The sequence below is a fragment of the Typopeltis vanoorti genome, chromosome 3 (assembly GCF_054136105.1).
Source record: "Typopeltis vanoorti isolate ZY-2024b chromosome 3, IOZ_Tvanoo_1.0, whole genome shotgun sequence".
In the NCBI taxonomy this organism is placed as follows: domain Eukaryota; kingdom Metazoa; phylum Arthropoda; class Arachnida; order Uropygi; family Thelyphonidae; genus Typopeltis; species Typopeltis vanoorti.
The window spans coordinates 68,348,507-68,483,106 of NC_143551.1; the positions used below are offsets into that span (position 1 = coordinate 68,348,507).

Sequence of the window (134,600 nt, forward strand, 5' to 3'; positions counted from 1 at the left end):
GCAGGAGAGCTTCCGTAGCTCATCAGTATAGACGAAGCAAGTATCATCCGACCAAGGATCGGAAAGACCTGGGTTCGATTCCCGTCTTTCGTTAAAGGTGAGTTAGCCGGTCTCATGCGGAGAATTTTCACCCGGAAATTCTGGTTTTTCGTACCCCAGAACTGGCAAATCAGCCCCGTGAACACACATGGATTACAGTCATGAATACGTCGCAGCCATATGCCGGTCCTGAGCCCGGAAAAAATTGTGGGGGAGGGGGGGGATTGTGGAAAGCAATGGTGAACTACCTGTAAAAATCTCACCAGGAATACTTTGTGGGAAATACCCACAGAGTCACCTACGGTCGGAAACGACTGAAAGGGAAAAATCCTATCAGATCAGAACACAGCAGCGGGACTGTAGGGCATATCAACCAGCATACTATGTGAATGTGCAAGAGAATTGGTATTGCCTCTGATGAAATTGTTCAATCTAAGTCTCATCTCTGACAAGGTTCCAAGGAAGTGGAAAGACAGCACCATTGCAAGGTGGCTCCAAGACAGAAGTAGCAAACTACAGACCAATTAATATATCAGGAGTGGTTGTTAAAGAATTGAAAAAGTTGGTGAAAGGTAACATACAACAGATGCGATAGTCTATAGCAGTGTTTCCCAACCTTTTTGAAGTCGCGTACCCCCCCCTGTAGCGAATGCTAATTTGTCGCGCACCCCCTGTTGCGAATGTTAATTCACCGTGGCCCCCATAAAATCCAAAACGGAAATTTTTTATATTTTACATATCATAAAGATGAAGTAATAAATTACAATTATACAACACTAAATGTGTCATTTATGACAATTTATTTATTTATTTATTCGTATGGAGTTTACTCCCTTTTCTCCCCCGTCCCTATTGGGGCGAGTTGAGCCCCGTCATGGGGGGTTAAGTATTTATGGTTGTAGATCCGTGTGTGTTCAGTGGGGCAGGTTTGTTTGTTTGCGGGATGAAAAGCCCCAAATAAACTGGGGAAAAACCCTGCTGCCACGCTCAAGACTGGCTAACTTGGCTATGGCTGAGGAAGATCCTTAAGCTCCTCACGGGAATCGAACCCAGGACACTCCTTCCCCAGGCATATGGTTGCGAAGCGCATAGCCACTAGGCTAACCGCGCGGACATTTATGGCAATGCAATACTAATACTGTTATAAATGGAGATATTCGGAAGAATATGAACATATCAATTAGGTCAGGTGTGAACAACAGGTGTTATGAGCAACATGATAAGATAAAGTTTAATGAAAACAAACGATCCCGCGGACCCACTTTGAATTACTCGCGGACTACCGGGGGTCCGCGGACCACAGGTTGGGAAACATTGGTCTATAGTGTGCAGCATGGTTTGTAAAGGGCAGGTCCTGTCTTACTAACTTATTTACATTTTATAATAAAGTGACAGCAGTATTGGATAAAGGTAATGCGTGATACTGCTTACTTTTCCAAGGCATTTGACAGAATACCATGGAAAACTATTACAATAACTGGAGAGAATGGGAATGGATATGGTGGTAGTATGGACGAGGGGGGGGGTGAATCGCTGACGGACATACACCAGAGAGTAATATATGGTGGAGTGGAGTCTATGAGAATAATGATGACTAGCGAAGTACCTCAGGGTTCGGTACTAGGGCCACTACTCTTTAATTTGTATATCAATGACATAGGAAAAGATTTAAAAGGGGATTTTCAGTTGTTTGCTAATGATGCAAAATTGGGGAGAGCAATAGTTGATAAAGGTGATATAGATATCCTGCAGAATGATTTAAATAAGTCGACATTGTGGGCAGAGGATAATGATTGCCAATTTAATGTTGCAAAATGTAAGATTATGCACTTCGGGTTGAAAATATAGCATACTTGTATAGTGTATCATATTGACGGTACTGTTTTGAGGAAATTGATGAGGCTAAGGACCTGGGGATAATGGTGGACAAAGAGTTGAAGTTCAGAGGGCATATTGCAAAAGTTGATAAAATAGCTCAAAGAATTACTTGGATGTTGAAAAACACGCTAACTAGTAAAGATAAGGAAGTTATTATCCTCCCTCTTTATAAGGCTACGATTCGACCACATCTTGACTACTGCACACAGATTTGGTCACCTGGATTTCTTGGGTACTAGGAGGTGGTCGAAAGGATTTAGAGACGAGTGACCAAGATGGTGACAGGTCTGTGGAATACTAAGGATAGCTTGAAGGTTTGTGGGTTACAAAGTTTAGTTGAAAGACAGAAAAGAGGAACATGATAGAAACTTTTGCGATATTAAAGGGATATTATAAAATTGATACAAGTGAAAATTTTCAATATTTGACAAATAGAGAACTAGGGCCATTTGTGGAAGTTGATAAGAGTGCGGTTAGTAGGAGTGTGCAGACCAGATTTTTTGCGTGGAGAGTTGTGAGTGAGTGGAATGTATTGCCAGAATTGGTTGGGAGTTCTCTGACGGTGAAGGGATTCGAGGAGAGGTATGGTAGGATTTGTGTGTATGATGGTCGATTTGGGTCTCCCGCGATGAGTCTCCGGACTCCATGGAGATACAGTAAATAATAATAATAATAATAATAATAATAATAATAATAATAATAATAATAATAATAATAATAATAATAATAATAATAATAATAATAATAATATGTGTGGTTTGTTTATTTTTTTTTTAATCTGTTTTTAAGAGAGAAAATTTCCAAATAGGGAAATAATGTGAATTTATGTGCACTATTTTGTCTGTTTTAGGGAAAAAACTGAACAACAATTTCTAGAATTTAGGATGTAGGTATATGCTATACGAGTATGTAATCCTATGTAATCGCATGCAATCCTAGGTAAGAAAAGGTATTGCTATGCTAGGAAAGTACAAAGGAAACCCTTTTGATTTTTTTTAGTTCTTCTACTTTGGAGAATTAAAAGACGTTAGAAGATTTACTTAAAAAAAATCATAAAGTATGCACTATTAAATTCTTGATTGAAATGGTGTATAATTTTTATTTCTATATATTTGACGCTATATATAGCTGCCTTAAGTGGAAATATTAGCAAACTCAGTCGGAAAAATCAACAAAAAATGAGTCTTCTGACCGAGAAAAAGAATGCTGGAATCGTGTTGTACTGTGAGAAACATTTATAGGAGGCTTTTACAGTTGAATGAAGTCAGCCTGTTCTTGAGCTGACAAATTTTTCTTTACAGGAACTCTGTCATTTCTCAAAAAATAGGTAAATTACTCTGAGAGCACAGAGATATATGCGTAGTTATATGAAAAATGCATTTAATGGTTAAAAAACGACGATGTGGTCTTCTACGATGTCTCTTAGGTCTTCGTGGCAGTTGCTTGTAATAATAGTAAGTATAAGTATAGAAGTGATTGTAGATAATCATAAAATGGTGTGTTTCGTAATCGCGGATGCAATAACATGATTCCTATTCATTACCACAAGAACTGAATCGTTCTGCCAATAAAAAAACCCAATCGAAACCCAAATTGAGTTGACTGGACAAAATATAATACATATCCGAAATACCGAATTTTATTAAATTCTATTTAGGTAGAATATTGTATCGAAAAGTATCAATATATTTTTGTGGGAACCCCCAATACTAAATTTCGGTGAAATCCGTTTAGTCTGAGTCTAGGAATAACAACACTCATTAGCCAAAATATTATGACCACCTACCAAGTTGCGTGTTGGTTCTGCATTGACCGAAATAAACGCTTGTACCTGTCTTGACATTGACTCCGCTGGACCAGAGACTGTATTTTAGACCAAGTAGACAGAATAACGTGCGGAGGCGATCGAGCGACGCATTGGCGTATACCGACGGACTGCATTTCCCATGATTCCACGAATGTTCGATGGGATTCAAATCAGGAGAGTTAGACAGCCAGAGGAGCACACGGAATGCTTGGATGTGAACACGGGATGTTGTCTTGTTGGAGGAGTCCAGATCCATAAGACGCCATGTTGTTTTCAGCCAATCACACAGTTTGGTTGGCTGGAAACAAGCTGGGTAGTCATAATATTTTGGCACATAAGTGTATACATGGACTAACAAAGCGAACTAATTTATTCATTTTGCACAACTCACCTAATAAGTGGAATCGTTAATGTTCAGCGTAAATGACAATTACAGTACCGTTAACACTCGGGAAAATTATTCCTGACTTTTACGAATCGGTGGCAGTTATTCTCTACTTTTATTATACAATGAAACTTGTGGAGAATTCATGACTAAACAAACACACCTAATAACCACACTAATAAGATTTAATAAGTACATATTTCTGTATACCTTGTTGATATGGCGAAATAGAAACTATGCAGCAAAAGATGCAACCGTAATCTATATGAAATAAACAAATGATATAATCACGTAATCACAAGAAAGATATTTATTTAACCAAATATTTCGGTCTGGAAATAGCAGACCATCGTCAGTGATATTACAAGAACAGTTTAAAAAATACAAGCTAGAATACTAACAAGAGATCGTTAAAAATAGAACACGCCGCGTGATGTTATATCACTAAGTATGAAACGGAATATTTTAAAGTAGAAACATGATTGAATTTGCTATTAAAAAAAATTAATTAATGAGTAATCTTGATTAGACTTTCCCAGATTTTTGATATAGATGTACAGTCATTACGATTCAGGTTGGGGCGATGGAGCAAGGCCTCCACGCTTTCCTTGAACAAACGTTCGAACCTATAACGGGATCTATGTAAGAGGCGAGTCCTGGATCAAAAGATGCTGTGGTCAGTTTCAATCCCGTGTTGAGCCAATCCATACTTTTCAGGTTTGTTGTGAAGAATGGATGATTGATGTTCTTGGATTCTTTTTTCAAGAGAACGTCCAGTTTGTCCAAAATAAGAGAGATCACAGTTGCACGGAATTTGATAAACTCCAGGAAGAGATAAAGTTGAGCGTTTGTCTTTAGGAGAAGGAAAATGAGAAGACAATTTGTTAATAGGTGAATACGTAGTTGTTAAATCATATTTCTTTAAAATTCTTGCGATAGGTTCTGAAATACCGGAGATATAAGGAATAGGCACTCGACGTATTGAAACTTTGTTGTTTTGTGGAAGATTATAAGAATTGAGAAGACGTTGAGTACTTTTTTCAGAAAAGCCATTGAGTTTCATGTGTTGTTGGATAGTAGAAAGTTCTTTCCGTAGATAATCAAAAGTAGAACAATTAGTTTTGGCTCTTCTGATGAGGCATTTTATAATTCTTGTTTTTTGACAAGGATGATGGGCTGATTCTTTAAGAATATAACGACCTGTGAACGTTGGTTTCCTGTATACCGTAGTTGTAAGAATATTTGAAGGTGATCGGATGAGGAGAACGTCTAAAAAAGATAACTGGTTGTTTTCTTCTAATTCCATAGTAAACTTTATGCGATGATGCAAGGAATTAATATTGTTTAAAAAGGAAGGTAAAGCGCTTTTGCTGTGAGGACAAATAGTAAATATGTCATCTATATACAGGGTGTTCGGGATAAATTTGACAAATTTATAATTAATTATATTTTTCCGTAAGTTACATGTATTAACACACACTTCTCTTCATTTAAAAGTTTGGACCCTTCTTCCTTCATATACAAGATGTCAGAAAGGATGGATAGCTGGAACCCACCTGAATCATGGAAGAGAATAACTTGTATGATGATGATTCGTGCCCGCCATCAAAATAAGGATATTACGACTGCTGCCCAATGCTCCCTGAATACAGTAAAAACAATCAGGCATGACCTAGAGACTTGCAATGGTGACTACGAGGATGTAGCAAGAAGAAAGATCCCTAGCAGACGATCTGATTGCGTTCGTACAGCAGAATTCCTCGCAAATCTGCAGGAACAGGTGTTGAAGAACCCTGGCATTGGAATTCGGGCTTTGTTCGTGGAGTTGCTAACTGTAGTCAAGCCCTGGATAACAAGGGTAGCCAATGGTAGGCCGTATGTATGGCAGCAGGATTCGGCCCCTTGCCACACCTCTGGGAAAAGTCAAAAATGGTTGTCTGAAAATTTCTACGACTTCACCAGTCCAAATGTTTGGCCTCCAAACTCCCCAGACCTTAACCCCATGGATTATTTTGTATGGGACGCAGTTGAAAAAGACACCAATCGCACTTCCAGTAATACAAAAGCCCAGTTAATGGATAAAATTAAAACAGTTTTTGCGGCCCTTCCCAGGGAGACTGTAGCATCAGCTTGTTCGAGGTTCCGAAGCAGAATTGAAGCTGTGATCGATGCTAATGGTGGTTATTTTGAGTAAATCTTGTTGATAGTATTGTAATTAACTCTGCCTGTAATGTTTTTTTGTCAATTCATTAAATTTAATAGATACAAAGAAGATTTTCTTTTTCCTTACGAAACTGTCAAATTTATCCCGAACACCCTGTATCTTACCCAAAAAAGATGGTTGAGGGAAAATAGATGCGAAGAGGACTTTTTCTAAATGTTCTAAATAAAAGTTGGCTAAAGCCGGAGAAAGAGGACTTCCCATGGCCGTTCCTTCTACTTGGCTATAAAATTTGTTTTGACATACGAAATATCCAGAATGTATTACGAAATCGAATAGTTTTATAATATCTTCAGGAAAGATGTCAGCAAGTAATTTTAAAGTTTCCTTGAGAGGTACATTGGTATATAAAGATTCTATATCAAAACTAACCATAAGATCTGTAGGTTGTAATGAGACATTTTTTAATTTTTGTAAGAAATCTGAGGAGTTTTTTAAAAAAGAATTAGAGTTGCCAATGTAAGATTTCAATAATTTAGCTAGATATTTGGCTATACGGTAAGTAGGAGAATCAGTACAATCTACTATTGGACGAAGACGGTAGTCAATCTTATGAATTTTTGGAAGGCCATAAAATCTAGGAAGTCTTGCAAAATGAGTTTTAAGTCTTTCAGTTGTGTCTTTATCCAAACTGATGACTTCATCAAGGAGAGAATTTAATTTCTTTAGTTGTCTGTTGGTTGGATTATAATCATTTGGTTAAATAAATATCTTTCTTGTGATTACGTGATTATATCATTCAGTCTTATGTCGCAAGTATCCTTGAAACAACAAATGAAATAAACAGCTTCCTTATGCATAAGTGTAGCATTTTCATAAATTTATGAAATATGTAAAATGTCATAAAGTGCATTTATAACTGAATTCATTAAGAAAAAGAAGTTCATTAAGAAAGGCCACAAGACAATACTTCATACTCTTTTTCATTAATGACATCATGTACTGGGAGCAGTGCTGTAACTTAGGCCAAGCCTTTTACTCCGACAAAGGTACAGCATTTTCTTTGGGCACAACAATTTATGTAAACGGCCAGGAAAAAAAAAAAAAAAAGATTATGCTCTTCATGAACATAATCAAAGACTTTATCCTGGAACTCGTCAATTAAGAAGGTACGCTTCCTTTACTTCAAATGTCCTCCTTCTCAAGGTAAACTGTTGCGGGGGTGCTTTGAAATCATTAACTTTATCTATTCTTAAAAATTACTCAGAGCAACTTTAACAGGTAATCTACGAAAAATGTCTATACAACAACGAAGTAAAAAGTTGAAAAAAAAAATTGACATTTTATTATCTTAATATTTGTTGGTATATAGTTTTTGAACAAACAATCACTATGTAAAAAATTAAAAAAACTGAAAGCCTTTTTTTTTTTTTTTGAAATGATAAGAAAACAAACTGTTCTAAGGTTTGAACTTGAATTTTGGTTTGAAATATTTCTCTGCCTCTGATCTGAATAAAATAAAACCACTTGCATTATTTTATTTATTTATGTTTTAATTTATAATTAATTCATATTTTTTATTCATTTTACTTATTTATTTATATTTTATTCTACTGAAGCAGGCAAAATAGCTGTAATTATAATAATATTTTATTCTATTTTATTGTATTTATTTATTTATTTATTATTTCTTTATTAATTTACATTTTATTTTAATTATTATTAATTTTCATTTTTTTTTATTGGATGAACCAATTGACAGGGAAGAAAATAAATACAGTATTTACATTTTTCATCGTCTGTAGTATAAACACCAACTTTAGTTTGAAATCGCACAGGCTGATAATGTGATGATTATGATTATTTATGAGCTGATGATTATAAATATATATATTAATTTCTAAGTTCCTAATTAAGTTCTTTGCAATCTAAAATTTGTCTGCTATGAATAAGAAGTTGCTTCGCAAATAGTAAGCTAATTCTCGGTCGCTCTGTCCTATCGTTTGGAAATAGAACTGATCTAGTGTATATCCGGGATGTGGATTAGGATTCCTCCATTACTGACGTAACACTGGTGGCAGGGATTTATAGTTTTGCACGAGGTTGTCACAGTAGAAAGGGGCTGGCTAAAGTGTGTCACGTACTAGAAATTTTTCTATAATTTTTTTGCAGTTAAAAATAAATAAATAAATAAAACATTTCTGTGTATTTTTAAGACAAGTTTTAATATTCTAAATTAATCTATTCTATTAATAAATGTTTATTATTTTTAAATAAATGTCTCAACTTTGACTGGAATATAGTTTGTTACTTATTTAAGTTAAGGGATATTAAATCCCATGTTGTTTCTTAGCTGAATAAGAAACTCTTTGAGTTTCTTATTCGGCTAAGAAACATTTCGGCTATATTTCATGCCGAATATAGAAACTATATAAAGTTCGGCGATTCCAATCGTAAGCAGATACCTCGATAGTGCAGCAACTGACCCTTGAAGGTAGTGCAAGCTGAGGCAACTCATAGAAAGGGTGGAGCAAGCTTCGATCACTATTCTTGATATTTACCCATAATGTGAACTTAACTCCTAGGAGTTGTATTATTGTTCAACATTATGAGAGAAGGTCACTACCCAGACCGGTTTCGACCTTTCTTGAGGTCTCATCAGTGAATAGGTAGACCTAGTTAATACCAAGTTTGTAGCGAACAGAACTTACATCCCTTCTATGATAATTGCCAAGAGGTGTCCTATTAAATTACTAATTATAAATGAAGAGCCAAGGGCTTCAATTCGGCGACATGAACTTGTGTGAATAGTGATCGGAGCTTGCTCCCCCACCCCCGAAGTTGTGCCAAAAGCGTGCTCCAGAATTAATTCGAGTCCATCCTATATCACCTATACAAGCTGTTGTACTCATCTAGTATATATATATATATATATGCACAACAACATGGCGTCAATTCTTTATCCAACTTGTCCCTTAAAAGGGAGATAAAAATCTACTATAAACAAACTAGTTCCATTTCATTCTTTCAAAGTAATGGACACCATTAAAATTTTAATCGCTTATTTCTTCACTACCTGGAGATCGATCACTTAATTAGTAATCGCCAATATGCATTATAGAACTCTTGCTCCACAGCAAGTTTCTAACCAAACCTTATCAATGCATAAGGTTGGTTAGAACCTTAAAAAAGTTTCAAGAAACTCATGCGGTTGCTCTTGATATTTCAAAGGATTTCATCGGATCTGACAGAGAAGACTTTCTGCCAAGTTACTATCTTGTAGCAGTGGCGCACTCAGGATTTAATCTTGGGGGGGGGGGGGAGTGAGTAGACGATTTGAGAATACACACTACGCATCGCATACGACCTATGATTGGGCATCTGCAGTCATCACTAATTCATAAGTAGTATAGAAATAGAAGACAGGACATAACAAAAATATAAAAAAATGAATTTTAATTTATTAAATATATATGAAGAGCCAAAGAGCCAATTCGGCGACATGAACTTATTTAAATTAAGGGATATCCCATATTGTTTCTTAGCCGAATAAGAAACTCAAAGAGTTTCATGCCGAATATAGAAACTATATATAAAGTTCGGCGATTCCAAGCGTAAGCAAATACCTGGATAGCGGCAACTGACCCTTAAGGTAGTGCAAACTGAGGCAACTCATAGCAAAGGTGGAGCAAGTTCCGATCACTATTCTTGATATTTACCCATAATGTGAACTTAGCTCCTAGGAGCTGTATTACTGTTCTACATTATGAGAGAAGGTACCCAGACCGTTTTCAACCTTTATTGAGGTGTATTTAAGTAAAGACCTCTCTAAAAATTAGGACGATCCCTAGACCACTCAATAGTGGCCGAAAGACCATCCAACTCAGCGTTGTTCCACTCAGTGACAGACTCACTCCGTCACCGAGAAGAACTTCTCAGCGTTGGCTCTACCCAGTGGCAGGTTCACCCCACCACCAGCCAGAGCCATAATCTCAGCGGTGGCCCTACTCAGAGATATGTGAAAACCTATCCCAAGCAGAGCCTCTCTATATCTAGCATCCACCTCTCATTAGTGAGTAGGTAGACCTAGTTAATAAATACCAAGTTTGTAGCGAACAGAACTTGCATCCCTTCTATGAGAATTGCCAAGAGGTGTCCTAATAATTTATTAAATATATATGAAGAGCCAAAGTCTTCAATTCGGCGACATAACTTATTTAAGTTGAACAGTAATACAGCTCCTAGGAGCTAAGTTCACATTATGGGTAAATATCAAGAATAGTGATCGGATCTTGCTCCACCTTTGCTATGAGTTGCCTCAGCTTGCACTACCTTAAGGGTCAGTTGCCGCTATCCAAGTATTTGCTTACGCTTGGAATCGCCGAACTTTATATATAGTTTCTATATTCGGCATGAAACTCTTTGAGTTTCTTATTCGGCTAAGAAACAATATGGGATGTAATATCCCTTAACTTAAATGAATTTTAATTGTTTTTTTCCTTTTTCTTTGGGAGGAACAGCCCCCCCCCGTGGATGCGCCGCTGTTTTGTAGTATCCCTCCTGCCCTTTGTGACTGGGTCACCAGTTTCTTTTGTGGTCGTTCATTACTTGACATGGTAATTAGCTTTCATCACATTTCTCTGTCAATGCCAGAGTATTCCAGGGCTCTGTGCTTTATCCGCACTCATCCTCCAATACATATGACCCCTTTTTTTTTCTTTCTCTTTCTAACTTCCAATTCTATCAGTAGTTTTGCCGATGATACTACACCCCATTCCTCGTATTCCTTTGAGAATGCCCATTACTAATAAAATGATTCAAGCTTCTCTATCTTCTGTAATAATTATTAAAAAATATTACTTTCCCCTTATTTCTGATAATATTCAATCTGCAGGTCAAAATTAGTTTTCTATTCTTGAGTTGACCTTCACATCCATCTTATCCTGGCACACGAAACATCACCATAGCCTCTTCAGCCTCTAGAAAAACTTAATATCTTCTTTCATTCAAGACACTTTACTTGCACAACTCGAACCACTTTATAAAATCCCAAATCCGCCCGCCTTAGAATACTGTTCTCACATTTCATGCACCGAAAGCCTCTGTAAAAAAATGTTCGATAATACCCAGAAGTGATCTGCTTAACAGATGACCCTCACTTTGACAAACTCCTTCTAATTGCTTTCACGTAGATGCTCTCTTTCTCCACTGTCTTTTTTTCATAGGCATTTCCATGGGTACTAGTCCACCAAACTGGGCGCCACAATTTCTCCACTTTCCTGTAATCAGATAACAATATGAGTAGCTGCAAAAGATTAAAAAAAAAAAAAAAATCAGCTGATGTCTTTTATTCCTGTATAGGGAGTAATCGAGGCCGTTTTAGCCCTCTCTAATTTTTGGACAATTCGGTAGCCAATCAGAGATAGCTGGCTCAAGACTATTACTAATTATACATGGCATCCAGTGAAGAGAGGCGGCTGACAAGTGCTGCCATCGCGCAGTCCCTGATCCTAAAGCTCTGTTTACTGTCTGAAAATAGTGCGGGTTCTACGGTCGATTTTCTTGAATTTACGGGACGAATAACCCGAGTGTCCGGCAGCAAATAACCGCTTTCCCCTGCCAGAGAGATCGATTAATTCGGAAACCGGTCGAAGAAAGGCTTAGTTGAAGTTCCTCTAGTCGGCGACTAGAATTGAAGTTATGGCGCTCTTCTTTCAGACGATCTAGCGCCGTGGATGGTATATGCCACTTCCACTGAACAGTACATTGAAAAAAAAAAAAAAAAAAAAAAACTGCCAGAGAACACACAATTAACAAACATGATAGATACGTCATGACCTTAGTCACCTTCATCAGAATCCTAACCAATTCCTATCTCATAGTATGCTATGCACATCAGTGAGTGTGCATGGGGCCAGTTTGTCTGTTTTGAGGAAACAAAACCTAAACTGGAAATTAGGAGTTTGCTTCCGAACTTCCGAACTCACTCGGACTTACGAACTTATTCTCAGTTGAAAGGCTCTTCCAAAATTTCATTGCTTTTTTTTTTTTGTACGATCTCAATCCGGTATTTTCATTAAGTACATCATCGCTTCTGATTATCTTTCGGATTCGCTAATAGAATCAAGATTTTTTTTAAAAAATGAAACTTGTTTTAAGCAAGGAGAGCTAGGGTTTGCTGTTTGGTTGTATAATTTTTAAGAGCATTTGATTACAGTATTTGTGGCAGAGGGGAGAGTGTGGGGTAAAAGTTCGAAAATATAATTTATGGATGAGCCTTCTTATTAGATCCATGTCTTTCTACCCTTTCAATATTTGTTTAATGTTCCAAAAATATCAAATGTTGAATTAGTTCTAACCATCTCAACAAACACTACCGATATTTCTAGATTTCGAAAATTAATTTTCGAAATATTCACCTTCCACTCGCATTTTCTGAGCGAATAGAGAATCTCGAAAGAATTTTGCAAGATAAAGCTGTGCATTTTCTCTCGGTGGCAAGTACGCAGTGTCCTTGACCTTTTCCGTTGATAGAAAATAGGCGCCTTTTGAAGCGAGATTTAATTTATAAGAATAAGCACAAGATATAAAGGAGAAGGGTTCTATTGTACGTTGTGTGGCAAGCAACACCTTGTTTAGCCAGGTACCATGACACAAGTAGTGACCTATATATTTGAACATCATCGTCATTCCGTCACAGTTAGATGCACTGTATTGGGGGTGAAAGTCTATAGATTGTAGTTTTGATTACATTCAAGTTTACTTCATGAAGGAGTTTGTTGACTTTGTTTCAATGCGTGGAAGATCGTCCTATCCGGAAACCAACACTTTTTTTTTTCTCTTCTCTCTCTTACCCTCTTTTCTTAATCGCTTAAGCCACTGGAAAATAGTTGTGGCGACATCACTATATCCCCCCCCCCTTAACATTCTCCGTATTTGCTCTAAGATAACAGGATTTCTCAAAGTGACAATGTCTCATATGTATTCGTCCTTTTGAAGAGCTCTAACAAATTCAAAATAATGTTAAGTCAATATTATATTTAAAACAGTTGAGGAGATACATTGTTGGTGTTTACTCTCCCAAAGATAATTCACATCACATTGGTATATTTCTTTTCCTACCAAAACCTGTATTGCCCCAAGTATCTTCAATATGATGTTATTTATCACTACGGTGCTAATGTTCTCAAGATAAGAAAATATTAATATCAAAATAAAAAAATAGTTTTATAAATATATTTATTGCATCATTTACATACATACTTCTGAGGTATTTTCTCTTAATTTTACGACACTGAAGACAAATTCTCTAAATTATATCATTTTATATTATTATTTGACATATATTAGGAATTACGAAACGGCTAGGGACAATGAAATGCTGACTTTACAACGAAAGATAACATTACAAGATTTGAAGTGTACTCTGACAGCGAACTACACTCACTCTAGAAACTAATTAACGTCTGTAGAGCTGGAATTGTCGTTACAGTAGCGAGCAGCACAAGGCACCAGGAAGCTGACGATAGCTGAAACAACTAGCAGAGCCCCAGAAATATAGAAAGGGAAATCGTAGTTACCAGTGGTTTCGAATATTGAGCCTAAAATAAATAAATTTAAAATAATAAGCAGATAAAATAATAAAATAATCACAATTTAAACTGAAAACATATACAATATTATTTATAAAGAGATAATTTAATTTATATTTCATATAAAGCAAAAATATTATTATATATTTATTTATTTACTCATATGTTCCTTTCCTGATAATTAAAGTTTATAAAAATACTTTAATAAGTTAAATTTATATTTTAGATAATTTAAAACAAATAAGTTAAAACATATTTTTCTGGTTGATTATGTATGGTACGAAAATAAATTTAGCCACTACAGCTGTTTTTCGTTTGCTTCACGGTAGGTGGTTATAATAAGAAAACAGACGATAAATTTGAACTTTATCGATAATGTGAAATTAAAATGTCAAGATTAAATCGAATTGGATCGATTTTAATAGCAAAGGATCACGATTTTGTTTTAATTTTTTTTTTCAAATACTAAAAGGTAAGTTAATTAATTCAATGAAATAATGATTCTGTCCATTTGTATCTTTTATAGACGCGAAAATAGCACAGCGCCCAAGGATAACAAACTGAGTGACTTGAAGGTTTTCGTCCGGTTGCATTTTCTGTTTTAACTATTTGTAACAAGTTTTTGCTAGACTGTCGTTCTTGTTGTTATTTTTAACCGGGGTTAAATATGAAAATAATCTTAAATATGAATTATTTATGTATAAAGTCATTAATTTTTCTTATAGTATGTGCCTCATCTGATATCGTGCTAGAAATGCAAGCAATATATTTGAACAAGTAGATTATTCGTAGAATAAACAACAAAACTTTACCGTAAAAAGTAGACGCATTTCTATTCGTTTTAGTCATCAAAAATATTATATTTCTTAATTATTAACATTATACCATTATAGACAGGCTTATTTTCAGTTCAGAATAAAATAAAAAGCCGTTTAAAAATTTTAAATTCGAATCTGTCCATTATAAAAACCTGATGCAAATTTATTTTCGTATGTTTAGTATTCATAATGGAGACTAGTTTCCATAGGGTGGACCAGCTTCTTTTATTTCTTCACTTCAAAGGAATTAATGAAGTGCTTTATGATCTTGTAATTATATAGATGATTATTTTTCTTATAGTACCTTGCTTTAAAGTTGAAAAGTTAGTTTAATATTTAACTTTTTATAAATTTGAAGTCATTTAAATACAAACTTATGAAACGATTACGCTTTGTTTTGTCTGTCAAACCAATCTCCTAATTGACACGTAGCACACTTTGAAATGGAGTAAGCGGTGTTCCTTCTCTCAATGTGGGAATGTTTATTTTATTTTATTTTGTTATTTATTATTGCTGTTCTTGTAACATTATTTCTGTTATTTCTATCCTAATACATCTATTCAAAATATATTAGGCTTGCTAAAATTTCATAATTTCATCATGAATATAATTAGTAATAAAGAAATAGAATTATAGAAAAGTCGAGGAAAAGGATTTGTTTTTATTGTTTTTTTTTTTTCCTCTTATTATTGGGGGTTTTCGAGATCTTTTTTTTTTTTTTTGTCAAATGGCGATTTAAATAGTTCATGCATATCATGAAAATCCCTTTGCTTATTTGAATAAAAAGTAAATTATTATTGATTGCAAAATAACTAGGGCATACCAATCAAATAATGGGAGTGAGATTTTATTCTCAAAAATTTCAGCCTGATTTTAGCGTGATTTTCAGCAAGTTAATAATAATGACAAGTTGTGATAACTTATTTATATGAATGGTATGCAGTGATAATGATTAGAATTAAACGATTGAACACCAGTTAGGAATTCCATAGTCAGTTGGTAATTTTGATTCTTAGAACTCTTTCCCCCCCCCCTTCTTTCTCACTGACAGACTTCATTTTATTCAGAAGCGCTAAATTTCCTTGGGCTCTCTTAATCCGCATTTTTTTTTTTTTTTTTTGCATTTCAGGGCATAATAGTTTTTGGCGCAAATAACCAATCAACTTCGTGGTCTTTCAGTTCCAGTAGATGAACTGCAGGTGGGCATAGTTACACGTTCACAATGGGGGAACAGTCTTTTGCCACACAAGAAGCACAGATTTCTGCATTCATGTCCCATTTTTTGGAGCAGGTGGGCGCAGCTACTCTGCAATTCTGAAAGAGAAGTCCTATGCGTAGTGAATAGAATTGGTAAGTTAAGTAGTAATGAATATTTTATCTCATTCTCAAACAGTAAATCTTAATTTCCTATACAATTTCGAGATCTCAATATCTCCATGGAATTCCATAAAAGGTAAAGAACCTGGTTTCTTAGTGTTTTAACTTGATAAACAAAGCAAAGCATATGCAAACTACTTAGAAATGTCAAAGCTTCACTAACTACTCAGAATTCAGGATGCACACACACACACACACACACACACAGGACCCATTTTTCGTATAATAATAATAACAATAGTTATTTTTAGTTGAGTTTACCGATCTCATACGCAATGGGAAGTCAACTTACAAGGATATAACTACAAGCATTAGTTGCTTTTAGTTATATCCTAGAATAACGCGGTTTGGAAGAATTTGTTTATATCGGTTGGTGGGTTTAGCTCGTGTATGGTTTCCATGTGCGGAATTTACAGGCGCTTTCTTACACGGTTAATGACACTACAGTACTAAGAAAGTACTGCTTATTCCATAACACTTGATATTTCAAAGTCAGTGAAAATATCTTTTTTTTTCCCTAATGTCGATCCTACCTAAAAGTAATGCATTATAGTTCATATTATTTTATAGTACATAATTATATAATCTATCATACATTAGTATTTTATTACTGTGGATGAGCTAAGGGTTACACAGTCCAGTTTCTCCTACTCTAAGAACCAAACATGCAACTTTTTTAAACCTCTTTGGGCTTCCAATTAAGCATGGTGGTGATTTCAACCCTGGACGAAATCTGTTTTTAGGTGACAGACGAGACCGTTTACGACCTAAAAATACAAGTGTCCCACGCGATGATTTAGATACTTGAGAAATATAACCTATCACCTAAACACTAGTTTCATACGGAGGCGACAGAATTTTCTACTCGAAACTCTGGTTTTGCTGTACAAAACAGGCAAATTGACCAGAAGACTCAATTTGCAGACATACTTTTCCGGTCTCTTACTTCGTCGTAATTATATATAAAAAAATAATTAATTAATTAAAAATAAATTAAAAAAAAAACACGTTTCTTTCGCTGTACCGACACTCTTACAATAATTGCAAATGTTTGTAATTACTCTAAATATTTTCTAGCAAATAACCGATTTTGATTGGTTATTTATGGATGATGTTTCGGAATATTTAAAATATAAAAATATTATGTGGTGACACTTTATAGTCATTAAGCAAATTTATTTTTAGTGATCTCTTAACGCTCTTCCATTTCCAAGTGGCACTATGTAAGGAGGATTTTTTTTTTTCTATTTAGAAAAAACGTTGGGTTAAAAATGCTTCAAAAGACGCTGTTGTTCAAGTAACACAGTAATGTTTGTCTATATGATAATTTGTGTATTAGAGGTTGCATTTCATCTGTTAATATTTATGTCAGTCACGAGTGTGACCACGCAAGCCTACTACGCAGTTCGTTTGCACATTTGTAATGTGACAGCGCATATTTATTTCAGCACCCTTGTTGGAATACGTGTACAAGTGCCAGATATCGGATACCACTTTCATTCGGGAGTTTAGTTCAAGGGTCATCGTATATATAAAGTGAAGTCATTTGAAAAGCTAACCATCTGGCGCTGGTCGGCGTTTGTCTGCCTCGTTCTGGTCTAGACCATCGTTTGGTTGCTAATCTTATCTCGTTCTGCTAGGCGACACCGAGCGATAACAGATAGCACCGCGTATACACTGAGGTCACTTACATGGAAAGGCGTATCAGTCATCGAATTATAATGTCTTTTTCCCCTCTCCTTTTCAAGCAATAAAAAGTAATGTTAATCTTGCTAATGAACAGAATACCATTAATCAATACACTCACAGATTTTTAATGTAACAATTTTTAATTAGTAATAAAAATGGCGCTCTCAGATATAATCCTTTTCCGTCTTCTGCTTCAATGTGACGATTGATTTATTGAGACTTATCTTCCAGATAGGAATAACAATGTACGCACTAAAATCAACAAACACGCATGGACTTAAAAGTGTCTCTTGCGTGATTAGCTAGCGATAATTTAACCGGTAAATCATATGTAAAGGTATATTAGCACAATTTTTTGATACGACTGTCACCTTTACCGAAGCAATAGCCCAAAGTGCTTCCGCTTTGTAGAACAGGAATCTCATACGACTGTGTATATATATTAGTTTTATTTGATTTATTTTTTAATATCTTTATGCCTGCTACAATGTTCACTACGCAGAACATTGTAGCAGGCATAAAGATATATTGCATAGTGTATGTGCGTGTGAAAATCCCATACTTAATGTTACAGGACTGGACCCAATCTTTGTGACAAGTTTGGGGCATATTAGTTGGTTTCATTAATTCTCGCGTGTCCAAAGTTAGTTTGATAAAAACTAGTTGTCAATCTGTAAAACTAGTTGTGATAAAAAAAAAAATTAAAAAAAAAACATAAATAGAGTAGGCTTACTGTGCACCAAATATTTATCTTAAATTTATCATACGTAAGTAGATACGAAAACCATCCCAATATCGAGAACTAGCTGATATTGCCGGTTTTTTTTTTTTTTTGCTTTTTTTTTTTAAAGCAGAAATAGGTTTAAAATAAAGATCCGCACGTACTGCCACAAGGAAATCGCGTTTACAATGATCACATCACGAACGTTATTGCATAACGATAGCTTAATAGTACCGAAGAAGAGAAATGGCACTGAAAAAAAGAAAAAAAAAAGAAAAAGAAACCCGGAAGAGAAATATAACGTTTTATTTTGCTGTTATTAATTTTATGGTGTTTGTGGATGGAACAAAAAGTCAGGTATCATTTATTTTACAAAAGCTTATGCTAAAGTGTTATAAAATAAATGTTAATAAATTTTCACAACATATATATTAAAATGATAGCTTAACGGACACACCATAGTGTGAGGAACAAACAGCCATGGCGCCCACCTTAATAAGCTGTAGGACCTCCTTTTTCTGCGATGACTGCAGCAATCCTACGAGGCATACTCTCCACAAGCGTACGATATCGATCAATCCGTATACAGCTTCCAGGGATGACCTCTTGTTCTCTCCCTGTCTTCACCTATTCTATGCAAAACCTCCTCCACATTAATCTGGTAATAACCCCTTAACAGCTTATATGTCGCGATCATATTTCCTCTCTTTCTCCCCCTCCTTCTCCTCCTGTCCACCAATTTTTGCAAATTGCATTTTCTTAATCTGTCTTCATATTCAACATTCCAGAGACCAGAAACCACCTTAGTAAATCGTCTCTGGACCTTTTCCAATACATCTTCATCTTTTTGAAAACTAGGTAACTAAATCTATGCACAGTAATCCACATGTGTCCCGATCAAAGCCTTATACAAGGGAGTCATAGCATCCTTATTTCTACAAGTCAGTGCCATCCGCATCATTCCTATTATCCGCTAAGTTGTTCTCATAATTTTAGAAATATTTTGGGTCCTTGTCCCAAATCACTCCCACAACTCTCATCTCCCCTACCTCGTCCAAAATATTTCCACCGATTGTGTACTCTACATTCCATCTCTGCTTCCCAAATTTCAAAAAACCTTACACTTTGCAACATTGAAGTGATATCTCCACTAATTTACCCATTCAGCCTGTGTATTCAAGTCCTCTTGCAAAGTCACAGCATCCACTCCATTCCTGATAACTCTCCTCAACTTTATATCATTTGCAAATAACTGCATAATCACCATTCAGACCTCTCCAAATATCATTTACATACAAATTAAACAGATGGACCCAAAACAGACCCTTGGGGTACACCAAGGTTCTGTTTTGGGTCCATCTGTTTAATTTTCTGTTGTAACTTTCCTCTTCTCGGATATCGATCCTCCATAAACAACTCGCTGATACCTAACAGACAGCCAATCTCCAGTTCAGCGAACTCATCTAATGTTCATCCGGATGGGGCTGAACAGTAGATTAGTTCGCTGAATTTAATTCCAATTTAATTACCAGCTTGTCATGTGGCAATTTATCAAACGCCTTTACAAAATCTAAATATACCACTGTATATACAATACCCTTAACCAACGCATTTGTCACTTTATTATAAAAAGTAAGCAGATTACTAAAGCACGATCTTCCTTTAGTAAATCCATGCTGGCCGCCAAAGAGTATATTTCTGTTGTCAACCCAATTCTAACTAACTTCTCTAACACCTTAACCACAACTCCAGACTGGTCTATAATTCAAAGCCCTACTTTTACACCTCCCTTATCAATCGGATCAATTTTACCCTCTTTCCGCTCGTTTGGAATTTGACCGAGTGAAAGACTCATGTTGAAAAGTTATGTAAAAGCTGTTGTTAACTCTCTGGAACATTCCCTCAAAACACGTGGTGAAATAACATCAAGTCCCACAGCCTTATTTATATCAAGTCTATTCAATTCCTCATATACCACTTACTAACAGTTCCTCCTCCTTCTTTCCCACTACTTTCAAGTTCTGCATGATGTCACATTCAAAAGAATGAAATATCTTTAAAATTGCTCATTCAATACTTCTACTATATTCTCTGCAGCGGTTATCATTCTTCCATGTTCACCAGTGTTATCCTTCCATAATCATTCTTACTTCTATTGGTGACATATCGAAAAAATTCCTTAGGATATTTTTAGCCGCATTAGCTAACTGCTGCACATACTGTACTTTTGTTACCCTTATCAAGTGAGTCATCTTTCTCGTCTGTATTTTGTACTTTTCTCGTGCAACTGGTTGTTATAATCATCATATTGTGCTTTTTCCATAATATCTTCTTCTTCCAGACTGCATACCTTAACTCTTGATTCATCCATTTTACCCCTGCTTCACTTTTTTGACCTTTGGAATACATTCTGGTATTGCCTCCACCAAATAGTTCTTGAGTAGGGTCCAAGCAGCATTGATATTCTTTCCAAGTTTTTGCTTAGAATGAGCAATAACTTGGAATGTTCCTCATGCCAAGTTATTGCCGCAAGCTGTTTCCTGAGCTTTTAATAATTACCAACCTTATAATTCCACACGTTTCCCTTTCTAACAAAAGTGCTTAAATGACTGACCACCCTGCAAGTGATCATCACCTCAAGGTCACTGTTATCAAGTGGTGGTAGATTTGACACCCCGTTTATAATAACACATTTGATAAGATGATTAAATCCAATGCCCTTTATCCTCGTGTGCCCTCCGTTACGTACTGCCTAAGGTAATTATCTTTCAAAAATTCCAGAAATTCATTCTCTTTGCTCCTAGATGATTCCAGTCTATATTACTATAATTAAAGTCTTCCATAATGATCACTCGTTTCTTGCTAACCAGGCTAGTTTGTCTGGTTAATTAATCCTTTTTGATTTAGGCACACAGTTTGTTATTGCCATCATCCAACCTTCTTAATTATGATCCACGTCATATTAATTATTTTCTTTCAAGTTCCTTAACTCATAGAATTCCTTCAAGATGTTTTCTGAGTATTTAATTTCCTGCCCTCTAGTTCCACATGTTATGAAATAGATGTTACCAGAATTTTATTCCTTCACAAACATACTGTGAAATTGATAATAGCGAAAATAGAACGTCATGTTTCCCTCCGTACATCAGCTCCATTACAACCATGTTAGCGAAAAGAAACATAAAATCAGTGCCACATTCAACTACGATACATAAAATGGTAAAGCTGCAGGCATGGACGAAGTTACACCTAAAATGCTTAAAACTGGTGGGCGCCATCCTATCACAATGCCTACTCTTGTTCCTGCAGCTGATTTGGCACTCAGAACAAATCCCCGCTGCATGGAAACAGGCTATCATCGTGCCATTCCAAAAGAAATGGGATAGAATTGACTGCAAAACTACAGGGCATAAGCTTACTCTGTTCTGGATAAAGTCTTCAAGCGCATCATCCAGCAACGCCTACAAATATACCGCGAACAAGTAACCAGAGAGGAGCAGGCTGGTTTCCGCACAAAACGAGGGCGCTGTGACCAGATATTCACTCTGGCAGCTCATTGAAGAACACATACGACGAGGCAAGCGAACTGTCATTGTATTTATTGACTTCCGCTCAGCATTCGGCACTGTATACTGGCTTGCGCTTTGGGCAACACTATGAACTGAACCCAACTTACAACAACTCCAGTAGCTGTGTCCTCATCAAAAATGAGCACTCAGCAGAGTTTGCACAGGCGTCCAGGTGTAATCTCACCATTGCTGTTCAACACCGTTGTTGATGCTATCATGCGACAGGACTTCACTGGTAAATGTGGAGTACAGTACAGCAAAGACAAATTTTTAACTGATCTTATGTTTGCTGATGACAGCTCTATCTTTGGAAATGATGACACCGAGGCCACCAACATTTTGTATAGTATCGCAAATGTTGCCCAACCATATGGACTACAAATCAATATTGGCAAAACAAAGGCCATGACAACTGATTGGTCGCTGTGTACTGTTTACCTTCATGGCACCCAAATTGAGCAGGTGAACCAATTCAAATAGATCGGTTCACTCATACAGGCAAGGAAAACAGCAACAACAGCAGAAATAGACAACGGAATCGGCCTGGCGGCTACTGCCTTTGGTTCACTAAATTGGCGTTAAATCACTAAATCTATGGAAGAAACATGACAACTCACTCAAAACAAAGATGTGCTTCTTGCGCTCACTGATCATACCTGTCCTCCTGCATGGATCAGAAACTTGGACACTCCTTAAAACTGACCTAAACAAACTAGAGACATTTCAAATGCGATGCATCCATCGCATACTACGAATATCACTACTCCACCATATCCAAAACACTACCATCAGGACTTGGTGACTTGGTAGGACAACCAACCTACAATTGAAGAAGAACTTCAAAAACGTAGACTTCGGTTTGGGCATGTGTGCAGACTGGATCAACAGCACCTGCCTCATCAACTATTATGAAGGCAACGACCTGCACACTGGAAGACACAGCCAGCTATCCCTAAGAACACCTGATCCAAGCAAATTGAACATGACCTCTGTCTCACAGAAGAGAAGCAGAAAGCCCTTGACCCCACATCATGGCAAACAAACATAGCATCCTAGTCCACCGGTACCCACAGCAGTGTATTGGGCCAACTCATCCAGGCACCAGCGAAGGGATCGAAGAAGGACCGCCTTGGTGTGATTGTAATGTCCTGTTTTAAAAAAATGTCCTGTTTTAAAAAAAAATCCGGTCATGCACTGAATTATGAAAATCCTAACGATAACCAGTCTACTCGATGTCTAGTGAAATGGGGCAGCCGGGTGGTTAGATCTTACATGTTGCAGGTTCGAATTCGCTGGGTACGTGAATGTTTGTGAATGTCTTTAGGTGGGAGGTGAATCTCATCAACTGCCACCCTTCTTAATGAAAACCTGAAGTTGCTTCAAAAAGGTCCATGTTTGGCCTCTAGAGCAGGATTTCCACATTATTAAAAAAATACAAAAAAAAATGAACTTTAAAATATCTTAACCCACCCACAGCACTAGTATACCTAATATACTAGAGGTTTATAACTTTTGTGGGTGTAGTGATATAAAAAAGTTTAAAAAACTCGTCCAGAACTGCTTTGTATACGTCCGTCAAGTTTTTATTACTTATTGCATAGGTCCTACAGAAATTAATTATTATACAAAGAGTAACCATCATGTTCCAATATAGAAGCGAGATACAGAGGCTCGATTATCCCTACAATGTAAAAACGTTAAAGCTTGCTATGATCTCTCAAAGATGGTCATCTTTTTTCAATTCTGGTATTCACCTAACTATTGCTGTAGATTTTGCCTTTAGCCTATTTAGCCTTACATAGGCTGTAGGAGTTTCGATTTCGAGAACGAAAAAAAATCGCAGTGATGTCGGACCCAATTGACAGGAAATATTCATATTATTCGGCTTGCATATGTCTCGAAAGAACACACACACACACACACACACACACACACACACACACACACACACACACACACACACACACACACACACACACACACACACACACACACACACACACACACACACACACACACACACACACACAGAGTAGCAACTCCATGCCATAGTTAAAAGAACAGTTCTAGCCTTTCAAAAGGGTCCACTAAGGTCGTACACTCCTATAATTTCCCGAATAGGAATCAAAACGATATTACACGATGCCTAGAAATCCTTAATTTAGATAATGTAATTTGTCATACCTAAACTACCTAGCGACCACCTACAGCTATTGTTTTTATTGTTCATTGAATGTAGAATAAAATCAAGTTATCCTAATAATGCCAAAAGTCTAATTAGTGCCGTGTTGGTTTTTATTTAATGAATATTATTATATGAAAGAAATACTGACTAATTTCTGTATTCTATAAGAATGTTGTACTACTATTGTATGTATAGAGGAAATCACTTAGGAATTTATTAATTTTCTCTGTCTTCACTGTTGTATATACGTGTATTATAGAATTTCAGATCTCAACACCAACTAAAATATCAAAAAAGTAATACAAAATAACCAAGGATATGTACGACTTTACTATATGCGAGGTATTTTTTTTTTGAGATGAAGTATGGTGTTGAGATAGCTTTCTGTTCAGTAGTTGACGAATTATTAGCAAGGAAAGAGGGAAGGAAGAAGAAGAATAAACCGACAGATGTGATCTGATAAGCCGTATATTCCCACAGTTTGCTAATTAAAATACATCTGCTGCACTTTATTTATTTATTTTTGTTCTTGTTGTCATAGTAAGGTGTACCAAAATGGCTAGATTTTAATATGATTTAATATCGGACCATTACGATTCATACTATATCAATAAACAAAGATAGTGATGATTGGAATATAAGAAATGAAAAGCTAAAATAATAATAATAATAATAATAATAATAATAATAATAATAATAATAAAGTAATCGAGCAAACGGAAAAATTCAGTTATTTGAGACACAGCAATAATGAAACGCTTATCGGAAAAATAAAAATTCAGATTGGTAAAAAAAGTGAACCAAGAATAAATGAGAAGTTCTAGAGCTCAGTTTTGTATGTTAAAAAAATAAAATTAAATAAAAAATGTCTTGGCCATATGGGTACAGAATAAACATCGACAATCTCTACATACAATCCTTAATAGAAAAGACAGAAGCAGTGGGAGAGTACACCTTCTGGTTTCTCTCCCACTGCTTCTGTCTTTCAAGTCATGAGAGACCACACCCATGAGAAAACATTTAACCAACTGCAGAGAATTACGTCAGATAAGAGGAAGCTTATTTGTAGAAAACTCGACCCATCAATACCAAGGAGTAAACGATTATAATAATTCCAGTTTAGCTTAAATTCATTTCCGCTTCCATATCACATAAAAAATAAATAAACTGCTTTTAAATGTATTTTAACAATATATTTAATAAAGATATTTTGTCGTCTGCTTAGTATATTTCTTTCTTTTTGAAATATTAGCTACTGTAGCGACATCTATGTGGTTGATAGCTAGAGTATCAATAATGTAGTAATTTTTACTTTAAATTACCACTTAATCTTCCTTTTTTAAAATAAAACTGTTACTAATACTTTTTATGTCTGTTTTTGTTTTTAAGATTAATTTGTCATTCATTTGAGTTCACAGCATTTATCGCAGATTAATAGGGAAAAGTTCAAACAAAATACTGAGTGTCATTGTTTTGCTGAAAACCATAACAGATTTATGCAACTTCGTTACTTTGGATAAATAACTGAGTCATGACTAATGAAAAGGACATGTTTTTATATCACGCACATAATACATATAGCTCTTAGAGGCTTTCAAAATAAACGGAAGATAATGCAAATATTTTTATATAAATCCTGCTACGACTTGGGGTTGGGTTATCCTAAGAGTATGTTGTCAAATAAGATCTTTGAGCTTACTTTATGAATCGTTTTGAAAAGGAGTTTGGGATTAGTGAAACGTCAACTAAGGCTATCAAAATTCGCTCATAAAAATAGTGAGTGTTTGATGCTATGTTTTCTGGTGTATATATATTATTTTTTTATTAATATATATATTTTTTAATTGAATATTTAAAGAGGAGCATCTTTGTAATTTCACGCTTGCAAATAATGTTCCGTATACCACTACTTCTGGATCATGGACGGAATTCGAACCTACATTAGCTGATATTATTATCGACTTTGTTAGGTGGTTTAGCCATCGTCAGTACTAAGCTGTTTCCGGTACTGAACAGTTTACTCTAGCCATATTCAATGCACGTTCTGGAAACATTTCGACATCGCTCACCTCTGTGAAATACTAATATTCTCACGTATTAGAAATCGTTATACAATACTGTTTGATGGGCCATTTGTCCAAATGGAATAATAATGTAAGATACTAAAGAAAATTCCGCATGTGGGTAGATGGCGTTGATGGTGGTAGTAGTTTCGTTGTGTGTATTTGGAGCATTACCTGGAGACGGTGAAATGTGTGCAGCGGAGTGGAGTAGAGTGTCTTCCCACGATGAGTCTTTGGACTCCTTGGAGGTGTCACGTAATAATAATAATAATAATAATAATAATAATAATAATAATAATAATAATAGTGTTGTATGTTTTTTCCCCCGGCTTATACTTGTATAAGTAGGAGTGTAAGGAATTAATCTTGATTTAACTCGTTTAAATATTCAAAGATCTGTTGAGCGGTAGACACTGTATATTATTTCTATAACTAACCATGTTCGTGGTATTTTCCCTGTTTTGTAAGGGGAGAAAACTAATTCTCAGTTTCCATAAGTTAAAACTCTCCTTCCTTCACCTAAGGTAGCAGGACTTTCGTCCGTTTTTTTTTCTTCTTTTTTTTTTTTTTTTTTTAATGAATAATAATGAATTTCGTTTATAAAGTTTCATCGACTTTGAAAAAAAAAAAAAAAAAAAGGATGCGAATAGGGCATTATCGAAACTTTTCCATTATTTTTCATTGATGTAAAATGGGTGTTAATTTGTTATTGCAAAGTCTGGCAAATAAGGCTTACGTGAAATTGTTTTTGAAACTTAACATTTCCTCGATATTTTATCACATCTGAACCAAGCACTGCGAAGATACGCATTATTATTATTATTATTATTATTATTATTATTATTATTATTATTATTATTATTATGCATTAGCTTGGCGAAAATCAAACACCGTTGTTTTTCACCAGGTGAACTGTAACACTATATGTCACAAGACAAACGTATACTTATAGTGACCAGATATTCCGCTTTTTGATAGCGCCCTATTTCTTCAGTCTTCAAATCTTTTGTCCAGGTTTTATGTTTAAGATATTAGTAATGGTTGCGAACGTAGGGCATTTCTTTTCTTTTCTTTTTCTTTTTTTAATACATTAGCAACCAAACAAACATGATGAGCTTCATGCTCTATCCGTATCTATATGGATTTTTTTTTTTTCCCCGAGGTTGAATAACTCAGCTTTTCATGAGCATAGTTCTAGAATACGTGACCAGAAGCAGTTGATGAGTTGCACAATGCTAGCTTTCCATATGTAAACAGCGTGCTCTTGTATCAAAGGCGGTACTGGTTTAGTTGTTTAGTTCATTCCGAGTTCAATACCCCTTTTTTTTAACTTGTGCATTGTATTTTGCAGCGAAGCCGTCCAGTTTGCTTCTTAAGCGGTAGCGCCTTTCAGCCCTTAGTAACCATCTTTCCCCCAAATAGGTGATGGCATCATCAGTATATGTATCAGTAAATGGCTATCCATTTGATAGCTATTTTTGCTTCTCATTAGCTGTTTGTTGATGCTAATGGACTTCGTCATGGTGTACATTGTATTTAATGCGGTCTTCTTACAAGTAAGAAAAAAGCAAGTATGTAATTCGATATGGCACAATGCATTAGATTTTAAAGAATTCGAAGTACATCCTAAAATAGATTAAATGATAGATACGCTCTTCCATCCATTTGGAAGAATGCATCTTTTCATTTAACGTTGGCTTACTTTTCCTGCATGAAATTTAATAGGGTAATATGTTCAAAAAACAAACAAAAAATTTGCAAGCAGATAATAAACAACAATTATTTACTTCGTGTGTACAATACAGCAGGCTGTATAATTCTACCTGAAAGACTAGGAGCGACTATAACTGAAGAAAATATTGATTGTTTATTAGGGATGACGGCCGAAGCAACTAAAGCTATGAAGCCAGTATAGTTTGACTATAAACTGCAGGTATTCTTCTTTTGCCCGCTTGGGGGGGATGAGAAACCCTTCTATCTTCGTACGCGAGCGGATAAGTCGTTTTCAGTTGAAAGTCTCTTAGGGAAGTTTTTTTTGCATTCTAGACGGGATTCGAACCTAGGCTTTCCATCTAGTGGACATTGCCGATACCAGCTGAGTACGGAGGCTTAATTGTATGATCAGTACGATGATCAGCTCTGCCGGAGAAAAGGAATAAATGAGTAAATTCTGTACACCTTTACACACCACCCAAGATAAGGAAGAATCCTTGCATTTTGTATTCATTTTTCAAATTTGTTACATTTTAAAACAAATTAAAGTTTAATATTTAAAGATGGAGATAAACTTAGAAAAAGATTTAGACAGAAGATAAATTTTGAGTGTATTTGTTATAACGGTGCTATGGCAAGACTCTCATAACTATGTACAAAACTGGACAACCCGTTTCTATGTAGCAGCGTATGGAGGTATTTCAGACTTAAGTGTAAAAAGTTTAGGGACGTATTTTTCTTCTCCCAGATCTAAGGATCTTGTCAATTAATAATAATAAACACCAACATAAACATGGGTCCGAATTTGAACGGTTGAATAGAGCTACCCTGTTTTAAATTTCATTTTTTGAAATTTAACTAATCATAGCCCCATGACCTTTCATTATTATCATCATCATCATCATCATTAGTATTATACGGTACCTCCATGGAGTCGGGAGATTCATCGTGGGACCTAAACTAACTATTATACACACAGAATCTATCACACATCTCCTTAAACTCATTCACGTAACTCACAACTAATTCTGGCAATCCATTCCACTCATTCACCACTCTCCATGCAAATATTTGGTCCGCACACCGCCATTAACCACACTTTTCCACAACTTCCACGGATGGGCCCTAGTTCGCTGACTACTTGTCGTATATTGAAAAAAAAAATTATGTATCAATTTTATAAAAGCCCTTTAATATCTTAAAAGATTCGATCATGCCCCCTGTTTTCTGCCTATCACCTAAACTTTATAACCTATAAACTTTCAACCTGTCCTCATAGGGAGCATTCCACAGACTTGTCACAATCTTGGTCACTTGTCTCTGAATCTTCTCTACCACCTCCTGGGTAGAGAAGATTCAGACACATTAACTGGAAAGAAGCAAAACAACAAACCTTGGACAGGATGGCATGGAAATCTCTTTGGAAAAATCTCGACGCTTAAAAGCATAAGGCGATCATAGACGAAGAAGATGAAGAAGAAATCTTTTCCTATATTGTTGATATACAAATTAATAGTGGCGCTAGTACACATCCCTGAGGTAGTCCACTAATCACCATCATTCTCCTAGATTTCACTCCACCATATACTACTCTCTGGTATCTGTCAGTCACCCCCTACTAGTTTCCTATCCATCCCCATTTGCTCCAACTTTTGTAATAGCTTTCCATTCAGCATCGTGTCAAATGCCTTTGCAAAGTCCAGCAATATCATGTTGTAGCCATTTCCTTTGTCCAGTTCTGCTGTCACGTTATTATAAAATGTGAATAAATTACTAAGACAAGGCCTGCTTTTTTACAAAGTCGTGCTGCCCACTATATAACATCGCATCTATATATTTTAATATATAGATGTTTTTCTGATATTTTAATTGGTCTGTAGTTTGCCACCTCTGTCTTGGAGCCGCCCTCTTTCCTGTGCCATTTCTGAGTAGGCGCTCCTGGTATAAGATGGTTTATTGACATAAAATCACCACACAGATTGTATAACAGTAAGCCTATAAAGGTAAGTTCATACCAAAAATCGAGTGTGTGTGTGTGTGTGTGTGTGTGTGTGTGTGTGTGTGTGTGTGTGTGTGTGTGTGTGTGTGTGTGTGTGTGTGTGTGTGTGTGTGTGTGTGTGTGTGTGTGTGTGTGTGTGTGCAGTGCTCAAGGCGTTACTTGCTTACATGCCTATTTCCTTTCAATGCACAACGTTTAATGTGTAGAACATCCTTCAGAAATTAAAATATAATAATACTAATAATGTTTAATTTGTAGGATTGACCGAAGAGTTCATTGTTTTCACCTAGGTGTATATGTAACTGATCATCTGTTCATGTTACTGTATTAGATTAAAGCAATAGCATTCTTGTCCAGTGATCTCATCATTATCACAACAACGGCAATGCTAAAAGCCTAACGTTGGGTTTAATACCACAGCATTTGCGTAATTGAGATTATGAAGGCAGTCCGAGTTAAACTAAATTTGAAATGACTTGATACATATTAGGAAAGATTCCAAATACCAAAATTAATTAAAATTCGTCCAACCGAAGCGAATGATGGCGTGTTCGTACAGACGAACGAAGACAAATTAACCTTAACAGGCATTTATTCATTGTTAAAATATATATAAAGGAATATTTTAAACTAATGCTGCCTTTCAAAAAAAACAAAACAAAACCGGATACCGCATATAACCTAACAACAAATTGATAAATATATTTGTGTATACGAAAGGTCAGAAATAGATTTTTAAAAAAAATCGCACTTTTATATTTTAATTATTTTTCTCGTCCCATTTCGTTCTTATGAAGCATTGGTATATTAATTATTATTCTATTTGTCGATTCAATCAAGGACTTCATTGAAAAATTAGGCTTGCAACTGATTTTGACGTGAAAGGTGATAAGATAAAGAACATGCTGAACTACGCACACACAACAACAACAAAGTAAACAGAAGATAAACGATTGCAAAATTTTTCTCACCTTCACTTTTATTATCTTTCCTTTCGCTAAAAGTAAACGTTTCTAGTTGGGGCACTTGACAATAGATTTTTAGTGTATGTTGTAGCAGAGTAAATTGTTGATAAGATTTAGGAGTAAGTCAGGAATTTTTCATGCGCTGTACGCTCTTTGCTTTTGGAAATAAATACTTTTGACGTATCGCTTCATTATTATTTTATTTTTATTTTTTACGATTTATGCGAATTTTATTTATTTATTTTTTCAACACGATGTTGTATTATTTACAACAATATAAATCAAATACCATTTGGATTGAATTCTTTATTTTATAATTGAATAAGGAAGATGGTCATTTTCAATTTGAAACATTTCAGAACTATTATGATAAAACTGTTATAATAAAAAAAAATATTATTGTAAAATTATTTTATTTGCTATTTTTAATTATTTTATTTTATTCCATTTAGTGCTCTGTTTCTCTTTTAATTTATTGTTATTTTAAAAATAACAATAATTTATTTTTAAAATAAATTCATTTTAAAATTTATTATAATAGCTCCGATAAGGGTGAAGAATTTCTGAAGCTTTAAGAATGGGTTGGGGGAGAGGGGAACATCGGGACAAAAAAAAGTCAGTTTATTATTATTATTATTATTATTATTATTATTATTATTATTATTATTATTACGTATATTCCTGATTAAAACTATGGGAACACCTACGCATATTTAGAACTTAATCTCGGTTAGACTAGACAAAATTATTTAATTTAAAGTAACAAAAGGATCTTAGATAATCATAAAAAAAAAAAAAACGTGCTTCATAATCGTATCATTGTATAGTGACATCATTTACACTCACGAGCCAAAAAATTATGATCACCCAGACTGTTTCAGCTAACCATGTGGGCTGGTTAGCCGGAAACAGGCCGGTGATGGAGGTATTTTTGTACGAGGCTTGTTCTTATGGACATCACTGGATTCTCTCACCCTCACTGAACTCAGTGTGGCCCAATGAATCCAGATTCTTCCAGCAAGACAACATCCCTTGTCTTGCAGCAAAAGGTCGCATTTTCAAGCATAATTCAAAGAACTTATCCAATTTATATAAAAATCAGATAATTAATCACTATAACCTCGCTACAATTGGAATCGAAAATGAAACCAAATAGAGTTTTTAAATATCAAAATCTATTCATTTCCATCTGCATTGTACAGAATTATTAATACCAGCTCGAACTTTTTTTTGTCAATTTTTGTTAATAAACAAAAAAATAATAATAATAATAATCAAAAAAGAGTGAACTTATTTGTAATGTATAATTTTGATATGTTTTGTCCCTTTGTGCGCTGAAAATTCTCAGATTGAAGAAGAAATTGGAAATGGCTGTGCAAATTTTTATAAGGATTCCAAATTTGAAAAATTGCATAAGATCCGTCCATTGAGAACTTTACTTTATGAAACATACCTAATAAACATAAAAGTATATAAGTTGTTTATTTAAAAATTTTAGCCAGCACTGTTTGTATTTTTTTTATACTTTGTAAAAAGTATAAAAGCTAAGGTATCATTCTATCAAGTAGGAAGCCTCAAAAAGGCTTCCTACTTGATAGAATGATACCTTAGCTACAATATTGCTGAATTAGATATAAATATTGCTTTTTCGTAAAATTCCTAAAAACGACATTTTTATGAATTATCTCAATTTATAATTTGTTTTGAGATAAAGCAATTACAGAATTGAATTCAATATAGTAATAAATATTCTGTCGAGTCCTTCGTTGGATTTAAATATATTCTATTTCAGATAGGGGACACTTCAACTTACCAGCCAAGGGTGGTCCAACCATGCTTGATGCTCCACGGAATAAACACAGCAAACCAAATGCGTTAGTTAGTTTCTCGAGCCCCAGCAAATCCACCAAAATAACAGATGTTAGGCAAATATATGCAGCTGCAAGCAATAAAAGTAAATGACACAAATTCGGAAAATAGAGAAATAAAAGTATTGAGACAAACGATATAAATAAGTATGCAGGCATTAAAATATGACAATGCAGTTAATACTATTCTAATTGATGCATAGGTTATGATGTAGTTAACTACCGAAAATATTATAAAACACATTCAGATTTAATTCTAAGTCCTTGAGTAGAGGAACTATTTACTATTCCAAAAGTGGGACTACAAGAATGTCGCTTTGTCCTTTTGTGTATATGGAATGAAAAGAGTTAGAAAACTTAGATTTAGACAAAATTAAAGGAAGCAACAGTTTCATATACTGAAAAATATAACAAAAATAGGTCTTTACTCTTCTAAAATCAGTCGGAAGGTTTTTCTCATCAAAGAAAACTTAAGAAACCGCAGAATATTGTACGATGGGAAAAGAATTACTACTATTACTGCTGCTCGATCCAGATGGAAAGATTCTTTTCCTTTATATCTTAAGATGACTGAGTTCACTAACATCATAGCGTTATAATTTTTAATACCACGTCAGGTTTGTTTCTTATGTGCTACTAGCTTCTGCATAATTCTGTATAATTTTGAACTGCTTCTCTACTTCTAGTAGAGAAGTAGTTCAAATCGATGACGAACTTCACTATCCGTCTCTGAGATAAGAGAAGAATCACATTTATTCAATTTACTGATAATCTTTGCATCCAAGTTCTTTAAAACATCAGTTAAAACTTCTGTGTCGTCATTTTTTATTTCATCATCCCATTACATTATATCCTTATCAAACACATTGCAAGTGTTTACAACCTTTAAGAAATTTACTACAAAAAAAAAAAGTTTTCTTTTTTCCAGTAGCAAGAAAATAATCCGATTTCCATAAATATACATTTAAGACGGAGGTATCAAACGAAAGTGAAACTCCTTCGCATTTGTAGCTACTTCCTGACGGATGATGCCTTAAAAATTCAGTAGGTTTTCGTTCACGAATGCTGTGACCTCAAACTTGGTGTATGTCATGTCTCTGCTTCGCTAGATAAACGATTTCTTAACGACGCTTCAATGCGCAATTCGAGGTTGAAATTAGAACTGTATTATCAACAATAAACTAATCCCCCCCCCACCCGAGAACTAACCAAGTAGGTCCATATGATTACGAAATCGACAGTAAGAGCATTCTTAGTACTGCACCTATATAATTTTATTTCATTTAATTTTGTTGTTATTAGAAACTTTCTAACTGAATCTAAGATTGAGTGACTAGACAAATTAACAAGGATAGTCATTAGCAAATTTCATTAAACTCCGTCGAGCAAGATTGAAATTACTATTATTATTATTATTATTATTATTATTATGACTTTATTCACACAGTTTGATAGAGTCAAAACAAGATATCATTCAAAGAACAACTTTGTACTGGTGATACAGCAGTGCAATCAGATTGTACCGAATAATCTAAGAATAGTCCCTCAGGTAGAGTCGTGTAAAATATGTCCCTGTTCCAAGTAATGTTTTTGTTTTGTTTGTTTGTTGTTGTTGAATATTATATGTGATCAATTTGTTGATGTTTAATTCTTGTAATAACTGGACAGCTTCTTTGAAATTACATCAGCATGGATGACTTTGGTGTATTTAAGCCACAGTCAGCCAACTTCGATTGCCAGATCTCGATATTTAGTGATTCTCCCGCCTCAACCAATTCTTTGTTGTTATCTGTGAGTACTGCGATATCGATAATTCAAACCTGTCGATGTTCGATAATTGTGATGTCAGGTCTATTGTGTTCCAAATGCTGATTGCTGTTTCGTTTTCCAAAGTAGGAAAGCCATATTTTATGCATACATGCCAATGAATTATTTTGGCCACTTGATCATGGCGGTATTTATAGTCAGTTTGAGCTATCTTGCTGCAGGCACTGATAAGATGTTCTACAGCCTCATCTTTCTGATCGCATAATCTGTGATCAGAAAGATGTTATTATTGATGTTCTCAATTTTTGCTTTGATTGCATTAGTTTGTAACGTCTGTTCTTGAGCGGCTAGAATAAATCCATCTGTTTCTTTTTTAATGTATCCGTATTGTAACCATTGCCACGTCTTAGTTACGTCCATTTTTTCCTCACTGTCTTGAAGAAATTGACCATGCAATGGTTTATTTTTCCAACGCACACATCAGTTATTTTGCTGTTCCTTTTTATCGGATTTATTTCCTACTGCTTTTAGAAGGTCTTCTTGCGAAATGGCTTGAATCATTTGCTGATGTAATATTTTAAACCAATTTTTCTTCTTCCACAGTCTGTCTCACTTGCAACAGATCCCGTCCACCTATTCTCCTTGGTAGGTACGACCGTCAACATCACTTCGTGGATGTAATGCATGATGCATGGTCATTTGTTTTCTAGTTTTGCGGTCCAATTTGTCCAGGTTTTCTTTTGTCCAATGTATTAAGCCAGCTGTGTATCGGATCACTGGCATAGCTCAAGAATTCATCGCTCTAATTGTGTTTAATTCCATTTAGTTTTGTTCTCAGAATATTATTGATTATTATGATGCATTCCGCTGTTACCTGCTGTTTAACTTTCGAGTGGAGAAATCATTCGAAAGTTAAACTGGTTTCTAACATTCCTAGGTATTTATACCGTTCGTTAGCTGAAATTGCTTTTACATATTTCTCCGGATAAAAATTAAAATTGTTAGCGTCATTAATTTTTCCTCGTTTAATAGATAAAATTGCGCATTTATCTAAACCAAATTCCATTTTGATGTCCTGACCACTGGCGGCTCGTGTCTTGAAATCGTGGGGGTGCCGCAACTTTCGAAATACAGTTTCGAAATATTTCGGATAAAATATCAAAATTATGGTAAAAATTTTAAAAAAAATTAAACATGAAAAAATATTATTTATTATCGATAAAATTATACAGTTTAGTATAATTCAAAATTACTTTAAAATAAAATCCATTCCTTTAATTGTAATTAAAGGAATGGATTTACAATTTTTGGACATTACAATTAAAGGATTTAATTGTAATGTCCAAATATTTAAAAAGACGCAGTAAAACTCTTCTACTGGCGCAAACTGCATATAAACAACAGTGGAACTGCGCGACGGACAGTGCCGCATTACGCTAATAGCTCGCATTTCACTATGACGTGCATATGCTTGTGCGCGTAACAATATGGCACTGTGGTAAACACAGTGCTACAAGATGGATTTTTATTATTTTTATACAAAATAAGAGAATTGTATAGGATTGTTGATGATAAACTTAAATATTACAAGCAAATATAAATAAATTAATAAATATATTTATATATCGAGAAAAATTAGGGGTGCTGCAGTTCCGCAGTGCCTATGCACGAGCCGCCCCTGGTCCTGACTGAAAATACGAACTGTGTTCAGTAAAGAGTCTATTTGCTGGGCCGAATTTTAATAATAATAATAATAATAATAATTATTATTATTATTATTATTATTTTTATTATTATTATTATTATTATTATTATTATTATTATTATTATTATTATCCACTGACTCGACCAGTTGATAACAAATATATATCCAACATCCACTTTCCAACATACAAAACACACAGAACAGCAAAACCACTACAATCACTCAGGTTGAAACAATACGATACTTCGGAATTTACTTCGATGCAGATATGAACTGGAATAGCCACATAAACCATCTACACAACAAACTCCGAACAATAAGTGGCAAACTCTACAGGTTAAAAGACATAGTTCCCATACGCCTAAAAACACTAATATAAAACGCACTATGCCAAAATATACTAAGATACGCTATAACAACGTATTAAATTAAATAGATTAATGTCGCTACAACCTACAAATTAAATAGATTAATGTCGCTACAGTACAAAATGACAAAACTGATCTTTTGGGAACAAAGAGAAAATCACGACCTTATAAACATTGCAATGGCAGAACACAAAATACTGACAGCAAAACATTTATGTCACTATGCAGCTTTGCTAAAACATTATTTCGATGCCAACTACAGGACAATCAGAAATACTTACCGTATAACAAGACCTCAGACTACTAATTATATCACATATAAATACAATAATCACTACGGAAAGGCCACGCGAAACTTCTACATCCCAGACATGATAAACAAATTACCTTTTGAATACAGAAACCTTACAAATTACAATAGCCTGAAAAGAGCTCTAAGGACATACTATGAACAAGAAGCACGCACCCAAAATACCATACAAACTTAATGAAACACAATATATTCGTTCAGGCTTCCAGTTCAGCGATGCATCAATGCATTCCAAGTTATTGTGCGTGCGTGTGTGTATGTGTGAGTGCGCGCGCGCGAATTTCTCAATCACAGATTTCGCAGCTACCCAACACAGCAAAAAAAAAATTCATAATAACCAACTGGTGTCATCCTCAGATAAGCTTACCTATAAGCTTCGAGGATGAAAGCAAAGAAATTAGTTCTCATCCAAGATGTATCATATGTAACCAAATGCATGTAATGTACGTATCACATGAAAACCAATGTATGTAACGTATGTAACGTATGTATTATATGTAAACCAATGTACGTAATGTAAGTAACACATGTAAACAAATGTAAGTAATGTATCATATGTAATCAAATGTATGTAATGTATATAATAACTGTAACAAATGTATGCAATGTAATAAAAAAAAATTCTTTTAAATGTAAAAAAAAAAAAAAAATTAATTCCCAACACAGCAAAAAAAATGTGTGTAATGTATATAATAAATGTAACAAATGTATGTAATGCAATAAAAAAAAAATTATTACCGTCATTAATGCTGCACTTTTGGCAAAGCTAACTTGACGGTTAAAGAAAAGGGGATAGCACCACTGATTTGGAGGTAACTAAGATATCGTGTAACACATTGTTGTTACTATTTAACTAAGTTCTGTGGATTTTCTGTGAAACACAAACATTTGATATTATTTGTGCAGAACCTTAAGTCCAATGCCTCACTCTTTTGGTCTTCCAACACCATCATCGCTGATGAATGATTCACGTCGACGTTTTTGGAACAAAAACTACGTGAAACTGGAATGAAAATAAATAATGTACTAACTAAATTAATTATTTACAAGCTAACAGTATGAGAAGCACTTTAAACATAAACAGTCAGTGAAGACTGAGAATACAGTGACCTCACGAACAAAGATCACGTGCATGGAGAACGACAGTGGAACTCTTTGCGGTGTTATGTTGTGATTATTGCGGACGGGAGATAAGGTGGTGCGCCAGATTTTGGGTACGACAGTTAAACTGATTCGGTAGAACTTCGGCTGCCTTCCAGGAACAATCTGTGTAATTTAAATAGGGCCAAGGCATGCTGTGTTTTTAGAACATAAAAACAAAACAACGTAAAAAGGACATTAAATTGGGTTTCATCGAAAAGCTTTGTCGGAGCATCAAAAATCGATCCTCATTCCAGTACTTAGATTTCCAAAATTTTCAAAGTCACCATTAAGGAAGATAAATTTGTTGGTCCTACATTACGGTTGGTTGGTTGGTTGGTTGGTTGGTTGGTTGGTTGGTTGGTTGGTTGGTTGGTTGGTTGGTTGGTTGGTTGGAATTCCAGCATAACTGAGCTATGAGTCCAACGCGTTATATATGATAATTGAGTTTGTTCCTCTGATTTTTACGGGATTCGAATCTAGGTTTTTCCAATCGCATGGTATAATTGTTATAGATAGAGTCACATTAGGGTAGTACTAAAATACGGAGAATTCGAAAAGAATCTGACTTAAACTGGAAATCATAGATAAGTAACAAATAGCTTAAAAAACAGTCAATCACTTTTAACAAAGTGTCACAATGTAACTGGAGATTTAGTTGCTTCATTTTCACTTGCATTTCTTTCTCGTAAACTGTGACGAGTAAGGTGAACGGTTCCACCAGGAGATCATGGTAAAGGAATAGCAATACCAAGATGAACTGGAATCCTGGCACGATCGGAGACTACTGTTAGTTTCTTCAAAGAGAGAGACTCGGAGGTCATTACGATAGGAAGCGAAGGACTTATAAAGCATGTTTACATGTGTTTATATTTTAATATTTTATTTTTACTTATCGTAAATATTATACAATATGTAATTACTTGCATTTTGATGTTTTATATTAATTTTACAATTTTTAGTTGAAATTTATGTTGTTTTTTTTAAATAAAAAATAATAAAAACATTGAGATGCTGAAAAAAGTTCCAGTTTTAAATTTCTTTGGTGCAATTCACTTGTTTTGATCCCCGTCATAAAATCCTTGTTGACCTGTAAGCGTTTGCTTCGGGTTGCAATATTTTCTTTTCAAAACGGCCCAGTGCTTCATTTAAATGCATCATCGATTGACTAGCTAGCGATCTTCGCTTTATCAAAACGCTACTTTTCAAAAGAAAGACATGCGCAGCAGGAAATATTTACATACTTTAAAAAAAAAAAAATCTTTAATGCTACCTGCAGTTTATTGCACAATTGCCTGACTCTTTTCACACATAGCACTTTGATCTTTTACGTTTGACTTTCCGCAGTGTGCGTGCTAGTTGCGTAAGCACATTTATGTAGCATTGATTTCGTATCTCATTTGAATACTTGAAGAAAACTAACGATAGTTATATTGTTTTTCACAGCGTTGAATAAACACGTCAATAATCTTTCTAGCGATGCAACTCGTTATTACTTCTACGATATTACTCCATTACTTTGATTGCAAATTATTTTTTCATAGATTCCTATTTATTATGTGACACTCGCCAACGGTAAATTGTAAGTCTATAATACGTTAGTACTGTAGTGAGCTAAGTTTTTATTTTTATTTTTTATAATCCGAAACCTTGCCTATAAACCAAACATGCAAGTTTCAAGTCACGTCAGCTGGAAGGTAATATTTCAAAGTAAGCGATGAATGTGTGTGTATGTGTGTGTGTGTGTAGTATATACTGTATATAGTCAAAAACAATCCTGAGACATTTTGTCATAATTTATTTACGATATAATGTTGAAATGCGTGTTGCGGAGATGGGAGCAGAAACGCGCGCACCAAAGGTTGCAGAAAATATATCACTTTAGTGCAGTGTGTGTGTGTGTGTGGACACGTGGTTACCAATATATATATATATATATGGATGCAGGGACGAATTCTCCATGCTTGCTATGCAAGCTCATTAATTGAGAAAGAAGTAATATTTATTTGTTAATAAATGCATGCATTTATAAGCATTCCATTTAGGCTTTTATTTTTGTAGACAGAAGACGTCTTAAGCTTGCACGACAATAATTGAGCTTTGCGTTGTGTATCGAAGGCCGATGCTTGCTCGTCTAGTCAAAGCTACCTTGGCTTGCTCGGTTGTAGGAGCTTCCAGGTCCTCGCAGCAGCGCTGTGATTTCATGCGCGCGCATAGCCATTTCACGTCGTCTCACTCTGTTGCTTAAACACAGGCCGTACGCAGTCAACGTAGTTCTAGCCAGTGAGTTTCAGCCAGCCTTTTCAAGTGTGCGTGTTGCTTGGGAAAATTAAGTTAGAACCAACTTTTTATGACGATATTATTGACCAGTTCATAAAGAAGAACTGTAGGGTAGAATTTGTATTCAAGTAGCTAGATTGAAAAAGATAAAATATCATTTGTAAAATAAATGTTGTATTTGTATTATTAAATGTACATAAATTTCTAAATATATAGTTTTAAATGGTCAGTAATTCATTATTCCACTAATCACACCTCTCACTCCCTGAATGATAACAAGCGGGAATTTCAAGACCAGCATTCGCCCCTGTATAGATGTGTTTCTTAAATAGCTAGAAGTACGCCTTGAAGAAACGAAGGCAGATGGATATTGACTAACAGCAGCTCGTGTTTTCATATTCGGCGTTGTCCATGAAAATGCCTACAACAAAGAAAGACACAGCAGAAGCAAAACATTTATGAGAAAGTGACTGAAGTGAGGGGGTAAGAACAGCGAGCGTTATCTTTTTAAACTGAATTTTCCTCTTATTATGAAGACTTTTTAGGGAGATGTTTCTTGATGCACCACTCAAAATGTGAAAAAACAGTATTCTAAAGTCAAATAACTTTGAGATTTATATAGCGTTAACAGATGAAAAGGGGTGTGTTGAAGGAAAAGGGGACACAAGTCCAAGAAGAAAGAGAGAGAGAGAAAGATCAGATTTTCATCAAAATCGGAATAGTATTAAATATTGGTTTAAATATTAAATTTAATAATAAATAATAAGTATTTGTTAATTATGCCTGCAAAAAGCATGGCGGTGGTGAGGGGGGGGGGATATCATACAATCTACAGCCTAAAGACATTTCACACAACATTCTTGACCGCGTTGGATTCCAACAAAACCACTTCTTCTGTAGGGTCGTGTTACTTAGATGCGACTACTTGTTAGTACCACTCCCAACCGACCTGTCGCTTACTCTGCCGCTGGGTGGGGGGGGGGGGGTATTTTTTTGGCTGTAGAAGCGTATGTTCACGGGGCCGGTTTGCCTGCTTGCGGAATGAAAAACGCCGGATAAACTGGCGGAAAAAAACCTTACTGCCCGCGCCCAAGACCGACTAACTTGGCTATGCCTGAGGAAGATCCTCAAGTTCCTCACGTCTTCGAAGGGAATCAAACCTTCCCGAGGCATATGGTTGCGCAGCGTAAAACCACTAGGCTAACCGCGCGGACTGCGAGCTGACACTATAACCACTCAAAAAAAAAAAAAAAAAAAAAAAAAAAAAGTTGTACGAATCTCTGGAAATTCGAAATGCAGAATTTAACCCCTTCTTTCCCAATTATTTTACAATTTCTTGATGCTGATGGTCGTTCAGCACGGACTAGTTTCGATTGAGGTTTTTCTCCTCCCTGTTTATATCAACAGGGAACCTATCACAGGCTTTTTAGATCTTCAGACACTATTTGTAGTAAATTACATGCCTAACCAGTTTGAATTTGAGTAATAGGTTTTTCCGTACTTCCACGTATTGTAAAAATTGCCAAGAAGCAACATACGGTAAAACTTTACATAGCGACCAGTGGCGTAAGCTTACCTCTTTAAAAACCTGCAGGGATGTTCTGCACTTCTAATACGAGTGCTTAGTTGACATCGCAATACGCAACCAATTACGATATTTCTTAATACTGTACATCTAGTATTTGTGAACATGCACCATTTCTGTTTTGTTTCTTTTCCAGATTCTGGATGTTTAGAAATTATTCTGTATTTTTTTACATAATCCGATAACCTGTTCTAGAGATCAAATGCAGAACATTTTCAACTACGTCAGACTTCCAATAATCGTGAAATTTATCTCAGACCTAAAGACATTCACAACCATGTGAATGTCTTTAGGTGTGAGGAGGATTCGAACCCGTGTTCTGTTGGTTGGACAGCAGATACGTTATCCGCTCTACCAGCAACGTTTTCGTTTTCGAACCTTGCCAGGCTTGTTTCCAAATAAAAGCTTTCATAAACATTATTCAGATGATAATTCTTATCACTTTATTGTCTGCATAATATTTATGAAAGCTGTTATTTAAACTGTCCACTGTGTAAAAAGCGTAGTCAGAGCACTGGCGCTGATTTTGAATTGTAAAACTTAATGGGAATTTTTTTCTTCGCTTTTGGTGCTTGGTTAACTCGTATAGTGTGTGGCAGCAAAAGTTTCTTACAAATTAGATCAACCACTAAATACTCAGACGGCGATAGATAATAATCACATTGGGAGCTGAAGCTATTCCGAGAACGAATGTGTGGGTGACTTAGTTGCTTGGCTGTAAAACACGTTTGCATACCTCTTTTTGATAGTTGCTTGTCGAAGTTCAAAGAAAGTGGCAGTATGTGAAGCTTCTTTTTATTGTTTAAGTCCTATTATACTTCTATTTTCTGTAAAATTTTAATTGTTAAAATTCAGAAATTCGGCATGTCGCCTATTTCGTTCTTGAGAACGTAACATTGCTGTTGACAGTAGAAAAGCACTGACTCGGTATGTATACAAGTAGAATTTATTGTTGCCATGGAAATTTGGAATCGCAAATTCTATTGTTTGTATGGAAGCAAAACATGATGTCCATCTTAGTAAAAAAAAAAAAAAAAAAAGATAATTATCTTACTAGATAGAGGAGACAGGTACTAATTAAAGAAAATTGTTCATAAAAACTTTGAACACTTCTAAGGATCGAAGGTTTAAAAGAAAGTTCACTGACTGTATTTGCAGTAACGTTATAAATATAAGAACTATCATTTTTTTTTTTAATAAATAGGAAAAAAAAAATTCTGTTAAAAGCACGCATTTTAACATGTTAAACACACTATAACCTAATAAATACAGATTTTGTTTTATTCTTGCTTAATTTGCGAAGAAAATATGAAAGAAAAGGAAATTAATGTAACTTACAGACAAAGAGGCCAAAGAGTGTACAGCATACGGTGAGTGTGACATAGGAATGGCAGAGCGGGATCGCCACGACACAAACTCCACAAAGGGTGACGCAGATATTATTCATATGAAGAGAACTGACGCACTGCTTGTCTGATATCCAGCCGAATATAACTCTTCCCGCCGTGTTCGAAATTCCAATGGCTGATAGAAGAAAGGCGGACTCTTCTCTAGAAATACCCTTCATGATGCTGCTTTCTGTAATATAGACATAAGGAACATAGAAACCGATCATGCCAATCACGTTGGAAATACATATAAGGAGAAATACTTTGTTTTTCAAGAGAGAAAAATCAAGCATCTCTTTTAGTGTGTCGGTCATACTTTCAGGTAATCTCAACCACGACGGACAGCGATGTCTTTCGGCTTGTTTTGTTTTAGCAAACTCTTTTCGTAATGCTTGAAAAGATGACAACATTTCCTTTTGTGATTGTCTTGATTCCGATAGATGGTCAACGCTTCCGCTATAAAATATGTCCTTTCTGTAAAGAGGCCGAAAATCCCTTTTTCCAGCCGATCTTCTTCTGTACTCATAGATGGAATGTCGGCGTAACTTGTTCAGTTGTTGGGCCAGAGTTAAATTATCCCGACTAGAGGGCGCTGTGTGATGAAAGAACCCAGTGTGATGAATATTATTATGCATGCTGCACTTCGTCGATTTGCAAAACGCACAAGAGACTTTACGTCTCACCAAATTGGAATGACCAAGTTCAGTATGAGCTTTTTCCTTAGGTTTGGTTGATAGCTCGTTATTCGACAAGGAAGTCTTAACTTCCTCTCCTTCCTCCTCATCTTCTTCGTCGATCTTTGGTTTCTCGTCATTCTGCCTGTCCACCCCATCCATTGTTAAAATGACAGCGTCCGATTTATAAAACTGATCTAACCACAAACACGAATTGACTCCTGGTTCTGTGTTCGCCATACCCTTTTTATGATCGACAGAACTTTCAAAATGTTTATTTAGATCTACAGCCGCCGCTGTATCGTCACTCCCACAGTGGCAAGTCATTTCCAGTGGTCGCATCAGCGATCCAAACACTATACAGTTGAGACATATTCCTGCCAAGATAACTAAGGCACCTCTCCAGTCATACAAATCAAGGAGCTTCTCACACACAGGGGCGAAAACGAAAGCTCCAACTCCTGATCCACAGACTGATACTCCAGTTGCAAAGGCCCTCTTACTGGAAAAATAGTATCCGACACTTACAATTGCTGGCAAGTATATGAAACCAAAGCCAATACCTGAAACATCAAAAGAATAACAGTTAGTGCAGAGGCTTTAAATGCATTTAAAGTAGAAAAATTATTCAGACATTTATTCAGTTAATGTTTATAACATTGATAAGTTAGTATTATCATTTTCACAATAATAGCGTTAATATTAGTTAATAATGTTAACGGTAATTTAATTTAATTTAGCTTTTTATAAAAATCTTTTTATAAAAAGATTTTTAATCTTTTTATAAAAAGATGAAAAATCATTTATAAAATTCATTAAAGTATAAAAAATACCAGAAATCATTTTAAGTGGACCCACTGCTTCACAACATTTTCTCGTTTATAATATAATTCATGAGGGCTAAAACTTTATTCGCCATCACTAAGTAACCCATTGGATGCCGTCAGGTATTGTAGGTGTGTTTAGGATGGTGTCATCTAGCCTTATAGGCCTGAAGCCGTAGTTTTATGGAGAACGTTCTAGTTTACGACAAACACGGAAAAAAGGCAAACTGAATACTTGTGTGTGTGTGTGTGTGTGTGTGTGTGTGTGAGAGAGAGAGAGAGAGAGAGAGAGAATCTATGTTGCTCTAGATTAAAATAATAAAAATAATAATAACCGCATTTTGTTCGATCAATAAACCATCCCAAGCTTTATCTCACTTCCACTATTGAAATTATTAAGTGGTTTATGAGTACAATAAAATGCATATTTATGAATATAACTGTATAGTAGTTACAAGCCTACGATTTCTAAATATATTAAAAGAATGAAATTAAATTATATTAATGGATTTCAAATTAAATTATAGAATTCCGGCAGACGAAAATGTTGCTTATTTAAATGATTTTGGCATTCTTAACAAATTAGCTGTAAAGGTGAAAGTGTTACTTAGTTTTACATTAGTGTACTAACCAGTTATTGATTAAAATTCGCTTGTATAATACAGTGCCGACGTAAGTTTTGTAATTGTTTTGTATAAGAAATGCTTATAGATTTTGTACTGTTTTTGGTCTTCCTCCAGCTGTTCTGTTTGCCACAGCCAAAATACAGCTTTGGTTATTCATTCAAAACACATGTTGTTACGTTAGTTTCATCGTCCTATTTACATTCTACAGTCATAAACAATTAGATGGCACATCTGTTTGTTCTAAATTAAAGCTTTCCAGACGAGAGAATAATTATGACTTCGTTTAGTGACATCTAGCGTACAAAAGGGGAAACTGATTGGTTTTTATGCTATTAAAACATATATGTTTATTTTAATGAATAAAACAGCTTGACTTATTATTAATTTGTATCTCTTAACTTTTGCGATAGAGTTTTTGTTACATAAATTGTATGGCTAGTGTGGATGAGATGACTCGAAAGTTGTAGGTATCTTTATTTCTAATACTACTTCAAAGAAAAAAAAATACTGCGCTTTACTTGGAATAAATTATTTTAATTTAATTAAAATAATGAACACTAATTAAGTTATAAAATTTATAATTTATATTATTATAGTTTTTTTATTGAAATTTTAAATAAAAATGCTTCAGTGCCCAAATAAACAAACACACTAAGCTAAATAGTATATAATTACTTATTTTTAAAAAAATGCAGTTACAATTGCTGTTTCATAAAAATCACATTGCGAAAAGCAACAAATAAATTAGAAACACACACACACACACACCTAGCAGAAAAGGACTTGTCGAGTGACGGTCATAAATATTTCCTGTTTAAAGAAAGATATAAACAGGAAAAGTATCCAAAGAGAGAAGTAAGAGTAGACATTTCATTTTGTGCCTGTTCAAAACGACCAGCAAGATTCGTATACCTCCATATTGAGCAATTCTAGTGGAATGTCATCTACTCTAGTTGTCTTTTAATATTTTTGGTTTTTAATGGCTTTTCTACCCCCCAAAGTATTGATATGTACTCCTCTTTGCATTCCTCTTGAAAATCTTCTACCATCGTAGTCACTTTGTTTCCTTTAGCAGGCTTTCTAAGAATTATACCAGCACTTTGAATATCTTTGTCTTCTGTTTTCTGTTCAATGTCACTTTTATTATCTCTGATTCCTGTTACAGTATTTTTCCTCTATTTTTAAGCTTTTTGAGTAGCCTCTATAATATTATGCCACCATCCTGATATTTATTTTGTATATTCTTGCAAAGACTTCCCATAACTTCTGTTTGCCATTAAATAAACAGAAAATTACCAGTGTATAAATGTTTACCACATTTATACACTGCTTCGTTTTATTACCTAAAGAAAAAAGTGTATTTAAAGTTCCTAACAAGTAATTCAGCAATAGCTTTCACAGCGTGCAGAGAACATTCTGACGTACTTGCTTCCTCTTTCGATTCACTTTCTTCTTCTTTAGGTAATAAAACGAAGCAGTGTATAAATAAAGGTAAACAAAATTCACGGAAAGTCTTTGTAAGAATATATAACATAAATATTAGGATGTGACAGAATGTTATGCGACGTTTCGACCTTCACATTAATTCATCACTTGGAGTAGACACGTACAGACCGCTTAGAAAATTCCTCCCACTATAATGCCCACCTTAATAAGATTGCGAAAAGCAATCTTAATAAACAAGTAGTACCCGCTTGTTTTTGCAGCAATCCAACGGGGCATACTTTCCAAAATCGTATACGATAGAGATCAATGGGGATTTTCGACCATTTTTCCTGTGGGCATGTAATGAGGTCCTGGACTGCTGCTGTGGGAAGGACGTCCTTTGATCTCACTCAACGCTGCAGTTCATCCACAAATCGTCAACAGGGTTGGAATCAGTGCTCTGTGGAGGCCAGTCAGGTGTGGTGACGTTCATGTCCACAAATTACGTAGTTGCAGCAGCATCAGTAGCCTTATGACACTGCATTATTTTGCTAAAAAAGACAATAGTCAGTTCCTAGAAACTTCACAAAGCATTGCATTGTCCAAATATTCAAATACTTCTCGGAGTTCAGTGTTCGTGGCACTACAAACAGAGGTCCGAGGTCATATCAGGAAAAACAGACCATATCATCACACCGCCACCTCTGAATTTCATGGTTAGGGTTAAGCACTCTAGTTCACCGGGCTTCGCCACACCCGTCCATCTGTAAAACTCGATGTAGCTTAGAAATACCAAAGCGCTTTACATCGATTTTTACAGAGGTCAAGTCTCGTGAGAACTGTTACAAAAATAACCTTGTTTGTCTCTATGTATTTTATGTTAAATATTAATGTAAATAACCCTATGGGAACTGATTGTATTTACCATTTTATCTAAAATTTCTAGAATGTCAAAAACAAAGGCAATGCTTTGCCATCGGAATTTTGTATAATAGCTATGCATAAGAGCACAAGAAAGTTGTTTACGATTAAGTGTGTGAGAAAGTTGTTTACGAGCTCTGCGCATGAACACCTTCAAAGTTAGTATCAAAGAGATCCGCTAGTTTCAAAGAACTTTCCGCTGGCCGACAAGATAAGAAAAAAAGAGTACACGGAGGAGAAGAAAGAAGGGGTCGGCCTTAACAAAAAGATCAAGGAGAACTGTCGATTTCTTCGGGATTTACAACCCTTGGTGCAAGGTCCCCAGAAGGCGAAAATAAAAGGGGACTAAACCGAACATCGTGAGGAGAGTCCAGGTCCAGTTGCCAAGAGAGCAGAGGCGAAGCGCTATTACCGAAGAGAGCCAGAAGCAGTCGGACCCAGAGGACCAGACTTTATGGTGAACCCATGCCAGAGGAAAAAATTGGGAGAACAGCCGATGCCAAGCGCCGGTCGGATGTTCTAGTGTTGCAGGAAGTCAACCGAAGCCAAAAGCCGCAGCGTGATCTTCAAGCCTGTACGCTAAAACTTCTTGCCTGAGTTTTTGAGTACCTGGAAGATTGCAGTCCAAGACCTGCTGATATTCCGACGAAACTCCCCCTGAAACAAGACTCTCCAGGCGGAAACCTAAGGCCTGAGATGAAAGAAAAACCATAGAGACTGATGCAGGACTTTTGGAAGGTGTCGTGACAAAGAATCTCTGTAAGTGTGTTACATCCTTTTATGTACATTCTTTTTGTAATCTAGGAGATATGTCATAGATGGACTGATAAGAAATAGTAATAAAAAATATCTATAAGAGAGTCACACATCGCAGTCGACAGGATGACCCTCTTATAGATATTTTTTATTACTATTTCTCATCAGTCCATGAAAACAGAAAGATTACTAAAACAAGCCTTAAAGTACAAGCCATTAGGAAAAAGAAAACCAGGACGTCCTCTTAAATGATTCAAAGATGACTTCTAAGGCCAGAACAGGCCATGCTAGGCCTAAATCCTTGATATGCATGATGATCTATAAGAGAGGCCTATGATTTGTTGTTAACTGGAATATAAATTGTAAGATAACTTGCCATAGCTAGCTAATCTCTTTATGAGTAAATTAGGCTCGGCAATTTAATTTTTTTTTAGCAGAGAAGTAACAGAGTAATTATATTGTATAGTCATTTAATATTGAAAAGGGAAAGTTTGTTTCTTTATACCAAACGTATAAGGATAGTAATAGCCCACCGTTTACACATCTACTCGGTAGAGGGTGTAGCGTGATCCATCGCCCCATAACACAGCTTTCCAAGCTTCCACATAATGTGGGGCTTGCATAATGACAAATGCATTTTCTTGCTGAAAGAGACAATGGCCAGCTACGTAGAAACGCCAGAAAGTAGAACACATTGCATGGTCTAGAATACTCGCATACCTCTCGAAGTTCAAGGTGCGTGGCACTGCAAGCAGAGGGTTCAAGGCCAAACCAGGAAAAACAGGGCCATACCATCGTACCGCAACCTCCGAATTTCGTAGTTGGGGTTATTCACTCTTGTAAAAGATGTTCACCGGGCATCTGCCACCCCTACACAAGTCCATCTGCTCGGCAGAGGGTGTTGCGTGATTCGTCGGGCCATATCATCTCTCTATAACATAGCTTTCCAAACTTCCACGTCCTGTACACGCTCTTTGCACCACTGAAGACTACGCTGCATGTTGGTTCGGGTAATTTGGGACTTGCATATTGCGGTCCTACCATGGAAACTCATGTTGGGAGCCTTAGTTCTGAATGTTTTTGTTGAGATTCGTGTTCCAGTCTATGCCAGGAACTCTACATTCAATGTGTCCGCCGGCAAATGGAGGTTTTTACATATTATCCTTCGTAGCACCCTGTGGTCACGTTCAGTGAGTGTGGTGGGTTGTCCACTGTGGGTAGCACTTGCAATTGACCCCCTACGCTTCCACCTCACTGTGGTGTCACTGATTATTGTCGTGGAATGGTCCAATTTTTCAACAATTTGGCGAACAGGTAGGTCTGCAACATGGCATCCTATCACGACGCCACTTTCAAACTCCGTCAGTTTCTTTCTTGCTACCATTTCACCCGGAGCATTATATTCCTCTAATTTATACCCGCTACAAAAGTGACTCGTTACATGGCATAATGCAACCTGCCCATGGATGTCCGTTTACTTCTTTCCAAGCAGTGTATATACACAGCCAAGCTACATTACAACTCAAACAGTATGCTAAAGCAAAGTGATTTGGTCAACGATTATCCTACTTGCCTGACCTATAGCGCGAAAAAAGCCTACATAAAAAAAAAAAAACATTAAACCTACATCAGCATTTAAAATAAGTGTTGTAGATTGTTAATAATATATTAAGGCTAAGATCCTGTAGTACTACAGTCGATTTTATTGTGATGCAGGATTAAAATCCTTTCCCAACCGAAGATCTTTTAACTAACATATCAGCTGGAAAAAGATTTAGAAAAAATGCATGCGTAGTTAGTGACTAGAATCCGAGCTAAAATGGATGTTTCTTCTGCTGATTTACTGTCACGAGACTAAGCACAGTCCTTAGTTGTTCTTTTTTATATTCCATTATCCGTTTTAAAAAAATGAACATTTTTGATAATAAGTTGCTTTTTTTTTTTGAAAAAAAAAAATTCATTTGCAACCATAGATTCAATAGAAAGTGTTTCTTCATATGACACAAGAGGACAATCTATTGCGTTCATCGCCAGTCCAGGAAAATCCAGTTCGGAGTCTTTTTCACTGTGCTTTCCGACAGATCGCTTGGATTTCTTCCGTCCTTGCTTGGAATTAACAGCAGTTTAAAACTCATCAGCTTATCTGTTTCAAACTCATCTAGTTTATCTGTAAGGTAACTCGACATAGATATATAACTAAATTAATAAGGATAATTTACATAAGACGTAATCGTTTATTGATATAAAAATTTTTCCCCATATTTCATAGACATATTCAGTATAAAAATGGAAAACAAAATAATAAAAAATCAACACTGATCAACTAAAGTTTTCTTTAATAAAACCGTTCCATAAGAAACCTACTCTCGTGTAATATTTTAGTGTTTTTCCAAAAGCCCCTGTTCAGAGGAGATAGCATGTTCCGCGTGGCTGTTCACGACTGATCAAGTTTATGTACATTTTATGTTTCTCGCGACGAACAGAAGCAAAATCTCCGGATTGTCCAAAATATAAGCTACAAGAGCAAGAAATAAGATAGTAGACATTTGGAAAGTTTAAAGATGGAAGATTCGTTTACCTTTTTGGTTTTAAAAAAGTAGAAGCTTTGTGGGCAGCACAAAATATTACATGAATGCAATGTAATTGCATACAATTTCTTCCAATATTCTAACTTTAGAAAATGATTAAGAAGCGGGGGGGGGGGGTTTAAAGACCTTTTTTGGTATATATTATATTAAACAATTTTTGGGAAACCTCTTTTTTTTTTTGGAAAACCTACGGAATGCAGTCCTGAGGCTAATTTCTGCTTGAGTCTGTCTTGGCTAAATATCATAAAATAAAATAAAAATAAATTTATCATACGAATTATTAAAATGATATTCTATTTCCGTTTTATTGTCATTAAAGCCAATATTCGAGTTTAATTTAATAATTGCTTGAAGACAACTTACTTTTATTTAGGACTTCATGGTAATCGTCGTCTTACATTCATATAATTTATAATAAAATAAAGAAATAAAAACATCTCCAAACTTACCTCCCATTATGCCATAAGTCACTATTAATACGTCAACGCTTGGGGCTAAGGTGCTCAGAAGAAACGCAACACAAGCAAGGATAGCCCCTGTTATTGCAATTGAGCGACATCCAAACCTATTTGTTAGGGCACTCACAACAGGACCTGTGAAGAAATGCATGTACAGTTTAAATAGAGTTCTGAGTTTTTTTCTTTCCAAATTATTATTCATATATTTAAAAATTATACCTGTACAGTGATGACTAACGATAACTTTTGATTTTGGAGACTAAAGGCTTTCCCTTGCTTAAAGCACTTAAAGCTAACTCTGTATTCATAAGTTATACAAGTTGAGAAGAACCATTTTGCACGGGCAAGCAGATTTTTCCTCCCGGAAACTCGGGTTTTTCGTCCTGTAAACTCAAGAAAATCGACCGTAGAACCCACATTATTTCAGACATTAAATATATTGTGTTAGGGTTAGGGACCACGTGATGGCGGCACATTTGAGCCGACTCTCTTCACTGCGTACCGCTTAATTAGTGATAGCCTTGGGCCATCTGTCTCTGATTGGGTACCAGTGGAGATTGAACTGCCCACTCAGTCTCCAAAAGTTAGATAGGGCTAAATGGCCTCGCCTACTGCCGTATACGGGAATAAAAAGGCGTTAGCTGATTTTATATATATATATATATATATATATATATATATATATATATATATATATATATATATATATATATATATATATATATATATATATATATATATATATAACACAAGGCAGTAAGTAATGTAAAAAACTTTATTAGGCGTCTGAACAGTTCAATAGTGGTTGGATACATAATATGGTAAACGAAATGCATGTCTGCCATCTCAGCATTCGTAAAACGACGCATATTCTTCGTACGACGTGAAAAACTTGAATGAGGAAGTCCCAATTGCTCACCTGGAGCGCTGGCGAACAGCGCTACCTATCACTTTCGGGTGGTAGATTTTTTTTCTAAGTTGGTACGTCTGTCATAAGCATCCAAGTCATTCTATCAAGCAGTTTGTTTATTCTGTATCCCTTGAAATGGATAAAATTCTTTGGAAAAGAAGGTTTAATGCCAAAAGAAATTCATTCGAAGTTCATAAAAGTTTATGGGCACTCTTCTCCTTCGATTTCGACAATTAAAAAATGGGATGCCGAGTTTAAACGTAGCCGTACCAGCCTTGAAGATGATCCATGTGAAGGACGTCCAAAAAGTGTAACAACACCAGAAATCATTGATCAAGTGAACGATCAAGTGAATTATTGGATGACCGGCGAGTCAAAGTGCGTGAAATTGCTGAGACTATAGGCATTTCAAAAGAACGTGTAGGATAAATTTTGCAGGAAGAATTGCAAATGAAAAAGGTTTGCGCAAGATGGGTGCCATGCTTGCTCACAGCAGATCAAAAACGCACTCGCATGAAAATCTCTGAACAGTGCTTGGAGCGTTTTAACAAGAATAAAACTGATTTTGTGCTTTGATTTATTACTATGGATGAGACTTGGATTCACCATTACACACCGGAATCCAAAAAGCAGTCAAAAGAGTAGACAGAAGTCGGTTGTTTAGCGCCAAAGAAGACAAAGTCGGTTCCATCAGAAGGGAAGGTCATGGCATCGGTGTTTTAGGATGACATCCCAACCGGTCAGGAGGCATATATACGTCCAGATAAATCTGGATACAATTCTGTAACACTTATTGAATAACGGATAAGAAGTGCAAGATAGTCTCACTGTTTCATCCACCTCGGCAGGTGGAGAGGTTAAAGGCATTTTGTGTATTAATTATCGTGAAAAAGTAAAATAATATCCTTGGAATATTATTCCGATCTTTTAACCAGACTAGACGAAAAAATTCGTGAGAAAAGACCCGGTTTGCAGAACAAAAAAATCATCTTTCATCAGGACAATGCACCTGCCCACAAAAGTGTTTTGGCAATGGGAAAATTAAGGGATCTGCACTATGAATTGTTGGAATATCCACCCTATTTCCCCAGATTTGGCTCCCTCTGACTTGTATTTCTTTCCAAAACTAAAACTCTTCCTCGCTGGTCAGCGTTTTTCTTCGAATCAAGAGGTGATTGCAGCTGAAGAGGGGTATTTTGCAGATCTTACTGAGAACCACTACAGTGACGGGATAATGGTGTTGGAGCATCGCTGGAATAAATGTATTAGTCTTATGGGATATTATGTTGAAAAATAAAAATAATTTTGAAATTATAAATTCGTTTTTTCATTGTTAGGCCGAGAATTTTTCAGACCAATCTCGTATATATATATATATATACCTCACACATGTGCACATTGGAGTCAATTTATTAAGCACATTATTGTGCTGCGGAAACATCCCATAATTATTTTTAGCAAGCAGAATTTAGTGTTGCTGTATAAACATGAAACTATGTAGAATGAAAATAGTCTGGAAGGTGAAGTGTACCGACATTTTGAAGATTCTGGATAATGGGTTACATAACATGCATCAATCTTAAGCGAAACTATTGTATTATAAAGACAGATTTGTTCGAAAAATGACTTCTGTTTCTCAGAGAGACATTCAACAGCAATTTTTTCCACTGATTTAATACTACGATTATACTCTATTATGAGTATGTAGACTGAATTATTCATTTAATTTTATAGCAAATACCGGACTGAGAATCTGACAGAAGCTTAAGAATACAGTAGGTCACACGCATATTGAGTGTGTGGTGAAAGAGGGGAAGGTGTAAATGAGAATATGCCGTTTGTCCTGCAACTGTATTTACTGTATATTCTCTAATATCGTCAGCACATGGGGAAGAATAAATTCTGAGCACAGTAAGATTATCTGGTTATTATTATTATTATTATTATTATTATTATTATTATTATTATTATTTACTTTTTTGATAGTGATTAGCATTTAGTTGTCAATAAAAGAGAGAGAGAAACTAATGTCAACTATTCGAATGGGAACACGAGATATTCTCCAACTTGAAACTAGCCAAACAACTTTTTTTGGTGTTAGTTTGCGTGCGAGGTGAAAAATGTCACAGGAAGTATTACACAAGAATTCTTAACTGATTTAAGATTTAATAAACTTAACCTAATCCAATGTATCTAATGCTCCATTTCTTTTAGTTAAAAAATAAGTATTAAACATGATTTTAACCTCTTATAGATCATTAACGGCTACTTTCGATGGCAGTTTAGCGCGTTCAGGATTCTTTTCGGCAAAAGAGAAGGGCAATCTCAAAGAGCAGCAAAACATGTGATTATTTTTTATGTAGGTTATTATTGTTAACGGCAGGAATTACGGCCTAAATAACTAAAGATATCACGTCAGTATTTTATGTATGTTAATTGTATGTTTTCCTACCGGTTTGTCTATTTTATAATGAACATTTATGATGTTTATTAACCAAAGATTAAAAGGTGTGTTGCGCAAAATACGTGAGCACCAATAAGATTATTTTTGTATTTTTTAAATGTTATTTGTTTATGCTCGAGTTATTTTTGGACTACAACTGGAATTTCACTTTTATATTTCAAACGGACCTATTTGCAAGGACAAAAAGAAGCAAATAACGCATTTATTTTATTCCTTGAAGGGAATAATCGAGGCCGTTTATTTTTATTCCCCGACTACGTTTTGAAGAGGGAAGAAATACAGTCTTCGCCCTTAGCCAATTACATATAGCTGGCTCAAGACTGTCAAGAATTTTTAATAGTCATTCGGGGAGGAGAGTAAGGCAGACAACTGCCGCCATCACGGCACTATATATTATATAACCCTTACACTGTATATTACAGTCAGAAATAATGCGAGTTCTACGGTCGATTTTCTTGAGATATAGTCTGTACCGACTAATTCGTTCGGTACAGACTAATTCGAGAACCGGTCGAAGACTTAGGAAAAAGTTCCGACAGCGACTGGAATCGAACTTATAACTGTTTCTTTCGGGATTCCTAGCGCTATGAATGCCAACTCCATTTTCAAGGGCTATACAGGCCTTAGAAAGAAGCAGAATATACTGTATATTGAAACTTTATATTGTAATCACTCCATGGTAATAATAATAATCATTGACATAATAATAAGTTGCACTACTTACAGGCCTTTAAGTCGGATGACCCGCCCAGATTGATTTTCCTAAAATTAACCATATTCAACTCCAACTTCGAACCATTTCTTTCCTCCTTAAATATTTTGTACATTCCCGACCTTTGTCTTTAAAGACAGCGCTAGTTTTCTATGAGATGTTACTTTTATGTCTCGAATGAGATTATGAACGAGTTCGTCGGTGGATTTGGTTGTGTACGAAGATGCAAAGTATGGCTTATACAGTATAATATGAGGTCGAGTCCAATAAATCTTTTATCATATAATGAAAGTCAGATTTAATACACGTCGAGCGATATTTTTTCTGTTGTAAACTGATTGCAAAATGACAGGAATCGGAAACTATTTGAATTATTTCCATTGATTTTTCGAGGCTCCAGGATATCGACGTAGCATCGCGTCAAGGACACTTGCGCTTTGGTTAAGACGAAAATAATAGAATTTTCCTTCTCAGAGTTTTTATTTTTTTCTCTTCTCAAAGTTGACAAATCTGCGGCGGAACGAGTTCTCAATGTCCGCATGTATTCTAATAATCTTATGACCTTGCTGTCTCGACGATCATTTGAACAACAAACATCTATGCAAAACAGAGAATAGATTAGTGAGGGAAAGGTGATTTGGGTTGATTATTTTGATCAGCCACCCAGCTGTACTCTTCTGCAATTAATCAAAAAATGTAAGGATCTTTTAGTGACACTACCCTTTATGTCCAACATTATTCTATGACTGGACGAATTTGTGAATTGTAACAGTTAATTAGTCATTCAAATATTAACATGGAGTAGTTGAAATTACGGCACCGAAGCAACTAAGACTACAAATGTATTATGTTTATTAACTGCATGTGTTCTCTGGCAGGTTTGTCTGTTTTGCGGGATACCATAACAATCAGTGCTCGTCATCTTTCTCTTTAAATCTATTTAACTGTTACTGCACTCATGCCTTCGTAGCTCAGTCGGTACAGATGAAGCCCTTTGGTCAGAAAGACCGGATTCGATTCCCGCCCAGGACCTCAGAACCTTTATTTGGTCTCTTTCGACTAAAGGGTGAGTTAGCCGTTCTTATACGGAGGTGGATGGTTTTAACCCCCGGAAACTCGGGGTTTTCATCTCTCAAAACAGGCAAACCGGCCCCCGTGAACATATTCCTTCCTTGCCATAAATACTGTGGTCAAGGAAGGCAACTGGAAAGCATTTTGTTTCATAATCATTGATTCCCTGGTAAAATAGCATCTTGCTACCCAACCAACCATAAGGGTGAGGACTAAGCACACATTGTACTCATCACAGCAATATAATCCACTCTCTCGTCACAAGAAATATAAAAAATTGCTCTTTGCTCCCTTGATAACCTATTTAACCTTCTATGGACACCTCCCTTCCCACCATGAGTGAAAAATCGCCCTTGTATCTATTCTGTCAAATCCATTCACCCACGGATGTTTCTGTTATCTTCTCACTTCACGGTCTACTCGCTAATATCGCCATCTACACCTTTAAGTTATCTTCGTAATCAACTTTCGTAAGGCCGATATCATCTGTGTTATTTACTTTTGCACTTTTGCCACAGTTTCTACGTCTCTCTGAAACCCATACGACAAGTACTGAGCACACTAGTACAGATGAGGCATGATTAAGGTTTGGTTAAAAAATTAAAAAAAAAGGAACTCATCTTTTTTTAACACAGCAGTCACCTTTGCATTAACTTTACCACTTTTGCAATATATCTGGTCCTAGAACTTAAAATTCGTGTCCACTGTCATGTCTCTATTTTTAACTTCCTTAATTTTTTGAACTGCAAGTCCCAGTCACAGCTTGCTTGCTTCTTTTCTCTTCTTTTCAAAATGTAGGACCAATGAGTAATATTAAACTAATATTCATTGTTTGCTCCTCGTTACTGGTCTATTCGTTTTATCGTGAAGGGATGCATTGGCAGCTCTATTTATCGTTCTTCTTAACTTTGCATTATTATTATTATTATAATTATTATTATTATTATTATTATTGCACTGGCACCTCCATGGAGTTCAAGACTCATCGTGAGAGGTCCACTCGACAGATAACATCAGTTAATGTACAATATATTTACACTTAAAATCTAAAACAAACGAAACGAATTTCAGGTGATCAATGGTCGCACCGACACAGGAAGGTGAGGGACTTTAGATACTTAGGTTCAACAGTGGAAGAAGATGGGGGGGGCTGAGAAGGAAGTGGGATGCAGGATACAAGTGGGTTGGAGGAACTGGAGTGCTATGCGATAAGAGGATGTCCCACTTAAGTGGGACAAGCTGCAGAAGAAGAAGAAGAAGATGGTCGCACCGACACAATGCGATCACACAATTCCTTTTCATCGATGTTGCACTGAATCACTTTTTTTGGCAACATATTCCACTCACTCACCACTCGTTATGAGAAAAATCTGCTCCTCACTCCCCTGTTCACCGAATTCTTGTTCAACTTCAATGAATGGCCTCTTGTTCTTTGCCTTCTTGCCATGGTTGAAAGATTTCTCCCTGTATCTATCCTATAAAAACCTTTCGCCAACTTATGTCTTTAACATATCACCCCTCCTCCGCCTATCTAACAGACGCTACAATCCACACTTACCGAATCTGTTTTCATTGTCTACATCACACAGAACTTAAACGACCACTTCCTTTTTGCGACTTATTACTGTCCATTTTATTTTTCAGCAATCCTCCTGTCAATATGTGTAAGATTTTGCATTTCGTATTTTTCTACGATATCTTCTGCCTTGTCATCTTGCTGCCATGCTTAGCAACAACTGACATTCTTCCATAGTCGCACTTTCTTTTATTGGGTACATCACCGAATAATTCCTTAGGATTTTTCTTAGCTTGCCACGCCAGCTAAGAAATTAAAAGGGTAGTCCTTAAAAAGAAAATGCTTTTTAACTTCTCTAAAGCATTTTCTTCTTATCATTATTCATCCACTTTGCACTTTTTTATGTCTCCTCCTAATTCTCAGAATACAGTCTGCCATTCCTGCCTTCAAGCGTTTTTTTAGCAGCTTTCAAGCACCTCTTTATTCCTTACTAACAAGCTCCTCATGCCAACGAATGTTCCCAAGCTGTTTCTGGAGTCTTTCATAGTCTCCTGCTCTGTAATTCCACATCTTTCCTACCCCAAATGGAACAGGCGTTTGCCAACCATTTCCTATGGCAGTAACATACGACTTTAACCAAGTGGAGGTTGCATAAAATCTTCATTCACCATCATATCCTACGACATTCATGCTATATTAAATAACAGTCTCTGAGTAACTCAAGAAACTCACTTTCTCTACTGTTGACATTTCCTTCACCCAGTCAATATTTCTATCATTAAAATCACCATAATAATCAACAGCCTCTTATTAATTTTGTTTGTTGAAACATTTCAGCATTTATCAGTATACCAAACATCCTATCAAATATTCTATCTCATTTATCTTAATTTCACACTAAAGTTTCGGCCTGGTTGGCCGAGCGGACCCCCCCCCCCTCTCCAACCAACAAGTTGCGGGTTCAAATCCCGCCGTGGGCTGGGAAGTTTGTGATTGTCTTTAAATGGGAGATTGTCTTTTACCCAGCTTATTGGAGGCCTGAAGTGGCTAAGAAGTTCCAGGTTTGGTCTCTAGAGCAGGGTTTTCCGGAGTGTATAAATAATACATTAAAAACATACGAAAAATATATAAAAATGATAAAAATCGGAAAACAGTAATCGTTAACCCGCCCAAGGTACAAAATGTACTATAGGTTTTGTAAATAACCTTTCGTGGGCAGGAACAACATTAAAAAAAATCATCAACCAACACTCCGTTCCGAGTTCCTCCACTTTCAGCGGATACAGCTAGTTTGCTGTCTAACAAAACTTCCCCTTCCTTTCCATCTCTTCTCTCATGCCAAAATATACTGCAACAGCACGTTCTATGCCTGTCACAATGACATTCTCCGTCAGACACGTCTCACTTATTGCAAAAATTCCAGACTGAATTAAATCAGTTAATGCCCCGATTTCTCCGGGTTTGTTCCCAATACTCCTGGCGTATGAACACATACAAGTGAGCTGAACTCCAAACTTCAATTTAACCACACGATGTTTGAAGATTATCAGTAACCCTTTCTACCGATGAACGAAGCGAAACTTAACTTTCCCCAACATCCCTATCTCCACTAACCCCCACCAACAATATTTCCACGATATCTTCTGTCTTGTTCACTTGCTGCCATACTTAGCAACAACTGACATTCTTCCATAGTCGCCTTTTTTCTTTTATTGGCTACACCACTGAATAATCTCTTAGGATTTTTCTTAAATCATTTCTTATCTTATCTTCTTTTGGTCAGACCCTCCTCCCCATTCACAATTTCTTTTCTAACAATATTTAATTTGACGTCCAGAAATCATTGACTGTTGTACTATAATAGCAAACCCAGTCATGTGCCTTCCTAGCAACTTCCATTTAGTCTGTCTTCATCAAGAGATAAATAGTAATGGATTAAGAACACGGTCCGGTATCACTTCACTTATCACCTTTCTCTTTGACTCAGGCCCGTTTCTACATTTTGCGGGGCCCTGTGCGAAATGGAAAAGCGGGGCCCTTGAAAGTTAGTAACTTTTATGGAAATTTTAAATGGAAGAATATCTTGTTAATTAATTAATTAAATCAAATATGAAAAACATTTATGCACATAAATAAACAAGTATGCTCTTTAGCATTGTAAATGGAAAAAATTAGTTAAAAAATAAATGTGTTTGTATGTAGATCAGTGGTCGCCAAAGGGGTCGATATGACATTGTTAGGGGTCGATTCGGGCTCAGGGGTCGATTGGGGGTCGACAGAAAAATATAAGACATCATTGTATGGTTAACTTGGATTACCTCCATGACAAAAGACATGGAGGTAATGACAATGCAATTAAGAGTGAATCGTGGGATCAGTACCTCCATCTTACAGGTCCATGAATAGGACCTGTAAGATGGTCATGAAAATAGTTACTGAGGCCAATCAAGTAGGCCAAAATGATGTATTTACCAATAAACGGATGTTGGTGGTTCCTGCCCGACCGCCGTGCCGGTCGGGCAGGAACAATTGCAACACGTGCGCGGTTCTTATTTACTGATACTTACACGTATTCGATCCCAGTCTCATTTTTGCGTATCGACATACAAGTGAGCGTTAATGTTCTGAAATTCATCAACATACATATTATAATTCAATCGTTATTCATTCACGAACTAAACTTCTATATGTTGAATAGTTGAGCAGCGCCGGTAGTAATGCCAGTGATATTAATACCAGTAGTTTATTAATATCACTAGTAATACCAGTGATAGTAATAGTGGTAGTGGTAGTAATAGTAATATAATAATATATACTATATTATACATACAATAAACACTGTAACTATAAAATAAACAATCTAAAAACTCACATAAGCGTTGTCCTATTATAATTACGTAATAGTAAAATATAGGGGGTCGATAAAAAGTCAAGAAACGCTTGAAGGGGTCGATGGGCAAATGACTTTGGCGACCCTTGATGTAGATGATATATTATTTTATTATGTAAGTACACATTATCATATAAATACGCCAGAACAATGATTTATTTAATAATATAAATAATAATATAAAAATATGAAAAAAAAATCCATTTTTACTATAAAGAATGATATATATGTATAACAACTTATAAGATTTAAAAGAAATCTTAATATATTAAATTTTATTTAATCTAATGAGCTTATCAATAAAATCATTTATAACGCTATCAAAATTCAAATTTTTTGCAATTTCATGCTCTCTAGATATTATTGCCAGGGACGACAAACGTTCTTGAGACATAGAAGATCGCAAATAGGTTTTTATTAATTTTAATTTGGAGAATGACCTTTCTGCTGATGCCACCGTAACTGGCCTGGTCAATAATATTTTAAATGTCGTAGTAATATTTGGATAAATATTCGACAAATTATCTGCAATTATGAATTTTAAAATATTAATGGGTGCATCTTCTGGAATAATATTTCTAAAAATAATTAATTCATTGTAAAATTCAGATTCATCAATATCTGTATTTAATTTTTGATACAGCTGTTTGCAGCAAAATTTTAACTCATCTTCTGTCATTTTTCTTATTAATTTCATATCATAAAGAAATCCAAATGATTTTTGATGAATTTCACACAATTCAAATCTTTTTTTGACAGACTGTAGAGCAGTATCTAAAATTATAAAAAAGAAATTTATCCTAAAATTATCTTTGTTATCACTTATGTGTGATTCATTAGGCGTTTCATAATCAAAAAATACTTTTCTTCGAAGTACTCGACTTTCTTTAAATTTAATTTCTATTTCTAATAGATTTGACAGTTCTTTAGCAATCTCAAAACAGCTATCAAATCCTGATATTCTCTGCTCTTCAAAGTACTGCACTAACTCTTTAATATGCTTAGCTGCTACGTCTATGGGAATTTTTGCATTTTGCAATACTTACTAAATTAACTTTTGACAAAAGCTCATACCAAATTACAAGGCTTAATATAAACTCAAATGAATCTATTTGTTCATATATTATTGAAGCCACTTCTACTTGGATAGTATTATCTGATGCAGTTTTAAATAATTCTTTTAGTGCATTTAAAAATTCTGGAATTTGAAAACGTACAGCTCTAACTGATTCTATTCTACATTCCCATCTTGTGTCACATAAAGGTTTTGGAGTTAATTGTTTAGCAAATTTCTTTAATATGTCCCAACGTGAAGTTGAGACAGCAAATAATGTATATATTTTTTGTATAACATTCAAAAAATTTATTGCTATAATTGATGATTTTGCGGCATCCCCTAAAATCAAATTTAAATAATGACAGGCGCAAGGAGTATAAAATGCCTTTTCGTTTTCATTTAAAATGCAAGCACGGACTCCCTTATATACTCCTTTCATATTCGCTCCGTTATCATACCCTTGCCCTCTACAATCTGACAATTTAAGATTTAATTTATTCAAAAGTGATTTTATATTTTCTTATATACCTTTACCAGTAGTGTCATTAGTTGTTAAAAACGTCAAAAAGTGTTCACGAATTTCAATAGCTGCTTCAAATATATGTAAAAACCTAAAAATTACTGAAATTACTAAAAATTACTGAAAGTGCCTCCGTAGCGCAATTGGAAGAAATACGATTAATTGGATTCGAAATACGAACCCATACGAAGGTGTACAATATGTCATGATATAGAAGCTGGAGGACTTGGTTTAATAAATGTACATTTAAAAACTCTAAGTGCAATAGCAAAAATCATAGAGAGCTTACTCGGAACACAAAGCATGGAGTGCATATATCATACACTACATGCAAAGAATAATGCCCCACCAAATAATTTGTTCCCTTCCACAATCGAATGGCAAAATACCAAAAATGTTCATTGAAGTTACGGAGTGGTACAAATTCATTAATAATCATATAGCAATAAAAGATTTCCTCAAAATGAAACCACAAATTGCACATATCATTCTCACGCGAGCAGTTATACCACCACCACAACACCGAGAGTTTTAAAAAGATAAAATTAAATTATCCAATGTACTCAAAAAGGCATTCAGATTACCTATGTACCTTAAATTAAAAACATTTTATTACAAGGTTCACCACGCTTGCCTACCTGCCAGATTATGGTGCGCATACAAAAGTATTCCACTCCAAGCCCCAGCCAAATGCTACTTCTGCCCTGAACCAGAAACACTATACCACCACATAATGTTATACTGCCCCCGTACCTCTCCAATATGGAACACTATTCAGAAATTTATAAAACACAAAGAACCGGTCACAGAACACACACTATTCTGGCTAAAGGACGGAAACATAACAATAACCGAAGCAATTATAATTATAACGACAATGTACTCCATCTGGACATACAGATGTGACAGAATTTATGGAAGAGATACAGGCCAGATATAATGCAAAAACTCAACAAACAAAATGAAATCATAACAGACACAATAAACAGAAAAAAGATAACAAAACACCAATGGCGGAAGATAGGCCTTATCTCTGAAGAATATGAAGAAAACAAATTCAAAACTACAAATAATGGAAATAAAAGACCCACCATAAAGAAAAAACATGCAAACAAGCCAACACAACTCACTCTGAAAGGAAAAATAATGGAATAGAAACTAAACACATAATGTAAATATGCATAGTAATGAATATATCTATTTGCATAAGAGGAAGTATATGTCTTATAATTTTAAGATAAGGTAAAAATATTGTAATATTTCAATGGATGTTAAATGGCAAAATAACTGCCCAAAAGATTGCACAGGACTCCAGGTGAAAATAGATATTGGGCATATTATCATGTTGTAAATAAAAATTGTTAACTGAAATAAGCTTGCCATGTACATATTGCATGTATATAAATAGTTCATCCGAATGTACATAGATGCTTTCGAGAAAATAAAATATGCGAGTGGTTAGGATACCTGGATCTTACCAAGGACTGGGTTCGATTCCTGGTATGGGAAAGGAGAATTTTAAATGCTGAGCTTTATGAACAATTGATTATTATTGTTACTAAATATTGTATTTAATAAGATTATCACTGTTCTTTCTTTCTTTTTTTTTTTTTTTTGCCTTATTCGCTGGTATAAAATAAGATTGGAGCCAGAGAAAAAGAATTGGAAGAATGACGGTACATTGCGCCCTTCGATTGGAACAGGCCTAAGTTCGATTCTCGTCGCGACCGGAGGAATCTTTATCTGGACGATTTTCAATCGAAGGTGAGTTAGCCGATTTCATACGGAGGTAGCAGGGTTTTTTTTCTCCCGGAAACTCTGGTTTTTCATCCCGCATACAGACAAATCGGCCCTACATAAACACGCGCAATTTACAGACATTGAATACCAGTTGTGGTGGTGGGCGGTAGATAGCGTTGATGGAGGTGATTCGTAGTAGAGGTTCGGTGTAGTGGTCGAGACAGTTGTAGGTGTCCTCCCGCGATGAGTCTTCGGACTCCTTGGAGGTGTCAGGAATAATAATAATAATAAATTTGCTGCTGATGACTAACATCAGGAGTACAATCGAGAATTATTGAATACTTTGCCTGTCGTATCATATTTACAATATTTTGTTGAATTTTGGTTCCCATATCAACAATTAATTCTTTTTGCATAATGGGTGATAGATACGCATTTTATTTGTTACCTATAATTCCTCCCCCCCGAACGTCGCATTAAATGATCTTTAATCATTTAATGCGATGTTCGGATCCAAAATAAAATTGGATCTAATTCTGCAATTCATTCTATGATTCCAAAAAAATTACCATTATGGGCTGTGTACAAAGTATCAAAATTACCTCTAAAAGCTAAATTATGTTCGGATAAATAAAGAATTGCTGCTACTGTTCGTCTTAAAACATTTCTTAACCGTTCTGCTTCAAATTTTATGACATTTTGATTTGCCTGATCAATTGTATTGTGATGTTTTAAATTACATTCCACTTGTGTCCATGAATACATGCATTTCATGTGCACTGGATTTCGGTCGTGCGACTTTAATCTTTCACTTACATGTCGCGTCAGAAAAGCCATTATTAGATAAAAAATTATCATCAGAAGAAAATAATTTGCAACAAAAACAAAAAATAGAGTTGGAAGAGTTTGAATATACAAGCCATCTTCTGTTTTGCTTCTCTCCGTTTGCAATTGTCCTAACATAGTGAGCTGTGGAAAAACACCTCTTGTTGTCATCTTTTGGAAAATCATTTTCAGTCGGAGGAGACGGTGGACCACGTTGTACAATTTGTGTTAGTGTTGCGTTGTTCAAAATTTTGGGCCATGTTGCTGGATCATCAATAGTAAATAGTTCACCTTCCTCTGGTGTCTCAGTTTTAGGATCCTCAATACTCATTGTTTGACCAAACGCGTCATGTTCTCCGCTTCCTTTGAGTATTTCAGAACTCTCATTATTAATTAATGTTGAAGCCGAAGAACTGTTTGCAGTTATTTCAGAACTTCCATTATCAACTGATATATCTGAACAAATATATGAGTTCAACTTCATAAATTTAAACAGTGAATTTCTTTGACGTTCCTCAGCCGCTTCTTTTTCTTGTTTTCGCTTTCGTTTTTCATGTCCACTTGGGTATTTTCTTCCATAATAATCTCTCTCACGACTAGTCATACTCTAGAATTAAATACGATAGATTTAATTATAAAATAAGTTAATAAATTAAAACAAAATTACTTCCCTGATAAAAAAAATATATCTAAAATAGATAATATTAGAAAATAAATAAATCTAATATAGATTGAAAACTGCTATTGAAGAAAAATTCTGATGTCGGATAACCTAAAACCAGTTTACAAAATATATTTTTTAAGATGTTTTGCAAGTAATGTCACATAAAAAAATTTGCCATGACAGTACGTGTATTTACTTACTTGTTCATAAAACCATAAACTAAAATCAAAACACTCCTTAAAATTATTAAAAACACCTGTTTTAAAATGCACTTTTCCCTATATAACACTATGTTGTACGATATTGTTATATATCTTAGATATATAACAATATATAACGATCTTATTTCGCTTACTATAACAACAATAGTTGGTTGTAAAATTATATACATATATTTTTCTATATAATAATATTTTTTATATAATCATTACAATATTAATTTATATAATAATTTAAAAAAATTATTTTTTTTTTCACTTTTTGCGCTTTGCGGGGCCCTGTGTCACCGCACAGTTCGCACATCCATGAATACGGCCTTGCTTTGACTCTGTCCTCTCTACACCACTCTGATATTTGTAAATATAGTTGCACCCTTATTCATGCCCAACTAGCTTATTTGAATATTTCTGACCATCTTAATTCATGCAACAGCGAATTAAAACGAGGTCAAATAGTGATTAGATTCCTCACTACACCTAATACTGAGGTATCATTAGGATTGTGAGTAAGAAGAAGAGATAAAATATTAAATTAGATATTTTTCACTAAAAGTATATAGCTTTAACAAGCGCAGGTGGAAGAAGTGGATGGATGATGGACCTGCATGCAGTGGTGTAGCTAGAGCTTTAGCCGCCCGGGGCGATCCCTGAGTTTGCCGCACCTCTCAATACACACCAAAAACATTGCAAAAAGTCAAAACGACGTATAGGAAAATAAATTAAAAACACTATGTTTATTTTTGAAGTAAAACTTTAATTTCAACATTCTAAAATGTTATTTTTCTTGCTTTTCTGTTAGCCAAATCGTCGATGACATTGGCGAAAGTCTGTAGGCAATTCTTAATCATTTTTATTTAGAAAAACTCCTCTCACAACTAGCAACACTTACAGCAGTTGTGAGGAAAATTCGCAGTAGTATTGCAATATTTGGGAATGAGTTCTCGAGACTGTATTTTAAAATTAACTGCAAAAGTTCAAAAAGGTTCAAAGTGCCGCCCGGGAAGGATCGCCCCCCCCCCCCCTAGCTACGCCTCTGCCTGCATGTCAGTTCCGTATTTTAATTTTATTCCAACCGGAAACAAAACAGAGGATATATTAGCTTAGCAAAAAAAAAAAAAAAAAAAAAAAAAAAAAAAAAAAAAAAAAAACCGTAATATACTCGTTGACATTATAAAACAAAATATATGTAGTAAATAAACAATATAAAAAATTATACTTTTACTGTAATACGAAAAGGGTTATATCTAGATTTCCTTTTGACTATTAAAGTTGACTTTTAGTGACCGACATCTTGTTTTACAATGTTTTCTTGCTCGCCTTGAGTCAAAATTTAGTTTTCCGGTTCCTTGTTCAGCGTGTTAGGACCTTATAAATATATCGTCGCAAGACTTATGTGATTTATGTCACTAATCCAAGGTCGATAGCACCATGACAACCCAGAGGCAAGGCAATCGCTGCTGTGTAGTCTGCCATGCGAAAAATTCAATGTGGCTCCTACGAAACGCATCTATTGAAGCGTCATTGTTTACTTCAAGGTCGTCCTGGGAGAGAGAGATCGATGAAGTCTCCATTCACAACCGGAGAGCAATCCATCATGTTTTTTTTTATTATTATTTGTTCCCGAGGCAGTATGGGTGCTTTAGCGTGCCATTAAGGTTTTTACTTCTGCTTATGGTTCTGAGAATTTTCTTTAGCAAATTAGTTACAAATGAATAGCGATACATAATTGTTCCAACTTGTTTTTTTTTTTTTTTTTTTTTTTTTAATACGCGACAGAAAGGCGCAACATACAAATATTCCTGAATAGAAATGACCTTGAAAATGCCCTTCAAGGTGAAAGGATTTCTATTGCATTTTCCATGCTTTTGAATGAACGGGATAGGTTTCAAGAATAATGTTGGTGAAAAACGAATTAATGTTAACAATAAATATTAACACAGCTTTATTTAAGTATGACAATTACTAAGGGATCGCATGTATTGAAAACATTTTATATCTTCTAATATTCCCCCAGGAAACCTGTGGCCAAGACTGAAAACATCCAAGTGTGTTATTTAAATATTATTTGTTACGTGTCGTTTGAATAAAAGTATCTTTTCAGATTTGGTTCGACTAGTGCAGTGGTCGCCAAAGTGGTCGATATAATATTGGTAAGGGTCGATTCCGGATCAGGGGTCGATTGGGGGTAGATTCTGGCCAGGGGGTCGATAGAAAAATATAAGACATCATTGTGTTGCACCGAAACCATTTGGTGGCAAAAACTCTCAGTGACGAACTGCATGCTACTCTAAGAGTGTGTATTAGATCTATTAATCAAATTAGAGCTAATCCTCTTAAATCGCGATTGTTTGCCAAACTTGTGAAAAAAATGAAGTATCAAACCAATTACTATTGCATACTGAAGTAAGATGGTTGTCTAGTGGTGCAAGTCTACAAAGATTTGTTGAGTTGTTCGACTTAACCCTAGAGTTTCTTACAGATGTTAATTTGTTTTTGAGTAGTCCGAGCTTGAATAATCGTGACAGCTTTACCTTGTAGACGGGTTTGTATGTCATTAAATTTTGAAAATAAGTCCGCCAAGAGAAATAAGAATCATATTTTCTACTTGGCGGACTTATTTTTACAATTTAATGACGTACACACCCATCTACAAGGTAAAGCTGTCACGATTATTCAAGCTCGGACGATTCTTTTAGGCTTCCAAGCTAAAATAGTCTTATTTAAATCATCATTGCTACGAAAAGATTTTCAATACTTTGTGAATCTACGGCAATTGGAAGTAAAAGATGAAGACTTAGAAATATACACAAAACATCTTCAAAATTTGAGCGATCCTTTTAAATTGTGCTTTGCAGGTTTTGAAAACATGCGCATTGCGGATTGGGTTATTCACCCATTTTCTGCAGATATTGAAAATATCGAATGTAACTTAGAAGATGAATTTATTGAATTGTCAGTTGATCTTGAAGCTAAGACGCTTTTTAAAAATAAGACTTTAAGTTACTTTTGGACGAATATAAATGTTGTAGAAAAATATCCAAAACTTTCTGAAGTGGTACCCCCTTTTTGCTTGCATTTCCAAGCTCGTACGTGGTTGAAGCTGGTTTCAGACATGTTAATTTTAACAAAACAAAGAAATAAGCTAGATATAGAATTCCGTGGCAATTTAAAGCTGAAACTTACTAATTTTGAACCCAACATTGCTAATCTTGTCAAGAGTCACGAAGCACACCCTTCACGTTAGTAAATTGTATACTAAGTTAATAAAAGTCTTATTTTCATGTATATAAGGAAGATTGTATTATTGTTATTTTGTTATCTAAATTAAATTTTATATATTATTTATCCCTCCTATCAAATATGTAATGTTAAGAAGGACGTCAAAAACATATCCCTTTAACGTTAAGCCAATATAATAATATATACTACATTATACATACAATAAACACTGTAACTATAAAATAAACAATCTAAAAACTCACATAAGCGTCTTTTTTGCTCGTCCTATTATAATTTCGTAATAGTAAAATAGAGGGGGGTCAATAAAAAGTCAAGAAACTCTTGAAGGGGTCAACAGTCAAAGAAGTTTGGCAACCCCTGGACTAGTGTGTTAAAATATAAACTGTGCGTGTATGTGTGTGTGGGGGGGGAATAAAGTCGTTTTTTGGTCGAAGAATCTCATTGTTCCATGCTGATGGCAGGGTCTGGCGAGAGCAGCATGAATTAGTGACTTAGATTGGGATAATTGGAATTTCGACGGAAGCAACTAATACGACGAGACCAATCTATGAATTGTGTGTGTTCTCTGGCCGGTTTGTTTGTTTGTTTGTTTTTGCAGAATAAAACATCCGAGATTCCAAGATGAAACCCTATGGATCCTTCTATGAGACCTACCAACTCACCTTCAACTGAAAAAGCCTTTTCCCTCTTTCCAATCAACATGTTGCGGGTTCGAATCCCATCGTGGGCATGGATGCTTGTAAAAGCCTGCTCTGGACGATTTGTATAGCTCCTTGAGTTTATAAGATGGTCTTTTAACAACAGGCGGACGCTGACCAAAGTCTTTCAAAAAATCAAGCAACGTTTCAGTGCTACCACGCGCGCCGAAGCTCTAGTCCACCGACATCAACTATTACAACAACACAATGGAGAAAAAATCGCAAGCGTTTTCCTGTAATGAAGTGTAAATAATATTGGTGCTGATATCACAAGAATTCCGTTGCTTTATTGCTTTCCCTACCGTATGGGTTTTTCAGTTTATCAATTGTATGCCCTATGAAGTTCATGGAAATCTGACTTATTCAAAAGTTTCAAGCTTATTGTTCTATTGAGTGTTCTGGATTTATGATTTACTCTTTAAATTGTGTGTTTTGCATTTAACCAGACTTCAATTAATCATGGAATATAGTTTGTAGCTGTGTTTTGCGAAATGCACAGTAAGTGATAGGTTCGTTTTGTCCGTACACGAGCATGTGACAATTCCTCAGTTGTTTGTTGGATTGGTTTATTCAAATTTCGTTTCGTGGTTATAAATATCTTTAGAATAAATAAATAAAAATTGTAAGTCCACTTTAGTTTTGGTATGACCGGGTTATCATTTTTCGTTGTAAAAGAATTCTAAACCTAAACGGTTTTCAAAATTAAGAAAACAATACTCTACTTTGTACTGATGAATTTTAATGAAATTTGGTCTTCAGGATGTCTCCGAAAATATATCCACCTTAGTTTTCGCTTCAGTGGGATTAATTTAGTGGCGAAAATTAGATATTTATCAAATGTTATTCATAAATTATTACATTTTTCTTAAATTATTACTAAAAGCACATTTGCAAATTTTGCTTTCAGCCTAATTTTTCGGTTACATCATTAATCATCATCATCATCATGCATATCAAGGATTTAGGCCTAGAGTGGCCTGTTCCGGCCTTAGACGTCATCGTTCAATCATTTAAAAGGGCGTCCTAGTTTTCTTTTTCCTAATGGCTTGTACTTTAAGGCTTGTTTTGGTAATCTTTCTGTTTTCATTCTTTGAACGTGTTCCATCCATCTATGTTTATATTTTTTAATTTTTTCTATTACTGATTCTTGGTTTAATTCTTTCATAATTTCTTCGTTTCTTTTGTGATCAAATAGCGTATACTTTGCAGTTTTTCTCATAAACTACTTTTCTGCTGTTGTTAATCTTTGTTTTGTCTTTTTGTTTTATTGTCCAGATTTCACTTCCAACGTCATTTATTATTATTATTATTATTATTATTATTATTATTATTATTATTATTATTATTATTATTATTATTATTATTATTATTGTTTTTATTAAGAGAGACCTCCAGGGAGTCAGAGACTCATCGAGGGAGGCCACATACTACACGCACCAGTTATCATACTTATTCTTGAATTCATTCACACCGCTTGCACTCACAACATCCAATGGCAATTCATTCCAATCACGCACCACCCTATGAGAGAAAAATCTAGCCCTCTCCCTCTTAGCAGCAGAATTCATTCTCAGCTTCCAAGGATGACCTCTCGCCCTTTCCCCACCCTCCATAAATTGAAAAATTCCATCAATTGAAATCCTGTATGACCCTTTCAGAAGTTTTCACTTCTGAAAGGGTCATACAGGTAGGTCTCAATCACATTATCCCTCTTTCTCCTGTTTTGTTTGCTAGTGTCTGCAGTTTACAAATTCTCAATCTGTCTTCATAATCAATATTCCATAATCCTGATATCATTTTAAACACTCTCCTTTGTACTCTCTCCAGTATATCAGAATCAACGGAAACCAGGAGACCAGACCTGCCCACAATAGTCCAAGTGAGAGCTTATCAAGGCCTTGTAAAGAGTCAAAATAACATCCTTATCTTTAGGAAGAAATAATAATTGCTCGTGATCAAACTGCTGAAAGATTTTAGTAGACTCCAATAGATCAATCTCGATGTGAAAAACCTGAAACAAACTTAACTCACATGATATGATTCAGTTTGTTTTTATATTTTAATAGCTCAAAAACAAGTATAATAATCGCAAATGCTTATTTTCTTGAATAAATACTCATTTCCCTAAATTTAAGATCCCCGCATGGTTTAAGATTAAGAGACTCGATGGATACACAAGTCTCTTAATCTGGCCTCAAACATGGACGATGCGATTTCAGGAAGGATTGGTTAGTTGTTTATTAAAATTGCACCAAAGCAACCTGTCACAAGGCTTTGAGATCCGTGTATTATGCAAATTGGGTGTGTTTTAAGGCAGATTTGTTTGAAAAAGTGATATTCCAGGAACCCAAAACTCTGTTGCATGCGTTTGAGAGCAGCTAATCTTATCTTTTGAAAAGCACTTATACAATTTTCCTGTATTCTAGACAGGTTTCGAATACGACCTTTCCAATTAGGTAGGACGTTTGTGCGCCGATTACACTACGGAGGTACCCCCAGGAACGCCTGATTCCTGTTAAGTTGAGGTGCATTATATCTTCAGAAATATTAGAAGAAGGAGTTAACAATAAAAGAGCAAATTATAGGTGAAGCTGCGCAAAAATGGCGTGCTTGGGATCTCGATTATAGAACTTATGGGGGGGGGGGATAAAAAAACGATTCACAAAAAAAAAAAAAAGTTCTTTATGAAGTCGCAGGCAAAAAAAATCTCTCATAGCTATACAATGAATACCAGAGTCAGATAAACCAATGAAAAAAAAAAAAAAAACTGCAGCGATCATCATCGAGATGAAAGCGACGCATTTGATGATAGTTCTCAGGATGCTCCTCACTTCTTTGAACCCATAATTTATTCTCGGTAAGCCATTCTGTCAGCACTCAGGGATGGAAGGGTTCATTGCGTAGATTTAATTTATTTCGAAAGCAGAATGACACGTGTTTATTAGGGAACTTTTTTTGATGAAATGGTTTTAATGCTTTGAGTGCACAAAGTATGTGATATTTGAGATTTGAGAGCAGTGATCTTTTGCCTCATGTGTTCCTTTGTACCTTGGCTTGGAAATGGAAGTTATCCACGGAGTGTGGTTGAGATATTTTTCACTGCAGCTGTGTTAGCGAGGAATAACATGAACTAATATACATAGATGGATAATATTAAAAAAAAAATAAAAGGAAACGAGAGTATTATTTGTAATCCTACACATAGCCGTTTATACTGTAAACAACCGGTTGGCAATAAATATTTGGGTAAACATCTAACTGAAAATGACTTGAACCGTGCATAATTTACGGAATAAATGCATTTCATTCTGTACAAAAAAAAAAAAAAAAAAAAAAAAAAAAAAAAAAAAAAAATCAGTTCTCTCAAAAACCAATTTAAATAATGATTTACATTTACTTTAAAAAAAAGAGAGAGAGAGAGAGAGAGGAGAAAGAAACGAGAAAAACAGTCATCTCGAAATTGAATGTTGTTTACGGTTTCTGTCATCTCATTTTATGCTGAGTTAAACTGGAGGGGGGGGGTCATATTTTTATAGGGCGAGTTGTTTATTTGTAAAGAATCATTTTCTAAACTTTAGGAAGATTAATATTTAAGCATCATCGACTTTGCAAAAACTCCATAAGAAGTATTTTATGGTGCCTGAGGGGATTCAAAGAAGAAAATTCAAAAACAAAGATTATTAAAAAGAAGAAAAAGAAACGATTCGATGTGTTACAAAGCAAATAATCCACTTGATGATTGATATAAATTAGTGGGTTTTCCCCTTCATGCAAAAGGCTCGTGGCACGTTGAGTGGGCGACAGGAACTTTATTACCTGTTTTTTAAAAGGGAATTATGCTTTATAACGTCACCTTCCTTGTCTGTGTTTGTATACAAATATTTGACATTTGTATATAGCTGTCAAAAATTAAATTAAGAAGTTGTTTTGTGCCCCAAAATATTGATCTAATAATAATAAAATTAAGTACTGCATTTGGAAATACTGTTATTATTGAAAAAGTTCGAATTTCTCATTAAGTTAGACTGTGATACGAAATTCTTTTATACTCTTTATTCTAAGTCTGTCTTGTATTTAAGTTGCCTATTCCAAACAAACAAATAAACAAAAAACTAGTGAGATTAAGCTGGAATGAATTTGCGGGATTAATATCGGCGGGGAACATGAAACATAAAACTAAATTAATTAAACCTCGAATCTACGACTCTTTAAGTTTAAAAAATAACAAAAACAAATTGAAAGAGCTAAATAATGCGTTCAGTCAGTCACAGTAATTGCCTTGTGTCCACTTATGCAGTTATGGTGTCTGAGGGGATTCAAAGAAGAAAATTCAAAAACAAAAGATTGTTAAAAAGAAAACGTGCCTAACTAAGAGGATTAAATATATGCATGAAGGTCTATCAAAAGAAAGAGAAAATAACGTTTGATTCGCACTAATGCTTTCTTCATAATACAAAAGTCAAAAAGAAAAGAAACGAAAATAAAAAGGATCCATCAAAAACGCATTGCCGTGTTTCTGTCTATTTGGTCAAGCGGTATTGTGCACAATTAATACAAAATTGTGAAATTTTCCATAAATGGTGTCCCAAACCACCTGGCGCCATCTATTATTCATGTGGTGAACTATCGCCTATTCTGCCATCTATGTCAGTTGACTGAACTATACATTTTATTGAATGGTGAATTAGAGCATCCTTTTTTGGTCTTCCCAGGCCTTTAAGCTCTATAAGCTGCCAGTTATCCAGTTCCATCACCTCAATTTAGTAGGATAAGGTTGTCTTATGTCTATTTGTCCGCAAATTGTTTTTGCTCTGTGAATATAACTTCGGAGGGAGGGGTGAAACCCTTCCACCTCCATATAACATAGGCTACTCAACTTCAGTTGAAAAGCTCTTGTAGAAGTACCTTGCATCTTAGGCGAGATTCGAACCCAGGCCTTTCCAGTTAAAGGGCATCGTTGATATACTGGCAAAGCATTACGAGAACAGATATCCTAGAGTAGTAGCGTAGTGCTACATAGAAAATAATCTAATACCTACAGTACTGATTCCTTCTTTAGCTTAAAATATATTGTATTATACGTACGAATGCTTTTATACCCAGTCCGAGTCATAGCCGTCTCTTCTTATGTGTGCCTTCATCTACACCAAAATTCTAAACTTCATTATCGTAGTGTCTGTTTGTTTTATTTAAAATATTAAACTTTTGGATTAAACTGAAAATGAGTTGGATAATATTCTTGTATTTTCTTTTCCATCATTTCAGAACATTCCACTGGCGATTTCCCAAAATGAGCATAAAATTTTACATCAACATTCAGTTTTGCACCTGGTTGGCCGAGAGATTAGCGTATCCAGCCAAGAGGCTGTGGATTCGAACCCCACCAAGGGCATGGATGTTTGTGATTGTCCTACTAACCAATTACCATATGTACTGCTATGTCCTAGCTCAGTATGACGTTTGATGTCTTTACGCCATAAAAAAAAAAAAAAAAAAATCTAACCAAACCCTTCTAGAACGCTTGTAACTTTTAGCCATCTCAAGTACACAGTGATCCAAGTGACATCTGAGCAAAGCCTTATAAAGAGGCACAATGACTTTCTTATCCTTACGTGGTTATTACAGTATTACCTCAAGATTCGTTTCAGCAATGCAATTATCCTCTGAGTTGTATTTGTAATCTTTGCTATATGGCCCCCTAAATTTCAATTTTCTATCTACTAAACCTCCAAGATCCCTAGTCTGGTTAGTTTCTTCTAACATAATCCTTTCAAAATTATATGCCATTGGATATCTCATTACATTAAACTACATAACTTTATATTTACTAGGATTGAATTGATAGCCATTTTCATATGCACACAATTCAAAGCATGTCGAAATCATGCTGCAAGTACTGCATATCAGCAGCATTCCTGATTACCCTGCCTATCTTTGCATCATCATCAACAAACGGCTGCACGTGTCATTCATATAAAAATTAAATAACATTGGACTGAAGATTGCTGTGTGTGGTACACCATGGTCACCTTAAATCTAGCACAGTCTCGCACCCCCGTATATCACTTTTTGATATCTGTCAGCAGTCTACTCTCTTGTCCTCGCCAGTATTTTATAATCCAATCCCATTTTTCCAGTTTATGCAACAGAATATGAGTAAGTTGCTCAAACATGATCTTTTTTAGTAAACTCACGCTGTTCATTGCAAAGTAGAGATTCTCTGCCAACCCATTTCTGTATACGAACTCTTAATCAAAATCTTAACCACCATCCCAGAGATATCGACAGGTCGATAGTTAGACACGTCAGCCTTTGCACGACCCTTGTGCCAACGGATTCTCGTGCATTCTTTCCACTCATGTGGAATCTTCCCTGTGCTGACTCGAATTATTTTGCATGGTCAGAGGAACAGCCTATGTTGCAATTATAACTCCGAAATAAATAAAAAATAGTATTCAGAAGTGCAGGAGGCACTTCAATTTAAACTCACGCGGATATTATATAAGATACTAATGAAAACTGTGGTCAAGAAATGTTGGCTTTAGAGAGTTTACGAAATCATTACGTTGCTTTAATTCATGATAAGCAGTCCAGTATCATAACACAAAATTCGACAGTGAGAGTCTCCAGAGCTTGGAAGGAGATGAAGAAAAAAAAACATCTATTTCTTTTTTTATGCTGTGATAATAGAACTATATAGAATACCGAATTTCGTGCTTCGAATTCATTCGGTTTAGTTAAGGCAAAACCTCACAATGCGGAAGTCCGAGCAGTTTGGGGCCACCGTGTGAGTAAAAGGAAGCGATATACTAAATTTGATGGTATAAGAAGGGAGGATAAGGAAGAAGCTATATTTTACGTTGTAGGAAACGTTGAGAAACATTGTCCTACTTTCTCCTATAACCCACGATCAGTGTACCAATAATAATAATACAAGTTTTTATTTATTTAATTTTTTTTTAAAGGTAATACATGAATGTATAAATAATACGGATTTTAAATGCAGATATTTATCGAAAAAAAAATGTAAATAGTGCAGTAACAAATCATACAAATGGATGTCGGCATCGTAAAGACTTTTATTATTGGTGAATAAGTTCAGCACAAGCTCCGACACTTTGGGAATAACCATAGATATAGCGTGTGTAATGTCTTTTAACACTTGTGATGTGCACACTTAGTCCTTTACTTAACTCTTTTGGGAGGGAAAAATCTGAGCGTGTAAGGTTGGGACTAGGAAGCAGCCAAATGATTGGTACTTTTCTACTCGAGCTCCTAATTGGAAACAAGATTCCAATGTGCTCAGGCATTCTTGTAGATTGAAATTTCTCAACATTGCTAGTTTTTTTGTTTTTTTTTTATTATATCACTGCCTGATTTATATATCATCATAAATTAGATAGATAGATTCGCTTCGATTTTTCGTTACAATGATTTTGCAATTATAAAACACGCTGAGCTTTTCTGTTGTTATTTCTATTGTGGATCCATCGCTATCTTGACATCTACTGATTACAGTAGAATGGATATGCATGCATGACATGAACTTAATTCTGCTTCAGGATCTACTTTGAGGTCTTGAGATTATACTCAAAACTATTATTTCCTACTTGAGATGATGTCGAATCTTTGGTTGCAATATTATTTGATTTCTCTTCGCTTCAGAACTTGTTTTATAGGAGATGATTGTCTCTCCTTTAAATGACAATATAAGATAATTAACGTCGTGGTCTAAAAAAAAAAAAAAACAATGATAATCTCTTTTAAATTAGAACGTAGAATTACTTCTTTAATGTTTTAAAAAAAAAAAAAGTCAATATTCGATGCCAAATAATCTAAGATATTTTAAATGCATTTTGTATTGGTAGAAAGCAAACTTGGAGTTCCACTCTTAATTCTTTCAAATAGTTTCTTGCGTCTATCGAATTTTGACTCCTAGAGCTGCTACAAGGCATTCTAACATGTCTTCCCCAAAAAGCACAAGCAGGACAAAGTTAAAAATAAGAAATCGGACGAAGACAGGAAAGGAACTTGTAAAAACTGTAACATCCAGAAGAGGGGTGGGTTGCCACATTCCATGCTCACGTGTGGCACAATTTGTCTCGCTAAATAGTCTGAGCATGTGTCACACACACACACACACACACACACATACACACACAGACTCGCGTCGTTTAGCAACAACCGACACCTGAATTTACTAGCAACTTCCTTTAACACTAATGAACACCGACACATCGAAGCGTGGTCGAAGTACCTTGAGTTTCTTCCCCCCCCCCAGCTTGCGTCATCACTCAAATGTGTTTTCTTCAGCGTGGTGAGACAAGGACAGATGCCATTTTAGATGCATTCAGGTCATACATCTGTAACGCGATGCTAACCAAACATCGCTTATCAAAATGGTAACAAGCCCCACGCTACAGTGGCGTACGTGCCGGTCGCTGGGAAAAAACGAACGCTGTCAGGGGTCTATGTGAAGGACACGTTACACAACTAGAGCAAGGAAGCTACGTTCAAGCGAACAGAAAATCAACGATGGAAGCCAAAACGCTCACTGAACTGATAGCCTCGGACCTAGATGGTCACACAGATGAGCCCTTCCGAGTCATTTGCCCCATTGAAGCTGTGATAGCGTGAGTAGATTATAGAAGACCACATTAGGAAAAGGAGCCTGGGGAATCAAAACGAACACCTGTTCCACTCACGACCATTAATCTTCTTTGCTTTCCTAATATTTACAGGCGTATTCAGCAGAACCCGGCCAATATTTTAACTCGGTTCATTAATATTCTAAATATAAAACTAGCAGTTGTCATGGTTACCAAACAATATGGCTCGTTAAATTTGGTTGCTAGGAAAAATAAACAGTGTTAGGTTTCAACAGTTGCTCAAAGAAACTTTTGTAATTAAACAAGTTTTTTTTAATATATTTTTTTAAGTCTAAAATTGAAATGCTTGAGGTTGTTTACGAATATGCAAATACGAGAAGATGGAGCTTTTTTTTCTTCGTAAGCAAACTAATAAATTTTACGAAAAAAAAAAAAACTTATCCACCTACTATTCTTTCATTACATACGAACGTCTTATGTTACAAATACATTATATACATTGCACTATAAAAATAATAGGCGCCTTCTCGAAATATTTAGAGGATTTTAGAGGCTATGCACATAAATTGTGTATAGCCTCTATCAAAGTAATAATAAATAAAAATAATAGGCTCTTTCTTTAAACATTTAGAATTTGTAAGGCTATGCACATAAGTTGTGATATCGAATTTGCAATAAAATCAAAAGAAAGAAAAAAAAAAAAAGGAAATGTAGAAATTGAAAGAAAAAAAAAACTAGGAACGAAATAATTATATAAATTATGTAATTATTTAAAATTTTATTTAAATTTATTTAAATATTTATTTATGAAAAAAATTATATAATAAAAACAGCTCTCGGGATATTATTATCCCAGCCACTGAAATGGAAGATGAAACAAATATCTTTACCAAAGAAATCATAGCACACAGCATAGATAAACTTAAAACTAAGAAAGCATCTGGGATTGATCAGATACACAAAAAATTCTTAAAAGCAGGAAAGGAACAACTTTTGGAACCATTAAAAATATTATTTGAAAGGATCTACAAAAATGAAGCAGTGTCTACTGATTGGACCAAATCAGTTAGCATCGGAGAACATATCAGTAAGTAATTTAGATACACTGTCTCCACTTGGGGAAAGTGATCATGTGATCTTGACTTGGGAAATTGTATTATGTGCTGAATATTCTGTTAAGAAGGGGTATATGTGGAATTACAAGGCTCTGGTGCTTATGACAAGCTGAGAAGTCAGCTTTCAAAAGTGCTATGGCATGAGAATTTTAAGGGGAGAGATGTTGATGGTGCGTGGGAGATTCTCAAGGAGTATTTAATGAAAGCTGTATCTGACTGTATTCCCAGAGTCAGGAGGAGGAGGAATCAGGTAGGAGTAAGATGGATGAATAATATTATTAAGCGAGAGTTGCAGATAAAGAGAAAGTTGTGGTATAAGTATAAAGAAAAAGGTGATGAGCATTCCCATGAGCAGTACAAGATACAGGCAAGAAGGGTAACCTGCATAGTAAGGAAGACCAAGGCTAATTATGAGAGGAAGCAAGCTGATGAGTCCAAAACAAATCCTAAGGAGTTCTTTTGCTATGTGGCAAGTAAAAGGAGGAGTTGCTTAGTGATCATTTTGCAATAGTGTACCATCTTGGTTGTGATATTGCAGTGCCGAATATGTCATTGATTGATGAGAGTCTAGTATAGAAGAATTTGAGGTGCTTAGTATATTGCAGAAACTTAATGCTAACACTACCATTGGATTAGATGGCATATCGGCCCATGTTTTAAGGGAATGCGCAAGAGAATTAGCACCTCCTCTAACTTGGCTGTTTAATTTAAGCCTCAGTTCTGGTAAAGTCCCAATTGAGTGGAAAGAGGGGGAAAATTATTCCACTACATAAGGGGGGAACTCCAGGACTGAGGTAGCAAATTATAGACCAATCAGTATATCGGGAGTGGTGGTTAAGGTTCTGGAGAAATTGATAAAAATTAGAATTCAGGACTGGGTTTACAACAATATGATACTTTATAAGGGGCAACATGGTTTTGTGAAGGGGAGATCTTGCCTTAGCAATTTGCTCACATTCTATAATGAAGTAACAATGGAGTTGGATAAAGGAAATCGTTTTTCAGTGATCTTCTTGGACTTTGCAAAGGCATTTGACAATATTCCACATGGAACTCGGTTGCATAAATTGGAACAAATGATTATGGATCCGAGACTAGTGATTTGGATTAGAGGGTGGCTAATGGATAGTTATCAAAAAGTGGTTTATGGTGGAGCGGAGTGCATTAGAAGGCAGGTGACTAGTGGTGTGCCTCAGGGCTCAGTGCTTGGTCCTCTGTTATTTAATTTGTACATCAACGATATTGGGAATAGTTTGAAAGGAGATATCCACTTGTTTGCTGATGATGCAAAACTGGGAAGAGCGACATTTAATTCAGATGATGTGAATATTTTACAGGATGACTTAAATAGGCTGACGGTTTGGGCTAAACTAAATGGCTGCCAGTTTAATGTGGCCAAGTGTAAGGTGATGCACTTCGGAAGGATGAGATCACGTGCCGTTTATTATATTGATAGAACTGAACTGCAGGAGATTGATGAGGTTAGAGACTTGGGAGTTATTGTGGACAGAGGACTTAAGTTTCGAGAGCATATTGCAGAGGTTGCCAAAACTTCACATCAGATTACATGGTTATTGAGGAACACACTGACAAGCAGAGATAAGGAAGTGATTGTCCCACTTTATAAGGCATTAATAAGACCTCATTTGCAGCAACAATAACAATGAAATAAAATAAAATAGGAGGCAATTCCTTTCATTCCACCTCCATAATATGACCTTGATCAATTTCTAATCAAATGCGGAAAGATAAAGGGAACATTGAATTCATTGATCAGATAAATCGAGCCATTATCACCACAGTACTCTAAACTGGTTAGTAAAAATAGAGTAATAATAATAATAATAATAATAATAATTTTTTTAACATTTTATTATGTCTCAGATAAATTACATACATAGATACAATAATAATTATATATATATATATATATATATATATATATATATATATATATATATATATATATATATATATATATATATATATATATATATATATAATATTTATAATACATTACATTGTGAATAACAGATACTTGCAAGTTAATAAAAAATGTCATTTAAAAAAAAATAATAACAATAATAATAATAATAATAATTTTTTAATTAAAATTTATGATTAAATATTTAAATTACATGTGATACATACATTGCGTACATACATACATACATTTGATTACATATGATACATACATGTTCTTGTGAATGGATTTTACTTTTTGAAATTTGCTTTTTAGGGGAAGATTCCATATGATTCGTACATTACTTTACATTACATGCATTTGATTACATAGGTTACATACAATGATTAAATTTTTTAAATTCAATCCTTTTTTATTATTAAAATTATGATTACATACTTACAACACATAATATTACATATTTACAACAGGTTTAATTCTGTTTTTTTTTTTTTTTTGTAACAATGAAATTCGTGCAGATTTTTCTTTCTTTTCTGTATAAATGTATTATATTCTTTATTTGGAAGGCACTTCTGATTTCTTCCTCGAAGCTTTGCAGAGCTTATCTGAGGAAGATAATAGATGGCGGTGGTTTCGTGGTTATGTTTCTATACTGGTCGCAAGCCAGGTGTTGATTTTACTGTTTGTTTGTACGTGCTGGGAAGACTTCAACTGCTATTACACAGTTCAACTTTTTATTTTTGCAAGTAGGGTTGGATTTGAACTTGGTGTGTTTGTTTGTATCCTTGTAGTAATGTTTTTTGAGAGGGGTTTGTCATAGGTTTTGTGGGGGGGGGGGACAGAGAGAGAGAGAGAGAGAGCAAGAGAAATTTCTCTAATTTTCATTCTCGCTATAATATTTATATAGCGCCTGTTTCAGCTCTCTACATGTTCCTAGGTTTCTGTCGTCGAACGGCAGTTTGTTTATCATGTCAGGTATGAAGAAGTTTCGGGTGGCTTTGCCGTAATGATTGTTGTACTTAAATGTTATGTAGTTTGTTGACTGTGGTCTCGTTTTCTGATATGTTGTTCTGGTTACTCTATAGGTTGGGTGGTAGTAATGTTTTAACATGACTGTGTAGTGGCATAAGTGTTTCACCTTAAATATTTTGTGTTGTGTCCGTGCTGCCTGCATAAGTGTGTTCCCAGAATCAGTTTTACCATTTTATCCTGCAACCATTGTAACCTGTTAAGTCTGTAGTCTGCACAGAATGCATATGATGTGATTGCGTATCTTAAAATGTTTTCACATAATGCTTTATAGATTAGTATTTTTATGTTTGTCGGGGCTATGTCTTTTAATTGGTATAGTTTGCTTGCTATTATCCTAAGTTTGGTGTGTAGGTAGTTTATATGGCTATTCCAACTTTGATCAGTTGATCAATAATAATAATTGGATATCATTGTTATCATGGAGAAGTTATAGGCCGAAGTTGCATTTTCTTTTTTTCTTTACTTTTATTCCCCCCCCCCCCCTTTAATACTCCATTAAGATCAACTTACGTTTTCTAGCATAAATATTTTTGTAAATTTTTAACTGGTTTCAGACATTCCTTGGTCTCTTCCCAGAGCGTTCAGAGACGGATGCGTATCACAAAATATCAGACATTTAATAATAGATACAGTTATCACTAACCTGAACTGAGGTAGCATCCTGATAACAAGGAACCAATCCATGCTGTTTTGCTCTTTGGAGCTTGAAAATAGCGAAGATACTCCACGAAAAAGATACCGTAGCTGTAGGCAATACCATCGACTATCATATTGCATAAAAAAGATGCTGCCACAACTACCCATCCCCAGCCACCATCAGGAGGCTCAGGAGGTTCACACGTGCATGTTTTCCTTCCGTCATGGTCTCTAGATCCCAGATGAACACCTTTTCTGTCTTGTCCGATGAATGAAAGTGATGGAAGATCGTTGAGTTGAGTATCTGTTTCTTCAGTGATTTTATCTAGTTAAACAATAGACTGTTGTTAGTTAATAGATATTATAACCATGGGAATTCTTTGTAATTTACTTAAATTGTATTGATTATTCTAGTGATTAATCAGTGAAATGTAAACATGTGAAATCATAATGCCAAACATTATTATGATTTTGACTTGGAAATGAGTATTTGTTCAATTCTGAGTTAACTACTCTCCGAACCAAAAATGACTAAGATGGAAATTTTTAGATTTATTTTTGTATATCTTACTCAATTAGTCTGGATCTTGGGGAAGAGATTTGGTAACAGTTATTAAGAAGCAACTGAGGTTATAGGACTCGTGCTTTATGTCTATTCATTGGTGTGTATTCTCTGAGTGATTCTCCTATTTTGTGGGAGACAGACTCTTTTCAGGAGAGAGAGAGAGAGAGAGAGAGAGAGAGAGAGAGAGAGAGAGAGAGAGAGAGAGAGAGAGAGAGAGATTTCCTTATGAGACTTTAAAACTCATCCTTAGCTGAAAACCTCTCAAATTCTCTTCGCTTTCTTGAAGGGATTTTACCTAAAAGATCTCTATGGCATTATCTGAGAACCATTCACGATTCGGGCTTATATGAGGAGCAGTGAACCATCTACATCTCCAACGATAACAAAGATTCGTAATCCACACCTTAATTGTTTGTTTGTTAAATATCTCACGCAATGCTCGTGTCATACCTTTTCTTTGTGTTGATGATGACACTTATCTGGGAATTAGCTTCCGTATTATTAGTTAACAGGACGCTATATATTATTCCCTTCAACTCCTCTACTTTCATGTTTTCCCCTTACTAAATTTAAATCTTTTACTGTTGTTCTCTTCCCTTAAAGCATGCCTACGAAGACTCATCTACTTTCCAGTCCACTGATAGGCTTACCGATCTTTTCTTCTTAAATGAACGCTGTAATTGACAAATAACATCGAATATCAGATTTTAAAAAAAAGTAAATGAGGAAGCTTCTAAATTTAGTGATTATATCTAATGTAGCTTATTTTTTTATTTTGATATTGGTCTCATACTTTCAGACGAAGGATTTTTATATACAATACCCTCCCTCCGTACATACAGTTTGGTTGGTTAATGTTCCTCTTTTCTGCATTTTAAAACGACTAGAAAAGTTAAAAATATTATATCTAACATAAAATAGTCCATACTCCAATAATAGACAACTTAAATGCGTATAAATTTTTTGCTCTACTTCCACCGGATCACGCGCGATTATATCTACCTAAGAGAGAAACAAATATATTACTAGTCACTGAACCAATGCTTCTTTAATAGTCATAGCAAATGTCTTCTGTGAATGGATGATTGATTAAAGGATGGATGGATGATTTTTTAAAGAAAATAATATTTAGGATCACTATAAAAATGTGTCTTCCTTTGGTTACAATTCGAGGTAGAAATATATTGTCTACACTTCATAAGCCAAAAAAAAAAAAAAAAACAGATGGAAGTTGAAGAAAAACATCATTTTTGACATACTCATTGAATTCTTTTCGAAAGTACTACAACTCGATAAGAGCCCTTCGAATAACATAACTTGGTTATAGACAATATAGAAATTCTGATATTGTCACGAAAACAAGGGAAAATCGAAAATTTAACTCGTTTGTAAACAAGAAGCATCCGTAACGCATTCGGTATCCACCCAGATCTTTCTTTTGGATAGAAAGATGGGTTTGAATTCCGTCTACTACGCGAAGAATCTTTATAAGAGATTTTCAGCAGGTTTCATACAAAAGTGGCAGGATTTTTTCTCCCAGAAATTTAAGTTTTTCATACCTTAAACCGTCCAGAAGAACATTAGTAATTTACATTCAAATACTTGGTCAGAAATGGGCTCTAAGAGAACTTGTAAGAACCAATGATAATGATAATAATGATGATTGTAAACAGTTATAATAAGTTTGCTGCCGCAATGTATAGTGCATATTGTGTTTATCTTCATTGGAAGATACATTTCGATGCAGTAATATCTGTTACGATTTCAAAAAAAAAATTTTTTTAAAATGGAGTAGAACTATATTTTTTAGTAAAAAATTTGAAATTATACCCCCCCTCTTTTTTTCTCACTATAATTGGACCATTTTTATTCCCAAAACGATTCAAAATTATAATAATTTAGATTTTTTAATCTTCAGCTAATCCTTGACTGAAGATTGAAAATAAATTTTATATATTCTCCCGTTGTAATTCACTTTTTATTGGCAATAATTTGGTAGAAAAAGGGTTCAGTTATGGCGGCTACTGACCTAATATTGAAGCAAATGAATTTGGGCCAACATTTTGGGACTTAGCCGACTGACTGTCTTAGCTGAAACCAGAGCAAAATAATAATGTTTCAGTTGGACTGTTTTCATGGCGAAAAACAAAACCTATCTACTGTACATAATACAAAAAAAAAAAATCGCAACTTTAGTTATGCTAATGAATGGTGTTACTACCATTAAATGCAATACGTGGAGGGATCTTGATAAAAGGTGATAGTCTAAGCCGAGGAAGGGTATAATGGTATCATGTCTCACAAAGAAATAAAAGAAACATCTTATAAAATAAAAATGAACTGAAAATTTCAGATTAAAAGCATAGCGCTTTAAAATATTTTTAAAATACTGAAAATGATTGAAAAAAATGTCAAACGCTTTTTTTTAAAAAAGTTGCATGCATAATTGTTGAAGTTACAAAAATATAAATAAATTTAACTCAGAATTTTAAAGGCATATTAAAAAGCAAATTGGAAAGGATCACAACTTTCCAAAAGAAAAAAAGTGTGATACAACGAAAGAATGATCCTTACATCATTATATCAATAACATATCACGAGAAAACTGACAATAAAATAAATAAGCATTTATTTCCTCAAATTTTATTTTATATGTAAATCATTTATTTCCATGTTAAACAGAATATAAATATTTACCGCTACTGTCTAATTTATTCAATTAATTAATTTTTTTTTTAATCCGAATGATTTTCTCTTATGAAATCAAAATCTACATAATCGCTATCATGCTTTTATCAACGGTATTTATTCCAACTGGCTTCGAGGACCAAAAAAATAAAAGAAAACTATTTCCGCTACTAGAGGTCGCCGTGTAATGAAGATAATGCGTCAGTGTCGTAATCGGGAAATTTTTACCATGGTCTCAAAACAGCGAGGTTATTTTTAGCTTATTGATTAAAGCTCAGAATACTGAGAATACCTTGGAAATACTGTGACAAATAAACGTAATATCAGACTGCACTTGAACATTTTCATCGCGCATCTGCAATTTGTTAAGCCTAGCTGTTTTTCAATGGCTTCAGACATCATATGATACTGTTGATTTAAAATATCAGATCGATGGAATAGTATGCTGACGAATTTCTACTGTTTTTATAATTATCATAATTAAGAATTTCTCTGAAATCACCATAATACTTCCGCTAAACACTAGGTTTTGAATTTTTTGTGATTATATAACATGTAAATATTTTATCATAATTTACTGGTATATACAATTCAGTCTGCGCCACCTGGAGGCACAAGATATGTTGCATATGAGAGTTTATCGAAAAAACTTGTATATACTGGACTAGTCGTTTATTTAAATATTTTGCCATTTATTTCTTCAATTTCTGTTCATTTTGATGGTTAAATTATAATAATAATTAAAAATTAGTTTTATATTGTTTTATTATTTTATAAAAGTATTTAGTTTTATTATTTTATACTTAACTCATCATATACGCTTAAACATGGCTTCATTTACTTGTTCATTCATTTATTTTAGATAATAGATTAATTTGGAAAAAAATTGTCCATAGGAAGTTAGCAATGATGTGACTTTTTCATGCAGTATTATCGTAATATCCCGTACACCTTCTCGCTGAGGGTACATGTCAAGAATTTTTATGATTATTATGTTTTTATTAATTCCTTAATTTAAAAATAAATTCTAAGTTTTTTTTTCATCCAAAATGACAATTCAATTGAGATGAATCGATGAATTAAATTGGTAGATGCTATTTTTAAAAATATGCCCCGGTTTCCCTGTTGTGTCACACTACAGATGAGTCATATTGCCTTTGAAGAGTTTTGAATCAATAAAACTTGGCAAGCAAATTCAAAATATTAGAAATATAAAAAGAGAAATAGCATCAAGGAGCAATTGCAGATGATGGAATAGCTTATTAAATTTGATTTTGGATGAAATAAGCTATTTTTGGATGCAGGTTGAATGTGTTCTAACTGTAAAGAAAAACCCTTGCCTATTCGTCATTTGTTTAGGTGACAAATTACAGTAATATGAGGTGATGTCTTTATCGAACTGTACTAAAGGAAATTTCTGAAGCACCTGCCAGGTGATTCACGGCAATATTACTGTCATGTGAATCATTTCATCTGAAAATTTCCCGATAGACTCAGAATAAAAAAGCGACAATTAACAAAGCAGAGAACGAATATAAGAAAAGTATTATATTGAGTAAGATATTTTAAAAATTCCGATTTAGATTTATTTATTATGAAGCAGTTAATTAGATAAGGAACACCATAATAAGTATAAAATACAATTGCTAATAGGAAGAATTAGTGCTAGCCTTAAGAATCTGGGAAGTAGAGCTGCCAGAATGATCTGTCATGTAGGAGTTTGAAACAGCAAGATAAACACCGACTACCACTCATTTTATTAAATTTTAATTTCTTTAACATTTATCATTTACACTTAGTTAGTTGTAATGACCAACTTTATTTATGGAAATCTTAAAAAAAAAACGTTTTAGAGGTGATCAGCTAATGGATGGATCGGAAAAATAGTTGACATTGCAGATGAATAGCTATTAGGTTGTTCCAAGAATTGAATTAAAAGATACTACGTATAGTAAATATATAAGATAGTGGTAGAATCGTATTATAGATGCCAAAAAAGGATTATGGACATAAACAATAATCTTGGAAACATTTCCAGGAAAGCTATGAAGCGTAAAATTAATATGTGTGCTTTATGGAAAGCAACGATTCAGTGAGTAGTTTGATTAATTCATTTCTCTCAAAAGAAACTCGAGGCATTTTAATAAGGTTTTATGGACATACATGTTTAACAGTTGTTCAGCGGAGAAATGATGCCCGGGGAGAAAGAAAAACCTGTTTGTTTTTTTTTGTTGTTGTTTTTATGGTGAAAAAATAACAAAAAATATTGCCTAAATATAAGCGATGTGATATTTAAGCAAAGAGAGAGAGAGAGAGAGAGAGAGAGAGAAAGAAAAAGACGGCTGAGTAAAAGAAAGTATTCAAGAAAAATCAGACGCATATAAGATTATACACTTGATTCTAATCGTCCATGGCAGTAATAAGAATGACCAATATTTAACTATTTTAATTTGCAAACAAATCAAAACAAAGGATCAGAACAAATGAGAAATAAGAAAAATGAACAGAAAGAAAAATATTTTCCCAGAGAGTATATAAAAATAATTATTTTAATTAAAAAAAAAGGAAGAAGAATAAAACCAATAATGTACTAGACTTCACTGTTTCTCACAAAAACTTTGAAATTAGGGGAATTACTTTCTTATGTGTGTGTGTGCGTAAAAAAATTCGTAATGTCGACAAAATTAAAAAAATATAAATATCAAATAGACATGCCATTATTATGTTTGTTTTTGTTTGTTTTGTTTTAGTAAAATAAAATGTTCTAACTCTTTTTTTTTATTCCTACAAATCAAGTAAGTCACCTTATTTTAGTCCTGACAGTTTGAAAAACAGCCGACCCTACTTTTATTATTGCTTCAAATTCACTGCACATCTGCAACAGCTACTAGGCGACAAAAATGTATTTCTAATCCTAAATGAATTGGAGTAAATCCTCCCCCCAATCTTCTCCTTTCAACGTGAATTGAAAAGTGGATTTAATCTGTCTGAAATGCACGAAAATTTAAAAAGTAGTTTGGATTTTATTAAATACGGATATGTTGAGAAAATGTTTTAAAATATGTTTCTCATTTGCATACCTGGACCACAAAAATTTTGGTTCCTGAAGTAGGCAATTGTTATTCCAAAACTGAATTAACTGGTTTCGCATAAAAGAATTTCTCACTATCAAGATTATCAGTTGTGGAGCAAAAATCCTTAACCGAGGTAAATATTTCCCTTTTACATTAGTTTATTATTAAGAATAAAATAAATTAATATTTACTGATTGTCCTGGAAACTTACAAACTTAATCTAGAACTTTAGTTTGATGCGCTGTTACCGCTGTTATCTGTGCTTTTGACTCCAAAGTCTGATATTGAAATTTTGGAGATTTTATTTTCTTTCTTTCCCTTAATGTAGAGGTTCCTTCTCTCTTGGTTAGATAATTTGATTCACAAAAAAATAAATAAATAAATACAAGTCAATAAATAGGTTAAACCTTGACAATTCAAGTCTATCGTTACATATTTTTTTCAAGGGCGAGTTGGATAATTCTAGAGATCAAACGTAGAATTTTCCAAGCGCTCCGGGCTTCAAATAATTTCACAAATAAATACTTTCATAAACATTCAGGCTCACGGTAGGATTCGAAGACACATTCCATTTGCTGGATAGTGGAGATGCTAGTACTCGTGTCAGCTTATACTTTTTATCATAGCATTAGTATTATTAATACTAAAATCAATTTTTAGACCATATTAGTTATCGTTTCTAGATAAATGATGACTCTGAGGCAAAAGGGTGAAATTTAACTCGCTCTTTTTTCCAGGAAAATAAATATACTGTATTTCCTCTTCAGACATTGAGATCATTTTACTGATTCTTAATTTAATTAATAGTTACTTGGGAAATTACTATTTTTTATTAGCATATATTAAAACGTATTTAAAGCAATGATATGCTTTCGATAGAAATTTAGTTTTATGTAGTTTCTGATCCAAATCATAAGCATGAAATTAAATTTAGACAGAAGAAAAATTTTGATGTGTGACTGAAAATATTTTGTATTTATATCTGACGTAAACAATTGTTATTCTTTAAACGGTGCCGAAGCTAGCCGATGTGACAATTGATAATCAAATTTTTCTGACTTGTATTTCGAAAGATTATAGCCAGAAGGTCGGAGGATATGTGTCGTGAATTTAGGTGAGGCTATTTTCCAAAAACAATACGATGGAAGTTGTATAATTTTTCCCTATGCTACTAAGGTAAATAACTTTTATAATGTTGTCATGGCGAGTTCATGTTTTATTCACGATCGTTCTTGTGTTCCCGTCCACCTTTTGCCTTTATTTATGTGTATCGATGCGCACCGTAGCTATCACTAAAGGTTTCCAGTTACATGACCCCTTATTGTAAGTCTTGTCCTCATTCGACTATAAACTTGTGAGTACGAACGACCTGATGAACTATTGCCGGCAAAGGTTGGTCGACTGGTAGAGCCTTTGCTACCAATGGCTTAGTTAAGTAAGTTTGAGAGCGGTTAGTAGTCGGAAGAACCAATCGTTCGATGCTGTTGGCACACTCTCCCTCGATGAGTCTGGACTCCCTGGAGGTGTCAGATAACAAGAATATACTTGTTCCGCACTATCCTTATGAAATAAAGTTTTTCGTTGTACATAAGGAATCATTTGAAGATATAAGGAAAATTGGCACATTTTATATGTGCGACGGTGGTATAGTGGTTAGCATAGCTGCCTTCCAAGCAGTTGACCCGGGTTCGATTCCCGGCCGTCGCAGAATTTTTTTTTTAATTTCTGTTTAATACTTTTTTTTTTTTTTTTTAAATCAAAGTGACATATTTAATCACCATTGTGATATCTTTTTTTTTTAAATTAGATATTCAATTTACATATTTTTTTGTATGTAAACGCAATGATTCACTTTAGATTCAGCATTTTGAAAAACATCATTGCCCTTATTTGCAAAGAGCAGACTGTTTTTTATGTGTACAGTACTTATTTTAACCATAGAATTATTACTTGACAAAGTTACTACCATAAGCGATTGTGTGTTTGCGGCCAAACGTCTCTTGGTATAAGTCATTAGAGAGAAGCATGGAGACTGCGCAATGTAGTTAGCTACGAAAAACAAGGATCTACCTGGTCAGCTTCGATATGTGGCTTAAAAGAATTAAACCGCATAATTCATACTTTTCACTAGTGTTCAATTTTATTTCTGTTTGCCTTTGCATTTATACTGGGCATCTTCATATGCCCGGCGTAGATGCAAAGGTATATTATAAAAAGAAAATTTTAATATTCGCATATTAATGAAAGTGAAAATACCGATATCGGTTCTCGTGCATTATGGCGCAGATTTTTATTGTTGTTATACTGATTAGCGGAGAATTTGCACAATAGCCGATAGAAATTGAATTTTAGAGAGAGAGAGAGAGATCGTAATATTCAAATTTCTGTTTTATGACAGAAATAATATTGCTAATAAAATATATAGATGTGTAAACTCCTTAAAATGATTCGATAATCAGAAAACGGACAATTAACATTTTACACAACGTAGAAAGAGTATCATGATCTCTTTCTACGTTATGAAATGGTTTCTCTCTCTCTCTCTCTCTCTCTCTCGCTCGCTCTCTCTTTCTTTTATGGAAGGAGTGAGAGTGGAAAAACGTAACACATTGACAAAGATCCGATTCCTTTATTGAATGTCAAAAATTAAAAGAGCAGCTCCGAAAATTCAGCTTAAAAAAAAGTAAATTATATTTTATTAAGAAAAATGAAACTATAAATATATCTCATTATTTCAAAAATACACGTATATCACCGTAATAAAAATTAAAAAAGAAAACTTACAAATAATTAAACCACTCTTTGCGGGTACTTTTTCTTGACCTCATAGATAATTTGATAAATGGCATGCGACTAATTATATAAATGGTAAGTAATAATTAGAAATAAAACACAGGAATTAGTTTCGTACGCAGCGGTGTAAATATTGTAATAAATGTTGCGCTGCGTCGACAGATCATACGTGAATAATCTGTTTTATGCGAAATGTGTATTTAGTGCTGGTCGGTGCAGAATATCCCCCCCCCCAATTTTTTTAAAATATTAAAGTAACGAAACATGGATTCATTTAAAAATAATAAAAAATATATGATTTTTCTTTATTTATGCCGATGGTTCTGTACTTCTAATCTAGAAGGATGTTACCTCTCAAAGCAGGCAAAACATTTCTTTATAAAAATTTCTGAATTTTTCAGATATATCTTAAAAATAAAAATAAACCACTAAAATCGCCTCTCCATTATAATAAGTAGTAGTACACCATAATAAAATCACGAGATATAATAAACAATAAAAACATAACGACGCCATCTATCGTCGAGGAAAAAACTATTAATTGTATCCTATATATAATGTGGGATCAAAAAGTTTTCGGATTGTGTTTTCTTTCTCTAAGATACCCCCCCCCCCCTCTTCAAAATAATTCCCTTGCTACATACATAATATGTAGCAAGGATCTCAAGGTAGTCGAAGTATCTCAAAGTAGCTCACACAGCAGCGAACAAGGTTGCTGATCCCCTGGCTTAAGTCCTCTCTTAAAACACGTCCTCAGGTGCATTTCTTCGCTTATGAAACGTGGAATAATCCTTGAACTGAAAACTATTATAAGATCCTGCCAATTTTTTTGCAGGAGAAGCGAAAAAGGTGAAAGTGAAATACAATAGCTGAAGAGCAATATGAAAAGAAATAATAAATTAATGAATTTTTTTCTCCAAATAAAAGTCCCATCGGTGACACTGAAATGTTGGCGTATTGTATCACGCAAGATAAAAGTTCATCTCCTCCAGAGGCCCTGCTTGGACTACGTGCTATTGTAGTTTGTTAGTAGCCAGAATTCTGAGAACTGGAGAAAGACTAAATCATTACTGAGTATTGTATTTGTTAAGGGATACTCGTGTTACAATTCTCTGGTCGCCTTTTATAGTTGAGTAACAAATGATTGATGAGGGTATTGCTTTGGATTTACCAAAAGATTTTACAGGTTGCCACCTGACAAATCGATATTTAAGTTGAAACGTATGGATTTAGATATGGCGTTAAGGAATTGGATTAGCCACTGGCTCTCTTATAGTAATCAAAGGGTTGTTGTGTATTAGGGGAAGCAATGTCAGCAAAAATCTGACAAAATCAGATTTCACAGGGCTCAGCACTGGGACAATTAACATTCAACTTTTATGTCAACGATATTGTAATGAATGCAGTGAGATATTCAGTTTAAGCTGAATGATGTGCATACTATTACGATATAACAGTACTTAAATACACACCCACTTGGATAATGCGTCTCACATGAATTTTTTAAATAGCTATAAAAGTAAATAACGTACTCGATTCACTCGAATAAATGACCTTAACCCATTTTAAAGGACAAAGCAAATGATATCGTTTGAACTTGAGCCAAAAGATTAAAAGAGTTGAATAGTTACATATTTTATTTCTTCTTCTTCTCCTCAATTGCGAAAGAAGAAATCGCTTACGATGATAATTTATGGAATTTGTTTTATTTATTTTTATTTTAATGTAGTAAGCAGTGATTAAATCAGAAAATAATTTAAAAAAAAAAATCAGATAAATTTGGAAAGTACTGCAACACACACACACACACACACACACACACACACACACACACACACACACACACACATCAAATAAATAGCAATTAAAATCAGGAACATTGCTTTGTGTAGATGCTCTCTGAAATTTCTTTCAGTTTTAATAATTATCAATAATGTTAATAATTAAGGTTCAGTTCGATATAGAATTTAATAATTTTTCCTGGTACAGCTGCTGATGGATGAAATATCAAGTTCTTAAAATTCACTGCTATTTAGTACTCAAGGAATGTCTCAGGCCAAAGAATGAGACCATATTTACATACTAAGAACGATAGCTTACGTCATGAATTAATGAGCGTCGTTCACCATGGAGACTACGCTCCAGGAGACAGGAAATAAGTGATTTCATTGCGATTGTGAGCAGGAGTTGAACTGCGGGGAACTTATACATATTCCAAAACAGGGGTGAGGGAGAAGGGAAGGCAACATAAAGGATAACTACTAAAAAAAAAACTACTGAAAAAGATACTAATGAGCACAGAGAGAGAACGAAACTGTTCTTCTTTATAAGACTTGATATGACCATCTGCACTACGATCCCAAATCCCTTGAGATGAGATGAGAGAGAGAGAGAGTAGTGTAGTGTAGTTTAGAAGCCGATAACTAAGGTGATATCTAGTGTGTGGAATGTTGACTACGAGGATAAGGTAAAGGCGTGTAAAATTTTAGAGTTTAAAAAATATTCAGAAATAAGTTAATGAAAGGATTTGATAGGACAGAATACTGCTCAGGTTTTCCAATTCATGCTAGCAAAGGAAAGGATCGTGATGATGAATTTAAATAGAAGTAGGATAGGCACTGTATGAGCTAAAGTTGGCCTCTCACGATAAGTCCTGAGGCTCCATGGAAGGATTCCGTTGACAGTGACAATGGTTTATTATCGCATGGAATATTTGCATATATTCAATTAAAACAATACTATTAGATTTCTTTTGTTAAGATGTAGTATTGTTTTAATTGAACATATGCAAATATTCCGCAAATATTTGCATATGTTTAATATGAAGGAAAAAGGTCGCAGGAAACGGCGACCTTTTTCCTTCAGTTCCTTAGAGCTGTTGAAAAAACTGCTGCTGTAACAATTTCGTCCTTTTTGAGATACTTGGTAAGGATTACACCATCCATATCCACCAAAAGACAATGGCAAGACCCTTCCCTGCTGACTTTTGGGTTAGGAACTTCTTTAGCCATGGAGAACCTTTGTTCTCCACTCCATTGACTGTTATTTGGTCTCTTGGTCATAGTGATGAAGCCATGTTTCATCAACAGTCACAATACAAGCCAAAAAATTTGCATCTAATTTCTCAAAAATGACCCCAAATCCCTTGAGATGACAGCACACGTTCTCTCTTTTGGTCAGCATTCAAACATTTGGAAAACCCACTTTGCTGAGAGCCTCTGTATGTCCAGATTCCAGATGTTGGTGGATAATGACCCCAACTCGTTCCTTGTATATCCCCAGAGTTTTTGCAATGTTTTTGGCTGGTATTCGAATATCATCAAGGATTCATGGGATGCACTGCATTGATGTTTTCAGTTGTTAATGTTTTCGCTGTGGAAAGTCTTTCTGACCTGGGAGCATCTATTATCTCAGGATACCCAATTTTAAACTTGGCCATCCATCTGGCAGCTGTTGGATATGCTGGGGAACAGTCCTCTAAAGTCTCACACAAAGTCTGGTAAAAAAATTGATAACGGCCGCACCTCTGTGTCTTCGAATTTCTTCAAAATCTCTGACATGTTCTTTCTTGTGGTTATGTCAGTTGCTTTAATATCATTTTTGTTCTAGGTGTTTATCGGAACTTTTCAGCCCCCCCTCTTAATAATAATAATAATAATAATAATAATAAAACTATAATTTTAGTAGGAAATACTTGGTATTAATTTCATTCACATGTTTCGAAGATGCTTGAGAATTCAATAAGATATATTTTTGTTTTGTGAATCCCATCTACAAAAGATTACTGATGTATAGTACATGTTGAGTACTACCGTGAGTAAGCTTCTTCCAACTTATCTGTCCCTTAGAATGGGTAGAGTCCCTATTAGGGAGGATCGCCGCGAATTAATGCAGACGGTACGTCACTTTGCTGCATGCCCTTAAGGGCAAGTATTTATAGCTGTAGATGTGTGTGCTCCCGGGACCGGTTTGCCTGTTCTAAGGAAAGAAAAACCCGAGTTTCCGGGAGAAAAAAATACTTGACATCCGCATGACACTGTAATTCATTGAAACGACCTGATAAGACTTCCTCACGTCATATACAGGATTCGAATCCGGGTCTTTCCAACCAAAGTGCTCCGTCTGTACCAACTGAACCACGAAAAATCTCGTGGTAGGTGAAGGATTAAATATCCAAGACATTCCGCTCTAGTGACCAAGCATGGTAATGTTTCAAGTTACACATCTACAGTAAGTAGAATGGTGGTCTATAAAAATTGCTACTATAAAAAAAAGTTCAATTTTTTTTTCTCAAAACTAATACGCCATTTAATTAAAGATAATAATGCTATTTCGAATACTTCAGGGGGTTTAAGATCACGAGAAGACAGATGCCGCCATCTCATGATCTTAATTCCCAACCCATATTGTGTAAAATAGTGTAGTGCGAATTCTATGGTTTATTTTTCCAATTATGTGATTAAAACTCGGAGTTTCCAGGAAAAAAAATCTGTACTTGCCTATTCTAGTTTCGACTAATTCGGGAACTGGCTGGAAGAAGGCCAAAAGAATTTCGTTCTTGTAGTCGTTAATTAGAATCGAATCTATAAATAACTGTTTTTCTGCTGGCATTCTAGTATTATGAAACCAATATATATATATATATAGGTCCCACGCAAATGCCAACTCACCTTCTCGTGGTCCACCTTGTCCTAAAAGTACAAACTAGGCACTGGCGACCGAGTATGGGCGGTATAACTCTAACAGAGCAAACTGTAAGAACTGCCTGCCTAGAGGCATTAGGTAGCAACTCTGCCACTGGACTTACCCAGCGAAAGGCATGTAACCTGTCCCGAGGAAATCTAATATACTTTAAAGCCTATTTTTTTATTATTATTTTTATTTATTTATTTATTTTTTTTTAAGTCTTAGCCAAAGAAAAGCCGGACGGACTATCAGGGAAATGACTATGATTCAGGAAAAGGTAACCAAACTGTAAGAAAGAACATATAATGGAAATCGCAACTTGGAATGGAAGGAGCTTCGCACACAGAAAAGGAACTTGAACAACTAAGCCAATGTAAAGATATGTATAGTAATGGAAATAAAGAAACAAATAACTATATACAAATCTATAGTGGAGTAAAAAAAAAAAAGAAGAAAGAGCAAAAGCAGGTGTAATGATAATATGCAAATCTATGAAGAATAATATTATATATTATAACTACTAGACTGAAAGATTAACAGAAATTAGACTCAAAACGTAAGAGGTCACATAAAAATAATCAGGGTATATGCATCAGAAGAAGGAAAAGAAAAAAAAAACAGTAAATCCTTTTACAAAAAACTGCAGAAATTCGTAGATAAAAGTCTATTTACTGCTAGTAGGAGATTTAAATGCCAAATGGAATCAGGAAACACAAAACAAACATAGGGGGATTTGATGAAGATACATGTAATCAAAATGGACACAAAGTGCGAGATTTTGTCATTTATTTTGTCATTCTCATTTTATAATAATATGAGAATAATGAACTTGATATTTAAATATAAGTTAGTTAGTGACTACATTATCGCAAATTTTAAATTAGCCGAGTTAATCCTAGATGTAAGAGTATATCGAGGTTTTGAAACTCTGGTCATTATATAGTATTGGCAAAAATTCGATTTAAACCAAAATGGCTAATAATAAATAAAGTAGAAGATAACTCTCAACCGAGTTACAAAATTTCTTCATTACAAGATTCCAGTACTAAGCACCAATATGAAAAATGCGCTGATTTAAAAACAGAAACGGCACAACATCAAATGACATAAAAGAGGAATGGGAAAATCTGAAGCAAATGCTGACAAACGCAGCAACAGAAAGCTTAGGAATAAAGAGTAAATAGAAGAGAAAAAGAGGACCATGAAACTGGTCAATGAAATTTAAAAGATAATAATAATAAAAGAGTTACCAGAAATATCTCAATTCCCAGACAGTAGAAGCAAAAGTAGGAAAAAAACGTACACAGAGAGATGGAAAACTTTTATAACTGAACTAGAAAAGATATATCTAAGCCACAATAAAAAAAGAAAAAAAACTCTATAAAATGATAAAAGACATAAACAAAGAAATAAGAGAAAAGGTAAAAATACTTTTAATAAAATTTTATTAAAAGAGAAACTAAACAGTATTGCAAAGGACAAACTGCTTAGAACAACCGAAGGGTTTTCGAAAAGGCCGATCTTGGATAGACTCAGTTTTCACTCTAAAAATATTAATTGAAAAACAAAGAGAATTTCAAAACGAAGCGCATTGATTATGAAAAAGCTTTTGATAAAATTAATAAACAAAATTTATTTAAAATATTAGCCGATCTAAATATACCAAACCAGATCTTACGGTTCATTCAACAAATAAATACAAGAAGTAAAACATCAGTCAAATTAAAACAAATATCAGAATGGAAAGGCAACGATGGAAAGGTATCAAGAGGAGTACGGCAACGATGTATCCTATCACTTCTGCCTTTTTAATAATATATAATTTTATATATATAATATTATAAAATTATAACAATATGGAAACAGCATAACCCATTTAGTACACAAATAAACCACAAATAAAGATAGATACACTATTATTTGCAGACGATAAGATGACTTAATTGTATTATTTATTGTGCCGTTTACTTTAACAAGTAAACGGCACAATAAATAATACAATTAAGTCATCCTTGGTACAAAAAAACACCAGAATCAGACTATATAATGTCCTGTCTAAATCAACTTTATTATATATAAAAAAGACGAATGAAAAACGGATTCAAACAGCAGTAATGAAATTTCTTAGAAAAACTGCTAGATATATCAAGTGGGATCATAAAAAAATGAAGAAATTTTACAGTCTCTGAAAATAAATCCAGTTAACCACTATATAAGTAAATATAAACAACAATGGTTAGAACATCTACGAATGGACCATAGCAGAGTGCTACTATATGGATATAAAGTAAATAGATAAAGAAGAATTGGAAGACCTACGAGTAAAATTGGCCTAAAAATGAAAGGAAGAAAATAAAGAAAAAAAAAAGTTGTAATAGGGAGCTGCTACTTCTGTGTAAGAATGTAATTGAATGAACTGAATAGTTTTGCGATTCATGATTTACATCAAGGAAACATAAGTTTAAACAGTTCATTAATGTGTCAGTATCGTTGTTGGATGCACTAGTTTCATGGAACAAACTATTGCATCCAATTTTGTTCGTTCCCATAGTGTTCTATTGGACTGACATCAGGAACTTCAGCAATGGCATCTTTAGTATGACATAGTTCTTTGTCATTGAAAGAGACACATTAACTCTATTCTGGAACTGGCCCACTGTAGGAATAGGAAGCATTGTACCCGCCACTGAATAGAAACTTTTATTTAATACCATGTTAGACCTAAGAGCCTCCGTAGCTCAGTCGGTATAGGCGAAGCCCTTTGGTCGGAAAGTCCTGGGTGGTTCGATTCCCGTCCATGACGTAAGGAACCTTTGTCTGGTCTGTTTCGACTAAAAGTGAGTTAGCTGGTCTCATACGCAGGTATAGGATTTTTTTTTCACCCGGAAACTCGGGTTTTTCGTCTCTCTTAGAATAGACAAACCGGACCGTGAACACACATGAATTTACAGTCATAAAAATACATACTTCATCCCTTATTTGGAGTGTTCAACCAGTCCTAAGGGACCGTGGAGGAACGGGAGGGAACCCCATACGATTAAATAAAAAGCCCGAATTTACAACACATATGCGGTTTGGCATATATTCCACAGGGTGTTAGATATCTACGTCTACAACATACCAGTCGTTCACTAGACAGTCCTTTAACTGGCTCAGATTTGACGGAAGAGGACTTTACTCCAGGATCTGTTTTCCTAACATGTCCTGCAAATTCTCAATGGGGTTCAGATCCTGGCTTTGTGCTGGCCAGGGAAGATGGTGGAAGTCGCCATCATGTTTGCTGAACCACTGCCGAACAATTCTTACGCAATGCGCAGTAGTATTGTAGTTCATGAACTACAATCACCTGCCAGAAAAAAAAAATCAACATTGTAGGATGGACTTGATCGGCAACAATGTTCAGGTATTCCCTGGAGGACACCCAACCTTCCAGCAATATCAGAAAACCCGTTCCATACAGAATATGACACCAACTCCAGAACCTTGAATTGTGTTTACAAGGCAAGCTGGGTTCATTACTTTATCGGACTCTCTGCCTACCGTCGAAACAGAGCAAGGTGTACCGTAACTGGTTGGACTGCAAGAGGTTTTTCCAGTCTTCTAGTGTCCAGTCACGGTGTTCCTGACACCAATGTAGACGAACTTTCTGGTTCTTCGCAGAAATGAGTGGTTTTCGTATAGGCATGCATCTGCCAATACGGATTCCCTTTAATTGCCTGCTCACAATTCAGTGAGGTATGGATCGGGAACAGCCTTCATTAAATGCTTCGATCAAGCTGCACTCAGGAAGTTCTGTTTGTCCGTACAAGCCCTCTCAGACGATGGCGATTTCATTCCTGACAGACTGGTTTAAGATCACGGGTGGTTCCTAAGCATGTGGTCCACAGTTGAGCAATGTTGGTTATTTTTACCTATTAACACCGTTACATCTCACCTTTCGAGAAACCAGTCAGCCCTGATGTTTTCAAAATCGTGGCTCCAAACAGACGGGCACCCACAAAAGCCCTTTATCGAACTCCGAAAGAACCTTTGTTTTTATTGTTTTTCTCATTGTGATCACTATGTAGCAGCATTCTTAAATAGGTGCCTAGAAGGTGATGCATGTGACCAAGTATTTTACATATACGCTTGCGTATGTGATGTTTACGTTATATCTGCATAAAGGTTTCTAATTCAGTGGCCAGTTTGTGTTTTATTCACGGGTATTAATCCGTCTGTTTTTGTTTCACACACCACAATCAAAGGTGAACTCCTGGATAATCGTTTCTGTATCTGACCGTTCAATACTCCTTTTCGGATAACCTTTGGTCGCTTAGTTTTACGTTTTTTAGATTTTTTGAGTTTCTTTACTGATGCATCCCCTTTAGATTTTCATCGGCAGATTTACTTTGGTATCCCATGATAACCCTTCTTTCTAAGTCGTAAAGTTTGCACGTGCCACTGATAGTATAGAGATATCCATACGTCTAAAGTAGGGGCTCCAAATTACGGCCCGCGGGTCAGATGCGGCCCGCGATATGATTTTACCCGGCCCGCCAATTGGACTAATTTTTCAATAAGAATCCGCAAAAAAAAAAAAAAAAAAACACGGGGTGTTGATAGATTTCAAATGCATTAATTAAAATTGTGTTCAGAATATATTCCCGAATAGCAAAAAATAACCGTAATCCAAGTTACGGTCGTTCTCACTGTAAAAATGGACTAACGAAGAAAAAAATTTGAATTTTACAAAATTTTACAAGCAAATTTGAAAAAATTTGCTTGTAAATTTATCTCTATTTTTAGGACAACGTATCTTTGCGAACAAACTTTTTCCCGAATGAAATATATCAAGCCAAAATGCAGGGCAAATTTATCTGATGAACATTTGAAATCGCTACTTGTAATTAGCACTTCAAAATTTGAACCTGAGTTTAATAAGATTTTAAAAACACAAACACAGTTACATATTCACATTGATGGTTTTATTACAATTTGTGATAAAAATATGAGTATTTGCTGATAGTGTTCGTTGTCATTAATATACGATAATTTAATCTCATATACTCTGTAATCAGTTTTTATTTGCTTTCAATGAAACGCATATATCTAGTTCTAGAGTTTTTTTGTTTTTTTACTACGGCCCGCTGAACAGTGCTGAAGTACCCAATGCGGCTCTCACGGCGAAAAGATTGGAGGCCACTGGCCTAAAAGGATGTATATCTTGAAATTTCCCACTGAAGAGACCTCGATAAAAATCGAACTAGTCTGGGTAGTGGCCAATCCCTTAATGCATAGCATTATACATGTCAGCAAGGAGATGTGTTTTGCATTATGGGAGATACTGAGATAGGAGTGACGTTATCTTGATCTACCTTTGCAACAAGTTGCCTGGTGTTGTACTACCTACCCCGGTAAGGTAGTATAACACATATTCAGTCCTGAAGATAGTTTCAGGCGCAAACTTTGTTTGCTGACACTTGGATAAAGGATTAAACTAAATTTATTATAGTCTAACCAAGTGAAAAATAAACTTTCAACATCTTTCTCTAAATCCAGAGTAATTTAATAAAAAAAGGTGGCACACCTTTTGGCAACTCCTATAGGTAAAGATGACCTCGCTATTGCTTCAGCCTGGTATCTCGGGATGAATGGCGAACTTCAATGAGAATTGATAGTTGTGGGAGTTTTTTCAGATTTTGATGAGAACGGACGTGTTATTTTAGACTGTGCCTGATTACATTGCATACAAGGTTTCTCGGGAATCTCACATTGCAATGGTGTTAACACAGTGTGATTCTTACTGTCCCTCCCTCTGCACGAAATGTGCAAGAGGTCAAATGGCTGGCAGGCCCCACCTGCAATGAGGACCAGTGGTGGTATTAAGGTTTTATAGGGAGGTAGGTTTCTAAACTGTGGCCAAGTGAGATATTGATACTCCTTTTCCTCAATTAGTAGGTTCTAAGATGACTTTGCTAGTAGACCAACTCAGTCTACAGGACACTTGCTGGAAGGCTTCAAGCCCTGCGGGATCATACATTGCTAGTAGTCCGTCTAGGTCTACAGGATACTTTGCTGGCAGGCCCCCTGGCCCTGCGGGATTATTTATACTGCTATTAACCAATTTCTGCTGGCAGGAAATCGCCAATTTGACATGGAAAACATCAAAGAACAGATCAAGATCCTTAATAAGGAGCAGTCCCTAGAAGTACTCAAACTCATAATAGGCAAGTTAGAATCTGACTGGCCAGGATTTATAAAACAATATATTCACTCTAATGATCAGATGGAGAGGAGGAAATCTCACAAGATGAACTCATTGCTGCTCTGTCACCAAAATCCCCCTGTCAAAACATCTCTCAAGGGGAGCACTCTAACAAAAGAAGAAGAACTATAGAAGACCAGATGGATGAAGACATACCAACATTAGATGTCCCGAGGAACACTGAAAAGGTTCCACTAGTAATACTAAGGGACCACTGTCACATCAGCCCTTAGGGAACATAAAATCTCATATTCCTGGGCTAAAAATCAAGACGGAGTCAAAATCCAGCCAGCTTCAGTCACTGACTACAGATAGCTGACAAGATTAATGGACAACAAAAGTCTTCCATATCACACTTTTGCTTTACCCAGTGAGAAGAATCTCAAGGTAGTGCTTCACGGAATGACTGAGGGTGTCACCTGTGAAGAAATCATTGCTGATCTTATGAGTCGGAGCCTAACACCAGTGAAAGTGAGCAGGATGCTCAGGGCAGATAAACGGCCAATGCCACTGGTACTCGTAGAAATTGATAAGACACAGAAAGAGATTTATGAACTGACAACGATATGTGGCCTCAGAATTTCTACTGAACCACTAAGGAAGAAGTCGATACTGGGCAGTGCCATAGGTGCCAAAGGTTTGGCCATGTCCAAAAACTTTGCAAGGCAAATTACAGGTGTTTAAAATGTGGCGAGGCCCACCAGACCGTCATGTGTACAAAACCAAGATCCACTCCAGCTAAATACGCCAATTGTGGAGGACCTCACCACACCAACTACAAGGGATGCATTACACACCCAAATAACCAAGGGTCAGGAAAAACTACCCTTCCAACACATTTCAGCGATGCTCAAGACAGCCGTGCTAGTCACATCCCTGTCCAAATTATCTCCAGCTCGAAACTCAAGAAAGGAAATAAATGCCTAAAACTTATGCAGAGGCAGCACGAACAAAGGCTACTCCATCTCATGATCATATAAGCTCAAATCTAACATCAGTACTAACTGCCTCACTAGCTACCATGTTACAAGAATTCAGTTTGACGAATCCTTCGCCGTCCTCCACGAAAAGATTCCTACAAGGTACCCACTCAATTCTGACAGCCCTCAATAATGATAAAAGAAAATTCCATCCCAACTCTCATGATCACTGCATGGAATACCAACGGACTCAATAACAAAATTCTGGAGCTGCAAGAGTTCTCTCACAGACACAATCCTGGTAAATGAAACACATCTCAGGCCAGCTAATAATCCCAAATTACGGAACTATATTATGTATAAAACAGATAGACCCACCAGCAGTGGAGGAGGAACAGCTATATACATTAAAAACTACCTAAGCCACAATGTTCTGACCAATCTCCAAACCAAGAACTTAGAGATAACAATCATTGAAGTTCATACCAACAATGCTGGCAATATCAAAATCTATGCTGTATATAATTCACCCAGAATTCCATTGCTGGTATCTGACTTGGACTCCATTCTCGGCTTCACAGACTCCATCATCATGGCTGGTGACTCCAAACATACAGCCTGGCATAGCTCCACAATCAACGACAAAGGTCGAAATCTAAACCATCACTCAACGCAATATTCTATTGTTGTAACTGGACCCACAGACCCCACCCATCACAGCTCAACTGGAAGTTCAGATGTACTTGACATAGTCGTCCTCAAAAACATCAGATACCAATATCAGCTGGAAGCAATAAATGAACTTTCGTCCGATCACAACCCTATTCTGCTTCAACTTGGTACACAAGAACAATTCTTCTCTCCCTGCTCTTTCATATCTTGGGACAAACTCTCCAGAATCCTACCTGATCACATTGGCCCAGTTCCTACTATTCATATAATTGGCTTCAAACAGCCTTACAGTCAAATAAAAAATGCAATAAAGTCAATTACCCAAACTACAGTCTTTCACCCAAGTGGTCAGATCCCCGAGGAAATCATGGATTTAATCAGACTGAAAAACAAAACCAGAAAGAGGTATCATAACACAAGAGCCCCCTCAAGATAAAACAAATTTGAATAAATTAAACAGACAAGTCCGTGAAGCCCTCCAAAAACATCGAAACCAAGAATGGGAATCTAAGCTAACGAAATTAAACCCAGAAGACAACTCCATTTGGAAGTTTCTGAGAACCTTCTGCACTAAAAGACAACTTTTACCCCCAATTCAGAATAGCTCATACTGACAAGGAAAAGGCAGAGGCTCTGACCGACAGCTTGGAAACTCAATGCAACCCCTCATATGAAAATTTGAACAGCAATCTCATCTACAAGATTCACTGCCGAGTTAGGCAGGCCATAACACAACAAAAAGATGACCTAGAAGCTCTCGCATCCACTTCTCCAACAGAAATTATAAACATTATAACCCACCTGTACAACAATAAAGCTCCAGGTTCAGATGGAATTACAAACAAAATAATTAAACTACTCCCCAGAAAAGCCATTGTACATCTAGTCAACATAATTAATGCCATCCTCAGACTCAAGTATTTCCCTTTAACATGGAAAATAGCAGATGTCACACCAATCAAAAAGATTGGAAAAAACGCCCAACTCCCTGAAAGCTACAGACCTATCAGTCTTCTGTCTAACCTTGGAAAGATCGCAGAAAAAGTTGTCCTTACTAGACTTCAATTACAAACGGACCAACTATGTATAATCCCAAATGAGCAAACTGGATTTAGAAAAAACCACTCCATCGTTCAGCAGATCCACAGGCTGATCGAATACATCTCCGAAGGCTTCAACCAGGACCTTCATACAGCTGCAGTCTTTTTAGATGCTGCAAAGGCTTTTGATAAGGTGTGGCATCAGGGTCTTCTCTACAAGCTCATCACATTCAATATGCCTACTAATCTAGATAAAATAATTCACTCTTACCTCAGAGACAGATACATGCAAGTCAAAATAAATGAAACTGTATCAACCAGACGCAAGGTTCTGGCGGGAGTGCCGCACCCCTTGCTGTTTTCTATCTATATTGCTGATATCCCTCAAAACCCAAGCTCAACAATCACTGCGTTATATGCTGATGACACTGCATTATTAGCAAGATCTCTCAGCCCCAAACTAGCTGACAAAAGACTCCAAAACAGTATTCGCACATTAGAGAAATGGTTGATGGACCTGGAGAATCCAATCCAATCCACAAAAGAGTTTAGCCATACTGTTCACTAAAAAAAAAGGCTCAAATCAAGGCCGATATACATTTACTAGGAGTTAAAATCCCATGGCAGAATACAGTCAAATATCTCGGAGTAATTCTCGATAAAAAACTACAATTCACCAATCATATAGAACACATAAGTTCAAAGACATCCAAAGTAATAGTGCAGCTCTACCCCATGATCAATAGAAAAAGTAAATTCGATACTCAGAACAAACTGCTCATATACAAGATGGCAATACACCCAGTCATCACTTACGCATCTCCTGCATGGAGTCATACTTCGAAAACAAATATTCAAAAGCTGCAGAGAATACAGAACAAATGTCTGAGAATGAATTTGGATGCTCCGTGGTTTATCAGAAACTCCCAACTTCACAAAGATGTCAACATTCCCTACATCTCTCCTTCACGGCCTAGCTGAAAAGTTCTTCATCAAGGCAATTAATCATCCGAATCCACTGATCAAGCAAGCTTCAGACTATAATGAAGCAGATTTCTGCAAATACAAGAGACCCAAATCAATTCTATGCTCAGCTGAACACAGTTAATCTCACTGCCTTTTCAGGGCGAGCTTAAAGCTCAATAATTCTCCACCCAAAGAACTTTCCTTTTCAGATGGAGGGGAATATGAAAAGCATTTATGCTTCACCCATCAAAACAGTATCGTTCTGCGTTCTGCCTGGTATCTCCAACTCTGGGCCTGGCTCCCACCGAAGAGACCTCAATAAAAGTCGAAACTAGTCTGGGTAGTGGCCAATCCCTTAATGCATAACATTAGACATATCCACAAGGAGATATGTTTTGCATTATGGGAGATACTGGGATAGGAGTGTTGGTAGCTTGCTCCACCTTTGCTACGAGTTGTCTGGTGTTGTACTACCTACTCCGGTAAGGTAGTACAACACCGTATTCAGTCCTGAAGATATTTTCAGGAGCAAACTTTGTTTGCTGGCACTTGGATAAAGGATTAAACTAAATTTATTATTAGGGATGTATATCAGTTTACGAGGGCACTAGTGCTTTTTTAGTATAACTGCGTTTATAGTCGTAACAAAAAAAATAATAAAATCCCTAATGAAATATAACTAAACGTTTCGATTCCAAAATGGTGTCATCAGGGTAACTGGTACGAAAAAATTAACATAGTATGCAACTAAAATAGCAGTACAACTCGTCTTGCAAATGTTATATTATTGTGTTGTTTTTTATCTGATTTCTGTCTTAGTGTCGCAGCAAATAATAAACAGTTAAGACGAAGTATAAAATGTGATAAACTATTTCCACATATCGTACAGAACAAATCCCTGATTCTGTTAAAATTTCATTTGAGAGACATCGTAGCAATATTGCTCGGCAAATACACTGGAAAACAAGCAATTATCGCCAGACAGGAAATAAAATTTCTTATCATGTCGTTTTATTGAATCGAGGGAAGTTATTCATTCACACGGAAATACTTAAAAGTACCTTAATGGCGCAGTTGGCAAAGACATATTCCTTTCGTGTGTGGAAAAGATATGGGTTCGACTTTCGTCATGCTATGAGGAATCTTCACATACACTTTTTCAAATGAAGGTTAATTTGCCGGAAATTAACCATATTTGGTAAATATGCCATATGGAAAGTAGCATTTTTCCTCCTACCGGAAACTAGGGTTTCTTTTATAGGATAAATTGTGTAGTGTAAAGTTTGCCTCCCAAGACTCCATTTAGTACTACTACTATTACCGCCATTAAAAGAGACCAATTTAGTTAATTCTAGTTTCTAAAACCATTTTCTTCAATGGTATTCCAAACTGTCAAGTTGATATTTTGGAATTATGGCCAAAGCAACGAAAGCTGTTAGCGAATATGTATTTGTTCTGATTATTGCATGTGTTCTCTGGCCGAGTTTCCTAAATCTATCAAGAAAAGAATATAAATCAATCAGTCCGAATGCTACTACCATAGCTTCAACAACCTTTACTTGGTCCCCCCCCCCCCCCAGAGAACGTGTGCTTTCTCTGTGTCTCTGAGAGAGCTTGAAATTCTCTTCTCCCCCACACCACATTTTCTGTTGACATTTAGGAGATTTCGCAGTATAATTGAGGATTAATATTATACGCCTGAGCAACTATTATTATTATTATGATACGGGTATCTCCATGGAGTCAGAAGACTCATCGCGGGAGACCCAACCTATCCGCACAATATCTATCATACCTCTTCTTGAACTCATTGACAGGCGAAGCACTGACAACTGAGTCAGCAACGCATTCCATTCATTCACCACTCTCCAAATGAAAAATCTAGTTCTCACATCCTTGTTAACCACATTGTCCCACTGCTGAAATATTTCCCTGCATCAATCTTATAAAAACCTTTCAGTAATTTAAATGTTTCTATCATATCCCCTATTCTCCGCCATCAGCTAGTCTCTGTAATCCACAAACTCTCAATCTATCAATGTAGGGAGCATTCCTTACACCACTCACCAACTTGGTCACTCTCTTCTGAATCTTTTCTACCACTTCCTCATCTCCAAGGAATCCAGGCCACCAGATCTGAGCACAGTAATCCAGATATGGACGTACCAACGCTTTATAAAGAGAAATAATAACTTCTTTATCTCTGCATGTTAGTGTGTTTCAATAACCAAGTAATCCTATGAGCTATTTTGGACACCTTAGCAATGTGCCCTCTGAACTTCAACTCCCTATCCACTAACCCCCCCCCCCCCCAGTCCCTAGCGTTATCAATCTCTTGGATACCGTTCCATCAATATGGTACACAGCTGGTAATCTTTTAATCCCAGAATGCATAACTTTACACTTTTCCACATTGAACTGACATCCATTACGTTTTGTCCATTTTGCCAACTTATTTAAATCATCCTGCAAGCTCTCCACATCAGCTTGGTTAATTATTGCGCTACCCAACTTTGTATCATCAGCAAACAATCCTATATCATGAAGTAAGTTACGTGTTTTTTTTTTCTGGTTCTGCGGTAATAATACCTGAGATTCCGTGAGGAAAGCTTCGTCATCTTCGTATGTGACCGGTAACTTATGTTCAGTTGAAAATTTCCTCATAAAACTACGGGTTTGAACAGGTTCGAACCCAGGTATTTTCTAGATTGCAACCAAAGGCATTTATCGTTCTTCTGACTGCCTATGGAGGAACTCTTGGTATGGTTATTATTGTTTAGAATTATTGAATTGTCCTTCAGAAAAGGATGAGCTTACAAAACGACTTGTTTAATAACATGCATTTTTTCACAGCTTGCCCATACATTTTATACCGAAAGATGAAAAGAGTAAAAAACGTAGTTCTAAAGACATAATGTCCTTGAATTTTCTTCTGTGTAAGAAAGATCATGCTATTGTTTGGCGTGATTTATTTATAATAGCTAATCTCAGAGTTCTTTCTTGTACTGAATATTTTGATCGAGTATACAACAAATACGCATGAAGGAGGAAACGGTTCTGTTTTTTTTTTCTTTTAATTAGAAACTCGAATAATTATAGAAGACATCGAAAACTTTTTTTTTTTTTCAATACCCAACAAAATTCCCATGTACATGTATTTCAAAAATGTCAACTATCCATCAACATGTTTTCGGCTGTACGCAAATAACACTTAATCAACATACAGCTACGATTACTTTTTTGGGGAAAACGGTTACGTAAATAGCAATTAATAAGCACTCAAGGAGCTGCACAAAGAGCAAAACAGATAACAGTTGAGACAGGAAGGTCATTATTGCTGATTACAGATTGTTATCAGCTCTACAGTCCCTAAAAACGACTACATACGATGAGAACTTTCAGACAAACCAAGATTAATTTGACTCTACTATCCAGTAGTGTCCTAGCGATGTCAAAAAAAAAAAAAAAAAAATCATCTAGTGATGCAATTGCAGAACGAACTAAACTTACCAACAGAGCCGACTGGCCATGGAACTGAAGGTTCTCTTGCAAACTTCAAAAGGTTTAGAATGCCAACTCGTGCACAGGGCATGCTATTACTTCTCCATCTCTTGCCCTTGTGCTTCTGCTGATCACTAGTATTTATCATGATTCGATCCGAGCAATTAACTCCGCATACATATCAAGTATAAGGCAAACACATGGAGACAAAGGATAAGTGACACGTACTCCAATATTTGGTCGGCTATTACTAATACACCAGAACATTCGCTGGGATTAATTAAGTACCTTGTACTAATTCTAGCTGTGTTCAGTAGTAACAGGAAACAGGGATCTCTCATCAGCACCGTTATATGTCTACAGGAAGTGTTCGTTTCATTACGCACAAAGCGCGCGACGCACACGGAGGGCATAAAAGGGTATATATAAAGATTATTATAGACAGGAAGAAGCAGTTTCTTGTATGAAATGTAGTATTGAATATAGTTCAGGAACAGGAAAGCATATTCTAATCATACACGAAAAGAAGAAAGCCTTAATTGCAGTCGGTTGTTGTGGTCAGATTCGAACCTGTTCCCCATTAAAAGCCTTTCGGGTCTGCTCCATCCATTTCCACATATATGACGAAATAATCTAATCCTGTTTCATGCAATTTTATTTTTCTTTTCCGAAGTGACTGCAAATTTACATGAAATATTCGCATATTATAAAATAAAGTGATGGTCCTCTTGAAATGCACTGTAATGTATGTTCGAATTTAGCATCGATGTTGAATTACGTGATAAAATAGATTAAAGCAAATCCTGTGCCAGATATGTGCTCTATAATGACTTACTTTGTGACTACCACTAATCAGTCACTGATTGTACTTTAGTTACCTGTTAAATGTAAACATTATTAACGTTGATGTGCGTTCAGACAGAGACTTAACTGAGATGTTTGTTCATCTTTTGTCCTCCAGGAAGTTATACACGGGAGATATCCATTTCACTCTACTCTTTCTAAGTCACACTGTGTTAGGTTTATCATTTACATCGTAAATGATAAACCACCAATGATCTTTAATATGCATATGAGGAGGAGAGTACAGAAGACAACTGCTGCCATCTAGTGGCTGTAACTCCACCACCATATACAGTATTATTGTCCGAAATAGTGTGAATTCTACTATAGATGTTCTTGAGTTGCTGGGTTGAAAAGTCGAGTTCCTTCCTGGGAGTAAAAACCCTACTTGCCTGTGCAAAGATTGACTAACTTGGAAGCTGGCTGACAACAGATAGAAAAATGTTCTTCTAGATGGCGACTTAGAATCGAACTTATAACGGTATTTCTTCAGGAAACAAACGTTATCTTCACATTTCCAAGAGCATCTACACAAAGTAATGTTCCCGATTTCAACTTCTATTTATTTGATGTGTGTGTGTGTGTGTGTGTGTGTGTGTGTGTGTGTGTGTGTGTGTGTGTAGAAATTTTCTGAATTGAATGATCACTACGTCTCTACTGAATTATTTTTACATTCAGCAGTCTCGTATATTTTAAAAACAATTTTTAGCTGTTTTAAATACGCTAAAACGTCTTTTTTTCTAACGTGAAAAATTCAGTTTTCCTAAGAAAATTCGACTTCTTTGTAGCGTGAAATTTATGGATCTCATATCTCAATTTGTCTCCATTTCCCATAAGAAAAAGTGTGATATCACTTTTCTTAGAAAACTGAAATAACTCTGTATTTATACCCCCTCCCCCTTTGAAATTAAAAAAAAAAAAAAGGAAATAAATAAATATATAAATAAAATACATTTCTCTTGGTTAATCGATTTAGCTAAATAAGTTGAAATATTAATAACAATTCCCCCCCCCCCCTTCCATCAGTCACTGTATCCTGCTTTTGTTTCGTTTCGCTAAGTTAAAGGTCAAATTAATTAAACCGGAAAGAAGTGCATCAGTTAAAACAATGTCTGCCAGTTCGTAATGAAGTGACACTCGTCAAAATCATTTCTAAAATTAAAAAAAAAAAAAAATGTTGAAGGCAGCTAATTATAAATAACATTTTGAATGAAACAAAACTTTACAAGTATACAATAAACAATAAATCTTTCATACTCGACATATTTCTCTTCAATAGTATTTTCCTCATAACTAGTTGCGAAATCCTGATAACAATAAGTTACTATAGGAGCTTAGTTCCAGAAGAAGCATAATTAACCGAGAGATTTGACATTGACACAGAAAATTAATGGATTAAACTTTCTGAATTATAATTGTTTCATATCATGAGAGCTACTGCCAAGTCTTGCCTTTATTGCAATTCTCTTATGGTAATTATTAGAGACTACATCCGGTATAACATTTTTTTATTATCAAACTCTCCCTCTCTCATTATCCTGTACATTTTATCCGCATTCATTAGTTATTTTGTATTTATTATTCGATATTCTTTGCCTATACCCGTTCTTTGTCTTGAATAAAATGCAATTCTAAGAAAGAGAGATGGCGAAGTAGAATTACATATGAATATACCTATGCTTACATGATTTGCAATTAACAAGTCCGATGAATTAAACTGTACAGCATATATATAGGGGGAAAAAATTCTCCAGATTTTTTTTTCCAGTGATTTTTTTAAAAAATCTTAATTCGAAAACAGGATTAACGTTGATATGCTCATGCAGATATAATTTTATAATTTCAAATGTTCTAAAATAAAAATTTTAGTATATTCGTGTTTGGAAGGCTAATGAAAATATTTCTTGACTGGCATATATATATATTGGACAATGCATTGAAGACCACGTTCGGAGATATTGAATAGGGTATTTTGCAAATGAGACGTCAAGTTTTATGGCATAAATCAGAACTATTACACTGTTGCTATGATACAACAGAAAGAAAAATATGGGGATCTTTGGAAATAGCATTATATCCTAAACATTTAAACATTAAGCAAAGTATTAACTTGTCTGAATACATTAGTCAAGTACGTTCACTTGAATGCGTAAACACGCAAGCGTTATCATGTTATACTGTATTATATTATATTATAGTGCAGTAGTTTTCAAACTGTGCGCGCTGCGGCGCTGCGAAATATTCCAATATGTGTTTTCACTGAAATGACACTTAGCCTACGTGGTTTTAGAATCAGACAATCGATGTGTTGATGTATCGTGCGAAAATCAACGCGGAACAGGAAATGAGGGTGGCTATATACAGTTTGATCCCAAGATTTAAGATGTGCAGTGAGCAACAGGCTCACCCGGGTTCCCACTAATTGCGATTTATTTATTCAATGATTTGAATATTCAAAATATGTACTTATTTAATACTTTTTACATAAATTGTTTGTGAATTTGAAATACGTGTTTCATTTATGTTTTTTTAACTTCACCAACTACCCATTGCAAGTGTTAAGTAGGATTATGTTCTGACTTTGGACGCCATGGAAAAATCCTGACACACACACACACTAAGGGCGCCGTGAATCGAAAAGTTTGGGAACCACTGTTATACTATTTCTATCTCTCGGCTTATAGTCATTTAATCTATTTTTTTTTTAAAAAATAAATTGAAGATATATATATTTACTTATTTATTATATATAAACTAGAGTTCCCATTCGTCCAGTTTTTTTTTATAAAAGTGTCCCGAGTTAGTCCCGCTTTTTTAAGTATCCTTCAGGAAAAAATAGATAAACGGATTTTATCTCGTTTTTAGTACCAATTTCTATTACAACGTTGATAATAATAAATTTTATTTATTTATTATTTATAATAATAATAATCATTAGTATTATGCATCTCTTATAACAGTATCTTACTTGATCAATACTTTTCGTGTTATAATTTTTATCGTTTTCTGCCCCTAAAATGCCGAAAGGTAAGTGCAGTATTGATTATATGGCACAATAACATTGATTATAATCAATGTTATTGTGCCATTAGAGACAAAGCAGATTGAGGAAGAGCTAAAAGAAGTTCATTTGATATCAGTGCTAATCGATTCATCAAACCACTTTGACATGAAATTAGTGCCTCTGGTCATCAGATATACTATCATCCTTTTTCTGGATGATAGTATCTGATGACCAGAGGCATCAGAGGCACCCTCTGTGAAGGTGATGTGTTGGAGTTAAGTTAATTTAGGTGGTGAAACTTCAGAACTTTTATTTTCTTATGTGTTGGAAGTGTTACAGACGTTAGATCTCCTGAAAAAGGTTATTGCTATATTATCAGATAATACAAATACAAACTTTGGTGGAAAGAATAATCTGTACTTCAGAATGCAAGAAAACACTGTGAACAATTTAACTGGAATTGGTTGCCCTGCATATGCGATATATAATGCTGTGCAGAGTGCTTCAGATTGCTTACCTATCGATCTTCAGTTAATAATTAACAAGATTTACCAACATTTCCACATATATTGTGTACGAGTTGAGGAACCTAAATCATTTTGTGAATTCACAAACGCAGATTATAAAACTGTTTTGGGTAGCAGCAAGACAAGATGGCTCTCTCTTTTGCCTGTAATCCAGAGGGTTATTGACATGTTCCCTTCATTGAAGTCATATTTTCTTTCTATCGACAAATGTCCTATCAGGCTCAAAAATTTCTTTGAAAATCCACTTTCAATTACACTCCTGCATTTCCTCGCTAGCCAGTTCAAAACCTTTCATGATACCATTAAATGTATTGAAAAATAAGATATAACAGTAATTGAAGTGAAGGATGAAACAAACAAACTGGTGGAAAGATTAAATTGTAGGAAGGGCAGAAAAGTTTCTTATATTCAGGAGTGGCGTGCACCATTTCTCACACCTCTTCAGTCTATGGATTGGATTAATTTGAAGGGAAAGGATCCTGTGACTTGGAAGAACATACACGAAAGCTACATATTCATGCAGACAGTGTCACCAAGTTTTACTGTGAATGAAGAGGACTTATTTGTTGAGTTTGTATGTGTGAAAAAATATTGTGAAAGCAAATTTGAAGTGTGGAGTGAACAGAAGGATAAAAGTGTCAGTGATAAATGGTGTGAAATGTTTGCTCATTTTACAAAGCAGGGTATAAATTCTAAGAGTATTAAATGCCTAGTTAGTTTTTGTTTAGTACTGCCAGGAACTAATGCAGCTGTTGAACGTGTTTTTTCATTAATAAATGCGCTCTGGACAGATGAAAAAAAAAAAAAAAGACTTAAAATTGAGACAGTAAAAGCTTTAATCATCGTAAAGATATATTTTAAGAATGTCTGTTATGGTGAGTTCTATGATCAAATATCAAAAAAATTCTTGAACAGGTCCATAAATCTGATAAATATTTTTCTAATTAAATATGTTTGTGATTAATAATCTTTTTTTAAAGTGGATTTAATGTTAATGTATGTTTATAGCAGTATTTAATTTAAAGTGCAACATATACAATAGTTTTATTTTTTAAGTAAAAATTTCAGAATGTCCCAGATTTTGGTAAAACATTATGGGAACCCTAATATAAACTTAATATTGGATTAATCAGTGGCGCACCAGAGGGGAAAGAAGAAGAAGGAGCCCTGGCACCCCCCCCCAAAAAGCACTAGAAAATTTTCCAAAAATATTTTCCTAATTAAAATTCATTTTTTTATTTATGTTGTGTCGTTTCTTCTATTTTTTTGTTTGTTTGTCTTCTATTTCTATACTACTTATGAATTAGCGTTCACATAAGGTGGGAATACCCTATAGCTCTCCGGAATCACGGCCGCTGGGAACACAAGGCGAACGAAGTGGTGCTCGGGCGGACCGAGAGCTACTTCGTTTGCCCGAGTTGGGCTGGAGGAGATCACGAGTATCATGTATTAGCGATCATTGCGGATGCTCAGTCATAAGTCGTGTGCGATGCGTAGTGTGTATTCTCAAATCGTCTACTCAACTCGCCCCTCCCCAAGATTAAATCCTGAGTGCGCCACTGGGATTATTATGAGCCTCCAGAAAAGATAAGTCATTAAAGTCGCAAGGTTTCAGAAACACTCTACGGATATCCTAAGTTAGGTGAACATGAACAATTCCTAGAGCTCCATCAGATTTGTCGACAGTGGATCTGTCACAGACATCTCATTCCACCACATCCCAAAGATGCTCAATTGGACTGAGATCTGTTGAGTGACAGAGACTATCATTAGGATAAAGATACTGTCTTTTTTTTGTATGCATTTCTGATGGCATGTACCCTGTGACAGCATATTATTCTGCTGGAAGTGTGCGTCTGTCAAGTGCAGTGAAAATGGTCAACACACGTGGGCATACCTGGTTGCAACAATCTTCAGGTAGGCCGCACTATTTGGTTCTTCTTCTTCTTCTGGACCTAAGGAGTATTAAGAAAATATTTCTCAGTTAACTTTTGTTTTGTGATCAAGTATGACAGGTCCTTATATCGTATTTTTGCATCGTGTGTTTTTGCCATATATTTGTTCTCCCATCCTCACGAAATAAACAGGAGCTAAGGATTCTTTATTCCATGAGACCTTTCTTCAGTCCTTTGATCTCTGTTCATTGAACTTCAAGTTAGCATTGCAACATGCCAGAAGTTTGTCAAGTTTTCTACCAATCCAATACTGTTTTAAAAATTAAGCTTAAATCGCGCCTTTTGCAATTGCTAACGTGAGAAACTTCCCTGCTTTCCCATTTTAGCAATGTATACAACGGCATCTAACGTTCAGCATTAGCATTTTATGTCGATGAACTGTGTGGGTTCTCTAACTGATTTAAAATATAAAAATAAAATAAAATAAAATAAAAAACTGCTACCTTTGTATGAGATCGGATACTCACCTATTATTTTTAAGAGCTTCCACCACAAGTCTAATTAACCGGTACACACGGAGAAAAAGAAAAGGACTTTCTTCCAGAAACTCAGTTTTCCTTCCTGTGCAACAGAAAAATCGGCAAGAGAACACATGAACTGGCAGATATACTATTGTGATAATTATTGGACACCCGCTGTTTTAGAATAACACAATAATATTAATTCCTACAGTCACAAGTGGCCTATACCTAGGAAATCCACTGTACAGCTCTATGTCGTGTGGTAAAAAAAAAAGCAAACGCTGATTATGAAAGGAAACTAGCTATGCAAGCTGAAGAGAATCTCAAACAGTTCTTTCAATATTCTGCAAGCAAAAAAAAAAAAAAAAAAACTACACGGCAGAATGATTTTAAGGAGTGACGATGGTAAGAGGTCACTGAATCGGTCGATATAGTGAAATTACTGAGTGCGCACTTTGCAAGAGAATATCATCCAGGTGGTGACATTGAAAAAATGAAGGAACTATTAGTTTATACGGGAATTGTGATGAATGAAGTGGAGGTGAATAGTCTATTACAGAACTTTAATGTGAATACATCTGTGGGATTGGAGGGTATACCGGCACGGGACTTACGTGAAGCGGCTAAGGAATTATCAGTGCCCTTGACCATGTTGTTTAATCTGAGTCTCTGGTCTGGTTTAGTCCCGAAGGTGTGGAAAGAGGGGAAAATAGTTCCACAGCATAAAGGAGGATCCAAGAATACTGTTGCAAATTACCGACTGATCAGCATATCAGGAGTCGTTGTCAAGGTCTTGGAGAAAGTTGTCAAGGGAAAAATACAGGAATGGATTGATGAAAATGAGATTCTGTACGGGGGGGGGACAGTATGGCTTTGTGAAGGGTAGATCATGCCTCAGTAACTTGCTCAAGTTTTATAACGCAGTGACGGCTGAACTGGATAAAGGTAATGGGTTTACAGTGATACTGCTGGGCCTGGCTAAGACATTTGACAGGATACCACATGGAATTCTAATCTGTAAACTACAACATATGGGAATGGATATAGGGTTGGTGAGATGGATAGGTGGGTGGTTGATGGAGAGATATCAAAGAGTAGTTTATTCAAAGGAGTAGAGTCCAAAAGACAGCTTGTGACTAATGGTGTGCCACAAGGATCTGTTCTTGGGTTACTGCTGTTTAATTTGTTCATTAACGATATAGGGAAGGATCTAAGAGGAACAGTTCATTTGTTCGCTGATGATGCAAAGTTGGGAAGTGCAATAGTGAATGCAGAAGATGTCAAAATCTTGCAGGACGACTTGGATAGATTGAAGTTCAGGACTAAGGAGAATGGATGTCAATTTAATGTGACAAAATGTAAGGTTATGCATTTTGGGGTGAAAAGATTAGCAGCAGTATACAGGGTGGAAGCGGGCATGCAGAGCATGCGGTGGATGCGGGCGCCGCCGCCGGGACGCCGTTCATAAGTTCATTTTTAAGAAACAAAATTTTTATCATGAAAACAAAAAAATTCTTAGAATGATCAATATTAAAATAAATAAGGTCGGATACACAGAATAAAAATTTTTAAAAAAATTGTATATTGACGCCTCTTTGTCAGCTGGCTGTTTACAATTTTGCAGTGAGAGCAGGCTAAATGCTTGCCTACAGAATGTTGTGTCCACTGCAGTCTATCTAAAGTGAAATAGTGAACGGTTTTTATGTGCAGAAACGAATTTTCGTACAAAACATTTGTTGCTAGTTAACCAGTTATATGGTACGCATCTCAGTAGGCTACTGACAGCAGCGCAGTGCGGACTATTATTTCGTCTCTGCGTCATGTTGTGTAATAATTTCTTGTGGGTATAAAATAAAAATGGAATCAAAAATTAAAAAAAAAAGTTATCCGGTGCACAAAATCGTAAGCGTCATGCTGCGAAAGAAGCAGATATTAAGAAACAAACTGGGGCTCTTAATAAATTTGTTAAAATATTAAAATATTCTGATGCATATTGTAACCAACTCGAAACATCAGAAATCAGAGTTGAAGAACCGTGCACATAATCCAGTTTGCATGAAAGTACTATTTCAACTATTGAATAAGATAACAAGACACATGATTTAAGTGAAAAACAGTAGAAGATTTAGTTGTAGTTGAGATTGAAACTAACACATTTTTAGTCTGTAAATTTAGAAGCTCCAGGTGAATGGGGAAATATTGATGAAAAATTACGAGTTGTTTTAATTAAAATGGGGCCTGTTCAACAGAAAAATATAATATATCTCAGACATACATATGGTCATAAATTTGGCGACATGTATTATAATAGAAAAATGTAAAACGGTGAGCTCGTGCCAAGAACATGGCTCATTTATTCCGAAACTTTAAATTCCGTTTTTTGCTTTTGTTGCAAACCTTTCGCACCTAGCAAATCAAGTAGTCTCGTAGAAGGTTATAATGATTCGAGAAATGTAAGTACAACTTTGCATAGACATGAGACTAGTTTAACTCATGAAAAATTTCTTAAAATGGAAGGAAGTTGATAAAAATTTAAAAAAACAAAACTACTATTGATTGAGAGACTCAATGGAAAAGAAACATTGGATGAATGTTTTAGAACGCTTGATTGAAATTATAAAATTCCTTGGTAGCCAAAATTTAGCTTTTCGCGGATCACCTGATAAATTATATGAAAGGAATAACGGCAATTTTTTAAAATTAGTCGAACTGTTTGCGAAGTTTGATCCCGTTATGGAAAATCATGTTGAAAGGGCCCTACAACGAAACAATAGAGTACACTTTTGAGTAAAGACAGTCAAAATGAAATATTGGATTTTAAGTAACGCAATCAGGGATACAATTTTATTATCAATTCCAAAATCTAAATATTATTGCATAATTTTAGATCACACCTGATTAGATCACATTGCATGCGCGCAGCAAAAACCCTAGCGCCGGCTCTGGCAGTATACCACATTGGTGGAACTGTACTCCAGGAGATTGATGAGGCCAGGGACTTGGCAGTGTTGGTGGATAGGTAGATGAAGTTTAGGGAGCACATTGCAAGAGTAGCTAAATCAGCTCATCAACTCACTTGGTTGTTGAAAAATACTTTGACGAGCAGAGACAAGCAAGTTATTGTTCCTCTGTACCGAGCCTTGATAAGACCTCATATCGACTACTGTGCTCAGATTTGGTCATCTAGGTTTCTTCTTGATGGGGAGGAGGTGGAGAGGATCCAGAGGCGAGTGACCAAGATGATAGCAGGTCTATGGAATGAACCTTATGAGAACAGGTTGAAGATTTGTGGGTTGCAGAAATTGGTTGATGAGGCGGAAATGGGGAGATATGATTGAAACATTCAAATTGCTAAAGGGTTTCTATAGGATTAATTCAGAGGATATTTTTGAGATCAGGACTGGTGGTGGGAGAACTAGGGGACATCTATGGAAGCTGGGCAAGAGTTAGCAAGGGTGGTAGAGCTGGGTTCTTTACTTTTAGAGTGGTAAATGAGTGGAATAAGCTGCCAGAATCTGTTGTGGGTGCTATGACAGTGAGTGAGTTCAAGGCAAGGTATGATGGATGCCATGAGAATGTTGTATAGTTGTGTGGAGATGATGTTTAGGGCCTCCCTCAATGAGTCTAAGGACTCCCTGGAGTCGCCCGTAATAATAATAATAATAATAATAATAATAATAATAATAATAATAATATATCAGTGACAAGCAGAGGACTTGGAAAGAGGTGTTATCATAGGACAATGATTAAACTCTACATCATCCAGAATCAACTGCAGGCAATGCACCATTAGCAGCCAGTGGAAATGTTAAGGTGCCATCAATAAACGTACACGAAGACCCAGAAAGCTATGACCAAGTTACCAACAGGCATTTGGTACTGAAATCTGGTGAGTTCAATGTGGAGCATTATTATTATTATTATTATTACGTGACACCTCCAGGGAGTTCAAAGACTCATCGAGTGAGGGTAGTACCTACTCTACAACTCTCTATATATGCCACTCAATCCACCAAGTAATGAACCTCAACTACACCAACGACATCTACCGCCCACCACCACTAGTATTTTCATAGAGAATCACAAACATCCATGCTTCCAGCAGGATTCGAATCGACAGCCTTTTGGCTGAAGAGCAGATACGCTAACCACTTGGCCAACCAGGCCAGAATATCGACCATGAGTTCAGTCTCCAAGGCAAACATTTCTGCATGCAAGCCTCATGGCATCAGCATTAACTGCTATGTGCTAAATAATAGAAAAGGAAATGTCCTATTATAAACTATAACTCAAAACTTCAAATATTTTTGCAATATAAGAACAGCGTGAGCCTAACTGCTGTTTACAGTCATGGATTCAAGCGACCTTGCAGTTTCCTGAAGCAAGTAGGAAACTTTCTTGAGATGTCATTCTGGTTTCTTTTTTTTTTCTTTTCTTTTTATGACCAAATGATTTAAAAATCTTGTTCCTTTCAACCTAATTCCAAACCTTGAGTCGAGGAAGAAATTACCAGGAACTAATTCTTAAAAATAGCAGTGCAGGTGGAAGGCTTGCAATTCTATATTTGGTGAGAGTGATGGACAGAGATTGAAAAAATTAAGGAATTCCACACAGAGCCGGCGCTAGGGTCTTTGTCACCCGCATGCAATGTCTATCTAAGCGCCTCCTGCAACGATTCGGGCGTGTGTGTTTCTTTTACGATAATAAAAATTTAAATTTTTTGAAATTTCTTAAATAAATTTTGACAGAATCGCCACACGTGGGTTCGCTAAATGTAACGAACCTGGGGTGTTGGCTAAGCAGGATAATTGTTAAAAACCCGAATATTCAAAAAATTCTCAAAAGTTAAAGCAAATTTTAATAAAGCCACTTCACTTGAATCGTTGAATATAATGATGCAGTGATTATAGCCTTCTCACCAACCCGAATCGCTAACAAAATTAAAATGAATTTTAATTTAAATTAAAATTTATTTGATCTAAAGTTTAAAAAATTCTTGGATTTTACAAGTTACTAAATTCTTAGTAACATGTAAAAAATTTTTAATAATTTTTATAAGTGGAACTATCTTTTAGGAAAATAAAAGAAATTCAAGATAGATGAGAAAATAAGAAAATCATTCAGAAATAATTAGAACATTTAATATAACGTATTCAAAAAATAACATGTTTACAGAATAAGAGAAAATAAATTAAATTACATAAATATACTTGAAATGTTTTAAATTAAAATTTAAGGGTTTTTGATTTCATATTCATAAAATTAGAAGTAATGGTCTTAACGTCTACTTCCGCACATATATCATTTTCAATAGCTACTAACGCCAAAGGATGTAAGAGAACGAGGGGCTATCCCTGGAGATTGTGTAAGAGTGTGGTTAACAAGGGTGTTAAGACTAGGTTTTTTACTTGGAGGGTTGTGAATGGGTGGAATGCTTTGCCAGAGGTGGTTGTGAATGCTTCAACTGTGAATGAATTTAAGGAGAGGTATGACAGGTATTGTGTAAATAATAGTTAGTGTGTCAATGTCGGGACTCCCGCGATGAGTCTTTTGACTCAATGGAGACACCGTTAAAATAATAATAATAATAATAAACTAAGAAGCCTTTTTTGCGACATACTTGTTCTTAAGTAGGTTATAATCAATTTCAACTTGGAAAAGGAACGTTCACCACTCGCTACACTTAACAGGTAAGGTTAATAGTATTTTTAAAGCAATTGAAAAGTTACGGAAAGATAAATTATTGGACACAATAAAATTAAGAATATCGAAAGGGTTTTGAATATTTAAATTATCCTTTCGAAAAATATCCCGGAAAGCACATAACTCGTCATATAGTTCTATTTCATTTACGTCTTTATTGTCGCCGTCCTTCAAGAGAATCTCTAAATCGTCACAATTTTTTCGTAAATCTTCGTTTTTAATTTTTAGTAATCTATATATTTTCTATTAATCTATATATTAAGTAAATCATGCCCAGTTATAAGAGAGCAAATAAATTTGTAGTCCTTTATTTTAGAACATAATGTTTGTGCTTCATGCTGAGTTTCTTTATTAAAATTTCAAAAAGCGCATCGTAAATTTCTCGTAACTGATATCGTAGAGGGCGGATTGCATTAATTTTACTTTCCCATCGCGTATCTGATGGCTGTTTCAATGTTAATATTTTTACAAACTTTAAAAGGATTGCCCAACGTTTGTAAGAGAAGTGAAAATAAATTGTATATTTCTTGAATAATTGCAAAGAAACTAATTGTATCTACATTCACTTTGGCTGCATCGTTAATTAAATTTGGAGCAGCACATGGCACGTAAAAAGCTCGAGGATTTTTGTTCAAAAGCAAATTTTGGAGCACATATTTTTTCCCTTTTGTATTTGCCCCATTGTCATATCCTTGACCTTGCATGTCTTCAATGGGAATGTTCCATTATTGCTACACATAAGCCACGTCCTGTGGAATGGGATATATCTGCAAAACCTACAAAGTTTTCCCTGATCTTGACAATTCCATTGTCACAGGAAACAAAGCGAATAATAATGATCATTTGTTCTATTTTAGTTGGATCAGGTGTGGTCTAAAATTATGCAATAATATTTAGATTTTGGAATTGATAATAAAATTGTATCCCTGATTGCGTTACTTAAAGTTTCCAATATTTCATTTTGACTGTCTTTACTCAAAAGTGTACTCTATTGTTTCGTGGTAGGGCCCTTTCAACATGATTTTCCATAACGGGATCAAACTTCGCAAACAGTTCGACTAATTTTAAAAAATTGCCGTTATTCCTTTCATATAATTTATCAGATTATCCACGAAAAGCTAAATTTTGCTTACCAAGGAATTTTATAATTTCAATCAAGTGTTCTAAAGCACTCGTCCATTGAGTCTGCAATCAATAGTAGTTTTGGTTTTTAAATTTTTATCAACTTCCTTCCATTTTAAGAAATTTTTCATGTGAGTTAAACTAGTCTCATGTCTATGCAAAATTGTACTTACATTTCTTGAATCATTATAACCTTCTACAAGACTACTTGATTTGGTAGGCGCGAAAGGTTTGCAACTAAAGCAAAAAACAGAATTTAAAGTTTCGGAATAAATGAGCCATGTTCTTGGCACAAGCTCACCGTTTTACATTTTTCTATTATAATACGTGTTGCCAAATTTATGACCATATGTATGTCTGAGATATATTATATTTTTCTGTTGAACAGGCCCCATTTTAATTAAAACAACTCGTAATTTTTCATCAATATTTCCCCATTCACCTGGAGCTTCTAAATTTACAGACTAAAAATGTGTTAGTTTCAATCTCAACTACAACTAAATCTTCTCCTGTTTTTCACTTAAATCATGTGTCTTGTTATCTTATTCAATAGTTGAAATAGTACTTTCATGCAAACTGGATTATGTGCACGGTTCTTCAACTCTGATTTCTGATGTATCGAGTTGGTTACAATATGCATCAGAATATTTTAATATTTTAACAAATTTATTAAGAGGCCCAGTTTGTTTCTTAACATCTGCTTCTTTTGCAGCATGACGCTTATGATTTTGTACACCAGATAACTTTTTTTTTTAATTTTTGATTCCATTTCTATTTTATACCCAGAAGAAATTATTACACAACACAACACAGAGACGAAATAATAGTCTGCACTGCGCTACTGTCAGTAGCCTACTGAGATGCGTACCATATAACTGGTTAACTAGCAACAAATGTTTTGTATGAAAATTCGTTTCTGCACATAAACCATTCACCATTTCACTTTAGATATATTGCAGTAGACACAGCATTCTGTAGGCAAGCATTTAGCCTGCTCTCGCTGCAAAATTGTAAACAGCTGGCTGATCAGAGGCAGCAATATACAATTTTTTTAAATTTTTATTCGGTGTATCTGGCCTTTTTTATTTTAATATTGATCATTCTAAGAATTTTTTGTTCTCATTATAAAATTTTGTTTCTTAAAAATGAACTTATGAACGGTGTCCCAGTGGCGGTGCCCACATACCCGCTTCTGCCGGCCCTGATTCCATACATAGTAAGCATACTCAATTTCTGTTCATTACAACTAGCTATTATTTGCCCTACAGGAATCATGAAGCTATCTTGCCTGGTTATCAAGGTGTGGAAATCTAGTTCTATCGAGGGTTGCTAATTGTATTTAAATTTATGGACTGTCTGTTACAACCAAACAAACAAACAAACAAAAGGCTAAATTCCAAATAAACAACAACAACAAAAATTCCTCTGTTTTTTCATTCTCTAAAGGGTGGAAACACCCATTCTAAGTGCTTCATGAATTTTAATAAAGAATTTTAGCCAGAAGTCTAGTGGGCAGCCAGTGTCCATTCTTCAATACTTGCTGATACTGAGTGCAAACACTATGGTCAATTTTCTTGAGATGTGTGATTAAAATTCAAAGTTTCAGGGAAGGAGAACCTACTTTTCCATGCCAGAGATCAACTAACTTGGGACCTCATTGAAAGAAGGCTTAGTAAAACTTCCTCTGGTAAGCAACTAGAATCAAACTTAGAACACCTTTCTTGAGCATCCAACACTGGATGCAAACGTTACTCCATAGAGCTATATGGCTTTGGACTTCAATTTATGAAACATATGGAAAAATTTTTTTCTGGGCTGAGTTGCATATACATGATAAAATATATAGTCTGTTTTTCATCATTTCATAGTTTGCCATACTATAAGCAATAAAAATGACATGTACCACTTGGAAAAGACTTGGAGTTGTAACAGGAATTTTTTTTTCTTCTCAGCAGAACACTGTATTGAATACTGTTAATTTCTCTCATATTATTATCATTATTGCACGGGAATCTCCATGGTGTCCTAAGCTTCATCGTGGGAGACAAACTATCAATACAATGTCTATCATACCTCTCATTGAAACAATTAACAGACAAAGCACTCGCAACTGACTTAGGCTGACAACCCATTCCATTCATTCACCATTCTACAAGTGAAAAATCTAGTCTTAATCATACTCTTATCCAACTTCCAGGGATGATCTCCTGTACTGTCCCCTCTAGCCAAGTCTTGAAATATTTCCTCTGCATCAATCCTAAAATATCCTTTAAGAAACTTAAGTTTCTATCATAAACCCCCCCCTTTTCTTTTTTTTTGCCTATCAATCAAGTTTTGCAATCCACTAACTCTCAATCTATCCTTGTAGGGAGCATTCCACAGACCACTCACATCTGGATCCTCTTCACCACTTCCTCATTCCCAAGAAACCCAGGTGACTAGACCTAAGCACAGTAATCCAGATGCAGTCGTATCAAGGCTTTGGAAAGAGGAATGATACCTCCCTTATCTCTGCTTGTTAATGTATTTTTCAATAATCAAGTAATCTTGTGAGCTACTGGCTACTTTAGCAATATGTTCTCTAAACTTCAACTCTCTGCCCACTACTACTACTGCCAAATCCATGGCTTCATCGATTTCCTGAGGTACAGTTCCCTCAGTATGGCACACAGCTTGTAATCTTTGGATCCTCAAATGCATAATTTTATGCTTTTCCACATTAAATTGGCATCCATTGTTTTGCCCATATTCTCAGTGGATTTAAATCATTCTGCAAGCTCTCTAACATCACCTTGATTAACTGTCCTACCCAACTTTGCATATTGTTGACCTGGTTGGCTAAGTGGCTAGTGTATCCACTCCCTAGCCAAAAGGCTATGGGTTCAAATCCCGCCGTGGGCATGGATGTTTGTGATCGTCTGTGAAAATGGTGTTGGTGTAGAGGAAGATAGTTGTGGTTAGTGAAGAGATGGAGAGTAGGAGCCCTCCCTCGATGAGCCTGGACTCCCTGGAGAAGTTATGTAATAATAATAAATATATCAAAAAACAACCGAATATCACCCTTCAAATTATTTCCTATATCATTTATGTATAAGTCAAACAGCAGTGCTCCAAGCACAGAGCCCTGCAGCACACCACTAGTCACCTGCCTTCTGTTCCTCCATGTGCCTACTTTTTTTTGGTATTTGTCCATCAGCCACCCTTTTATCCACATCACCAGTTTCATATCCATCCCCATTTGTTGCACTTTGCATAATAGAGTTCCATGTGGTATCTTTTCAAATGCTTTTGCGATATCCAGCAGTATCAGTGTGTAGTCATTTCCTTTATCCAAATCACTATTATAAAAAGTTAATAGATTACTAAGGCCTGACCAATCCTTCACAAAGCTGTGCTGTCTCTCAGAGCATCATATTCTTATCTGCCCATTCCTGAATTTTTATTTTATTATTTTTTTTATTTGACCAACTTTTCCAGTACTTTTACCACCACTCCTGTGATACTGATTAGTCTATAATTTGTTACCACACGCTTACATCATCCTTTATACAAAATAATTATTTTGCCCTCCTTCCACTCTCTTGGGACTCTGCCAGAGATGAGACTTAAATTAAACAGCCTAGTCAAAGGCATCGTTAGTTTCCCTGCACATTCTCTTAAAATGTGAGCTGATATCCCATCCAATCACACAGCTGTATATGCACCCCAATTCTGCAATATCCTAAGTACCTCCAATTCATCAACCTGTGTTCTCACATCAGTTCCTGTCACCTCTGCCTTAACATCTTCACTTGGATGATATATCTTTGCAAAATGTTCACTCAGTAGCTAAATAATTTCATCTGCCTCTATTATCTTTCTACCATCTGCATTCATTAGTTATACTTCCATAGTCATTCTTCCTCCTACTTGCCATGTAATGGATAAAACTCTTTGGTCCTTTTGCATTCTCAGCTAACTTCTCATATTCTGATTTTGCTTTTCCTACCATGCAGGACACCCTTTCTTGCCTGTTGATAAGTTAGCTGGTCATCTTTTCCCTTAAGGGTCAAAGCTGTATATCTCCTCTCAGTTATACAGCTTTGACCCTTAAGGGAAAAGATGAAAACATGATGACCAGAGCTTCTGACCTAATGTCCAATCCTCACCTTCTCGTAGTGCACCTTGTTGAGTATCTACCTGGATACTGAACGAATGAGGATGGGCTGGCAATTTGGGATTTAGCCGACAAATTTGTATTCTTATTGGCTTAAACCAATATAGAAAATGATGGTACAACATGACAAAATTTCATGCCAGCTGGGGCGTTGCCTGGTTAAACAAGCCCCCCCCCCCCATTGTTTTCGCCAGGGAGCCAGGGTGAACAGCAAAAAAGTCAGCTACTGGAACAAATCTGAAAGCACACCCCAACTCAACATCACCAGAGTTAAAGATCGGTACTATTAACATAATAAGAAGCCTGAATGGCAAATAAATGGAGCTAGCTGAGGAATTAGATAAGTACCAGATTGACATAATGAGGGGAACTGAAACAAAAAAGACAAAAACTGGCGAGACCTTTCTGAGCAATAAATACAAAATGTTATATTGATGCCATGATAATCAAGGAAAAGAAGCAGTAGCCATAGTATTCAACACAAAATACGAGGCTAATCTTCTTGAAAGGCAGGCAGTCTCAAGTAGGGTGATGTGAGCAAATATCAAAATGGGGAATTGGACAATGAGACTTATTTGTGCCTATGGTCCCAAAGAAGGTTCTACTAAGATAGAAGAGGAGGAATTTTTTGATGCTTTAGAATAAGCAACTGACACAATGAAAAAGGAAAAGATGGTCATTGTTGGGGATCTAAATAGCAGAGTAGGAAATGGTTGTCAGACACACAAAAATATTTTGGGAAAATAGCAAAGCCAATAATAATGGCAATTACCTGTTGGATTTCAACTCAGGTCATGGACTGGTTATTACTAACACCAGGATCCAACATAAAAATGTGCACAAATTCACATGGAGAGAAGAGGCAAGGAATAAGAAAAGTCTCATTGACTATGTTATTGTTGATAGTGATGTTTTCTCCACCAGAGTGTACCGGTATTCTGTACTGGTACACTCTGGTGGTGGTGTTCAAATCCTCTGTATACCAGAGTGTTCAGAGGATTTGAAATTGGAAGTGATCACTATTTAGTCTTGAGCATGATAAAATTGAATTTTGTATTGAAAAGAATAACATGTAAGAAAATTTTAAAGTGAATAAAAGTTGAGCAGCTCTCAGATGTGAACTGTAGACTAAAATACACAAAGATTATTGAAGAAAAAATGAAAGAGTTTGAGAACAGGAACCAAACCTAGGAGATTCAATGGCAAGCCTTGAAGAAAACCCTGATTGATTCAGCCAGAGAGGCATGTGGTGAGGTTGTCTGCAAGGATAGAAAAATCAGAACTCCATGGTGGACACAGGAAGTTAAAGAGGCAGTGAAGGAAAAGAAGAAAGCATATCAAAAGTTCCTGGCAAATAAGTCAGCTTGTGCTCTTAGAGAATACAGAGACAAATGTAAGAAAGCTAAACACTGCGTAAAACTAGCTAAACAAAAGTCATGGGAGGACTTTGACAAGAACATAGAAAATAAATATCAAGAAGGTGGTAAGATATTCTGGAGGTTGTTGAAGAAGCTTAGAAATGGAGAAAAGAGTGCTGTAAAAGGAGTTACAGATAATAAAGGTGACATGAATACGGGAGAAAAAGATATCCTTGAAGTATGGAGTAATTACTTTGAAAAACTGCTAAATGAAACAAACAATGATGACAGTACAGTGGTAAAAAACACTGACCAGGCATGTAGTCAGGAATACATATCCATACTTGAAGTAGAAAAAGCCATCAAAGGCTTGAAATGTGGAAAGGCAGCAGGAGTAGATGATATTCGACCAGAAATGCTGAAATATGGTGGTAAAAAAGTCTTACAGTGGCTGCACTGCATATGGTTAATAAAGCCTGGACAGAGGGACGAATTCCCGATGATTGGAGTAGAGCTCTAATAGTACCCATATATAAAAAGGGGAATAAAACTGAATGTGAGAATTACAGAGGTATTTCCCTACTGAGTGTTCCTGGCAAGATCTATGCAAGCATACTTGAGAAACGGTTGACAAGAATTGTGGAAGAAAAGCTTGGTGAAGAACAAGCTGGATTCAGGCCAAATAGAATTAGTAATGATCAGATCTTCACTTTACGACACATAGTTGAGAAAGCATGGGAATATAACAAAGATCTGTATTTATGTTTTGTCGATCTGGAAAAGGCATATGACAAGGTGCCAAGAGAGAAGCTATTCAATATGCTACAGTTATATGGTGTTCAATGGAGCATTATATCAAGCAATACTTAGTCTGTATTTGAGTTGTAAGTCGGCAGTTAGAATTGAAATACAGGAAGGTGGTTTAATGTTAAATCTGGTATGAGACAAGGATGTACATTATCCCCTCTGTTATTCATTATCTATATGGATCACATTATGAAGGAAAGTGGTATTAAACATGATATCAAAATTGGAGATGTTAATGTCAGCTCTTTGCTTTATACAGATGATGTTATACTTCTAAATAAATCCGCTACAAGTTTACAAGAGTCCCTGACTAAATTGAATAACTGTTGTAATAGATATGGTATGGAGGTCAGCAATAAAATGACAAAGACAATGAAAAAAGGCAGAATCACTGAAATTGTCAACTGTGTTGTGAACGCGGAACCTGTGGAACAAGTAAAACATTTCAGCTACTTAGGCACGATTTTTAGTGCCTAAAAATCATGCCTAAGTAGCTTTTATGGTAGGAAGTCAATTCAATAAATTCATATGGAATGAGAGAGAAATTAGTCAGAACACTAAATGCTGTATACAAGACAGTGTTCAAACCAGTTTTAACTTATGGATCTGAGAGCTGGATTAGAAGTAAAACACTTGACCAAAGACTAGAGACCGCAGATATGAGAGTCCTGAGAAAGATTAGAGGCGTGAACAGATGGCATCAGTGGCAATATCATATTAAAAACGAGGATATTAGGAAAGAACTTGACATTGTTGGCATCCAGGAATGCATTAGCAGAGCTAATCTCAGGTGGTATGTTCACTTAAACAGAATGGGCGAGGAAAGATTAGCAAAACAAGTGTTCTCTGCCAGGTTGGCAGGAAAACGACCCAGAGGAAGACCAAGATATAGGTGGATTGATACAGTGCAATATGCCTTAGATGATAGAAATATAAGATCTGATAATGATAATATTGGATTCTTGACAAGTGACAGACTGATTTGGAGGAAAATTGCAGATAGGAAGTTAGTAATGATGCAAATTTTTCATGTAGTACTATCATATCCTATAACACCCCTTGAGGGTTCATGTCAGGAATTTGATGATAATGATATATATATATATATATACACACACACACACACACCTTCCACATCTTTTTTTACAATGCTTGCTGAATGATGTTACTCATCCTTCCTCAGATATTTTTTGACTATCACCCACATCCCCATGCACTGTGAACATCCTTACCTTGCAGATCTTTATGCTATGGTACTGCTTCAAGCTGCCTCCTAAGTGTATCATATCTCCTGCCTTGTAGTTCCATAATATACCTGTTCTTAACTGGACTTTCCAAATTTTTCTACCTCCCAAGTCAAGACTATATGATCACTTTCCCCAATTGGAGGCAATGTAGACACCTTAGTTATGGATTGCTTGTCTGATTCTATAGCAAGATCCAAAATTCTCATTTCCTGAGTCCCATCTGTCACATTCTGTTTCAAGCAATTCTCTTTCAGTATGTGCATAAATTCTATTTCCTTCCTGCCATGTGATCTTTTCTTGTTCCAATTTATGTCTCTGAAGTTGAAGTCCTCCTTTAATAATTACTTGAATTGCACTCATACTAATCTGGTGATGCATGTCTTCCACATCATCCCTGCCCCTCCCCCCCCGGCCTATAAAAACAACTAATTTTATATTTTGTCCTATTGGTCTCAATCTCACACCATATTGACTCAAAAGAACTGCCATCTGTCTGATTGACTCCTACTCTTGTTGGTTGCAATTCATCTGATATTGTCAGCAGTGCCCCCCCACCCCGTGTCCAGTCTATATCGTCCCTGAAATTACTAAATCCATCACATTCTGTCATTGTAACTACATCATCTGCTGTTAGCCTAGTCTCACTAATGCCTACAACTTTTGGTGAGGTTGCACTAACCGATGCTAAAAACTCCTCCCTCTCATTCCTGATGCTTCTAGCATTAGTATATAGAAACTGAAGTATTCCCTTAGGTCCCCAGCTACCTTTATATTCTGAATTGACTATCTCGTTCGATATTGTTGCCCGAGAGAAGACTGGATTTACCATTCTTTTTCATTCACACATTCATTTGCTTCCTGGATGCCTTCACACATACTAATCAAAGTAAGGAAAACTAATTTTTTTTTTTTTTAGTTTTCCTGACTTTGACACAGTGAACAAAGCTCTCTAGACATCTAATTCTGAATCCATTTAAGTGCAGTCCATCAGCATTGTACAAATCTTTCCATTCATCAAACTCAGGCCATAGGTCCACAAACTCTATATCAATTCTTTTGCACAACCCGAGTACTGATTCATTAGCTATCATCGCCCTCTTCTCAGTTCGCCTCTATCATAGCACAGCAGCAGACTCAGATGTCGCCTTCTCATTCTTCTTTTTCACTTCTTTCAATAACTCTTTCACATCTTCTCTCATACATTACTTCTCATGTCTCAGTCTATTTCCATATTTAATTTATCATCTTCATTAAAATTCATGCCTAACTACCTGAAATATTTCACTTATTCTATAGGTTCTTCACTGACAGTGCAACTGATATTTTCCATACTATGCTTTATCCCCCCCATAGTTTGTCTTTTTACTGCTTATTATATATGCCAAAAATGTTGCAGCAGTTATTCAGTTTTAAAAAAAGTTCTGAAGGATTAATTTATTTAGGAGTATAACATCATCTGCACAAAATAAAGAGCACAGCTGATTTGTCATTTGGATATAAGGTTTAATGCCATTTTTTCATCACACAATCCATACAAATTGTGAATAAAAGTGATGTCTTGCAATTGATTTTCATTTAAACCATTTCCCACACCTTTAATTCCTGCTGACTTAGAACTTTGAATACAGATTAATTATGTATTGCTCTGTATAATGTCCCATTTATCCAATATAACTTGAACATTTTTACTCTTGGCACCTTTTTGTATGCCTATTCTAGATCTATAATACCTCAATATAGATCAAAATCCATGTTATATTCCCATGATTTCTCAACTATTTGTCTTTAAGTGAAAACTTGACTTTAACCTCTATTTAGCTTAAATCTAGCTTGTTTTTCTCCATGTTTCTCTTCTACAATACTTCTTAGCCCTCAAATATGTTTGTTTCTTTGAACATTCGATAAGGAAACTCCTCTGAAATGTTCACATTAAATTTTTTTCTTTTTATATATTACTTATATGAAAACTAATCATTCAGAATTTGAATGATTTACAATCTCAAGTATTAAGTTACTCCTAATTACATTTTCATGAATATTTTCTACAAGTATTTTGACAGTTTCATTTTTAAATATTTTTATCTTCAGTTTTTATATAAATTAAAGATACCAAGAAATTATATACTTGGTTTAATCTTTATCCAAGTGTAAGCAAATAAAGTTTGCACCTGAAGTATCTTTAGGGCTGGGCAACTCGTGGTAAAGGTGGTATGACTTCACATCGCTTGCCTTAGTATCTCATAATGCAAAGCACATCTCCTTACAGACATGTATAATGCTATGCATTATGGGAAGGGTCACTACCCAGACCAGTTTCAACCTTTATTGAGGTATCTTCAGTGGGAGCCAGACCCAGTGATACTAAGGAACGAATAACATTTCTGACTAGATGGGTGAAGCAAAAATTGCTTTTCATATTCCCCTTTGTTTATAATGAAAGAACTTTGAATGGAGTGTTTGTGAGCTATATGCTCACCCATTGAGGGCAGTGAAATCAGCTAAACTTAAGATAGACTTGGTCTTTTATATCTGTAACTTTCCGCTTCATTATATTCTGAGGCTCCCTTGATTAATGGGTTAGGATGAATGTTTTTCTTGGTAAAGAACTTCTCAACTAGATTTAGGGGAAGGGAAGGGATATTAACTTCTCTATGGATCTGGGTGTTTCTTATAAACTAAGGGGTATCCAGAATCATCCTCCTCAGGCACTTATTCTGTAATCTCTGAAGTTTCAGAATGTTAGTATTCGCGGTGTGGCTCCATGCGGGAGATGCATAAGTGAT

At 35.3% G+C, this 134,600-nt stretch overlaps 1 protein-coding gene and 1 non-coding gene across 2 annotated transcripts; one reads left to right on the plus strand and one right to left on the minus strand.

The window, feature by feature from the left end:
* Positions 1 to 13,646: 13,646 nt before the first annotated feature.
* On the minus strand, positions 13,647 to 110,863 carry LOC150108237 (monocarboxylate transporter 12-B-like). Its single transcript, XM_090415690.1, has 6 exons — positions 110,644 to 110,863; positions 83,493 to 83,810; positions 51,636 to 51,779; positions 43,323 to 44,609; positions 32,775 to 32,900; positions 13,647 to 13,871 (listed from the first exon to the last, which is right to left on the minus strand). The coding sequence occupies exons 1-6, from the start codon at positions 110,780 to 110,782 to the stop codon at positions 13,726 to 13,728; spliced, it is 2,160 nt and encodes a 719-aa protein (XP_090271816.1). The 5' UTR covers positions 110,783 to 110,863; the 3' UTR covers positions 13,647 to 13,725.
* On the plus strand, positions 91,448 to 91,519 carry TRNAG-UCC (transfer RNA glycine (anticodon UCC)). Its single transcript has one exon. It is a non-coding gene; the product is annotated as a tRNA-Gly (tRNA).
* Positions 110,864 to 134,600: the final 23,737 nt, after the last annotated feature.

What these genes read in the sequence shown, in the direction of transcription:
- LOC150108237 (XM_090415690.1), bottom strand. Translation starts at nt 110,782, where the DNA reads ATGATAAATACTAGTGATCAGCAGAAGCACAAGGGCAAGAGATGGAGA. An exon ending in AGGATGCTACCTCAGTTCAG is followed by an intron (nt 51,780 to 83,492) that starts GTTAGTGATAAC and finishes ATTTCTTCACAG; the next exon opens with GTCCTGTTGTGAGTGCCCTA. An exon ending in GACTTATGGCATAATGGGAG is followed by an intron (nt 44,610 to 51,635) that starts GTAAGTTTGGAG and finishes TTGATGTTTCAG; the next exon opens with GTATTGGCTTTGGTTTCATA.